Raw genomic sequence first — 143625 nt, 5'->3', positions numbered from 1 at the left:
GTTTCTCTTCGTCCTTTGTTTCGTTCTTTCCATTTCTTTCTTTTCTTTATTTCATTTTCCCTTTCCTTTTTCCCTTTTTCCTTCCTCAGACTATCCTTTCCTTCCTTATACCCTTTCCTTCCCTCCTTAGAACCCCTCCAATCATAGACCCCCTCCTTCTAAACACTTTCCTCCACCCCTAACACCAGCCTAACAACCTTCCTTCGTCCTTAGACCATACCTTCCTTTCCTCCTCCTTAGACCCTTCAATTACTTAGACTCCTCCCCTTCCTCCTTAGACATCATTCCTTACCTTCCTTCCTTAGACCCCTTCCTTTCCTTAGACATCCTTCCTTTTTCCTTAGTCTGTCCTTTTCTTCCTGCTCCTTAGATCGTTCCTTTTTTTTCTTTCCTTTTATTTTTTCCTCTAGGAGTGTTATCCTAACAGGGAGGCTGTCCTCTGTCAATCACCTACCCTCCGACATATGAGATTTTTTATTTCTCTCTTACTTCCACCTACTGAAGTTTGGAATGTAGTTCGTTCCTTACCTGTCCTTCTTTCCTCGCCAGGTCGTTCTGCATGTTCGGGGGGTTCAGGGCATGTTATTTTCTGTGGTTCCCCATCCTGGAATTTTACCTTATACTCCTGTATAAGTTTATCACAATATTGACTCTTAGAATCCCCCTCCCCATCGCAGGCATCTTTTATACTTTGATATGCATCCTTAACTTTTTTTACGGAACTGTTACATTTTTCATTCGTAAATAGGCCTTTTTCTTCTAATTTATCTTTAGCAGTATCATAATTATAGAAAAAGTCGAATAGTACTTTACTCTTATCGAAGAGGTCTTGGCTTATACCAGGGTACTTATCAGTACATACACTCCTACTGTTCTGATCCTTGGGGAAGTTTTCGTAAAGTGCCTTCATTGCATTTGTAAAGTTGTCCTCCTCCCAGTACTCCTTTACCCTGGTACCTAACCAATAATAAAAGAAATCCCAAGGTTTATAGTCGAGTGTTTTTTTTTGCCCGTCTTGCTCAATTTTATATGCATTGCACCATCCTTTTACAATTCTACCCATCGGACGCCTAATGCTCAATTTGCTGTTCTTCATTCCTTTTCCCAAAGTACTAGCCAAGTTGTCTCCGTACCTCCGTTCACCTGAATCTCTGTTACATGTTCCTCCGACTTCGAACCTAGGGTATACTTCCTGTGATGGAAATTTAACTGAAGCTCCTGCCTTCCCCTAACAGTATAGAATTGACGAAGGAAGTAGAATATGTATGTGTATGTATATAGATGTGTAGGTAAATGGGTGCTTTCCCACATATATATGTGTACATTTTTTGCATTTTTATTATTATTTCAGTATGCACAAACTGCTGCACGTATATTCAATTATCAATTCTAATTAGAAGATAATTTCTTCTTTCTTTTTTGTGTGCTCTTTCTCCTTCCTTACCAGCCCTGACATTTTTCTGCTAATAATATTTTATTCTTGTATATAATATATTTATGTTAAAGAATGTTCCCCCTATATATATATACTTTCGGAATATATATGTGAAAATTTTCACGTATATTCTGGATGGGCTCACCATTCGAAAAGGTATGTATCTATTATCAAATTTTTTTACTCCTCCTTTCTTAATAAAAATACGTAATCTTTAACTTTACAAAGTACAACAATACACTATTTACACACACATCAAAATCATCACACCAACAGTCATTATAGAAATATATAAAAATATATTAGAATAACAAAGTGAAGGCAAAAAAAAAGGAAAAACACCCTTCCACACGTCCCTTATTTATACACTGTACTATTGTATGATTCAAGAATGTTCGGAATATGACGTGAATATATACACACTCTATCTACTTCACATATATATAATAATATGATTTCCTTCTCTTTTTTGGATAAAGAAAACATTCGAATATTTGTACTATTTTCTATGTGCATAATTATTAAAACGAAAGTTAATTAAAAATTGTTAACACACATATATAGTGCACCTTACATAAGGAATATTCTCCCCTTCCTCTATACCAATTTACACATCCATAAATATGTAATGGAAAGAATGTACTCGTGCAATACATGAAAAATATATAATACTGAGAATTCAACTAATTATATTTAAGAAAGATGATCAGAAAAGATACTATTACAGTTCATTGTAGTGCACCTTCTTTCACACATAGTCTCTAATAATAACATTCTTCTGTTTTCTTTTTTTTTCATCCTTCTTCTAATAGGTATACTACCAAAAACTCCTTCCCAGAGAAAGCTTTCAATATATGATATTATTTGAGTTATTTCACAGTCCCTTTTTAATCCACATTATACTTTACATATTCGTGTGCTGCACTTTTCTTTCCCATTACGATAAGTACATTATATAAACAACTAACCCATACCAAGAAAATGTATTATTTTACTGGAGCTCCTCCTTCTCCCACTTTTCCTAGCATGTACAATACTCTCAACATATTAATGTGACCTATTTTTTCTCTTTAACTTAAGGGAAGGCTTTGAACGAACAATTTATTCTCCTTAACATATATACATTCTACTTAAGGGTGTAGTTCTCACGCTTCAGCGTTCAGGGTTCTGAGTTGACTGTTTAGGGTTTAGGGCTTAGGGTTTAGGGTTCAGGGTTTAGGGTTCATGTTTTCGTGTTCAGGGTTTAGCGTTTACGATTGAAGGTTTAGGTTTCAGGGATTAGGGTTCAGGGCTTATGCTTTAGAGTTTAGGGATCACGGCTTGGAGTTTACAGTTTAGTTTTGAGCAGTTACAGTATAGTGTGTCCGCCTCAATTGCTCAGGTCTCTTGGATTACTGTTGGAATTTCAGTATGCAGAGGAAGAAATCCTACAATAGAAAGCGGAGATAAGCTTCTTCAGCCGCAAGACCTTGTCACAGAATCTCAACCCTAAACCCTAAACTCTGAACCCTAAACCTTGAAAACAAAACCCTAAAAACTCCACACTAAACATTCAACCAAAAATCCTGGACAATAAATCCTGAACCATAAATCTGGAACCCTAAATCATAAAACCTAAATTTTGAAATATAAATCCTGAAACCTAAATCCTAAATAATAAACCCTGAATCCCACACTCTGAACACTAAACCATGAACCCTAAACCATCAACCCTGAACCCTTAACCCTAAACCTCGAACCATAAAGCCAGAAACCCTAAAAGCTGAACCCTAAATCCTAAGCCCCGAATCCTAAACCCTAAACCCTAAAACCTAAACCCATAAAGATAAACCTAAACACATAAACCTAAACCTAAACACTAAAACCTGAACCCTAAACCCTAAACCTTAAAACCTGAACATGAAACCTTAAACCCTGAACCATCAAAGCCTCAACACTGAACCATAAATTCTGAACCCTCAAATCTGAACCTGATATCGAAAACCCTGAACCCTTAACCCTTAACCCTAAAACCCTAAGGCCTGAACCCTAAACCCTCAACACCGAAGTCTAAACCCTAAACACTATACCTTGAACACAAATCCCCAAACCCTATTCGTTGAACCAAAACCTTTAAAGCTATATGTGGAACCCAAATCCTTAAACCCAAAAACCTAAAATTTAAATCCTGAATCCTCAACCCTAAAAAGAAAACCTGAAGTATAAGCACTAAGCCCTAAACCCTGAACATAAACCCTAAATCCTGAACATAAACCCTAAACCCTCAACCCTAAACCATAAACCCTAAACCCTAAACCCTAAACCCTGAACCCTAAACCCTAAACACGGAACCCTAAACTTTAAACACTAAAGCCTGAACCCTAAATTCTAAACCATACACCCTGAACCCTAAACCCTAAACCCTGAACCCTAAACCCTATACCCTCAATCCTGAAACGTAAATTCATAACCTGGGAACCTAAACACTCAAATACTGATCCTTGAACCTTCAACCCTAAACGCTGAACCGTAAACCCTGAACCGTAAACCCTGAACCGTAAACCCTAATCTCTGAAACCATAGAACTCTCTTCAATTTCTTGAGCTTAATTAACTATTCGAAAAGGTAGTCAACTTTATAAAGCCTTCTTATCATATAAGTCGTGAACAATATAAAAGTGGAGCACATTTGTGTGTAGAATATAATATGCATTAAAGAAAGTGGGAGGTTGAAACTTATGTATCACATTGTGAACATCTTCTCCTCGTGGTAAAGCTATTTATAATGTAGTTTTCAAGAAAAAGGAAAAGGAAAGTAAGGAATGGACTACATAAATGTGTGAAATATATAATGTGAAGTTAGGAAAACAGAACTCTGGTAACTCATCTATCATAATATATAGTTTGTATGGTGCCCTTAAGATATACTTATATGACATATGGAAAAAGGAAGGAAGGAAAGAGTTGTGAGGAAGGAGGTATGTAAAGGGAAAAAAATTGCTCCTACTAATTCATCATAGTGTGGAAAAGGAGGAGGGGTGGAGTGTGCTCCCCGTATAGGAACTTTATTTGCACTACAAGTGCTTAATAGTTCTTTCTTAGAAGGGTGAGGGAACATAAATTAACAATATATCGGAGAAAATTTTATTTAGAGAGGAAGGAATTTTTCGCGTTCTTCTATGGGTACAATGAAGCACGGGAGTAAGATAAATATTAGTATAACATTTTGAGTAATCAAGAACAGTGCAGTACAATTATGTAATAAATAAGGGAAAGCGAAAAAAATATTAGTTTTCCCTTTTTTATTTTACTTCCACAATGTACTTGTTTCTACATTTCTGCCTTAATTATTTATATGTGGTGATTTAAAACATGGGTGTGTGTATGTTAGCATGTGAACAGCAATAAATGAGTATGGAATAGGAGAAATTTTTGTTATGTACTAATGATGATAGAACAGCCAAGGGCATGCACACTTCTCTTTTTTCTAATTATATGAACATTTTATAACATATAAATTGACATTATATATGTAGGAAAGAGCACACACGCATAGAAACGGAAGAATGACGGAAGAGAAACCAGAAACGTTCTTGCCGGTTACATTCCTTATTTAAGGTGTACACATAAATATGGGTCGCATATTATTCTATACGAGATATCATATAAATGGAAGTGCAAAAATGAGTATATATAATTTGTTCTCCATACTTGTAGGGAGCTAACTTAGGGAACTTAACTTCAAAAATAAAGTTCTATGATAGGGTCGACGGCTGGTCAAACAGTTGCTCCTACAGTGAACGGAATGAAGAACTTGTGAGGGCGAAGTCTAAGTTACAATTGTGCACTGAAGTTAAAGATGAAGTTGACAAAGTTGCAGGCGCATTGTGTCATGTATCCACAGAGAAGAGAGACGCAGAGGATGATACCTACGTGGTGTATGCATATGGGACGAGCGATACGGATGACTTGGAGGAACGGTTTAATAAATCCCTTTGCGATTTCCTCTATTTCTGGCTAGGGACTGAAGTGTGGAATAAAGTGGATAATAGTAGTACCAAATTTTTAAGTAATATGAAATGTATATATGAAGCATTGGAACAATTTGACGTCAAGGACAATTGCAAAAATATGTATACAGACAATATTAATATCACCAAGGAATTGTTCAATCATTGGAAAAACATATTCGACTTTTCCTTTGATTATCCAACTATAAAGCAAAAATTGAAAGACTTTAAGAACTCCTGCGATGAAGGGTATTACCAATATTTACAGCAAGCGGAAAAAGCATTTAAAAATGTAAGCGCTGATTGTAAGAACAAGAAGGATGCATATTGTAGTAACTTCAAAAAGGAGTATGAAGACAAAAATAATGAGGGACCGTTAATTTTGAATAATACGTCGGAGGAGGTCATCAAAGTTGAGTCAAGAAGGGAAAGAGTGGAACCTACGGAGGGTCAAGCGACTTCAGAGGATGTTAAAGTTTATAGGGGTGTTAATTTAGAACTAAAATATACAACACAATATATGCAGGAGCTCGCTGAGGAAAAGGCTAGACGCAGAGCACAAGCACAGGTCAGTGCAAGAGGTCACAAATCGGATGCTTCGAAACATGCTCCAGCCATTACCCAGGTCAGTAGAACAACCACAACAACAGTAGTATAAATTTATTCCTCTTTATTTAGAGTGAATGTACACACACACACACATACATATATTGTGTTCATATAACATTTTAATGTGCATACAATGAGGAAAGGAAGGATTGTCTAAGGAGGGAAGGAAGGAAAGGGTTCTAATTAGGGGAAATTGAAAAATAGGAAGAGTTCTTTTGTGGTAATATATGTATATATTCCACTGAATTACATATTTATAGGAATGGGACCCATATTTGAGTGGTTTACCCTCAAAAAGAATGTACGAAACACTTAACTTCCAACATTCGGTACCTAAAAGTAGCACTGTCGTGAGTCCAATAGAGAATAAACTGAAGGGTATATTGACGCAGTACCAGGAAATGAGTGCTTCCATAGATAAGATTGTCCATGCCTGGTATTATGTGAACCAAGGAATGAACAGTGATAGGAGTCCATCCTATGATCAACGTTGTGAATACTTCTATTTTTGCCTAGGGGACATATTACCTGAGGAATTGAAGAACGACAGTTCTTTCCAAAACGTCATGAAAGAAGTGTACGATAAATTAAGGAAGCAGGATGGTACGGATGAGTGCAACCTTATTTATAGTAGTGTTAAGAAAGAACAGTTTGAACAAATGAAAAAATTGTATAATCACTCTCAGGACTACACAACTATAAAGCACCGACTGCAGCAGAATGGATCCCTCTGTACTGAGAAACTTAAACAATACATGGATGACATCTTTAAAACTTATGATAAAGTGAAAACGGAGTGTAGTGGAACTTCCCCTTCTCCAGCTGATAGTACATATTGTGAGAAATTTAAGGAGAAATATGAGAAACAATGCAGTAGAGAGTTAGCACAATTATCATGTTCTCACGGAATAAGTACAACTGCCGCCGCCATTTCTTCCATACTAGGAATAGTGGGACTTCCAGCAATTGCCACTTTTTTGTTATATAAGGTATACAACTACTTATATAGAATTAATATATATGCACATAGCACCGTGAACCTACCATATTCTTGTCAACAATACAGAGATAGAGTTGGCTGTCCATTGTTTACACATATATATGTACATAATGCATGTTCACATTCTCACATACCACTCTATCACCTAACAATCCACCTACCACCTAACAACCTTCCTTCGTTCCTTCTTTTTTTTAGTACAATCTTCTACCTCACTGGTTTCTTAATAAATTTGGAGGACGAGGAAGAAGAAGCAGAAGATCGGAAAGATCTAACTTTGATACACTAACGGACAGTTCTACGGAGTATTCTGCTGATTATTCATCAGTAGCCTCAAGGGCAGCTTCAACAATTGATGATTCCACAGATGTATCTACTATATATAATAGACTGCCTAGAAGAACAGGAACAAATAATAGGAGACCGCAACAGAATAGAAATAATATAAGTTATGGACGTATGTAACATCATCCTATATGTAACACCTGGTGAAAGCGTCCTTTTCCCAATACACCCATGAAGGATATAAATAACCGTGAAGTTCATACAGTGTGGAAAGAAACAAAATGACATTCCTTCCCTCTTTTCCTTTTTTTTTTTTTTTTTTTCTGTTGTGCCAGTTTTTGTTTTCATAATATTGATTCTTGTTCGTATACATACACACACATGTGTGACATGGTAAAACATTTGTGTAATTGTACACACAGTTTCTTTCTTTTTTTTTTTTTTTATTTTCTTTTTATATCCTTTTCTTTCCTTCTTCTTTACTACTGATATTTTTTTTTTTTTCTTTCTTTTAATTCTTTTTCTTCTTTATCTTTTCTCTTTTTTTTTTTCCTTTGTTTTTGAACGATGGGTAAGGCGTTTTTGCGAGGCCTCAAAATTGATTTGAGAATAAATAAAAAGAGAAAGACCAAATTGGGGAAGAAAAAAAAGGGGTGAAAAAAAAAAGAAGGAAAAAGGCATGGAGGAAAGAAGTGGCATTCCGCCCTTTGCACTGTATATAAACTGTGCGTGGTCATTTATAATTTTGAGGAGAGGAAGGCATTACGTGTTATTAGTAAGAAATGAAGGGCATATGTTACATACGATGATAAGCTACATTCCTCTTCTGTCGTGCATTATTATTCCCTGTTCCTCTGGGTAATGGTCTCCTATTGTATATAGTAGATTCCTCTTCCATAGAACCTACTGTTGTAGAAGTATCTGTTGTATATAATGAAGAGGTCTCTTCTGTGAGTGTGTCGAAATCATATTTGATGGTGGATCTTCTTTCTCTGTTCCTTCCACCGATACTGCTATTCCCAATTTTGTTGTGGAACCAAGAAGGTAGGAGATTATACTACGAAAGGAAAGAAAAGTGTCAGGGGTGGAAATATGAATTATATATATATATATATATATATAATTCATATTATAATGTCTATTACTTTATATAAAGCATAACCAATAACAGGTAATCCTATTGTGGTGGCAATTGTACCAGATATGGCGGGCACAGCAGCGGGGATAGGGCTAGCACTACCATTATCAGCATCGGCAAAAGAACCACTACTACCAGCTTGGTTTGGATTGGGATTTGGTTTGAGTTTGGGTGGTGGTGTTGGATCGTCATTTCCACCTAAAAAGAAAAAAAAATACGAAAGATAATTTCAATATAATATTTTTTTTTTTTTTTTTTTTTATACACCCTTCGAGTGTACTTCCCCCCAAAGGGGGAACACACTCCTCATTCCCTCACCTCCTTCCTTCCACCTACCACCCCAAACAACCTTCCTTCCATCCTATCACCCACCTAACAACCTTCCTTCCGCCAACTACCCTAACAACCCACCTACCACCCAACCACCTAACAACCCACCTACCACCCAACCACCTAACAACCCACCTACCACCCAACCACCTAACAACCCACCTACCACCCAACCACCTAACAACCCACCTACCACCCAACCACCTAACAACCCACCTACCACCCAACCACCTAACAACCCACCTACCACCCAACCACCTAACAACCCACCTACCACCCAATCACCTAACAACCTTGCTTCCTTAGACCCTTCCTTCCTCCTTAATCCCTTTTCTTTCCTTCATTAGATCGTCTGTTTCTTTCCTTCCTTCCTTAGACCTTCTTCCTTCATCGTCCTTAGGTCCCCCTTCCTTCATTCCTCCTCCTTAGACCCCTTCTTCGTTCCTTAGATTTCCCTTTCCTTCCTTTTCTTTCTTTCTTCCCTTTAACCTTAGATGTTTACGTTTGGCACTTAGGTCAAAAGTAGTAATTCTTGTTCTAAGAACAAAATTCTACACTTTTTGAAAAAACATATTCTCCTTCTTTTTTTTTCAGTATTTTGGACTAGGTAAAAAACGACGACGTCATAGAAGAAAGGAACATTTAACCTCTCCTCCTTTAGAAGAACAACTCCCTGATCATGTGGGACAGCAGGATGGTACACATGAATATACCTTAGTAAAGGAACGAAAACCAAGATCTGTTTCAACGGGAACGAAGACGTCAAAAAAAACTGCTGCTCGTCGCCGTGTTGGTCGCCGCATGATTATTGATATTCATTTAGAAGTCTTAGACGAATGTCAAAAAGGGGATCTGAATTCGACGAAGGAAGACTTTTTTGAAATATTAGTTCAAGAATTTATGGGATCAAAATTCATGAAAGAAGAAAGTGCTCCTACGGAAGATGTTCCTAAGGAGCAGGTTCCAAGTTAAAATTCAGGGTTTAGGGAGGAAGACTTTGTTCCTAAGGAACAGGGTCCAAGTTCAGGTTTAGAGCTTAGGGGGATAGGGTTTAAGGAGTAAGACCTTGTTCCTGCGGAAGATATTTCTGAGGAACAAGTTCAATGTTCAGGGTTCCGGGTTTTAGGGAGTAGTAAATGCTTTTTTTTTTTTTTTTTTCGTTTTGTAATTATATTGTTTACATGTTCATTGTGTAATTAATATAAGTTCAGGAAAAAAAAAAAAAAATTTTCTTCCCCACTTTATTTTGACTTGTTTTGTAAATTTTTTCTATTGAAGAACCAAAATTTATGTTCATTAAAAAATTTTTTTTGTTATAGTTTTTTAATCTTAATAAATTTTTTTCATCTTAATAATTTGTTTTTTCTCTTTCCTAATTCCAATTATGGACCATTTGAAAAGTGTGTTTCAAATTGTGCGAAAATTTGCGAGAATTTGCACGGGTTCGCGGAGGTTCGCTCCCTCCTTATGTTACACATCTTTTAGATGTGCAGTTCACACAAAACGGGAATAAAGATGTTTACATAAAACAGAGGGGGAAGCTGTGTTCTTTCCCTTTTCCTTTATTCGAATTTAAGTATAACATTACCTGAACAAAATTCTTGAAGAAAAAATGCCCTAATATATAAATTTTGTCACACAGAAAAAATTGCCAAAAAAAATTGTCCAAAAAAATAGCCAAGAAAAAAATGCCCTAACATAAAATTTTTCACACAGAAAAAATTGCGAAAAAAATAGTCCCCCAAAAAAAAAAGAACTAAAGAAAGAAGGAAAAAAAGAAAAGAAAGGAACGAAAGGAAGTAAGATGCCATTGTAACCTTGTATTATATTAGCTGTGTGCGTAGTGTTATTTATATCACCCTTCCGAAGAGGGGGAGAGGGAACATCACATTTAAGGGAACATTCCAATGTTGCATCAAATACGTCCATAACTTATATTTTTGCCCTGTGTCTTTCCAGATGGTTGCCTACCATCATATATGGTAGAAACATCTGTAGAACTTTCTGCTGATGTTAATTTTGATGACGAACCCACTGTAGTTGCATATTCCGTAGAAAAGTCTCCTGTGAATGTTTCAAAGTCGTTTTCAACTGCCGTTCTTTTTGTTCTATTTCTACTGTTCCTTCCAAGGAAGCTATTTATCCAAGAAGGTAGAAGATCATACTACAAAGGAGGGACGAAGGACAAAAATGAGAGTATGAAACATATCTGGAAGAGTTAACTCTACTTTTGTGTTCTAACTAAAAAATAAGTAAAAAAAAAAAAGTATTAATAGATGATATAATGTGTATGCACTTCCCAATTATAATTTTTCCATTATAATTATAACTATAACTATAATTGTACCTTATATGAGAGGAAAGCAAGTGTTGGTAATCCTAATGTGGCGAATACAGAAGAGACAATGGTGCCTGCGGTGGGGGCTCCTGTAGATACTGGGCCTTCTTCCGTTTTAGCGTCATAAATTACTTTCAAAATTTTTCCTTTTAGTCCAAGTTTCTGTTCCTGCGCTAATTGGCACCCTGAAATTGAAAGTTGCTCAGGACTATGTTTATTATATTCATTGCTGATCTTATTACAATATGCACCCCCATCAGCCGCACTGCTACTACATAGTCCATTTATAATGCTATATGCTGTTATAGCTTGTACCAGGTATTCGTCCAATTCTTCCGTACAGGTATAATCTTCACTCTCTAACTTCGTTTTTATTTCATCATAGTCACGGTAACAATCATATACTTTTTTCTCATCGCTGAAAAGGTCTTTACCAAAGGGGCTGCGAACAATTTTGCACGCATACCCATTAGGCAATTTTTCCAATTCTTCAAGGACTGTATCCATAATACCCTTAAATTTTGTACCATCAATGTCGCCAATGCTAGATAACATATCCCCTAACCAAAAATAGAAGAAATAACAAGGTGAGTCATCCTTCGGATCGCTTTCTTTTCTTTTATATGCGTAACACGCGCAACTTGCAGACTCTGCAGCTTCCTCATTACTCATACCACCACGTCCCTCTAATGCTTCCTTTATTTTTTCAATGGAACTATGAGCACTATCACAAGAGGCCTTAACACTCTTGTATTTTTCGACCTCCTTATATGCTTTTTTTGAAGGTAACCAACTTAGAGGATCGTCCTTATCCTACAGAAATGTAATTCGTAAAAAAAATATGTATGTTTTCATGTACAATAGGTATGTGTTCCTATATACAATAGGGGTATGTGTGTCTTCCCCTACAAATATTTTTGTACTGTATGATATGGATAAAATGTTATGCATGTGTGCGAATTCACATTTTAATTTAGTGCCTGCCTCCCCCCTTTTTAATGGGGAGGAGGAGGATGTTGTTTCTTCAGTGTGAAGTGTTTATTCTTCTTTCCCCCTTTAGGTGGGAAGGAGGTGTTTTTTTTCTCTTTTCCTTCTTTCCTCCTTCCATTTGGATAGACTTACCTCAGTGTCGCTGAGAGCAAGATCCTGAGTGTCTCCTCTTAGAAGCTGATCACTCTGTTCGTGACCGTCCCTATAACCTGAGGGAAGTTCCCCCCCTCCCCCTAAAGGTGCCTTCCCCAGAAGAGAATTTATAGTTTCCTCACGGGGGTCGTCCTCAACTTTATTACATGTTAATTTTGACAGATCATCATGACTGTAATCTTTAAACATTTCGGTAAATTTGTCAGAGCAATCGATACCGGCAGTCCCATTTTGACATTCTTCTTTCACTTTCCTATAGTTTGCAACAATGTCCTCCAAGTAATAGTAGCAGCCCGGGTCGCAAGGATAATCATCAGTCTTTATATAAAGCTTCATAATACTATAATCCCTAGAGTAGTCGAATGCTTTTTTCATTCGTTCGAAAAGTTCTTTGATAATACCAGGGTACACATTGTTGCATTTACTATCTGTCCCCTGAAATTGCAATTCGGAGTAAATTTTATTCACAACCGCTCCAAATGAATCGGGTTCCTTTAATCCTTTAGATAATTTATCCCCTAACCAATAATATAAATAATGACACCATTGATCAGTAGAGTCCTTTACATCTTCTCTTCTGTGTATAAAGCACCAGGTAGTCACAATTTTTTCTGCAAGTTCTTTATCAATGTTGTAAGTCCCTAACACACTCTCCACTTTTCCTTTTACAGTGTCTCGAGGGTATTCATTATAAGAATCACAATCATTCATATCACTTTCATCTAACCACCCATACCTTGCTATTGAAGATAAATACGCCAGGAGTTTACCCTATAAGTGTAATTAATGACATATACATATCCAGCATATTCCCATTATGCTAAACGTAAAATACTATATACACACTCATTTATGCATATTAAGAAGAAGAAATAACCTTCCCTATTTTTTCATCTCCCCCCATTTTATATGTACACCCTCTTTTATATAATTTATTTTAAAAAATGATTATATATTCCAAAAAGGGGAAAGGTGCAAGAACTTTGTGCCTTCCTTTATGATTATATCCACCTATCAAATTCCTATTTTCCTCAACAATACATATTCTTCACTTTCCAAAAAAAAATAACCTACTACACATATATATTAAACCACCATGTGTACACGATTAAGCTAGAAATAAGAGTGAGCATATTGGATTAAAAGAATGAAGAGGAAGGAAAGAATTCAATTCTTCGTGCATTCCTTTATGTATTTATTATATTATTGTGAATTTTATATAATCATTCATATCACTATACCACTATTTATGCTCCCCCACCATTGTGCTTATAAAAATGTAATTCCTTTTTAGTAGAAATTTCTACCTGCATCTTCTATTCTATGCTCAATTGTTATTTAAAAGGGGATCTTATTAGTAACAGCTTACATGTTATATAGTTCGCACATACAGCGCTTTCTTCTTCCTTACATGTGCAGAGTTCCATGTATATGTAATAAGTAGCGTGTACCCTCATGCAAAAAACGAAGAAGAATATAATATAGGAGTGTGCATTATTTATTTATGCTTAAAAAATATACTCACCCCTATAGGAATATTCCTCCTTGTACACCCTTATTCGTTCATGAATGTTCAACATTAATAGACCCTTCTCTTCTTTCTTTTTCCTTTCCTAGGTATGAGCATATTACAATTAGGTTATACAGTATAAAGACATCATACCATTTGAGATCTTCCTTCCTCATTCTTTCTATTAATGTATATTATATTTTATACATATTAATGTGTCCCTCCCCTTCCATTTTTCTTCTGATAAGTATAGTATAAATATATTCTTCACACATAAAAAGTTTACAGGATTCTAGGCTTCAGCGTTTCAGGGTTTAGGGTTCAGGGTTCAGGGTTCAGGGTTCAGGATTTAGTGTTCTGGGTTAGGGGTTTAGGGTTTAGTGCTTAAGGTTCGGGGTTTAGGGTTCTGGGTTCGGGGTTTAGGGTTCTGGGTTCGGGGTTTAGGGTTCTGGGTTCTGGGTTCGGGGTTTAGGTTTCTCGGTTCGGGGTTTAGGGTTCTGGGTTCGGGGTTTAGGGTTCTGGGTTCGGGGTTTAGTGTTTAGGGTTTAGGTTTTAGGGTTCAGAGTTTAGGGTTTAGGGTTCAGGTTTTAGGGTTTAGGGTTGAGGATTTTAGGGTTCTGCGTTTAGTATTTGTAGTTCAGGTTTTATTTTTCAAGGTTGGGGTGTTAGGTTTCAGGGTTCAGGTTTCAGGGTTTAGGGTTCAGGGTTCCTGGTTCCGTTTTCAGGGTTAAGGGTTCAGGGTTAAGGGGCTCAGGGTTTAAGGATTCAGGGATTAAGGGTCATGTTTTTAGGCTTTATTGTTCAGGGTTTAGGGGTCAGGTTTTAAGGCTTTAGTATTTAGAATGTAGGGTTTAGTGCTGAGTATTGAGGGTTGAATGTTAAGTGTTTAGTGTTGAGTATTCAGGTTTTAAGATTTAAGGTTTAGATTTTAAGGTTCAGGATTTAGCGTTCAGGGTTTATTGTTCAGTGTCCACTGTTCAGTGTTGTGTTATCAGAATTTAGTGTTTAGAGTTTAGGATTTAGGGATTAGGGTTCAGGGTTTAGGGATTAGGATTAAGGGTTTAGGGATTAGGGTTCACAGTTTAGGGTTTAGGTTTAGGGTTTAGGTTTAGGGTTCAGGGTTTTGGGTTTATGGTTGAGGGTTTAGGGGTATAGGAATCGAATTTGTAGTTTAATATTCAGGGTGTAAGGTAATAGGAATTCGGATTTCGGTTTTATGCTTCAGGGTTTCAGGGTTTAGGGTTCACTGTTTAGGGATTAGTGTTCTGCGTTTAGGATATAGTATTCGGGGATTACGGTTCTGGGTTTAGGTTTTAGCGTTTAGGGTTTAGGATTTAGGGTTTAGGGTTCAGGGTTTAGGTTTGATTGTGTGTCAGCCAAAGCGTGGCAGGCTGTAAGACAACCATGTAGCATGGTTTTTAATTTTTTCAGGGTGTAAGAACATGCATGTGGCCTGGTGCTGAGGTGGTTTAGCGAACTGTATTGATCTAGGTTGTTCGTACGGAAAAATCAAAAGAAAGGAGAAAAGGAAAGAAAGGAGAAAAGGAAAGAAAAAATCGGAGGAATGAAAAAAAAAAAAAAAATATGAATAAAAAGAATAGAAGGATTTAAAAACAAAAAAAATGAATAAAAAAAGAAAAAAAAAGGAATAAAAAAAGGAAAAAGTAAAAAAAGAAAAAAGGGAAAAGAAGAATGGAAAGAAAAGTGGAATGAAAAAAAAAAAAAATTAACATTAGAAGGGAAGAGAGAAAAAATAATAAAGAAAAAAAAGGAAGAAATGCCATATCATACCATAGCGTAGCGCAGAGTGACGCAAGGGGACGCAAAGCAAAAAAGAGCATGGGGTGCAGAGTTAACACAATCGTTAAAGAAAAAAAAGAGAGAAAAAATGAATAAAATATAATAATTTTGCAACTTCCCACCCTTAACTTTTAGGTTTGTTCACTCGTTAATATATATTCCTCCCCCTCCTTTACCTTGGTGGGTGTTCCCCTTCCTCCCAAAGTTGCAAGCACACAGAATTCGGAGTTTGTCACCATCCCTTTTAAGCGGAGATAAAAGGAGAGGAAGGCTACGAAACATGCCTTGGAAGGCGTTCCTGCATCACCGAACGTGTTACGAACCCTAGTGGAAGAATACCGACAGGCTGCCAAGAATCCCACTAGCGGGCCATTGATAACCCAAACGAGGAAGCGTCAACCTTCACTCGGGGAAGACAAAAGCGTTTCCCTCGCGTGGACGCAGAAACTCTGCTTGTTTGGGTTGTTCAATTCTATCTCCAACAAATCGCAGTCTTTGCCCTTTTTATTTACCTCAACGTTTAAGTGAACTGACTTGAAGTTCCCATTTTCCGCGACGAGGTAGTTTGGATACGGCTGTCCGTTGTTCATGAAAAGGCTCATCCCAGTGTCTATGAGAAAAAGACCACCATTGCAGTAGGAGGTTATTCCATGTGTCAGTTGTTTAGTGTGCCCTACGACTAAATATTTTGCCTTGTAGTTGTTAAAAACGTGAGATAAAATTGAGCAGGCCTCCTTCTCATCGTACGGAGCTGTGCGTGAAATGTGGTCATACCAAAGCACTCCGTTCCGACTTACGTAGTTCATGGATTTATCATAACTGAGAATTCTACACATGTTCTCAATTTGTAGCCTCGTCTTTAAACGTATGGTGTGTAGGCTAAGTGAAGAAATTTTTTTATTTATCCCTGCGTGAACAAATAAAATATCATTCACTTTTGCAATTGCTGGTAGGAGAATTAACTTTTTGAAATACGCCCCTTCAGTGGACACAAAATGGAAGAATCTGTTGTTAAAATTATTTTTAAAAAATATTTCCACTTCTTTCTCATTTACGTAATTGAAATATCCGCACAGATTTAGTTGTTCGTGATTGCCCATGATTAATAGGACTCTGCTTTTTTTCAAAGGTGCTTCCTTTTGTAACTGAAACAGATAGTCATAGATTAATGGACCATAAATCCCTCTGTCTAGTACATCTCCCACCTGAACTAGCAATACATTTTCTGCAACCCATTCATCATTTTCGTTTATTAAATTTGCATGTCGTAAAATCAGCTTCAGACTTTCTATATCTCCATGAATGTCCCCGATGGCAATTATTTCCCCCTCCCATTTTATGTTATCATACTTTTCAAAGTAGGAAGGGTCCAGTTTCTTTTTGTCTATTGCTAACGTTTTTAGTAAAAAATCGTCCTTCCCGTGATTGCCTATGGTTACCTTTGCGGATACGCCAAGAAATTCCCCCACTCCGTCTTATTAATATAACGTTATGTGGGTCTCCCCATTTTTTTTTGTACACTTTAAAAAAATTTTTTTTTTTTTCTGTATGACCCGCAATTGGCACATGATAAACAGCGGTTAGCCTCGTCAATGTCGTCCTAAAATATCCCCATCTGCAACAAAATTGCGTAAAAAGAGGTGTTTCACTTTCTGGAAGTACCTCCCTTGGAAGTGGAGTGGAAGCACCTCTTCATTTATTGTATATTCTGTTCTATTTTTTCCTGTTATTTTACTCTTCTTTTCCTTCTGTATAACGTGCCAAAAAATAAAATAAAATTGTAAACTCGGACGGTTCCTCGCCAATAAAAGGTACCCCGTGACGATTTATTTTTTCCTCTTCCTCCCACTTCCCAATTTTTGAAATTTGCACAAGAGGGTAGGAAGAAAGAAAAAGAAACGTTAGTGCAAGATTCCCTTAGAGGCAGTGACCTACACGGTTGGGCACATTTCGCTACTTCCCTGCAGGGCGCTCCAACCAGTGAAAAACAGAAAAGGGAGGAAGTGAAGCAGTGTCCCGGGGGTACTCACACAAAAGAGGGAAAAATGACCACAAGGTGATCCTACCGAAGCTTCAAGGGAATTTCGCAATGTCGCTACAAATTCTCCGTGGCTTCTCCTGTCCACATGTCATTGTTGCATGTGCCTCTTCCCCCCACCCCCCTCGATGCATTCACCAGCTGAAGATGAGCGTGAAACGGTTTTTTAACATAGTCCAAGCAGAGGACGATGATGAGAAAAGAAAAAAAAAAGTTAACGCGAGGAGGGAAGTATTTGGATTGAAAAAAAATGAAGAAGCAACAGAGAACAAGTCCCAACATAAAAAAGTGTTTTCTCAATATTTTCTTACGTAAATTTTCTTCCTAGAAGCAACATTTTTTTTAATTCTGCGTGTTATCGCTTTTTATATATACACTGCGCAAACGAAAAAAACGCAAATAGGGGAAATGAGGAAATAAGAATGTACCCCCTTTTCTTGCATATATGTAAAGATGCTTCTTTAGAGATGACAGAAGCATTAGTTCAATATCGAAATATACCCAAATATTGTAAGGGGCATAGTGTGCATGAATGATTGTATATATTTTTCCGTGAAAAAAAAAAAAAAGATGTCAAATTTTATTTATGTATTTCCTTCAAAAGAAGCCTTTTGTCCTTTGTTCATTGACTTTTACCTTTTTTGCGCCTTTATAATTTTTTATCTTCTTTTTTTGTTTCTTGATGTGCCCTTTGTTGGGAGTGTATTTTTCCTTTCATGCAGCGTTATTCATACATACAAATGAAGAGAAAATAAAGGAAAGAAAATAAATAAGGAAGAAATGGAAAAAGGAAGTGCAAAAAATAAGGGAAAATGCTATTCCGTTCTTTACACACTGTATAAACTGTGCATGGTTATTTATGTCCTCAAAAGGGGGGTACATTCTTCCCAGGTCTTACATGTTTTGATAACCTATATTTCTATTTTGCCTGTTCCTTTGCCTATGTTGTGGTTGCCTTTGACTCCGTTGTTGTTCTGCTCTTCTATTATTACTTGTTCTGTTCAGGTTCGAATTATATATAGTAGATGCTCCATCTGTTGTGGACAAGTCTCCGATTGTGGAAGCATTGTCCGTTGAGTCGTCCGTTGCGGAGTTGAATGTGGAGCCGATTGTGGAACCATCGTTCTCTGTGAATGTGTCCCAGTTCCTTGTACCTGATGTTCTTTTTCTGTTTCTATTAATGCTTCTACCGGAGGTGTTTCCTCCTCCTCCAAAGAAGGTGTTTTTTATCCAGGGGGGTAGAAGATTATACTGAGAACCGAAAGGGGAGGAAAGGGAAGGGGTTAAAATATTAATAAGTGATATTTTTCATATGTTCAGTTTCATTGTAATTTTGTACTTGCCTTATATAAGAAAAAAGTGACAATGGCTGGTAGTCCTACTGCTCCTAGGATGGAAGAGACAATGGTGCCCGTTCCGGAGGAAGACCCATCATTGGAAATTGCATTTAAAGTTTCCACTGCTCGTGCAAGTCTCTGTGCTAGCGGCGATTTACATTTTGAACTGGAGAGTTCCCTAAAATTGTGTTGCTTATACTCTGCGTTAAATTTATCACAATATGCTTGGTTACCATCATCAGGTTTCTGGCAATGCCCATTCATAATCCTATATGCTGATTGAGCTGCCTCCAGGTAGGTAACCAATTTATCACTACAGGTGGATTCGGTATTTGTGCTTAACGGTGTTTTTATTTTATCAAAGTCTTGGTGTAAATCATGCACTTTTCTCTCATAATCGAAATCGTTCCTGTCAATGTGACTGCACATAATATCACACTGCTTTTCACCAAAAGACAATTTATTCAATTCATCGCGGACTTTATCCATAACCTCCCAGAATTTACTATTCTCTAAACTGCCAGAGAACATATTCCCAATAAAGTAGTAACTGAAAGCGCAGCGTTGTTCTGGGGATAAAGACATCTCCTCCCGTTCCCCCCCTTTACTTGCGTAACACCAGACACGCTCGAGCGCATCCTTATAACTTCGAATATCAGAATGTTCGGCAATTAATGTGTCTACTCCATCCGTGGAACATGCACCATCTTCCTTACGACTGTCGAAGCTATCATTGATTTTCCCATACGCTTTTGTTGAAGGTACCTGACTTAAAATTGGGTCCTATAAAAATATAATAATTATGGAAAAATAGGTATGTATTCCTATGTATTACCTTTCCCCACTTCCCTAATTTATTGCGTACTATGGTATAACATGTATAAAGAGTATTACATATGTAGACATGAATTCATTCCATGTACAAACACAGGGAAAATAACCTTGAGCCTGTCACCCAGGTCCATTTTGGCATCAACAAGATCGAAGCCGTCACCAGCAGAAGGTTTCTTCGGTTCTGCGGTGCATGTTAGTTCTGATGGCCCCCCATGACAATATTTTTCATATTGACTCTTGAATTTGGTACAATATGTACCTCCATTATTACTACTACATGTATCATTTAAGTTGAATGAAGGCGGAGGAGCATGTTTTTGAATCGTGGAATATATTTCATTACATGATTCATAATAAATTTGTAATTGATCTCCCTGTGGTTCATAGTCCTGTTTATAATCGAATATTTCTTTTTCCTGTTTGAACTTGCCTATGTCATCATGAATTTTCCCCACTGTACAACTATTTCCTGAGTCCGAATTGTTCCATGCTGAGTAAATTATATTCATCACATCCGAGATTGGTTCACCACTTAGTTTCCTAAATAACATGTCCCCTAACCAGAAATAGAAGAACTCACATATTTTTCCGTTGTTGTGTGGATGTTTTTTCTTCACTTCTGATACATAGGTACAAGCACTTGCAATTGGAATTGTGGACTCCTTAACATTAGAACATTCCTCTAACTGTGTCCCTAGCTCATGGATAAAAGAAGAGCTTGCGTGACCTTCGCTCTTCTGGAGCATATCATATACCCACTCGGAGTATAATTCAGGTTTCCGTTCCTCCTACAAATGTTATTAAGGGGCAATACATATGTGTATTCTTATTTCTCATGGAGCTATGTATAAATAATAATATGTACAACATTCATATATGTTCATTCTAAGTTGGGACCAATGTGTAGTACACATACCCACGTCATTATGATTCACATATATAAACCTGCTTATATGGTATTTATATTAAAATTTACATTCCTCATTTGTTCCAATTCAATATATATATACGAGAGATGCCTACATCAAATAGTACTTATATACGCTTATTAGGTTCTTATTTCTCTCAATTCCATGCATTGAACAACCTTTAAAGGAAAAAAAGTATACTTTCTACATACATGAAATCCTTATACATAATAGGAATAAAGTGGGAACAATGATCAAATTTTTCTTCCTGCATACACCGCTTTTATTTCTCACTAATGTTATATTATTTTTTAATTTTTCTTGTTTATACTTGTTTGTATCGGAACCTTATATGATCATTTGCACCTTTACTTATAATTAATACATATACACATATAAAGGAATGTTATATTTTTTTTTTTTCTCTCCCTTATGATACAACTACTAACTCGCATACTTCTTTCATATTTATACTGAATTATTATTAAAAAAGTTTTGCTAGAAACGGCTAGTACGTATAGTAGAGGTCACAAACATAATAAAACTTTTTTTCTTTGTGAATGTGTATTTTCCTGATTATATATAAAATTGAGAGTGCATTTAAGAAATAACTGGAGAAGACTACCCCACAAGGATTTATATTAATTATATAAAGCAAAAAAGGCAGAAAACACATCAACGTAATAATAATAATAATAATACTTCCTTCTACAGCACAACCCTCCTTTTTCCATTTGCGACCATTGTACTATAATCTATTCATATGTATGAGGAATATATTCCCTACTCCTTGAGCATTCATCATCTCTTATTAATCTACATTATATGTTATACATTAGTGTACACTTTTCCATCCTTTTCTTCTGTTAATGCTTATTACAAGGTTCAGGGGGTACAGCAGCATTAAGGGAGCATCATGAATTTGAAGAATTTAATGAGATACAGAGGACTTAGCGTTCAGAGTTTAGGGTTTTAGGCTTTAGGGCTTAGGATCCATGGTTCAGGGCTTTAGGGTTCAGGGTTTTAGGGCTGAGGATCTCGGACTTTAGGGGTTAGGGTTTAGGAGTTCTGGCTTTAGGTTCTACGTATCAACATTTACGTGTCAGTGTTCAGGGTTTAGGGTTTAGGTTTAGGTATTAGGATTTAGAGTTCAGGACTTGCTTATTGGGGGTTGGTTTTTAGGATTTAGTATTTAGAGTTCGGGCTTTAGGTTTTAGGGTTTAGGGTTCAGGATTTAGGGTTTAGGGTTCAAGGTCTCGGGTTTAGGGTATGTGTTTTAAGATTTAGGTTTTAGGTTATAGGGTTTTAGGTTTTAGGATTTAGGGTTCAGGGTTTAGTGTTCAGGGTTGAGGAATTAATATTCTTTTTTTAGTTTTAAGGGTTTAGTGTTTATGGTTCATGATTTATGGTTTAGGTTTCCAAAGTTTAGGATTTAGGTTTCAGTTTTTTCGTTTAATGTTTCAGATTTAGGCTTGAGGATTTAGGGTTTAACGTTTAGAGTTCAGGGCTTAGGGTTCAGGGCTTAGTGCTCAGGGTTTAGAGTTCAAGATTTAGTGATTAGATTTCAGGGCTTAGGGTTCGGGCTTTCAGTGTTTTGTTTTCAGCTTTCAGTTCTCTTGTTTGAGGCCTCACATTAAGGTTTCAGGATATAGGATTCAAGCTCTAGGCCTCCGGTTATAATGTTCTGGTTCTGGAGTTGTGGATTCAGGCGTACGATTTTGAGCTTTCGGAATAAGGACATAGGGTTTTGATTTAACATTTAAGGTTTAAGGTTTACGATTTAGAGTCAAGGTTCTTGGGTCAAAGCACTAAATTCTCGACAAGGATCTTCATTTGGAATTCCCTTGCTGTATAGACAACTTCCTTGCTAGAATCCAGAACCCTAAATCATAAACCCCAAATCCTAAGGCTCACATCCGTACGCACTAAACACATAACCCCAAAATCAGAAGATTAAAAACAGAATCCTAGGGCTTGAACCCTAAACCCTAAACCTAAAACATAAACTTAAACTTAAATCCTAAACCCTGAACCCTAAACCCTGAACCCTAAAACCTAAAACGCTGAACCCTGAACCCTAAAACATGAACCCTAAATCATGAACCTAAATATGAAACTTCAAACCAAATAAGTGAAACTTCAATCTTAATCTCTGAAACACTCAACCATAAATCCTAAACCATAAACCCAAACCCTAAAACCTGAACACTAAAACATAAAACATAAACCCTAAACCCTGAAACGTAAACCTTGACGGGTAAGGCTTCAACCCTCAAACCCAGATCCCCAAAACCTGAAAACTAAACCCTGAACCCTAAGTCCTAAGCACTAAACGCAGAACCCTAAAGCTAGAAACCAAAATCCAGAACACTAAATCCAGAACGCTAACTCCAGAACCCTAAACGCAGAACCCTAAACCGAGGCCCCTAAACCCTTGAACCCGAAACCCAGAACCCTAAACCCAGGCCCCTAAACCCTTGAACCCGAAACCCAGAACCCTAAACCCAGAACACTAAACCCATAACCCTAAACCCAGAACACTAAACCCAGATCCCTAAGCCCTGGAACCCGAAACCCTGGATCCCTAAGCCCTGGAACCCTAAAACCTGAAACCTAAAGCGTGAAACCGAATGCGTGAACACTGAAGCGTGAAACCGAAAGCGTGAACACTAAAGCGTGAACACTAAAGCCTGAACCCTCAAACCTGAACCATAAACCATGAATCCCGAACCCTAAAGCATAAGCCCTGGGCCGGGATAATACGTACCCTGAACCCTCCGAATACCTGTAATCTTCTGGATTCTTTGAACTTTTGAAGCCCTAAATAGGGGAAGTGTATTATGAACAGTGAAGATAGATGCACCCGTATAGTCCTAATCTTATTGAACCTCTGGAATCTAATAAATTCGGAGCAAGGAACTGTATTAATGTGTAGAATTTTATACCAACTAAGGAAGGGGGAGAGTAATCTCTAAAAATATAGTAAGCACCTTTTATATATGAATAAACTATCTATACTGTACTCATCGTAGGAGTGGAGAAAGAGAGGGGGAGGGAATGATTAATATGTGATAATATAATCTAAATTAAAAGGAGAAAGGAAGGAAGATCTGAAATGATATAATGTATTTATGCTGTGTAAATTAATTATAATGTGCTCACTGAGACGAAAAGGAAGGGAAGGTATGATGCTCTTATTACTAAGCATTAATGAGCGGATGTGTGTGTACAATAAGCAATATTTTTATAGGAGTGTGTGTATTTTTAGTGTATAAATAAATTATGTAACTTCCTCTATATTATATCCTATTGCCTTTATTTCATGATTTCACATTCTTACCATCTGAATATGAATGATTATGCACATTGGGGTGTGGGGGAGGGAAGTAGCACTCTTCTCATATGATATACACCATAGGTACATGAACAATTTTCAAAAATACTTTTAAATATGTGTAAAGCACAAAATAATAGTGAATAAAGAAATTTCTGTTAAGAGTAGGGGAATGTTGTATTCTTATGTGTACGCAATAGATACAGGGGCGATATGAATAATAATATAGTGCCGTTATAAATCCCCAATAATTAGAGAGTATAAATAGTAGTATAGTGTTTTGAATAATCAAATACACTACAATAATGTAATAAATGGATAAATAAAGCACAAAATATTTGCACGTCCCCCTTTATTTTACTTCCTTACTCTACTTGTTCCTATATTTTTATTCCTTAATTATATTTATACGTGCTCATTTAATACATGTGTGTGTGTGTGTATGTATGTCACCATTCGAACAATAAGAAATATTCATGGAATATAGTGGAAATTTTGTTCTATGTACTAATGATGATAGAACAGCCAAGGGTATGAATACTTTCTCTTTTTTCTAATTATATGAACATTCTATAACATATAAATTGACATTACATATAAAGGAAAGAACACACAGAAACACGCGCCCACGCACGATAATATATATCAAACCATGTCCGAAACCGCACCAGCAGAAACTGCGGGAGAAACATACTTGAAGGTACATTTCCATCTCTCCTTTCTTCAAAGCGCATTTGTATAAATATAAAATGAACAATGTTTTATATATATATTGTACTGAAAATAAAAGTATATATATGAGGTGTATATGTGTACATTTTATGTCAACCACATTTACAGAGCGCGAACTTAGGACACTTAGACTCTAAGTTACGTTTCTATAACAGCTTCGGTAGAGGGTCAAAGTATTGTAGTTATGGACAGCACATGGGAAAAGCAAAAGGGAAATTGAACGCATGCGCTGAAATTAATGATGAAGTCGAAAAAATTGCGGACATATTGTGCTACGTGACTACAGTAAACGGGGAAGATTCGTTACGTGATGATCGTTGTGGTTTCCTCTATTATTGGCTTGGGAGTAAAATATGGGCAAAAGTGAATAATAATAGTAGTAAATTTTTAGATGTTATGGGAAAAATATATGCTGCATTGGAGCAATTTGGTGTTAAGGACAATTGCACACTTCTATACAAAGACACTCCTAACATTGACCAACAGCTCTTCGAGAAATGGAAAATCATATTCGACTTCTCCTATGACTTTAATGGTATAAAGGCGAAACTAGAACGTTCTAAGAACTCCTGTGATGAAGGTTATTACAAACACTTAGAAGGGGCTAAGGAAGCATTTGTTGCTATAAATAGGGGGTGTAAGAGCAAAGGGGACGATGATCCATATTGCAAGGAATTCATATTCAAGTATGGGAAGGACAGTGATATAAACCCACTAACATTAACAAATAGCGGAACATATGAGTCAACATATACACCACCACAGGGAACTGAACAGAAGGTTAATGTTTATAAGGGAGTTGAACTAAAACTGACTTATGCACCAGAATATGCAGCTGCTCTTAGTTCTAAGAAGCAGCAAGCAAGTAGAGAACAAACACAGGACAGTGAAGATGACCTAGGCAGTGAAACACATCACCAGCAACATGGTGCTCCGAAATCTGCTCCTGCAACTGTCGTCCAGGTCAGTACAACAACAACGAATATCAACAACAATACTAGGAAATTTAATCCTGCTCCCCTTCTTCTTTCTTATTTAGAGTGAATAAATATATACGTGCACACACATATATATTGTTTTCATGATAATATGTTAATGTGCACAATGAGGTAAGACAAGGGGGTAAAGGAAGGGAAGGGGTCTAAGGAGGGAGGAAGGTTGTTAGGGTAGTGGCGGGTCGAAGGAAGGTTATTAGTGGTAGTACATGGAAGGAAGATTGTTAGGTGGTAGCGTGGAAGGTGGGTTGTTAGGGTGGTGGTAGGTGGGTTGTTAGGGGTGGTAGGTGGGTTGTTAGGGGTGGTAGGTGGGTTGTTAGGTGGGTGGTAGGTGGGTTCTTAGGATGGTGGAAGGAAGGTTGTTAGGTGGTTGATGGAAGGAAGGTTGTTAAGGGTAGTTGGCGGAAGGGAAGGTTGTTAAGGGTAGTTGGCGGAAGGGAAGGTTGTTGGTAGATCGTTGGTGGAAGGAAGGGGGTGAAGGAAAGGAAGGAGTTTTAAGGAGAAAGGGGTTAAGAATAAAAAATATATAGGGGGTATATATATATATTCCACTGAATTCTACATATTTATAGGGAGTCCGATATTTGAGTTACTTACCCTCAAAAGATGTGTACAGTGAATTAGACTTCCAGCACAATGTATACAGCACTAATGGCTCCGTCATACAAATGCGAAATAGTCTGCAAAGTATATTAGAGGATTACCCAGATATTAGTGACTTCAAGGACAAAATTGCATGTGCATGGTATTATATAGACGAAATAGTAGGAAGTAGTAGTATATTACCTTATGACCATCGATGTGACTATTTCTATTACTGGCTAGGTGATTTAATTTCTAACAAATTGAAGATGAACTCAGGTTCATTTCCGACCGTTATGAATTTGATCTACGGAAAATTACCGAAGAAGAAAAATGCAAGGGAGTGTAACCTTATTTATAGTAATATTAAGAAAGAACAGTTTGATAACATGAAAAAAATATATGACCACTCCCAAGACTACAGCACTATTAAACAACGGCTGGAGCAATCTGGATCCCGATGTACTGAGGAACTTAAACAATACATGGAAGTTATTTATTCAACCTATGATACTGTTCAAAAGGAATGTGATGGTAAGAGTGATGGCCCTTGTAATAGTTTTGAACAGAAGTATAAAGATTCCTGTAGTAGGAAGTTTGCACAATTATCCTGTTCGGAAGGAATAAGTGCAGCCACCGCTGCTGTGTCGTCCATCCTAGGAGTAGCAGCATTACCACTAACCACATTTTTTTTATATAAGGTATGTACAACTGCAATTATAAAATTAATATATACATATATATATGTACAGTTATATATATGTGTGTCTACATATATAATGCACATTGTTTCACTTCCTTTTCCTTTTTTTATTATTAGTATGACCTTTTACCTTCTGCAATAAAAAACACCTTCTTTCGCGGAGGAGGACGAGGAAGCACAAATAACAATAGAAGAAAAGGAAGATCCACTAGCAGGAATGAATTTGACACTCTAACTTCAATGGACGGCGCCTCCACATTCGATTCAACGGACCTCTCGACAGCATATTCAGCAGCAGCATATTCGACAGAGGATTCTACCGTATATGGTGGACGACCACCATCCAGAGGAAAGGAAGGAAGAACAAATAATAGAAGACCAGGAAACATGAAGAATATTAGTTATCAAGGTATGTGAAATGTAACACACATTGTGGAATGTAATGTTTTCCCCACTAAAATATAACTGACCATGTAATTTATGTACAGTGTGGGAAGGAGCAGAATGGTATTCCTTCCCTCATTTCATTCTTTTCACTTCCTTTCTTTTCTTTCTTTTCCTTCTTTCCTCCCTTTCTGTTTTGCCTCATTTTTTTCTCCTTCTTTTTTTTCTCTTTTTCCCTTTATTTTCTTCTACTTCTTTTTTCCCCATGATTGGTATTGTATCAATAACTCTGCATGAAGGAAACATACTCCAAAAAGGCGCGAAAGAAAAAGAAAAAATAAAATAAATTTAATTGAATTAATTCATGATATTAAAAAAAGAAGAAAAAAATAAATAATCCGTCTACCACCTCTAAATTTAAAAAAAAAAAAAGGAATGGCAAGCGCACAATATGAGGAACACAATAAAAAAGGGGAGGGAAGCACAACAACCCAAAACAAGGAGCAACCAAGAAAAAAGGGGGCTTCAAATGGGGCTTGACTTACACTGCTCTTTTTTTTTTTGCGAACAAAGTTGTCCATTTCTAACGCCCCCACCAGCACATCACAATGCTCTTCTCCTCCGCAAAAAAAAAAAAAAGGAACTGTGTGTACAATTACACAAATTTTTTACCATGTCACACATGTTTGTGTATACGAAAAAGAATCAATATTTAAAGGACAAACTGACACATTAAACAAACAAAAAAAAAAAAAAAAAAAAGAAATTACACTCGGCATAATGGACGAATAGACGAATGATTAAACGAATGGATAACGAATGATTAAACGAATGGATAACGAATGATTAAACGAATGGATAACGAATGAACGAAAGTAGAATGGACGAATGAACAAATGCACAAACGAACAACTGAACAATTGAACAATGTATGCATGTATGGATAGCCCGAGTGGGGATCTACACAGGGTGACCATCCTAATGCACCAGCGAACGCTTCGTGGGAAGTGCACCCAAATAGAGTGCCTGAGGGATGTCCCCTCTCACCGGATTATTACCTTGTTACTTTCGCTTTCCTGTAGAGCCAGTATAAACTTAGGGCTAATGGTAATAGCAATGTATAGCGTTGTGAGCAGCCCGTAGAACAAAAAGAGGAAAAAGAACTTTAAGTTCCTTTCTCCCACGCAGGTGCCTATCCATGGGCAGTGGTGGTCCATCTTCAGAACGCATCTCTTGCAGGACTGTATGGGGGGGATAAGCGATCGGGTGTGTCATTGAACATACATTTTGGAGTATACATGGCAGAGAACGTTGTACCATTGCTTCAGCACTCACTCAACACACCTTACAGTGTATCACCCTTTTTTGCTGGACGACGGCGTGCGACTTTTACCCGGCAATGGTGGGCCCTCTCTGGTCTCACGAGAAAGTTGCACTTGTCACAGATGGTGTACTTATTTGGTGTGTAATTCCTAATTTTCCTCTTTTCGATCGGTATGTTATTTTCTTCTGCGTTTGCTGGACGGGGGAGGAGGAAAAAATACTCTCCATGGGCAGTGCGTCATCATATGTATCAGCTGCTCACCATGGGTATAGCGAACACTAAGTAGAAATTTTCTGAAGCCAAGTTGGCACACTCTCATCTCTCACCTTCCCACGTGGTGTCCACATATCCAGGGTTGTTAAAGGAGAATTTTATAAAGGACCAATAGTAGCATACAAAAAAAGGGGCGCTCATTACTCCCAAGATTATGCGCACGGTGCGACCGTAACTGTTTAGGTATTCATTTTGAAGGCAGTCTGCAATAAAGGGGGGTGGAGGTGCATTGCAGGGTGTCCCTCCACGTTCTGTTGTTCTCCTCCATGTACGTTTGTGTGCACACTTCTATATATGCGCTTTTACACTCGAGGAAGCATGTGCGATGCGAGTGACGTTGCCACGACGGTGGCTGGCGCACTCACATAGGTAACATATATAAATGAAGGCGCTCAAAAGTGTCACGAAAAGGAAAGACAGAAAATTATTCATGTGGACGATCTTTTAGGGTTTCAAAAAGGAAGAAAAAAAAGAAGGGCGCGGGGGAAGGGCGGGGTACGGCACTGCAAAGAGGGAGAAAAACAGCGGCAGAAAAATGTGAAAATGGCATAAACTGCCGCAGCAGAGGTAAATGTTCCCATGCAAAATTGCAGCACAAGGCTCAGAACAGATATTTCGCAAAGCGATTCCTTTCTCACCTTTTGAAGTGTCGCTAATTCGGCACGCACAAGTGTGCGCATTGGTCTGTTTATCGTTCTATTATCGTTCTGTCTGACTGTCCAGAGTTACTCTTTTTTTTTTTTTCTTCTGTTATTGTTTTTCCTTTTTTTTTTTTTTTTTTTTTTCTTTCCCATCCCCACCTTGAGAGTCAGAATGCACTCTTCCACCCCAGCGTTGACCCCTCAGGACGCACATACAATGGATGGGTAAGCCTGTGTTGCGCGCGCGGAAATGCATGCAAAGGGGCATACGTGTGGTATGGTTTAAAAAAAAAATTGTGCGGAAACGTCTACACACATGTGCCAGCAAGGCGATTCGTTTGCTTCGCTTTCCTCTGGATTTCTTTTTTTTTTTTTTTTTTTTTTTTGATTTCTTCCCAGTGATGTGGTGAAGTTTCTTCTCTGGGAAAATGCAAATCGGGGAACGCGAATGTCGGACCGGAAAAAAAAATAATGATAGGGAAAAAGGCAAAAAATGGGACGAACAAAAAAAAAAAAAAAAAAAACAAAAAGCACACCAAAAACAAACAGACAATATAACAAAGCAACTTCCCCACGGACGCAAATCAAATCTTTGGCAAAAAAACAAGAGCGGTTTCGTCTACCTTTCAAGTAGAAAAAGAAAAGGGCACACACGAAAAAAAAAAAAAAAAAAGAGTAAAAAGAAAAAAAAGAAAACATGCATGTGTTGCAGCATGCTTTTTTACTCAGTATACACATCGCGGAATTCTACCTCTTGGAAATATATAAAAAATTGAATTTTTTTTTTTTTTTTCCGAGTTTTCTCACAAGTGGGTTACACAAACGTGCGTGTATTTGGATTAATAGCGTAAGAACTATTTTTTTTTTTTTTTCTTTTCTTTCTTTATTTTCCTTAAGTGCATCCCTCAGGTAAACATTAAACAGCTAATTAGCAGGCCACATTATTGTTCCTAATACCTAGGAGGGGACCCTATTCCAACGCTCTTAACCCCACTCCAACATTTCAAACCTTCATTCTAATATCCTTACACTCTTCCTTCCCTTTATTCAAAAACGCTTTTTTTCATCTAGACGATGAAGTATATGGAATAGAATATTCCGTTGCACTGTCTGTCGCTGTTAAGTTTGTTCTTGAATATCCTGTAGAAGAGTCGTCGTTTGTTGAAGTTAGAGTGTCGAATTCATTCCTCCTGACAGATCTTCTTTTTCTTCTATTACTATTTCTTTTATTGTTATTGTTGCTGTTCCTTCCTCCTCCAAAGGAGAAGGTGTTCTTTATTCCAGAAGGTAGAAGGTTATACTAATGAAAAAAAAAAGGAAATGGGTGTTATGGTTGTTAGGTGGTAGGTGGAAGGAAAGTTGTTAAGTGTGGTAGGTGGAAGGAAAGTTGTTAAGTGTGGTATGTGGAATGAAGGTTGTTAGGGGTGGTAACGTTGAAGGAAGGTTGTTAGGTGGTACTTACCTTATATAGAAAGAATACCAGTGCTGGCAATCCTATTGCGGCAAATCCGCCAGCAGCACCACCAATACCAATAGTGGTGCTATCCATCCCAACGGACCCTGAGGCAGCTGGAAGTGTCTGTATGGATGATGATAGTGTTGACGCATGAGGTTTGCTTGCGGGAGGTGGTCCCTGAGGTTTGTTACCACCCTGTTGTGGTGGTCCTTGAGGTTTTCCTGGGGGAGGTGGACCTTGTGGTTTGTTTCCACCTTGTTGTGGTGGTCCCTGTGGTTTTCCTGGTAGTGATAGTCCACTTTCTTCACCTACTGGACGCAAAGCATAAATAATAAAGAAGGCGTGTTCAAAATATAATTGAGAAGATATTATCGACCTGGGGTGGATGCGCTTACGATGGGCGCGCACATTCCCCTTCCTTCTTTAGGGAAGGTAATGTTCCCTTCCTGAACAAGAAATGTTGTTCTCTTCCTTTCCTCCTTAGGAAAGTATGTTACCTCCCATCCTTAAACCCTCCTTTTATCCCTCTTAAACTTTCCTTTTTCCTTCCCTCTTAAACCTTCCTTTTTCCTTCCCTCTTAAACCTTCCTTTTTCCCTTCCCCCTTAAGCTTTCCTTTTTCCATCCCTCTTAAACCTTCCTTTCCTCCTTAGACCCTTCCTTTCCTTTCTTCCTTAGACCATCCTTCCTTAGATAGTCCTTTCCTTTCCTTCCTTAGACACTCCATTCCGTAGACTCCCTTTCCTTAGACCCCCCTTCCTTTCTTTCCCTCTTCCTTAGACCTTCCTTTCCTCTGGAAGGAAGTTATTCCCTTTCCTTAGGAAGTACCTTCCTTCCACCACCCTAACAATTATCCTTCCTTCATTTGTCTTACCTGTTTCACTTCGTGTACGTGATGATGATGGTACTAAAAGTTCAGAGGCCGCAGGTGATGTAGTGCATGTCAATTCCTGTGGTTTTGCATATTCGTCCACCTTAGGTTCTGCTTTAAATTTCTCACAATAAAATTCTCCGGCAGTGGTTCCGCAAGTTCTACTTACATCCGTATATGTTGAATTGGCTGTCCTCGAAGACTGTTTGTATTTCTCACTGCTGTAATAATTATGACAGTCATCGTCATTCTTCAGTTTATTATAATCATAATACCAATCAAACAGTATTTTAGCCTGTGGGAATCTGTCTTTGCTAATATTAGGATATATATTATTGCACTTACATGTAATTCCGGAGTTCTTCAGCTTATCATAAATTGACGGCATAACCATTGAGACAGAGGTCCCTGCGTGAAAGTTTCCCTTATTTATTTTATCCTTTATTTTGTCACCAATCCAATAATAGAGGAACTTACAACGATCATAATAAGATGGGTCCCCACTGTCCTTCCCTCCTGCGCATGCGTAATACCAATTCCTTACAATACTACCCGCTAATTTGTCATCCTTCCCTCCGTATAACCCTAGTGCACCATCCACTTTGTCTATTAATCCTTTGTTACAGTATTGCCCCCACCCTTGGGCTCCATCAAAACACTTTCTATCATTGCATTCCTCGTACCTCTGCTTTGATGGTAATGTAATTGAATCTCCTGCCTTCCCCTAAAAATGTAATAAAGTAGGAAAGTAGAATGAATGTATAAGTAAGTATTCTTTTCATATGTGCATTTCTTCCTATATTATTATTATTATTATATAACTCATGAAGTGCTATTTTTATAGTACTTATTATATATTATGAATGGGGAATAACCTGTGGTGATAATGTTCGTGATGGTTCTCCAGATTCGGGAGGTCTTACTGCTGCAGAATCAGATAATGTTGGTTCAGCAGCAGCAGGTGGTGAGCAAACTAATTCTAGCGGTTTTTTATATTCCCCCTCCCACCTTCCTGCTCTTTTTGGCTGTTGAATTTGGGACAATATTGATCTCCGTCAGCACCTTGGCAATATTTACTAACAGCGTTATATGTTGATTCAGCTTCCCTGTACAAGGTGTCCCAGGGCTGTTTGCATTTTTCCCCAGTGCAATAATTGCGACACTCGTCTACATTCTTCCGTAGCTCCTTATAGTTATAGTTGTAGTCGAATAGTATTTTAGCCTCTTCGAAACGTTTTTTGTTTAAGCCTTCGTACAAATTGGTGCATGCACATCCAGAATGGAATTCTGTCAGCTTCCCATAAATTGGCCCCATAACCATTGAGAGAGAACCCTGGTTCAAGTTGTTGTTTATTTTACTACCTAACCAATAATAAAAAAAATAAGGAAGGTCCGCATCCCCCACAGAATTCAACCAATCCCCACTTCCTCTGTTACATGCATGACAATAGTTACTTGCAATTTTATTGGCCAGGTCTCCATTATGTATATGGTACGTCTGTAATGATGTTTTCACCTCACGTTCCAGATCAGTAAGTTTCCCACGTCCCGCTCCTTGGAGCATACACCTCCCTTCTCTTCCCTTATCAAATTCAGCATATATGTCTTCTGAGGGCAATTTATCTGTACTTCTTACCTATAAATATAATTAGGAAATTATGTATGTATATGTCCATATATATACATACATTTCCACTACTATTATTTGATATACACATGGAACATTATATATATGTGTGTGTGTACACATGCACATATACTATTATGTGTATATATACACATTTTTTTTTTTTTTCAAATAGTGGAAATGTAAATGGTATTATTCCTTTTTACCATTGTTAAGATGTGTATATATATATTCCTTTTAGTATATATAATAAAGTGATGTTAGAAAATGCTGTTCCTTTCCTTCCTTCCTTATATATGTTCATATATATAAAACATGGAGTATTCAGGAGTTCTTCATAACTTTTAGAGAGTAATTATTATTAATGAAAGAATGAATATGGAAATTTTTTTCTCTTTTTATTTATTTATTTATTTATTTATTTTCTTCCTTTCTTAGATCTTCCTTCCTTCTTTCCTTCTTATTCCTTTTTCCCTTTCCTTTTCTTTTTTCCTTCTTTCCTTATTCCTTCTTTCCTTCTTTTTCCTTCTTATTCCTTCTTATTCCTTCATATTCCTTCTTATTTCTTTTTATTCCTTCTTTCCTTTCTTTCCTTCCTTCACTCCTTTTCTTCCTCTTTTTCCTTTCTTTCCTTTTTCCTTTTTTTTATTCCTTTCCTTCTTATTCCTTCTTATTCCTTTCCTTTCCTTTCCTTCTTATTCCTTCTTTCCTTTTCTTTCCTTATTATTCCATCATTCCTTCTTTCCTTTATTTCCTTCTTTCTTTTCTCTCCTTATTATTCCTTCTTTCCATATTCTTTATTCCTTCTTTCTTTCCTTCTTTTCTTCATGTAACTGTTACAGTGCTATATTATTGTACCTTCCATATATATGGGACCATACAAAAATATTACATTAATATTATTTACCTTATTCATTTATTATTGTTATTTATATTATTATTGTTATATTATTATTGTTTATATTGCACGCGCACGCGCACTATTCTCTTCTTTTATTGGTGCTTCTGCTTCCTTATCCATATATACATATATATATAATATTTATATATGTACATATACATGCATGTATATATATTTGTAATAATAATAAATATATATATAATAATATATATATAATAATAATATATGGTTTCTCTTCCTTCCTTCTTATATATATATGTTAATATATGTATGATTCATTTTATGTTTTTTTGCCTTCCTTTTTAAAATTTGGAATATTATGTAAAAAAAATATTAACATACATATGTTTAGTGCAGTTTATATATATGCAGAAAATACTCTATCCTTCTCCTCCCCTTCTGCCGAATGTGAACATATTTAAAAATATGTCATAATGAGTGTACATATTTATAATATGTGCCAAAAGAAACAAGAATTTTAATACAGAAGTTATACATTCATTATATGTGCATTCATTATATATGTACATTCATTATATATCCATTCATTATATATGTATATTCATTATATATGTACATTCATTATATATGTGTCATTCATTATACATATAGAACAAAGAAAAAGTATATGGTACAATTCCAATAACAATAATTCCTGCTGCCCATCTTCCACCTTTTCTATGATTTATGAATAACAATAATAATTTCCCCTTTTCTTTTTTTTTTTTTTTTGCTTTGGGGATAAGTATACAGTATTTCATTCATACAACAGATGGGTACTCCATATATTATTTAAGGTTTCTTCCCACCTTCCAGTGTACAGATTTACATTTCATAGATATATATGAATGTTCCCTTTAATTTTTTTTTTTTTTTCTTAACACAACCTTCGGGTTTACCCCCCTTAAAGGAAGTGACCTTCCTTCCCTCTTCTTCCTTCCACCCTACCAACACCCTAACATCCTCTCCTCCACGCCTAACAACATTTCACCACTCACAACACCACCCTAACAACCCACCTACCACCCTACCACCAACCAATTAACAACCCACCTACCACCCTACCACCAACCAATTAACAACCCACCTACCACCCTACCACCAACCAATTAACAACCCACCTACCACCCTACCACCAACCAATTAACAACCCACCTACCACCCTACCACCAACCAATTAACAACCCACCTACCACCCTACCACCAACCAATTAACAACCCACCTACCACCTCTAACAACCTTCCTTCCACCACAACAACCAGAGCCCTTTCTTCTATATTTGGTACCTTAGCAACCATAAGTGCCCCATTTTTATTATACAAAGTAAGAATCCAAAAACTTCAAAATTTAAAAAATAAAAAAAAATTTAATCCTTTAACAACCTTTCCTTCCACCCCACCCCTAACAACCCACGAACCACCCATAACAATCTTCCATCTTCATCTGGATGATGAGGTATATCGAATAGAATATTCGGACGAATTAGTTGAATCATATTCCGTTCTTAAGTCGTCCCCCTCAAAATCATTAAATTCTCTCCTAAGGGACCTCCTTTCTCTGCCTTCTCTTCTGCTTTTACTCCTTCTTCCATTTCCAGAATGGTTATGCTTCTTAAAGAAGGAAAGGTGTGATTTATACTTGTAAAAAAGGAAAGCAGCAATTGTTGGTAATCCTACTGCAGCTAATGCACTTGACACAGCAGCAGGGGCGACACTACCATCGGAACTTGGTTCAGCTTCTTTTCTGTGACTACCACCACCGTCACTCCCTCCTTTTCCTTCTCCAGCAGAGACAGCGTCACAATTTTTATTGCAAATTCCCGTAGAACATGGTCCAGAAGAACCTGGATTTCCCATGGATGCCAAGGTTGATAGTTTCTTATTAATATCTTCCTTATTACTATTCCAGAAATTATTGCAGTAATCATCGTTCTGTTTTGCACAGTGCCCCTCCATAGCTGTATACGCTCCAGTTATGTACTTCAGGTAACTTTCATACACACTACTATACTCAAGTGTTTTATTTTGTAAGAGTTCCTGCAAATTATTATAATCCTGGTAAAAGTCGAATATTCTTTTTTTTGGGGTGAGAACTCCGCTGTCAGCAGTAGTGCTTATAGTTGGACACATGTGCGAACCAGTAAATTTCACTAATTCCCCGTATACAGAATTCATAACTTCCTGGAATTTAGTGGGGTTTCTTAATTCATTCAAAACTGAGTCCCCCAGCCAGTAATAGAAATATTGACAGCGTTTCCCATAGGATTCATTCTTCATGGGCATTATATTTGTCATATAATGCCATGCACACACAATCTTGTCTGTACAGCTCTGAGCGCTCGGGTGATTCTCTAATATGCTCCTCATACTACTTTTTCTACTGCCCAAGGAACTGTCGTTACAGTATGTTTCCCAACAATTGTTAAAGTTATCATACGCCTTCCTTGAAGGTAAGCTATTTAAATAAAGGTCCTACAAATGCATCCAAGGAATTGTAGACTCCCATGTGGTTTTTAATTTTGTTCATTACATTATATGTAAAGTATTATATGTGTAATACTGGATTATTCACTTTGAATAGGAACTAACCGTAAGATTTCCTGTTCCCATTCCTATTGCTCCAGGTCCAGGTCCATGTCTTCCGGGATAACCCTCACTTTGCGGGAGTTCCCCTATATCTCCGTCTTCTTCGGACGCTGGAGTACATGGTAATTGTGGTGGTTGCCCGTACTTAAAGTATTGCCTATACTTCCCTTTATATATGGAACAGTATAAATCACTACCTCCCCCACATATACCATCTAAGCTGTTGTATGCATCCTTAGCTCCTGTCCACTGTGTGTAATACTGTGAATTGGAGGAATATGTAGTACACTTCATATCCTTCTGCCAAGCATTAATATTGTAATAGAAATGGAACAGTATTTTACTGTACCTGAAGAGGTATTCACCCAACCCATTGTATATATTACTGCAACTCCATTCGGACTGAAATTCCTTCAGAAAATTATGAAATGCCTTAGTGGCACTTACCCAATCTTTCCTATGTTTCACCTGTACTTTATTACTTAGCCAATAAAACAAAAAACCACAGCGTTCCTCATTCGTCAAATTGTCCTTCCCCCCTCTATTCTGTGCGTAGCACCAGAAATTCCTAATTTTATCCTCATGCGATTTAATAAGTATATATGTCTTCCAATCGATCCCTGCTATTGCATCATGGTTGCAGCCAGCGGTTTTTGTATTATCTTCGAATTTTTTATATACTTCCTCAGAAGGTAATTCACCTAATTCGAGTTCCTACAGATATAATTAGCAAAATATAAATGTATGTATTCCTCAATTCTCCCTTATATTATGGATAAAAGATTACATGTATATGGAATCATCCTTTTTAAACAGAAAAACAGATTTACACCCTTTCCCTTTTACCGGTGTCATTGTTCAAACGTGTATATTCTTCTGCTTATATGGAATTTATATTAAAATGTGTGCTCTTCCTTATGTATTCATCTATTTTAAACAACTACATCAAAATGTTTCTCCCCCCCTCCCTTTCATGATTAGGTGTACACACACTGAATTCGCTTTCTCTCCTTCATTGGCACAAATTTTGGGCTTAAGGGAAAAAAAATTCAATTATGTATTATTAATGTTCTCATCCACCCTATTTATCCTTCCATTACCTTAAATATATAAAAAAATATTTTTATTCACATTGAATGCACCTTTTCCCTAGGTGAGTTCTCATCCTCTCTTAATTCGCATTACACCTTATATACTAATACCTCTTGTTTACTTTTCTTCCTTCACTCCGTAGACCATTCCTCCCTTAAACCATCATTCCTATACTTTCTTCCTCCCTTTTTATTACCATCCTCATTCACCACTTACTTCACTCCTTAGACATTACTTCCTTCCTTCTTTTTCCTTTTCACACTTATAAACAACATGTTTTTCCCTTTTCCTTCCTTTATTTCCCTTCACTACTGTGCATACTTCAGTTCATTTATGTGTAAAATTTTCACCCTTCTATAGGACGTCCTCCATATTTTTTCCCCCTAAGCTTATATTTTACACATTAATGTATTCGCCCTCCTCCTTCGCAGCATTAAACAGTTTAGGAGGCTTTAGGATTTTAGGGCTCAGGCCTTAGGTTTCAGGGTTTAGGGTTTAGGTTTCAGGGTTTAGGGTTTAGGTTTCAGGGTTTAGGGTTTAGGTTTCAGGGTTTAGGTTTCTGGGTTTAGCGATTATGCTTCATGATTTAGTGTTCAGGTATTAGGGCTATGTGTTTAGGATTCAGGGTTTATACTTTAGGGTTCATGGGTTTAGGGTGCAGGATTCGGGGTTATATGGTGCCGGGTTTGATGATTCAGGTTTTAGGATTCAGAGTTTAGGGTTTAATGTTTTGGGTTGAGGGTTCAGGAGTTATGATTCAGTGTTTAGGGTGTAAGGATTCTGGGCTCAGTGTCTTGTGTTCGGGGTTAAGTGTTCCGCGTTTAGGGTTCAGGGTTTAGGTTTCAGGGCTTAGCTTTCAGGGGTTAGGTTTCATGGTTTAATGTTCAAGGTTTATGTTTCAGTGTCTGGAATTGAGGATTCTGGGTTCAGGGTTTAGGATACATAGGACGTGTCCTCTATATGTTACCATGAAGCAGAAAAACATTCATTAACCCAGAATCTGATACCCTGAGCCCTAATCCCTGAACCCTACACCCTGAACCTTAAACGCTGAACCCATAACCCTGAACACAAGAACATAAGCCCCGAACCCTCACTCCCTAGACACAGAAACTTAAAGTCTGAACCCTGTCCCGTAAATCATAATCTTCAAATACTAAACACTAAATTTGAAACTCTAAAAACTGAAGCTTGGGCCCTAAATCTTAAACCCTAAATCCCAAAATTTTGAAAGCTTAACCCTGATCCCTAAACCCTAAACCTTGAAACCTAAAAACTAAACCCTAAACCCTAATCCCTGAACCCTAAGCGCTGAATACTTATCCCTGAACACAACACCATCTACCCAGAATCCTAACAACCTTAACACTGAATCATAAATCCTGAACCCTCAACCCAAAACATTAAACCCTAAACTCTGAATCCTAAAACCTGAATCATCAAACCCGGCACCATATAACCCTGAACCCTGAACCCTAAACCCATGAAACCTAAAGTATAAACCCTGAACCCTAAACACTTAGCCCTAATCCCTGAACACTAAATCATGAAGCATAATCGCTGAACCCAGAAACCTAAACCCTAAACCCTGAAACTTTAACCACGTGAATCCTTTTTATTTTTAAACTATTAAGTAGGGAAGCGGTAATATGAACACTGAATATGAATCCTGCCGATACCCGATATACATACTAAACCCTTGGAATTTAATAAATTAGGGGGTGGAAGCTTTGTTAGTGTATAGAATATAATATGAACTGAAGTAGAGAGGGGAAGCTTTTATAATAGAATGAGCACATTGCTCATATAAGAATGAACCTTTTGTAACATATTCATCGAAAAAAAGGGAAAATAAGAATTTCCAGTACTAAACGATAATAGAGGAGGTAAAGGGGATTTATACCTTGCAGGTGTATAATTATAGGAATGGGTGTATTTTTTCTGTATATATATAATTAATTCACTCCCCTATATTATATTTTTTACCCATTTATTTCATATGTGATCTTCACTTTATCTTGATGCATATGTGTGCATAATGTGTTATCTATACCAAAAAAAATAGTAATATGTATTAAAAAAAAAAGGAAAAAAAAATTGGAGTACTGTAATTATGGAGGAAGAAATGTTCTGATATATTTTTGTTCTGTATAAACACATATAGAGAACACATTTTAGAAATAAATTTACGATATATATGCAGAAGAATATATACAGACACATACATATGAACAATGACGAAAATAACGGGAAGGAGGGGTAGAATATTACAGGTTACCCCCCTTTCTTTTCCTTAACATAGATAAGTATAAGTTATTTATATAGTGTTCTATGTACGCTATTAGAGGAATATAAAAGTGTATATAACATCTAAATTCCATATTTATAGGAGGAAGGGAAAGACTCATCTTTAGATCAATTACCTTCAAGGAAAATATATAATGAAGTGTTGAGTCGCGACTGGTGTTCCCAAATTATATGGAAACACAGAGAGAAGAAGGAAGAACTAGATGTACATGAGGATATTAAACCATATACAGATCAAATTATAAGAGCCTTATGCTACGTAACAAAGAAGGAAAACAAGGAGGCCCTAGGTGTGGAACGTAGCAAGTTTCTGTTCTGGCTGATAGGAGATGCTTTGCCGGGCGATTTAGATCATAACGGATTTTCGGACTGTATGAATAAGATTTACACTACTCTAGGGACATTCCTAGGGATGTACGGGTACAGTCGTCCGTATTCTACTCCTATTAGCAAAGACTTATTCAATAAGAGAAAAGATGTATTTGATTATCTCTATGACTATTCAACAATAAAGGATAAAATACAGGGGGAGGACAAAATTTGCATTCAAGACTACGTCACCTACCTGAATGACCTTACTTCAAAGTACGAGGAAGTATATAGTGGTTGTGAGTATAATACTGGAGGTGATCCATATTGTCAGGTATTCCGTACGAAATATGGAGGACACAAACCTGATGACCTTATAACTTCAAAGTGTAGAGCAATACCCAGGGCGAAACTTACACCAGAAGTAAAATAGAGTCGGGGGGGAGTCGCTTACATAGCGCCTGTTCCTTATTCCATATGGATATATGTACACATACACATTATTCGTGTAATATTGTATCTATGATGTAATGGAAATATGGTTAGTATGTATCTATATTCCTTCCTTAATTACCTTTATAGGAGAAATGCCAAGATAAAGAACTACCCTCGGAGAAGGTTTACTGTGAATTGGACAGTACCGGAGAAACATGTAGTACTGATAGTAGTAGCATCAGCACGACGGGCATAGAAAATGCACTTGATAGTAAAATAGACCATTACAAAGGTTCAAAGGACTATGGGGGAGCTACTGTGAAAGCCTACTGTTATGCCAATAAAAAAGAGCAGCAGGAGTCGTCCAGTGGTAAGGACTACTGCACATCCCTGTACTTTTGGATAGGGGACACACTATTCGCTACTTCTAACCTACGTGCCCAGTTCTCCGAAGCTATGGATAGTATCTACCAAGATTTGAAGAAACTGCAAATTAATGAAAAATGTGATAATATATACCCTAGCATCCGCTGGGACATTTTCACCCAAATGAAAATACTATTCGATTATCAAATGGATAAAAGTACTATAGAAGGAGAAATAGGAGGGAGGAAGGTGGAAGCTTGTCCTCAAAAATATCAATCGTACCTACAGAATGTAAAATGTGCCTATAAAACTGTACATGCGACATGTACGCAGGAAAGTAATAGGGGTGATTGGTGTACTCAATTTAAGCAGTGGTTTTCGGATTCTGAGCAGAAGAAGGAATTACTGGTGGGATGTATTTTGGCAAGTACAGAAAAATGCACAGAAGAAACGGGGCTCTCTGAACCTCAGGAGAGTCTAGCACACCCAAATAGTGAAACCTCCCCTGCTACAGCGATTTCCTCTGCTTCTGCCGCAGCTGCAGCACTAATAGGTGTACCATTCATCACTTTCCTTTTATATAAAGTACATAATTATTACCACTATATATTTGAAAATGTGTATGTATATATGTGCACATATATATGTACATATTTCTACTCTTCCCTTATTTCATTCCTCTTTCTCATTCCTTCCCATTTCAGTATAATCTTCTACCTTCTTGGTTCACTAACAAATTTAAAGGAGGCAGAAGCACACGAAAAAAAAGATCGGTGCACAACAGATTGAACGAATTCTCAGACGACTCGAGAACAGAATATTCCACAGAAGGTGCATCAACCATTGACTCCACAACAACAGACTCTACAGATAGGTCTATCATATATGATCGTGGTCGGTCACCACCATCACCTAGAGAAGGAAGAGGGGCAAGTATTGGAAGACCAAGGAATATACACTATCATGCCACGTAACATTCCTTTCCTTCTTTTTTCCTTCCTTCTTTTTTTCTTCCTTCTTTTCTTCATATTTCATTCCTTATTTTACTTTCCATCCATGTGTTTGTTTAAATAACTGCATCAAGGGAAAGAATACTCCCAAGCGGGGCGCGAGTGAAGAAAAAAAAAGGTGTTGACGTTCTCGAAAAAATATTTATGTGTAAAAAATTAAAAAAAAAAATTTATCCCACACAAGTCAAAATAAAGTGGGGAACAAAATTTTCCCTCTTTTAAGCTACTCTTTGGAGGCCATGAAAGCCGCCTATATTTATCGCTCACCCCCCCAAGCGGACAAAGCAGAAGCGCGGAAGCAAATCAACATTATAGGAAAAAAAAAAGGAAAAACTGAGACATGAGCTGCACAGCACTCACACTCCCATAAAAAAGGAAAAGAAGAACAAAAAAAAAAAAAATTAACCTCAATGGTTATATTAGCCAACCAGAAAGAAGGAAAAAAAAAAGGAGGAAAAAGGCATGGAGGAAAGAAGAAGTGGCATTCTGCCCTTTGCACTGTGTACAAACTGAGCATGGTGGTCATTATAATTTTTTGAGGAGGGGAAGAACATTACGTACACTATTAGTAATAAATGAAGGACACATGCTACATACGTTGGTAAGCTACATTCCTCTTCTGTCGTGCATTATTATTCCTTTCTCCTCTGGGTAGTGATCTCCTATTGTATATAGTAGATTCATCCATAGAACCTGTTGTAGAAGTATCTGTCGTATATAATGAAGAGGTCTCTTCTGTGAGTGTGTCAAAATCATGTTTGGTGGGTCTTCTGTTTCTTGTGCTGCTGTTTCTTCCTCCCTTAAATTGGTTACTGCCTCCAAAATGGTTACTTATCCATGAAGGTAGAAGATTATACTAATAATGGAAGAAAAATGAAAGGGAAGGGGAAACAGTTACGGAACATGTATAACACGGCTTATTCTTCTTCATATATGTATGTTGTTCATATATGTATATTGTTCATAGAAAGGTAAATAATGGTACATGTTTCATTATGTACATTTCCAATCACAATTACATAATTGTCCATTACTATAATTACAACAATTGTCTCCATTTATAATTGCCCATTACAATTATAATTACCGCTAAAATTATAATTGTAATTATTACTTCAATTACAAATGTAAGTACAGTTGTAATTATACTTTGTACTTGTTATTTGAATTGTAATTGTCAATTATAATGTGGTAATTGTAATTTTTACCTTATATAAAAAGAAAGCCGCAATTGTTGGTAATCCTACTACTGCTAATATGGAAGAAACAATAGCGGGGGTGGCCACAGATACTGGGCCTTCCGCATCGCGCAAGGAGCCATATGCATGCTCTGGTGTACATTTTGAACGCCGAAGTTCCTGCAGAATAAGATTTCTATAGTCGCCATTAAATTTGGTACAATAAGCAGATTCGGTGCCTCCATTCGTACATTGCCCATTTACTTGGTTATATGCCAGAGCAGCTGCGTCCAGGTAGTCGTTCAATTTTGTACTGCAGGTGTATTCACTCTTCCCTGACTTCTCCTTTATAGTTCCATAGTCCTGGAGGAAATCAAATACTTCCCTATCATAATAGAAATTATCTTTGCTGAAGGTACTGCGCTCAATTTTACATTCACTTACACCATGCAACTTCTTGAATTGTTGAAGAACAGTGTCCATAAAACTCCAAAATGATTGATCATTCTGGAAAATGTCTTTTAATTTCTCCCCCAACCAATAATATAAAAAACCACAGCGATCCTCCTTGGATAAAGTGCTATCTTTCGGTTGGGTTACGTAGCACCACAATTTCTTGAGCTTTTCCTTATAGTACCCCATTTCAGTATGTTCGGCAACTAATGTGTCTACTCCATCAGTGGAACATGTACCACCCCCTTCAGAACTTTCCCAGAGATTCTTGAGTTCCTTGTATGCTTTTGTGGAAGGTAACTCCTTTAGAATTGGATCCTACAAAAATGGAATTAATGAAATATATATATGTTCCTATATATTCTAAACTTCCCAATTTATTACGATATGAGCAGAAATATTACATATGCACACATATTATTTTATTCTGTACGAAATAAAAAGTAACATTCTCCCTATATGTCAGATCCACTATGGTATCACCAAGATCGAAATCATCTCCTGCAGAAGGTTTCTTCAGATCTTCCCACGTGCATGTTAATGTTGTTTGTTCCTCTTCCTTACAGTGCCTTCCATATGTAGTCTTGAATTTGGTACAATATGCATTAATGGCGCCATCAGTGGGATCACTTTCACCGCTTTTGCATTCCTGTTTCACATTAGTAGGAACAGTTGGGGCAGTTGTTCGGATTTTACTTTTGTAATCATTATCACAGGCATTATAATAATTTTGCAGTTGCTCATGTTTTGGGTTGTAGTCTTGCTCGAATTCGAATTTTGTTTTTTCCTTAAGGAAAGCACTTCTGTCATTATGGGTGTTATCCTTCGTACACTTATGTTCTAAAGTTGACTCTTTCCATGCTTCGTAAATTATATCCATAACACCAGAGATCTGTTCATCTTGTACTATGGTAAATAACAATTTGCGCAGCCAGTAGTAGAACCATGTACAAATGTCACTATCGTTGGTATGTTGTTTCTTCACATCAGATACGTAAGAGCATGCCCTCACAATGTCCATAGTCTTCGCCTGAACTTTTCCATATGTACTTAACTCCACCTGCAACTGCTCCATGAGTCCACCAGGGTTTACGGAGCCGCCCTCCTGTAACATATCATAGATCCATTCTGAATATAGAACAGGTGTGCTCGTTCCCTACAGAAATTAACGGTAAGATGTATATATACTGATTCTTATTCTTCACTGATTTATACATAAGAAATTACATGTACAATGCTCGTATATTCATTCTTCATAGGGAACGAATGTGTAGTACACTTACAAACACCATTGTGATTCATATATATTCTTGTTTTTATGGAATCTATATTAAAATCTGCATTCCTTAAGTGTTCAAGTTGAACATATATATGTGAGAAATCCTTGCGCAAGATAGTAATTATATACTCCCACTAGGTTCCTCTTTCCTCTCAATTTTATGCACTCTTCAACCTTCAAAGCAACAGAAGCACACATTATACATATATGAAACCCCTTAAAACATAATAGGAATAAAGTGGGAACAGTCATCAAAATCTTCTTCCTGCATGCACTCCTTTTTCCTATTTCATTTATGTGCTATATTATTTGGCATTGTAATTATACATGTTTATTCCATCTATGTTATATTATTCTTTTAATTATTCTTGTTAATACCTGTTTTTTATATGATTATTACATGATCATTTGCACCTTATAATTATTACATATATACATATATATACATGAGTGTAATATTTCTCTCTCTTGTGTTAGAATTTTTTTCTGGCACAATTTCCATTTTTATGCTGAATTTTCATTAAAAAATGTTTGTTAAAAACTCTTAGTATGAATAGTAGAGTTCATAAACATAATACCCCTTTTTTTCCTTGTGAATGTTTATATTCCTGATTGTATAATAAAATAGAGTGTGCATTTAAAAAATAAGTGCAGAAAAAAACAGCACAAAAGGACTTATATTAATTATATAAAGCAAAAAAGGCAAAAAAACACAACCACCTAATGATAATAATACTTCCTTCTACAGCACAACTCTCCTTACTACCTTTGTGATGATTATACTATGAACAATACATTTATATGAGGAATATATTCCCTACTACTTGAGCATTCTTCTCCCCTTATTAATCTATATTATATTTTATACATTAGTGAATACATTTCCTTCCTTCTCCTCTGTTTATGTGTATCAAAAGACCAAAGGATACATGACGATTAAGCGAGCATCAAGAATTGAAGACTTTAAAGGGATACAGAGAATTTAGCTTTCAGGCTTTAGGGTTCAGGCTTTAGGGTTCAGGCTTTAGGGTTCAGGATTTAGGGTTCAGGATTTAGGGTTCAGGATTTAGGGTTCAGGATTTAGGGTTCAGGATTTAGGGTTCAGGATTTAGGTCTGAGGATTTAGTATTTCGGGGGCTAGGGAGTTAGGGTTCATGCATACAGTATTTTTGGACTTCAGCGTATAGGATTTACGGTTCAGGGTTCCTGGGTTTAGGGTTTAGTGTTCAGGGTTCACGGTTTAGTATTTAGTGTTCACAATTTATGGTTTAGTGCTTTCTGTTGAGGATTAAGGGTTTAGTTTTGAGGGTTTACGATGTAGGTTCAGAGTTGATGATTAGGAGTTTCGTGTTTGGGGTTCATGTTTTAGAGTTTATGGTTCCGGGCCTAGGTCTTAGCTTCACGGTTTAGGGTTCAAGGTTTAGGTATCATGGTTTAGTGTTTAGGGTTTTAGTGTTCCGTGGTCTTGGGTTTAGGGGTCTGGATTTTGATTTTATGGTTCAGGGTTTCTGTTTTGATATTTAGGTTTCATGGTTTGGGGATCAGGGTTTAGGTTCAGTTTTTAGGTGTGCAAGGAACTTTGTTAGTGATGGTTGGTAGAAGAATGGGTTGTTAGTTGGCTGGAAGGAATATTGTTACTTCGTAGGTGGTATGTGGGTTGTTACGGGTGGTGGTAGGTGGAAGGAAGGTTGTTATGTGTGTTGTTAGCAGTGGTTGGCGGAAGGAAGGTTGTTATGTCGGTTGTTAGCGGTAGTTGGTGGAAGGAAGAAAGGTTAGGTGGTAGGAAGCGTTGTTAGGGGTGGTGGTGGGTAGAAAGAATGTTGTTAGGGTGGTGGTAGGTTGGAAAGAAGTTTGTTAGGTGTGCTAGGGTGGTAGGTGGGTTGTTAAGGTGGTTGGTGGGTTGTTAAGGTGGTTGGTGGAAGGAAGGTTGTCTAAGGAGGGAAGGTAGTCTAAGGAAGAGGAAGGAAAGGTAGGGTCTAAGGAAGGAAGGGTCTAATGAAGGTGGGTCGACCGGGGAATGAGGTGCTTATGGAAAGGTTGAACGATCGAGAAAGGGTTTAAAGGAGGAAAGCAACAAGTAAAGAAAGGGAAGAGACGATGTCTGAGGGAGGGAAGGAAAGGAAGTGTCTAAAAAAGGAAAGGAAGGGTTTAAGGAGGAAGTAAGATTTTTAGGTTCAGGGTATAGGGTTCAGGGTTCAGAGTTTAGGGTTTAGGGTTTAGGGTTTAGGATTCAGGGTTCAGGGAGTAGGGTTAAGCTTTAGGTTTAGGGTTCAGAATTCAGGGTTCAGGTTTTAGGATTCTGAATTTAGGGTTCAGAGATGAGGGATTAGGTATTGTATTCACGGGCGTAGGATTCAGGCCCTAGCGATCCCGTATTGGGGTTTCAGTGTTCAGGCATTAGCAATTAGGTGCATAACTAAAGTCTTCTTATGAATGTTAGATTTACATCAGTTTAACAGGAAGCTCCTCGCCCTAAACCCTGAACGATGAAACCAAAAACTTAAACCTTAATCCCTGAACCCTGAAAACTGAAACGGTAACACTGAAGGCGTGAACACTAATAGCAAACCGTAAACCTACAACCCGGGTACCACACCCTGAACCCTAAACGCTACAGCCAACATCCGTGAAGCCATGAGTTCAGAAGCTTAGAACCTGAAACCTAGAACCTGAAGCCTAAAGGGTGAAAGCTAAACCCTGAAACCCTAAATGATGAACAATAAAACCCTAAACCCTCAAGCCTGAGGCGATTAACCCTGAACTATATATACAAAAATAGTAACCATGGAAAGAGGAACTTATGTGTTCTTTATCCATTGAAGCTATTTTCAGCATATTCCTCCTGACACCCGTTTCAAACTTTAGAACTTTTAAATAAATGAAATAGTGGAATGATCATTGACCCTATGTGGTTACTCAGTTCCACCTACCATCCTTTAATTCCCTTCCTGCAATTCTCCTGAGCTTCTTATAACTCTTAAAAATGAAAGGGCAAAGGAATAAGAAGAAGTGTGTGTTAATCTGTTAAAAAGAGTATGTACTACAGATAGGGTAACTCAGATAATGTAATATATATTCTATATAATTGATTTCCTCACGGTGTACTTAGCAAAAAGTAATGGAGGTATAATTTATTCTAACTGAGCAATTATAAACGAAAAGCATAATATAAAATGTTCTCATAGAAATACATATAGACCTATTTATATACATAATTAACGGAATTTTGTGTATCATACCTTTTTACATTTATTCCATGAATGAAAACTCGTCATTAAGTGTGAATGCATGTACACATTTCCGTAGGGGAGAGGAAGGAAATACTCTCTATGTAAAAAGTAAGCAATATTCGTGATTAATTTATAAGAATCCTTCAAATAAAAAAGTATCACTACTTAATAATACATACGAACAATTTTGTTAAAGAAAAATTTGCTCCCATATATATATAATAACTGTATGGTGTACAAATAATAATATAATGTTATGATTAACAATGTGTAATGCAATAATATTATGGGTGTATATAAAATATAAGGAGGACTTAGCTTTTGACTCATTATTATGCTGTTGCAGTAAGTTTGTTTATAATTCATTTTACCTTTGTGCAATGCTGTTGTGAATCAATATAGTGTATTACGGTCGCTTAGGAGGAGTAGGAGTTCAATAATATGTATTTGCCTTCAGGGAAAGTAAGAACTCAATATATGTAATCATACTTATGGAACAAGCGGAATGTTCATACTTTTTCCCTTAATATTCGAATGAGCAGGAGTTTCTGTACGAATTTATTATATGCACATAAAGGAATGCACACATATAAAACGAAGAAAGGATGTCAAAGCCGGTATGGGCTTCCTCTTTTTCTACATAAAAAAATAGATAATTGAGTAGTAGCATATATAATATTGCTCTATGAAATAACACACAATAAAGTGCACAAAAAAAAAAAAAAAAAATAAATAAATAATACACATTTATACATATTCTGCTAATTATGTTCATAGGGGAATCCGGATCAAGACCAGCACTGCAATGTGAATCAATTACCTTCCAAACAAATATATACAGCATTCAAGGAAAGAAAGAATGGCAAACAAACATGCGGATTAAACAGTTCTTGGGAAACAGAAATAAAGAACATTTTAAATGATAAAGTGAAGAAAATCCGGGGTGATGAAGAAGAATATGCCAAGCAAATTTCCCAAGCTTGGTGCCTTTTAACTAATGTGATTACAGAGAAGAACGGACAACCATCACCACCATCACCACCACTATCATGCAAAGAGAAGTTATGTAATTTTTTTTATTATTGGTTGGGTGATTTGCTATCTGAAAATTTAAGTACATGGCATCCACTTCAGGATAATATGAAACAGATCTATAATAAGTTAGGTGGATCGAACGGTCCATGCAGTTACATAATTATGGATAGTGGTATTGATCAAAGCTTATTCCCTCAAAGAAAAATTGTATTCGATTATTATTATGACTATAGAACTATATGGAAAGGACTAAATAATTCTGAGTCTTCAGAGCCCAATTGTACTCAGCAGTATAAGAAATATCTGGAAGGAGATGCTGGTGATGGTGTATTGGGTGGTTTGGTACCGGGTGCTGGTGGTGTGGTACCTGGTGTTCCAGGTGTTGGGGGGTTCCCACCTGGTGGTGGAGCTATAAGCGCCTACAACATTGTAAGTGCAAATTGTGGGAGTGGATCGGGGAAACATCCAACTAATAATGATTCCTTCTGTAAAGAATTTAGGAAAAAGTTCCAACAAAGTGGAAGTGATGGAAACAAAATTCCACAACCATCAAGATTGAAAGAACAAGCACAGTCTGGAGCAGGCCCCCCATCAGATGGGGAGGAGGGAGCAAATCTGGTTAATTGCTTAACGCATTTGTCTTCAGTAGTTACTGCATTATCAGAGCAAAAAGTAGCATCATTACACCATTCACCATCATCATCGCAGCTGGAGAGTGCTGGTGCCGTTGCACCTGCTGTGTCTGCTGCTGGTGGGCTTGCTGCAATAGGATTACCAACAATTGCTGCTCTCCTCTTTTACAAGGTAAGTAAATCTATCATAATTATAATTGTCCATTATAAGTACATAATTATAACTGTAATTGTCCATTATAAATAGAAACATATATATATTAGTTATTTTACTTTTCTATACTTAAAAATGTATTCTAAAGTAAAATGAATGTTCAAAAATGAATGTTTAAAAATGAATGTTCAAAAATGAAAGTTTAAAAATGAATGCTTAAAATGTGAATGCTTAAACATGTGAATGCTTAAAAATGTGAATGTTTAAAATGTGAGCAGTAATTGTACCTATATATATTCTGTACACAGATATGTGCTCATCATTTTTTTTTTTTTACTAATATTCTTCAGTACACTTCTTTATTCTCCGGAATAAAAAGTTCCCTTGGGAAGAGTAGAAAAAAGAGGTCCGTTCTACAAGACATAAACGTCTTCTCAGATGACTCAACAGAATATTCAACAGTAGCTTCAACTGCAGATGAATCTACCGTATATGGTGAAGCACTCAGAGGAGCAGGAAGAAACAATAATGGTAGAAGAGGAAACAGAAATATTAGTTATCAAAACATGTAACACATTGGAATGTAATGTTCCCTCATCAGCAAGTATAAATGACCGTGCACTTTATACAGTGTAAGAACAAATTGATTTTATTTTATTTTATTTTATTTTATTTTATTTTATTTTATTTTATTTTATTTTATTTTTTTTTTTTTTACTTCTTTTTTTGTATTGTACGAAAATGCTCACGTTCATGTGTAATAAACATGAGCCCAAGGAATTCTTTACTTTAATTTGACCTCTTGGTAAATTCCTTTTCTGAGGATTTAAAATGGTTATTTATTTTGTTACAAAAATTTCTGTCTTTGTAATTTTTTTTATCTTAATAATTTGTTTTTTCTCTTTCCTAATTCCAATTATGGACATATTTGAAAAGTGTGTTTCAAATTGTGCGTGGCGTTTCCCGCAGGAGGTTCACGCGCCTTTTTGCCTAATTTTATGCTGTCGTTATTTCTGTCTCCTTGGCTCGTATTATTTTTTTTCCCCCCCTTCCTTTTTTTTTACTTTTCCTTTTTTTTTTTCCATGCATTCCCCATTGCCACACACCGCGCGCTTCTTTAAAAAAAAAAAAAGAAGAAAAAGTCCATCTCATACGCGTTGGAATACATTGATATAAAATTTGTCCTTACTCCCTCCTTCCCGCAGGGTCATATGTGCACGCCCCCATAAGGAAATTAAAGGATACACGCGAATAAAATTGACAAGAGATGTAAAAAAAAAAAAATTAATGACTTTTTCAAAAAAATATTTATATATTTAAAAAGAAAAAATACTGACCTCTTTAAAGGAGTATTTAAATATTTAAAAAACAAAAGGAAAGAAAAACTTTATGAAAATAAAAAATTGTAAAAGAAGTGAAGGGACCCTTTGGATCTTAAGTAAAAAAGTTGCAAGTTAAAATGAAGTGGAAAATTTTTTTTTCTTTGAACTTATGTTGATTACACAAAAACTTGAACATTATAGTACAATGAAAAAGAAAGAAAAGAAAAAAAAAGAAAAAAAAAAAAAAAAGGAAAAGAAAGAAAGGATAAGAAAGAAAAGAAAGAAAAGGAAAGAAAGGAACAAAGGAAATGTTTCTCTGTTCTTCTCACACTGTATAAAGTTTGCGTGGTTATTTATGCTTTCCTTCCTCCCAGGGGAGGAAAGGACACATTCCCCCTCCCCCTTTGTCCTTGATGTTTACATGTTCTGATAACCTACCATCCCGCGACTCCCCGCATTATTATTTGCTCTTCTTTCCCCTTCTCTCGTAGACGGCCTTCTGTATGTGGCAGCAGAACGTACTGTGGAATGTCCTGCTGTTAAGTCACCTATTGTGGAATCTTCAGTTGCTGAATCATATGTTGAGCTGTCTTCTGTGAGTGTATCAAAGTTCCGTCCATCTGATCTTCTCATTCTTGTGCTTCTTGCTCTCCTTCCATTTCCAGAAGAGTGGTTACCAAACCAAGAAGACCATGGTTTATACTAAAGGGAAGGAAGGGTTAAAAAGGGGAAGGTTGTTGGGTGGTAGGTGGGTTGTTAGGGGTGTTAGAATGATGGGTTAGGGGTTGTAGAATGAAGGGTTAGGGGTAGAAGGAAGTGTTGTTAGGGGTGGTTGTTAGGTTGGTGGGTGGTAGGTGGGTTGTTAGGTGGTAGGGTTGTAGGTGGATGGGAAGGTTATTAAGGTGGTTGTAGGTGGATGGGAAGGTTATTAAGGTGGTTGTAGGTGGAAGGAAGATTGTTAGGTGGGTGGTAGAGTGGTAGGTGGAAGGAAGGTTATTAGGGGTGGTTGGTGGAAGGAAGGGTCTAAGGGAAGAGGAAGGATCTAAGACAGGAGAATCTAAGGAAGGAAAGGAGTGTCTAAGGAGGGGGAAGGAAGGGAAGTACTATTATTTATATTTCGCCACTATAATGTATAATGGTGGTAATATTTTACCTTGTATAAAAGGAATAGGGACGCTGGTAATTCAAGTAATGCTAAGGTACCAAAAGCAGAAGAAAGAGAAGAAGCCTTTTTTGCTTGATGTATGGCGTTGGTTAATTGAGTGGATACGGATTGTGCTTTTTGTGTTGTAAGCTGGTTCTCTGTTTTTTGTTGTTCCAATTTAGATTCCAAATCTGGTAACTTCGCCGCTGCACAATATGCGCCGTACCTTGCTTCGAATTTTTCACAATATGCCTCATCATCTTGCCCCACGTCACTTACTGTCCTTTGTGTACAATCTGTACGCACTGCTGCACATGCTTTAGTAAGTCCTTCTAGGTAACTCAGCCAGTTTTCTTTACAGTCGGGCTTACCCTTCAGTATCTCTTCTCTTACGGTTTTGTAATCGTAGGAATAATCAAATATATTTTTCCTATGGGTGAAAATATCTTCGGTAGGATTATCACAGGGGAATTCACATTGTCCTGACGCACAACGGTCTCTTATTCTTTGGCAAAAAACACTTATGTCAGCTTGGAAATTGTTACTTTTCCGCTTGCCCTTAGATATTCTATCCCCTAACCAATAATAAAAAAAGTGGCGTGCTGTACTTTCCTGTGAATTCTTCTGTCCACTTTTTCCGTATGTTTCGAGTAAATAGTAGAGTGCTACCTTAGTTTGATGCACATGCTCCGTGAGCCCCTTATTTTCCAATTGATAATTTTTTACTTCTATACCGCAAGGACTACTATCGTCACATTTTATTTCGTTAATCCCTCCTCCGTTTTTGAATTTCTCATAGAACTTCTTATATGAAGGGAAAGTCTCTGGATTAGAAGGCTATAATTACAGTTGAAAAAGAGGAAGTTAAAATGTGAAAATGTAAGTTTCTACATATTTTCCTTTCTCTGTTTTATTATATTATACACGCAAAGTATTATATGAATGATATTTTTCATATTATTTTTAAATATGGAAGAAACTTACATCTACTACTTGTTCTGACATGGTTAGTAGTAGGTTCCTTTTAGTGTATATTTCTGTATATTTTGAACTTATTCTAAAACTATTGGTACATTCAAAAAGGAAGAAGTAAAAGTGTTGTACCTGTTCGATAGTGATTAGGCTTATGAATATGAACATGGATGAATATATGTCAAAATTTTGCACTTTTTATTCTCTGTGTGTGTGAAAACATACGTAAACATATTACACTTCTATTTTTTTCGAATAATAATAGTAGTAGTAGTGATAGCACACATTACATACATACATGTGTATGTATGTGCTGAAATCATTACATATGTATAATGCACATACACATATAAACAACTATATATGTTGGAATGACAAAGAGGTAGAGGTAAAAAAGAAAAAGTCAAAAAAGAAACAAGGATACACTTTTTACACACTTTTATTTATGTATTCACTGTACTACTCTATTGTATTGTACGTGATTATTCATAATCGTCCTGAATATTGCAATATTATTCACCCTATTTGGTTATTAACTGTATATAAGAATGCAATTCCTCTCCCCTTTTAAAATGAGCATTTCATCATGTGATATATTGTAAGTTCATTCTTTATTGTTATTTTGAGCAGTTAATTAAGAATTATTAACGTATGCAATGTAGTATAGTTCATATGTACACATGTGCAGTAATACTTCATTCTTCCCCTTCTGGAATATGTATATATTGTGCACATGATTTTATTCCATATGTAATAGGTAGAGTGTGTGAACTTATAGATGTAAATAAAAATTACATAATAAAAGAAATTACATGAGTTTTATTTGTGTGAAGAAAAGGAAAATGTTTACACATACATTCCTTATATAATAACAGACTTTTTTACAGTATACCTACCACTCCCCTCCTCCATTCATCTATTCAGGACTTCTTAGTAGTAATAAAAAGTTCCTTTTCTTTTCTCTTTTTTCTTTTTTTTTTTTCTTTTTTTTTTTTCTTTTTTTTTTTTCTAACTTCCCTATGCTCATACATTTATTCCTATTTTTAGCTTAGTTAAATGTACATATAATTATCTTATATATATTTGTATCATGTATTATCATTGTTCCTTGAAAAAGTTGAGCAGTGTGTGTGCTGTAAGAAAGAATAAAAATTTTCATATTCCTATTTCATATTCATAATTATAGAACGAACAGCATTCTCACATGTTTATTCTGAATACATATATATGAAAGTATCTACACAGCCTTCTAACATAAACATGCACCACATACAAAAATGTATATAAGGAGTACAGCACACACAACCTTTAACACAACCTTTTAATATATAAATTCACATTTCATATAAACAACAACAGAAGAAAAATATACACACACAAACACACACACATAGAGAAGCACATAAATATTAACCATGTCATCGCCAACGGTAAGGGAAAAATATTAAGCTTCCACCACTCATTTCCGCCTCTTTATAATGTCTCATGTATATATAATGTACATACTACGCCAAAAATTCCATGCATATAATATAATAAAAACATAGCGAAAGTAAATGGGAGAAACATGTACATACTTACATATATATTCCACTTTTCCCCCAAACAATATATTTGCAGCCGCAGGATCCACAGAGTTTCCCTTCATATAAAAATTTCTATGATAAATTCAAAGGGAAAACGGCAGAATGTGCAGATAAATGCAAGGATAGTGTAGATGGACCTTTAAAAATGTTTCAGGGTGATAATCATTTTAGGAAGAAAATTTGTGGTGCCTGCAAGGCGGCATCACAAATGAAAGCAAAAGATGACCTCTATAGGGAACGCTATAATTTCTTCTACTATTGGATTGGGGACGAAGTGTGGAACAAACTGAAGGGAACCAAAGAGGAAAACGCATTCAATACCAAATTGGTTCAATTCTGTGCAAGTATAAGGAATGAATATAAAGATGAAGGATATAAGGTCATTTGTGATACTGTTAGAAAAGACCTCTTCGAACACAGGAAAAAAATATTCGATTTCTCCTATGATTATAGTACCATAGAAGACAATTTACCGGAAGCCGCGTTCAGTTGTGATCCAGTGTGGTTAAGTTACCTAAATGGAATCGATTCAGCATGTAAGGCTGTTAAACAAGATTGCAAAAGGCTAGAACGGAAAAATGACCAATACTGTATCTACTTCAATGGTGAGTACAAAGTATATTGTGATATAGCGACTGTGTTAAATCTTTTCTGTAAGACGGAATCTACACTGAAAACTACAAAAGGAGAATTTGACAGATGTACCCAAGAGAAGGGGGAAGTAGAAAAAAAGAACCAGCTTGCAACAAAAGCAGCCACCTCTAAAGCGGAATCAGACTTAAGTAAAGCCACCACCAAAGCAAGTATTTTTTCCATATTCGGCACTTTAGCATTTACAGCTTTCCCTTTTCTGCTATACAAAGTACAGCAACAACTAAAATCTTGACGAGATAACAAATAGACACCACCTCTATGAACAGACAAATATAGAATAAACTCTGCATTATATATATATTTATATACGTAATGTATGTTCCAATGAAACCTTCCCTTTTAAACCCTTTCTTCTTTTAACTCTTCTTCCTTATTTTCCTCCCCTTCAGTACACTCCAGTAACCTCTTTCATAAAAAACACTCTTGGATTAAACAGCAACAACAATAATGGGAACAATAGAAGGAGCAGAGGAAGAAGATCTACTATGCAGCGCCATGTTGATGGACTCACAGAAGACACCTCAACAATAGGAGGTGACTCCACAACAGGATATGATTCAGCAATAGAATATGGTCTGCCATCTGCCAGAACGGGAAGAAATAATAATACACGAGGTCATCACCAAAGAAATATAGATCACCATCAGAATATACGTTACGGTAGCATGTAGCACTGAAGAAGTGCCCTTCGGAAGGAAAAATAAATGACCGCACTCAGTTCATACAGTGTAGGAAGAGAAGAACTTCCCTTTTTTTCCTCTTTTAACTTAAATTTTTTCTTATTTTTACTTTTTCCTTTTCATTGTACTAATGTATTCATTCTAATGTGTAATCAATGTAAGTTCAAGGAAAAATTTTTTACTCCATTGACCTGTTGGGCAAACTTTTTAATATTTTATTTTTACTTGTTTGCAACTTCTTTTTATTGATGATTCAAAATGTTCATGAAATTTTTTACACAAATTTTTACCTTTGTAATTTTTCTTACCTTAATAATTTTCTATTTGCTAATTGCAATTATGGACATTTGAAAAGGTGTGTTTCAAATTGTGCGAGAATTTGCGCGGGTTCGCGGAGGTTCGCGCCTCTTTGGCTATTTTATGCCCTTTAATTTTTTCTTCCTGCGCTTTTATTATTTTTTCTTTTTCTTCTTCTTTTTTTTTTTTTTTTTAATTCTGTTTTGTGATACGCATAAGAAACACACACATATAAAAAAAAAAAAAAAAAAGCTACGTGTCATTCGAACACTGAGGTGTGTAATCAAAATGAAAACAGAAATCTGCACAGCATAGAAGTAACCGCCTTACTGTTCCCTCCAATTGGTGCCCCTCAAACTATGCTTATCTGCATGCAACGAAAATGACATGTGCGTTAGCCAATTAATTAGACGTACCCAAATTAGCGTAGCACTTCCTATTTTATTCCCACCGGTTTAGGGCAAGGCGGAAAATATGTTCTATTTACATGAACCGAATAGGGGAAAAAAGCCACCTCATGAGCCCTTAAAAGTAGTTCTTTAATTATGCTTTGAAATGTCGTATAATCTTCGCATGGTTGCATTGGGGTGTACTTTCTTCATTGCCGTTATGCGCATGAAATTGACGCAAAGTTCCATTCGAATCGTTTCGACTTCACGCATGTGATCACCCTACGCTTTCCGAAATTTTGTGTTTTTCCTTTTTTTTTTTTTTTTCCTTCTTCCTATACTTTCCGCATTGCCACACACCGTATGCTTTTTTAATAAAAAAAAAAAAAAAAAAAAAGAGGAATGATCGCAATCGTAAAAAGGAAATTATTATATATAATGCCCTATATGATAATTTCTATTCCCATTCTTAATAATACGATAATACCTATCACGGTTATGTCAAACTTTTTTAAATAAATGATCTAAATATATATAATTTCCTTTATCACACGCACACACATTTCCTCTTCCATTTCGACTTGTCGTTCGAAAGGATCTACATTGAATGGTGTTACATATGTTGATAACTAATATTTCTTTGCCTCTGTTGCTGTTGTGCACTCCTTTGTCTCTGTTGCTGCTGTCGCTTGCTATTTGCTGTTCCTCCTGTTCTTATGGACGCTATAGTATATGGAGCAGAATATTCAGTTAAGCTGTCTGTTGTGGAACCAATTGTTGAAGTGCCGTCCTCTGTCGTGTATTCCGTAGGCGTATCGAAGTTACGCTGGATGGATCTCCTCTTCCTTATTTTACTGCTCCCTCCTCCTCCAAATTTGTTACTTATCCAGGAGGGTAGAAGATTATACTGAAATAACGAGGTGGTAAGTGGAGGAAGGAAGGATAGGAATATTTGCCACATACACAGTTCAGTTCATTTTATATCCTATGTTTATAAATGTAGTGTGTGAGTACACACTATTTCTATATAATTCACTTATTAAATGTTTAATAATAGCAATTACCTTATATAAGAAGAATCCAACTGCTGGTAGCCCTAGTACGGACAATATAGAAGAGACAATGGTGCCCGTTCCAGATGAGGTTGCATCATTGGAAATTGCACTTAAAGTTTCTATTTTTTGCACAATTGCCTGCTTATCCCGTGTTGTACATTTTGTATTTAGGAGTTCCAAAAGGTTGCTCGGCTTATAGGCGCTGTTAAGTTTTTCACAATAGGGCCGGTCCTTAGTAGCATTATTCATGCAATGCCTACCCATAGTTCCATATGCTGTTGCAGCTTCCTCCAAATATGTGAGGAACTCTTCACTACAGGTGGATCCAGTTTCCTTTAACTTCCCCCTTATTTTGTCATGGTCCAGATAATAATCATATAGTTTTTTCTCCTGATAGAAAAAGTCCTTAATTTTGCTGGGCACAATGTTACACTTATCCCCACCAGGCAAGGTTTGCAATTTACTTAAGACCGTATCCATAAAGTTCCAAAATAATTTATCATCATCGCTGTCGTTGTTGAAATGTTCATAGAACATGTTCCCTATGTAATAATATAAGAAACCGCAACGCCCATCACCTGGCAATTCGTCTTTCCCTTTGTCCTTTGCGTAACACCACACTTTTTCGAGGTGTTCTTTATATTCTCCATCCCTAAAACCCACTGGCAATGCTTCTTTCATTTCTGGTGGTAAACTTCCCTCATCACTTTCTTCACAAGCGTTCATGGAATCATTGAATTTTTGGTATGCTATTGTGGAAGGTACCTGACTTAAAATTGGATCCTATGAATGATGTAATTCAGTAAAATATATATATATGTTCCTATGTATTCTAACCCTCCCAGTTTATTAAGGTACGGATAGGAATATTATATGTGTAAACACACATATATTAATTCATTCCTTGCGAAGTAAGAGAACATACATCCTTCCTTTCTTCCAGATTCATTTTGCCGACGGCGACGTAGGAACCACCCACCACTTCTTCGCACGTTAATATTGATCGTTCCCCATTACTATCCTTCGCATACTCCTGTTCAAACTTTTCACAATAACCCTTATCCTGCTTCTTAGATTCACACTCCCCATGCACACTTTTATAATTCTGAATTAACTGCTGTATATGCTCGGAACATCTTTTATCGCAACCCCCCTCATGAGACGCGACCTGCCCCTTTATGTAACTGTAGTCGTAGATGTATTCATAGGCTTGTTTTCTTTTGGTGAAATTATCTTTGGTGATGCCCTTACAGGCAACTGGGCAGTTTTCAACCTTAGTCAATTTATTTTGAAGTGCGTCACAGAGAGCAGTCAAAATACCATTGAATTCATTCTCCTTCTTCTTAAATTGCAGTTCCCTCAATATTTCGACCCCAACCCAGAAGAATAAAAAATTACAACGTTCCGCATAGGGTGGTTCATTGTCACTTTTCCCCTTCTCCATGTTGAATGCTTTACCGCAGGCGTATATGATATTACTATTGTTCTCTATGGAACTCTTATATGTTTTTAACGCTTCTTCTATTTGATCAATATCGACATGACTGTCACTCATATTGGCACTCCAGAATTTACCATACAGATTCTTCGAAGGAACATTGCCTAAATTAACGGTCTATAAATACAATTAAGGGAAAATACATATATATATATATTCCCATATTTCTTATAACAATATGAGAAGGGTCTTATAATGTATAATGTTCATGTAACCTCTCCTCCTTAATGAAAAGCAACTAACCAGGAGTACTTTCTTCTGTCGACCATCCCTTTGGATATCCATTGTTCATGTGTGTATATTTCCTTTTGTGTATATAGGGAAATTTATATTAAAAATTGTGCTCCATATATATATCCATATGGAACATTCATATGAGCTTCCCGTATGTTGAATAACAATTATAACCACACATTAGATTTCTATTCATTCCCAGTAGTACACAGCACCTAACACCGAACGAACCGCAACTTATGACATATAAATATATACTCCCTGTGCAGGTAATTAAATTACAAGCATGGCCTAATATACTCAAATAACAGAACAAGGTAACCGGAATGAAATTCCTTTACATTTTTTATCTATACATTATTCTATTGTATGGTACATCAATATGCAGAGTACAGTAACGTCATTTCTGTACCCTAATTATTATGTACACAACAGTGTTTTTCCTCCTTCAATCAAAACCCTTTATATACATATTTTCGCACAACATATTCTTTGCTTTATTGTTACTTAAAAAATTCTCTCAGAAATATTAACGGATATTTCGTAGGTCATATGTGCATTACTTCTGATTTCTACAACTCATATTTGTATGCTTATAAATATTCAAGGAGTACCATGAAACAAATAAATACTGTGATATTACGTAACGCAAAAAACTATATTACATATATATAAGGAAGAATGTATACACATTTCAATATAAACATTTTATGCATTACACATAACTCCTCGATAATGACTAATAAAGAACAACCATCCTCTCTTCCCACCTTCCTTATATTTATTACTACAACATGGAAAAATCATTTATGTAATATATACACATTTTATGACCTGAGCACATCCTCTTTACTCCAACACAGATTACATATATATACTAATGCATACCCATATTTTCCACCTTGCTTCTCTTCTCCTTACAGTATTAAAAAGTTCAGGGCAGTTAAGAGACTTCGAAGATGTGGAGGGTTGAAAGGATTCAAAGGTGCCTTATAGGGTTAACGATCATTCCAGTGGTTCCCTTACTTGATGGTTTAGGGTTCAGGATTTAGCGTTCAGGGTTCAGGGTTTAGAGTTCAGGATTTAGAGTTCAGGGTTGAGGTTTTAGGGTTTAGGGTTTAGGGTTCAGGGTTTTTAGGATTTAGATTTTAGGTTGTAGTGTTAAGGGTTCAGTGTTTAGACTTTTTGAGTCAGCATTTAGGTTTTAGGGTTTAGGATTTAGTATTTAGGATTCTGAGTTTAATCTTTAGGGTTCAGGGTTTACCTTGTAGGGTTCGAGGTTTAGGGTTTAAGGTTTAGTGTTCGAGATTTAGGTTTTAGGTTTTAATGTGTAGGATTAAAGGTTTAGGGTTCACGATTTAGAGCTCAGGGTTTAGGGTTAACGAATTAGAGCTCAGGTTTTAGGGTTCAAGGTTTATGGTTCAGGGTTTATGTTTCCATGTTTAGGGTTCAGAGTTTTGGGTTTACTGTTTTGGGTTGAATATTTAGTGTTTAGGTTTCAGGTTTGATTGTTTAGGGTTCAGGGTTTAGTGTTTAGGGTTCAAGGTTTAGGCTTTAGCGTTCTAAATTTAGTGCTTGCGGTTTTAATTTTATTGTTGTTATATAAACTAACCGAATTTATTGTATATGGAAGTGTATTTACAGTTCCATTATACAGGTTATAGGTCTCGGCTACGCAATCCGAACCCCTAAATCCTACATCCCTGAAGCATTAGTCTTAAGACCTGTGTGCTAAAACTTAACTCCTAAAAGCTAAACACTATACCCTGAAACCTAATACCTTAAAACATGGAGCTTAATTCTAAAAACTAAATCGTGAATTCTAAACCCTGAACACGAAAGTCTCCTAATCCTATGTTTAGAACCCTCAAAATCTGAATCCTAAAACACCGAAACATGAATCCCTGGCAACCGAAACCCTAAGCACTAAAAGCTTAAACCTAGAACCTAAATTCTAAATAATGAAGAATAAACCCTGAACCCTAAACCCTAAACCCTGAACCCTAAACCTTGAAGCCTGAATCCTAAACCATGAAGCCTGAACCTAAACCCTAAACCCAAAACCATCAACCCTGAAGCCTGATCCCTGAACCCTAAACCCTGAATCCTAAACCGTGAATTTTGAACCGTGAAACGGGAACCGTAAACCCGGAACCGTGAACCCTGAACCGTGAACCCTAAAACTTCAACCCTAATACCTAAAAACTAAAACCTAAGCCCTAAAACCTAAATCCTAAGCGTGAATTCTAAACGCTGAAGCCTAAAACCTAAACATTAAAAACCTAAAGCTTAAACCCCAAACCCTGAACTATGAGCCGTAGACATTAAACTACGAACTCTAAACACTCAATCCTAAATTCCTAAAATCTAAAGCCTAAACCGTGAACCCTAAACTCTAAACCCTCAACCCAAAACAGTAAACCCTAAACTCTGAACCCTAAACCTTGAAACCTAAACCTCAAACACTAAACCCTATTTCCTAATCTTTCAAGAATTCTACAATTAAAAAAAAAGGAAGGTGTGAAGGATGTTAAAAGAGGAGAAGTGAAGGAAGCTAAAAAAATAAGAGTGTAAGAATGTTTTAAAAAAAGGAGTGAAGGACGTAAGGAATGAGAGAGGTAAGGTGTGAAAGATGTATGGGGTAAAGGAAGTAAGGTGTGAAGGAAGTAATGTGTGAAGGAAGTAAGGTGTGAAGGAAGTAAGGTGTGAAAGAAGTAAGGTGTCAATAAAGTAAAAGAAGAATTAAAAGAAGAAATGAAAAAAGGAAAAGTGAAGGAAGAAGGGAGAAAGATCTCTTAGTATATAGGATGTAATGCGAATCAAGGAAGGGTGGTAATTAACCTAAGGAGAAGATTTATCTCTAATGTAAATGAACTATTTATTATATATTTGATGAAAAGGAAGAAAAAAGAAAGGGAGTAATATGAATAAAGCCTAATTGAATATTTTTTCCTTAAGCCCAACATTTGTGCCAATAATGTGAATTATAACTAGGGAGGAAGATACATAGTGTAGTAATAGGGTGTTGTACGAATAATAATAATTATATACACAGTTTCAAATAGAATGTATTGTAGTGTAGTCTGTGTGTGTGTATGGAATAAAGTGTATACATAAACAAATTTTGATAAAATTTTGACATTTTTTTTTTTTTTGCTGTTCATTTTGTTTGTAATTTCCTAATATTTGTGCATACATTTTTGACTTCAGTGTATATTCATATGGTGGTTTGCAATGCATATATATAGTATGGTATTTTTTCTTGATAAACTGAACAATGTGTTTACTTATAATTGAAAGGGGGAAGTTAAAAGCGTAATATACACATAATCATAAAGAAAGGAGGGAATTTTCCTTTTATCAGTCCTTATATATATATAAATGGAGGAGTAGTTTAAACATATATACATACATATACATTATATAAATGCATATATATGTATATGTGCGTTATATATATACATATGTATGTATATATAAATATGACTTCATATACATATATATTGTACAAAGAAGAAGAAATATACTAATAAAAAAAAAAAAAAATGGTACAAGTAAGTATACGCGAGAGAACATAGAAAATTCCATACTCTGCTTAAAATTAATACCTAAGTTCACATACAACAACAACAATAACAACAACCATGTACAAAGTAAAATGAGAATATGGGGATATATACGGACACACTCATTTATATATTCTACTTCCCCTTAATTATATTTTTAGGGGACGGATGTTCCACTTAAATTACCGTCTGAACAAATATATGCTAGAATCGAGAAAGATGAGGGATGTCCCACACAGTTAAACAATGGAGAGAAGTTCAAGGAAAACGTAGAGAATAGGTTCAAGACCGTATTGCAGAAACATGGAATTAATGAAGGGAACTTCGCCAGTGAAATTGCGGAAGGATGGTGCAATGCATATAGAATGTGGAGAGACAGAGAACTACCAGGCTATGTCTCTCGTCATTTTTTCTATTATTGGTTAGGCGACAAAATAAAGGACAATTTGGGTAGTAATAATTTTTCGGATGTCATGGGGGCTATTTATAATAAGCTCCCAGGGAATGAAGGTGTAGATAAATTTAGGAATTTATACAACGATATTATCTGGGATACTTTCAAGAATAGGAAAACGCTATACGATTATGATTATGACTATAAAAAATTAAAGCAGCAGGCACAGAGTGCCCAATGCCCGTGGGAAGAAGAATTAGGCAAAAACTTTGACGGAGCTATAAAAGCACATGAGGGTTTAGGTACTGCGTGTGTTGAAGGTGACCCTAGTAACTATTGTAACGGATTTAGAACGACCGATAAGGGGACGAAGAAACAGCAGGAACCACAAACATTGAAGTGCACTTCCGTGTCTAAAGTAGAAGAAGAAGAGGAGGAAGACGAGGATGAGGAGGACGAAGACTCCCCGGACGACAACCTCCTAGAGGAAGACAACGACGACGACGAGGTAAACAACAGTGTAAGTAGGAAGAAAGGGGAGGAAGGAGGCTTCCTTCCTTGCCTTTCCTTCCTCCTTTCTTAGATCCATATCCTTCCTGTGTTCAAAATTGAATAATTTAATACACAAATATATATGTATAAATATAATATTTTTATCCGCCACATGTAAAGAAAGTAGCATGTGTAAATACGTAGGGAACATACATGAAATATACATGGAAAAATGAATGGGAAAATGCATGGAAAAATGCATGGTAAAATGCATGTACATGTGTACACATTCTGCCAACAATTACATTTATAGGGAGAGGATCCTCTAAGCAAATTACCCTCACGGGTAGAATATGACAAACTAGACCAGAATAGTAATGTGCCAGCAGGGAGAAGCAATTACGCACAGGAAGTGAAGACTGAGTTCGATGGAGCTGGTGTGGATGGAACAACTAGTAGTGAAATTGTAAACGCTTTGTGGTATGTGAGTGAAGGGGGAGGGAAGGACTTGAAGAAGACGGACAATTGTAAATTTTTTTACTTTTGGATGGGTAAAATGTTGTACAAGACTCTGGACCATGACAAGGTCAAGGATACTATGGACAAATGTAAAAGGAAAATATTTTCTAGACAAGAAGAGCATGAGTGTGAATTCATAATTATCCCAGAGAAGAGAAGAGTATTCTGGGCTCTAATGAGATTGTTTGACTTTTACAAAGACAAAGATTCTATGGAAGGGCACTTAGGGGAAGAGGGTAAGAGTTGTTCTAATGCATATTGTTCGTATCTACAGAAAGCACAGTGTGCTTATAGGATTATGAAACGTGCCTGTACGAAGGGTAGCAGTCAGGAGTGTGACCAATTTAATAAAATGTATGGACAATGTGGAACTTCGGGGTACACAGGTTCGCAGTGCAAGGTAACAAATGCACCAGGAGATCCATGTAAAAACAGTTCCAAACCTGAAGCAAGTGAATTCCCTACACTAGATGACTTCTCCCCCGCAAGTATGAACCCCACCAACACCATTGTCTCCTGTGCACTGGCTGCAATAAGCCTACCAGCCCTTGCCCTTTTTCTATATAAGGTAATAATTACCGTTATAATGGACAACTATATATAAGAGTATTTATTATTATTATTTACTCATATTTATTTTTCCTACTTAAAATAAATATAAAAATATATAGAGAACAGACTGTGCATTGTGCAATATATATATAAATATATATACATATATGTGTGTACATACTCTAATCCTAACATTCTTCCTCCCTCAGTATACTTCCTTACCTTCTTTGATAAGCAACAATTTCGGAAGTAACAACAGTTGGAACAGAAGAAAAAAAAGATCCACCGGTCCAAACTTTAGTACATTCACGGACGACTCTTCTACCGAATATTCTACACTATATTCAACAGAAGCTTCCACAACAGCAAGTTCTACAGAAGATCATTCTACCATATATAATGTCCAACAACAAGGAAGGGAAAGAACAAAAAGTAGGGACGAACAAAGAAGAAAGAATATTGGTTATAATCCTATATAATGTACCATCGTATATGATGTAACATTGAATGTTTAATGTCGCTTCCCCAGGAATCGTGGACAACATACGTTCTTTCTTCCCCGGAACAATTATAGTTCCTTATACCTAAGAGAACAACAAAGAACCACTTTTGGGGGGTATGGAATGTGCCGAACGAAGGAAAAAGAAAATTTTTTGTACACATGTGCACATAAATATATTTAATAAAAAAAAAAAAAGAAAAGAAAAGAAAGGGAACGTAGCACACACTACTGTGTCAAGGTGAACAGGGGGTGCAGGAAAAAAAAAAAAAAAAAAAAAAAAAAGGCATGATGTGACACTTAGGCTGTGAGGTTGCATTTTTATGGTTAAGGGTTCAGCTTTTAGGATTAAGAGTCAGATATACAGCGTTCGAGGGTCTACTTTTAGGGTTAAGAGTTCAAGTTGTGTGACCCAAAGCGTTCCAGGTTCCAAGACAACAATGTGGCCTGTTATTTAGCTGTTTTAAGGTGTAAGAACAGCAGTGTGGCCTGGTATTTAGTTGTTTTAGGGGTGTAAGGACAACAAATGTGGCCTGTTCGTTATCTGTTTTAGGGTATAAGAAGAACAATGTGGTTTGGTGTTTAGTTCAGGGGGTAGGGTGTGCACCCGAAGGGTGCACCTAAGAAAAGAAAAGAAGAAAAAAGGAGAGAAGGGAAAAGAAAGAACAGAAAAAGAAGGAAAAAAAAGAAAAAGATAGAAGGAATGAAAAGAAAAAAAAAAATTACGTACATATGTACGCGTATTATCTGTACCAAGTTGGTAAAAAAAAGAATAAAAAAATAGTGGCACACATTGCACATATATATTTTGTTAGCGTACCCCCCCCAAATGTGTGAGCCACACCTTAATAGTGAACCGCCACATTCACAGCAATTTGCCCCTTCACCGCCGTTTGTGTCATGAACACAAGGCCTTCTAAAAAAATTGGGAAAATTAAGCGAGCGAACGGATGATGTGTGCCCCTTTAAAACAGTAAAAAAAATATATATATACGTAGTGTAATGCAAAAGGTTGTACTTTTTTTTCTTTATTCTTTTTTGACAAATCGGTAGAATTAACTTTAGTGAAATATTCATGCATCGTATGTGGTAGTCACCATACAGTCAGTCAGTAAGCTAATCATATCTTTATATAAAGGAAAAGTAAAAAACAAGCATCGTCCAAAATGAACAAACTGGTAAGTAAAAAAGAAGAGTAAGAATGAGTAAAGAGTGGTGGTACTCATTTGTGCCTTCTTGTGTTTACCTCAAAATGCGCCATTTATTTCCCTTTGTTAGCTCACGACCGTTTTGACCATATTTGTTTTACTGCAAAAGAGTTACATTAAGGCGGAGAACCATGAAATCACGCACAAGGTATGATCAAAGTGTGTGTGTGTCTGTCTGGGAGAATAGTGAGGCACGCTTCCTTTCCAATGTCGTTATCCCTTATCGTTTGGGTACACTTGATCATGGGGCGTGATGCTGTGGGAATATAGTGGGCCCTTTGGACAACCTCCCTTTTGCATGAACGATTCATATTTTTTTTGCCATACAGAGCCCGTTTTTGCATGTACCGTTCATATTATATTTTTTTTTTTTTTAACAACTGTTCCGTTTATCCTATTTGCATACAATTTTTAGCTAACCACTCTATTTTTACCGAATCTGTTTATAATTAATTTTTTTTTTTTTTTTTTCTTTGCGCAGACTTACTTCGACATAAGCATAAATAACAAGCCAATCGGAAGAATAACGTTCGGGCTGTACGGAAAAGTAGCCCCCATGACTGTGGAAAATTTCGTTAGCATATGCAAAGGAACAGTAGTAAATGGTAAAATGTTAAACTACACGAATTCGATTTTTCATCGCATAATTCCAAATTTTATGGCACAAGGTGGTGACATAACACACTTCAACGGAATGGGTGGTTTGAGCATTTATGGAGAGAAATTCCAGGACGAAAATTTCACATTAAAGCATACTAAGCGGGGAATGCTTTCCATGGCGAATGCTGGGAAAAATACCAATGGAAGTCAGTTTTTTATTTTATTTATTCCAACCCCATGGCTGGACGGAAGACACGTTGTCTTTGGGGAAGTAATTGATGGATTGGACAAGTTGGTTCAGATTGAAGCGGTGGGCACGGATTCAGGGGCTCCCGTAAAACGAGTCCTGGTCACAAAATCGGGTGTGTTGTGAGGTGCATCGTGCACACATAGGATTTAGCGAGTTCTGCCTGTGTGCAATTTTTACCTATAACCTGTGGCACTATTACCGTTTTATGGAATATTCCCCCTTTCTTTCTTTTTTTTAAATATAACTTTAAAAGGATACATAAAAAAAACGGAAGGGGAAAGGGAAAACAATGAGAAGAAGTTAATGAAGCTATTAAAATGTAAAAAGGGGAAAAAGAACGAATGGCAAAAAAATAATTACAAACAAAGGTATGCGTACGCAGTTGCGCGGTGAGCACATCATGCGGAGTAAGGGAAGATGGGAGGGTGTTATTCCCGTGTCCTTTTAACCCCTCTCATATGTTATCTGCATGCCCATCTGAGTAGGTCCTCTTTTCCATGTTTTAAAAGATGGGGAAGAGAACTCAAGGTGCGCATGGGAAAACGAAATGGACGTTATTCAAAAGTATGGGCATCATGGTATATACAATATTTTCTACCTAGTGCAATTCTGAGATGGTGCCCTCTTCTCCTGGTACGAAGGAGCCAGCTAACCAATGGAGTCTCTTTAGTACGTCACTGTTTGCACTTCTTAACCCTCTCCATTGCTAACTTCTTGGCCGTTTCGAACCCGTGGTACTCGGCTGAAAAGGACCTGCACACGGGGAAGTTCCTCTGCCGGTAGAATGCCACCCAGCAATTGGTTACGACATCGTAGTGGACCCCTGAGCGTGGGAAGTGGTGCACATATGTAAGAAAGCATACGGGGCATAAAGCACATGTGTAATTGCACACGCATGGTCGTTGGAAGGCCCCTTGAAAGGAGAAGCGGAGCTGCGCCTACCTTCCACGCCGGACTCGTAATGGGGCCTGTCGTTAATGCGCTTTTTTTCCTAAACGGGGTGAACAGAATAAATGCACAAATGGACGGGACGGGGGATTCAAGGAGTCGCAGAAAATAAAATAAAAAAAATCTGTCCATTTTTTACCTTTAAATATTCGAAAAATTTGATGGCCTCCCTCTTGGCTGATTCTATCCCATACTTCTTAATGGGGAAGGGTTTCGCATTCAGTTTGTTATTTTCAAACCAGAACACTTCCCACTGTTCATTGAGTTGTTCATACTTTATATTTTCATTGACTGAATCGAAGTAGTCTTTCCTTATGGTAATTTCTTTAGCGCGACTGAGGTGCACCGGGTGGAACCTAAATTGAGGGGAGCATAAGGAGTGGAAGGCGGTGAAGTTATGCTCTGATGGATGGTCTGCACCCAGCCATTTGTTAATAACGCGTTAGTCCAGCAGGAATGTGTGCATCTGCTGGTTTTTCTTCCGCCCTTTACGCAAGGGTCGAACCTGTTCTCTGGATCCGAGCGAAACTTGTTTCCTATTCCCCACTTAAAAACATACTGCATAAAGTTGGCCTGTTCGTTCCCTTGAGGTGTCACCGTATTAGCAAGGGTCGAATCGTTTGTTCCCGATTTACGAAAGAGTGGGTTTTTTCCAGTTTGCGCAAGGCACAGTGAGCTCTTCCTATCTCTACATAGGGGGGTTACATGGAAGCATTGCTTCAGCCGTAGATGAGGATCCTTCCGCAGTAGCGGAGTGTTTCCCGCTTTGCATACATTTAAGCGCGCGGTCCATAGGTGTGTGTATGGAGTCATATCTTTCTATGCATAAGTTTATGCGCGAGCAGGGAGGGATCCCAGGAGGAGTGGTGAACGCGTTGCCCTATCTACTGCTTGGCAAGCACCCCATTGGTGACGCAGCAGAGGGGGATACACTTCTCTGGAGTTATGCGCTGGAATTTTGATAAGCGCGGTGAAAAGGAGAAAAAAAAAAAATTACACTCCTTTGTTTATCTTGTTAAAATGCCTCTTCGAATTGTTCAAATAAAAAAAAATAAAATTGAAGTAGCCGTTCTGAGGTGATTACTTCACCTTTGCGTGTTGAGAAAAAAATTTACACTTCATCAAGCTGCTTTTTTTTTTTTTTTTTTTTTGAACAATACGAAGGGACATTTTAATAGGATAAACAAAGGAGTGTAATTTTTTTTTTTCCCTGTGTAAGGAAATGTCACCATCGCGTGCTGTATGACGCGAAGGATCTTTTTGGAGGCAGCATGCACCTTATATCATTCCTAAATAGAAAGTTGTGTATAGAGGGTGGGAAGAGCACACACTTGGTGCGGTGTTGCAACTGTTACGGCTTCATTAGAGCAAATTCTCCCCCACTCCCTGTTATGCAAAATCCCTCTTGTTTACAATCCTTTGGGATAAACAACCCGTCCTCCATACACCACGACGAAGGTCTATACGAGCAGGCAGCACGAGCATGACACATCACCTTGGACGAGAAAAGACCTGCGCGAAGTTTTTTTTTTTTTTTTTTACCCACTTGCGGCATAAGCGGTATGGTTAAGTAGGGTATAAAGTAAGCAGTCATTTTTTGGCAGTTTACATTTTTCTATTGAAGTGCCTTTTTTTTTTTTTTTTAAAAAACCTAGGGGCTATGCCCAAATGCCCAGAGCGAATAGGTGCATGACTCGACAGCATGTGAAATATCACATCGCAGGGTGATGCATGCGACATGAAGAGAAAAAATGAGATCGCCGTTTTTATGCCTCACTGCATATATGCCCCTTTTTTTCTGTGCCCCTTCTTCGTTTCTTTTTAAAAAAATTTTTTTCCTTTGTGCACGCGGTTAAAGGTGAATTTTTTTATCTCCCACGTTCTTCCTATATCCTGCCGCGCTACCCGTTGCATAGCTTTTATTTTTCTCCCATAGTTAGCCGTTTACCTTCCCTTTTGGAAGTGGCAATAAGGACGGAAGTGTAAGGACGTTAGGAATCATTCCTTTTTCCGACCTCTCTGACGTGCATGCATGTGAAGCAAAAAAAACAGAGGAAAAGTGCCTGCATGTATGATGGGAAAAATATGTGCGTATATATCCAACGGGACACTTTTTGCGCTGGTTCAATATTCCCCACCGTACATGCATATGCGCACAGCGTTGCCGCCCCCGAGGGGAAAGGGTTACACATCATTTTGAGCACTTCCACCTGAAAGGCCCGCCCTAAAGGTCGCCACTTCGTTCTAAGTATTGCCACGTGTAATGCCACTTCTAGAAACGTTCACCCCGCGAAGGTGTTAACTACGCGACGGTTATTCTGGGTCACATATTTAACTCCACCCTACTGTTCTATATATATACATATATATATATTTTTTTTTTAAATTTAGCGGTCAGATGTTTCACTGATTCGAATTGCCCACTTGGAGTGTCGCTGACTCAAAATTGCTACTCCTCTCCTGCACTTGCAATTTTTCCCTTTTACACGTTTTTAAATGAGCATGTTTTTCTTCCCGCTTCGTGATGCGCCGAGAACCGGGGTTTTTTCTTCCTTCTTATTTTCATGCATGTGTTTGCTTTTGCGTTTTTTTTTTTTATAGGTATATTTTTAAGCTCACTTTTACTTTTATTTTCACTTTTATATCAGCTTTAAATTTTAACTTTTATTTTTGCGATGATTTTTACTCCCACTTTCACTCCCTCAACATCTTAGCACCTTATCATCTTAACATGTTAACCTATTAACATCTTAACCTATTAACATCTTAACCTATTAACATCTGAACCCCGTATCAGCAATCGCTGACCTCTTCACCTGCTGCGCGTTCTTCTGCGTGCGAAATTTCGCAAACGTCGGGAATCCCCCCCACTGAGCGTTGGCTCTTAAGCCCACTTTTGCGCAATACCGGCACAAATACTACCAACATTAGGGGCAGTTTTTTTTCCATTAAACTCCTCAAACTGTACTAACGGGTAGGATATATATATATATTACGATTTCGGGTAAACTTCGCATCATATCGAAGTGTTCTTTTTTCTTCCCTTTGTGAACGATGGAGTATCAGATGGAATATGCTTCTAACGAGTCCGCTAAATCTGAGAAGGAGGCCTTTGTGCAGAACTCGTATAACCAAGCGAGTGGAAAAGGAAGGAGGAGACTCCTTTACGTTTTGTCCGTAGCGGCCATATGCCTTGTGGCGGGGGGTGCATTTTACTATACACGCCCGGAAAAGACGAATGATGATAACAACAACGATGACGTTATCATCAACACTCTGTTGAAAAGTCCAGGTGGAAAGAAATTCATCGTCTCGAAGCTGACCGAACTGGTTGCGTCATACGACAGGGAGGACAACCAACAGGAGCAGAAGCCATCCACAGAGTTGACCACCTTTGAGGACAGAAGCGAAAAGGGTGAAGAGTACTTTAGGAAACGCTTTGGAAATTTGAAAAATGGAAAGAGGATCGATATTAACTTTGCGGACTCCAGATTTTTGATGACCAATTTGGAAAATGTAAACGCCTTCTACCTCTTTATAAAGGAACATGGAAAAAAATACAACACACCAGAGGAAATGCAACAAAGATATTTAGCCTTTGCAGAAAATTTAGCAAAAATAAATGCACACAATAGTAAGAAAAATGTTTTGTACAAAAAAGGAATGAACCATTTTGGAGATCTCTCCTTTGAAGAATTTAAGAAAAAATATTTGACCCTAAAAACTTTGGACTTCAAGTCAGGTGGTGTTAAATCCGCTGGAGAGGTCAGTTATGAGGACGTAATTAACAAGTACAAGCCAAAGGATGCCACGTTCGACCCTGCTAAATATGACTGGAGATTACACAGAGGTGTGTCCCCTGTGAAGGACCAAGGGGATTGCGGATCTTGCTGGGCATTTAGCACAGTAGGAGTGGTAGAATCACAGTATTTAATTAGGAAGAACGAATTGGTGTCCATAAGTGAACAACAGATGGTAGATTGTTCTACTAAAAATAATGGCTGCCATGGAGGTTTAATTTCCCTCTCCTTTGAAGACATGATCGAAATGGGAGGACTGTGCTCAAGTGAAGCTTATCCATACGTGGCAGATGTTCCAGAAATGTGCAAATATAACACGTGCGATAGGAAGTACAAAATTAATAACTTTTTGGAAATTCCTGAATTCAAATTTAAAGAGGCCGTTAGGTATCTTGGACCCATAAGTGTCAGTGTAGCTGTAAGTGATGACTTTGCTTTTTACCAGGGGGGTATATTTGATGGGGAATGTGGTCCTACGACCAACCATGCCGTCATCCTTGTCGGTTTTGGAGCTGAAGAGGTTTACGACACTGATACGAATACTACAAAAACGCACTATTACTACATTATTAAGAATTCGTGGGGTACCTCTTGGGGAGAGAGGGGATTCATTCGCATGGAGACAGACATAAATGGGTACAGGAAGCCTTGTTCCCTTGGCATGGAGGCCTTCGGTGCGCTGATCGAGTAAAAGGCTAAGTTAGGAAGAGGGGGAAGGAGAATAGCCGTTGCGTGGCCTGGCTGTTGCGCGTTCTGGCTGCTGCGTGGATTCGCTACTATGCAGGTTGGTGGTTGTTCGTGAGGACGATTACCCATTTGATAGATGATAGCCACACCTACTCATAGACCATCCTAGGAAGCCTCCCCAAACACAAGTGCACGCAGCACCGTTTGCACGAATTGGAGTTTATTTCCAGCACATCGCAGCTGATAGAACTTCCGTGGGGTCAATTTTTCCCTCGTGGGGAGTCCACCCCAGCGCGTTTCCGCCAGTTATCCGTTTTGAACATTCTCCGAGTTTTTGCCCCTTCCCCGCAAGGGTTATTCCGTCCCCTATTATTTCCTTCACCCGCGTATTCTTTCTCTCTTGTTCTATATATTTTTTTTTTTTTTTTTTACTCCGCTGATCCCGTCATATGCCATTTAAAAAGGGGCCAATTAATAAGTAAACCCTCTTTAAAATGGCATGTGCATTTTATATATAACGTTGTTGTACACCCCTTAGTGAAAAAGCATCATATGCTTGTAAGTTTTTTTTTTTTTTCCGTAAAAGGAAAAACACCCTAACGGTACGATTATGAGAATGATAAAAAGAAAGGGCGTTTACGCTATCGAGTTTGGGAAGCGCGCGGAGTGGGAAGTTTCCCAGGAGTGAAGAGCTTGCCGCCAAAATGCAACGCTGCAAAGTTGGCCAGCGTTCCACCGCGGATAAAGGGACACACCCCTTTTTCCTTCTTCCTTACAAGGTGAATATGCCAATGCAGAGGAAATTTGCCCACCGGGGCGACGCAGTGTTGTGAAACGGCCCCTTTGTTGGTACGTTCTTTAAGTTCAATTAACAGAAATGGAAGAAAAAAAAAATTATTCCAAAATTTTGTGCGGTAAAATATGGCCCCTTTGCTTTTTCCCGTATGCCACTTTGATAAGCAGCACTAGAGGATTTTCTCTTTTTTTTTTTTTTTTTTTTTTTCACGTCACAAAAGAGGAGGGAAAAAGATCTAAAGCGGATATGACGTGATTGTGTGGGATGTATTATTATAATGATGTGTTGTGGGTACATTACTCTAACTGCTCCTCTTTTTTTTTTTTTTCGCACCTGAAATTTCTATGTGCCGCAAAAGGAATAAATAAAGGTGCCGTCGTAAAAAAAAGGAGTTAACCCTCCAGGGTGAATGCAACATACAACTCTGTCGTCCTCGCCCCGGAGAACAAATTTGGCTCCTCGCGAAGAGGTGCATGTAAAAACATACATGCACTACTACTCTGAGCTGTGCTGTGTATATGCCTTCTGTTCTGTGCTTTCGTCCTCCTTGGCCTCAGGAGTTGTTGCAATCAAACCACCCAAATGACGGTTTTGTTACCCCTCCACACACCGAAATAGATTATTCTGTGCCCTAAAATCTTAGAATGGCCCTTTTTCCTTCATTTTTAGCGTAAAAAAAAAAATAGTTGCTCAAAAGTTGTGCCTTTTAAATTGTGAACAGAGGATAGAGCAACAGTCGGTAAGGTCGTTGCTGCACCTCACCTGTGCAGAAAGGAAGAAAAATAAGTGGGAGAAAATTCCTTCACCTCACCGCGTCGCAGTTTCTCCGAATAAACACATAAATCTGTAAAAATATTATTATCGCATGCTGGGTGAAAAGGGAGTGTGGTAGGGTTTGTTTGTTTTATTTGTTCTTATTTTTTTATTTTTTATTTATTTTTTTCTAATTTTATTTTTTCTGCGCACCCCTTTTGTTTCTCTCTTTTTATGGAACACATTTTAGCTACCTTTTGAATGCAGGAGAAATTTATTTGAAGGAAAAAAAAAAAAACAAGTTCCACTTTTTCTTTGTAACGTTTTAAGCAGGGCCTTTTCCCGTTCTCCTTTTTCTTGTTATATACCGTTTTTCATTTTTTTTCTTCTTTTTTTTTTTATTTTGTGGAGCTATTTACTTTATATTATATATATTATATATATTTTATGGTTTCCCCTTTTTTGGCTTCGTCCGTTAGTTCGTTCGTTTTGTTCATTTTTTTTTTTTTTTTTTTCTTTTTGTTCCCGCTGTGACGATCGCTCCGTTGTGTGCTTAAATTCGACATCACCTGGATAGAAGGACGTGCCAATAATTGTGGATACTTTTTCGCCACAGCTGCTCCGCTTCTGCGCTACCGTCCGTTGATTCACCACTCCCACTTGGCCCTTTTACCAACATGGAATACCACATGCAGTACAACACCCAGGACCCCATCAACACGGAAAAGAAGGCGTTCCTGGGGCAGGGATACATGGACAAGACCATCTTGAAGAAGAAGAAAAACAGCCTCATCCTTTTGTCCGTCTCGGTCATCTGCATATTTGTGTGCTCCGCATTTTACTTCACGAGGTCGTCAAGGAGTGATGGAGGGATTGACTACGATATTACAGACAAAGTGGACGATGATTACATAATAAATTTTCTGCTAAAGAGTAAGAATGGAAAAAAATTTATCGCATCCAAAGTGCAGGAGTTAATATCTACGTATGACAAGGAGAAGGACAACTCCTCCTCTCAGCATGGAGGCATATTTAAGCGCTTTGCAAAGAGGGACAAATGCACAGGAAATAATTGCAGTGTTAGTCCCTATAGGAAAAATGCAGCTGAGACGGAGATAACACCCGAAGCCTACCTAGTCAACCCTTTCATTGACACAAAATTTTTGATGACCAATTTGGAAAATGTAAACGCCTTCTATCTTTTTATAAAGGAGCATGGAAAAAAATACAACACACCAGAGGAAATGCAACAGAGATATTTAGCCTTTGCAGAAAATTTAGCAAAAATAAATGCACACAATAGTAAGGCAAATGTTCTATACAAAAAAAGAATGAATCATTTTGGAGATCTCTCCTTTGAAGAATTTAAGAAAAAATATTTGACCCTAAAAACTTTGGACTTTAAGTCAGGTGGTATGAAATCCTCACGAATGGTCAGTTACGATGACATAATTCATAAGTACAAACCGAAAGATGGCACCTTCGATTACGTAGAACATGACTGGAGACAGTTAAACGCTGTAACTCCTGTGAAAGACCAACAGAACTGTGGTGCCTGCTGGGCATTTAGTACAGTATCCGTCATCGAATCGCAGTACGCAATTAGAAAAAAAGAGTTAATCTCCCTCAGTGAACAAGAAATGGTAGACTGCTCCTTCCAAAACAATGGCTGTGATGGAGGCTTCATCCCCCGTGCGTTCGAGGACATGATCGAAATGGGAGGACTCTGCAAGGAGAAGGAATATCCCTATGTAGATTTAATTCCAGAACTTTGCTACATTGATAGGTGCCAAAAAAAGTATAAGGTTACGACCTACGTGGAAGTTCCTCAAGTGCGATTTAAGGAAGCAATTAAATTTTTAGGACCCATAAGTGTAAGCATTCATGCAAATGATGACTTTGCTTACTACGATGGAGGTCTCTTTGATGGCTCCTGTGGAATCGCCGCCAACCATGCCGTCGTCCTTGTTGGTTACGGAATGGAAGAAATGTATGATGCCATGAGCAGAGCGTATGAAAAACGCTACTACTACTGGCTGAGAAATTCTTGGGGTGAAAAATGGGGAGAAAAAGGATACATGAAGATTCAAACGGATGAGTACGGATTGTTGAAAACTTGCGACCTAGGTGAGCAGGCCTACGTTGCTTTAATTGAAGATATTTAACGCTCAGGTTTAGAGGACAGAAGGTAGGGAGGATGGGTCACCTGTCCACCGCATCCACACACGCCTGCATAGTTCGAACTTTTGTGGCCATAAATAGGATAGGTTTTACACTCCCCCCCCTAAGGGAGAAAGCTGATACACGCAGTCCGCGCATTTTGGTGGAACACTTGACATTCACCCTCCGTGATCATTTTTAAGGTGTACCCGTCTTTGACATTTTAAGGCGCACCTATTGTGAAAATATTAATCGTCCCTTTTTACGCCCCTTCCGTACTTTTGCTCACCTGCACACCCTTTTTTTGATGACTAATCCGTTTCCCTCTGAATAATTATGATGCAGCGCAGAGGGCTGTGCAAAGAAAAAAGAAGCACATGTGTTTACGTTCGTGTATTAAGAGTTCTCCCTTAGTGGAGCAAATTGGCTAGATTTTTTTCGCCCCATTTTGGCTGCTAAGGGGAGAGAATGTATCATGAAAAAAAATCAAACAATTAAAGAATTAAAAGAATTGAAAACTTAGAAAATTAAAGAATTAACGAATTAACAAATGAATACGAATGGACAAATGGACGAATTAACGAATTAAAGAGTTGAAAATTTAAAATATTAAAAACCTATGAACTGTTCATAACATTTTAGCACATCGAAATAAGGTGCCGAACAAAGGTCCATTCACTTTACCTTCTTCCAAAATAAATGAAAAGAAAACCTTTTCCTGGTCGATCATTTGCCCGGGTGCTACTCTTCGGAAGGCACGCAGTCAGTCGTCCTTTCACAATTAGAACAGAGGGCAGCCGCTTTAACGGTAGTGTGTCCACTACTGTTTGCGCCTCGCCAAGACCAGGAGGGCATGCGACCAAACATTATGTATGAAAAAAATAAACATTTTACTCCATTCGCATGGGTTGGGGAGACATTCACACAAAACTGTTCTGTTGAAGCGGCACCAACGAGGACATGCCTGATAGTGAACTGACCTAAAGGGGGCTGACGGATTGCTCAAGAAGGAACGGAAGTAAAAAACACTGTGGGATAATTCAATGTTCACATGTTTAACACGCCGCTTTTTTTTTTTTTTTCCTCCTTTTTACTCTATCGAACTGATATGAAAATACCTTCAGGGGCGGTGGTATCCCAATTTTTCCTGTTGCCTTCGGGTGTTTGTCAAACGGAGTTGCGCCATACCAATAACTCTGTTGATGCCTAACCGGGGTGTTACTTTTTTCCCCTCTCACGTATGCGCGTCTGTTCGCCTAACCATTCGTGTGCAGCAAATTTGTGCACGTACGTACGTACGTCTGTGCCCCCGCTGACAGAGCAGTCTCCCCCCCTTTGTCTTACTGCCTCGAGGTTACACTCGAAATAGTCACAGAAAAAATACGTTCATTTTTTTTTTACTAAGCGGATGGAAGCAAGCGCACACACACATATGGCTTACTTCCCCCTTAAAATGTAAAAATTAAAGTTAGGTTGAGCTTTAAAAATTTGCCTACTGCTCGATTTGCGAATTTGTAAAAATAAATCCGTGTAGTGGAGTATGACACTTTGGCGGTTTTGTATGCATTATGGGACAAGAAGGTGTGTACTTCGCCGAGGTGAACAATTTTCCGAAGGCGACGCGTACGCACTGGTACGCGTTTATCATATTAGTTACATTCGACGAAAGTGCTAGACCGATTTGTCTCAGCTTAGCCGACCATGCGGAATGATATCCTTTCGGGTGGGAATTCGCGAAGGGCCATTGGGTACATTTCCCCATTTGATCTCTTGCTGGGGATTGCGCCCCGGGGGGCGCGGGAAACAGCCCAAAGGCGCAAGCTCGTTCGCTTCCCTCGTGTGTCAGTATGGGGGTGCCTTTTCCAAAAAAAAATTGCAATGGGAAGCGGGTGGTGGATAAATGAGTAAAAAAAAGAAAGCGTGAATAAATGCGTCAACAAATGTGTAAATAAAAGCTTAAATGAATGAACAAGTGAACAATAAAATGATGAAAAAACATACGAATGGTCGAACACTATGAACGGAAAGCAAAGTAGCACTCACTGGGGATACACTCAGTGAATTTTTCCCCTTTGGAAATTTAAACTTTTTTAAAATGCACTTTTTTTTTTTTTCCAGTAGGCGTTTTTTTGGTAAAAAACTACACGGCTCCTTTTTTTTTCCCGCCCTGCATGTGAGGGGTCAACGTGTGGCACCACGCAGAAACGTGCAAAAGAACAAAATACAGAGCACGAATGCGTAATTGCACGAAAGCACAAATGTACACTGCACCCTTTTTTATATCGTTCCTTAACCCATTTGGCAACTCCCACGGGTGGCATGCAAATCCCTCCCCTGTCCTGCTCCCCTTCTTTTTTTTTTCCTGAACATATGCTGAAAGTTAGCCAGAAATTAAATTACCATTTAAAACAGTAGTACAATTTTTACCACGCTCTTTTTTCTTCTTTTTTTTTTTTTTTTTTTTTTTTTTTTCGTGAAACTTGCGCAAGTTACACTTTTAAGGTTGAATTAAAAATAACCTGGAGGAGGAAGATCATTTTTTTTTTTTTTTTTTTTTTTTGTATTTTTTTTAAGTGTCTGTGCGTGTCCAGTTAGCTAGCTGTTCAGCAGTTTTTTATCAAAAAGGAAAAAAAAAAAAAAAAAAAAAAAAAAAGCTGGATAAAAAGCGTCATTCGCATTAAACACTGAAAAGAAGAGGACAGTTTTAAACACACACGGGTGTAGGGTGAAGCCCCCAGGGGTCGCTTTAATGTATATATTTACGTGAATACATATATAAAAAACTATATATTTACATTTCATTTAAGTTTCATTTATTTGCGAATTGACGCCCCGAACTGTCCCTTTACTGAGGAAAAAATGGAATATCACATGGAGTACTCGAACGATAATTCTCATAAACCGGAGAAGGAACTTTTTGTGGAGAAATCGTTTGGTGGTAGAAATGGCAAGGGGAGGAAGAGCCTCCTAGCAGTTTTGTCTGTGTCCGTAATATGCCTCCTAGCTGGCTCTGTATTTTATTATACACGGATGGGGAAGGGGAATGATGTCCCCCTGTACGGGAACACACATGACGAGACCAGCAGCGATGATTTCATTATTTCCACTTTGTTGAGAAGCCCCAGTGGGAAAAAGTTCATTGTGTCCAAGTTGCAAGAATTGATAGCTTCATACGATGAGGGCATCAACTCGGGTAGAGCGAAGGAGGAACCAACTGGAGCGCATAGCACATCCGTTGCTACGGTCAGCACACCAAAGCAGGGAAACTTAAAGATGCCCAGAAAAATTAACATAAATTTTGCCGACACAAAATTTTTGATGACCAATTTGGAAAATGTAAACGCCTTCTATCTTTTTATAAAGGAACATGGAAAAAAATACAACACACCAGAGGAAATGCAACAAAGATATTTAGCCTTTGCAGAAAATTTAGCAAAAATAAATGCACACAATAGTAAGGCAAATGTTCTCTACAAGAAGGGCACGCACCAGTACAGTGACATAACCTTTGAGGAGTTCAAAAAGACCATGCTAACTTTACGATTTGACTTGACTAAGAAAATTGCCAATTCACCCCACGTGAGTAATTACAACGACGTATTAAAGAAATACAAACCCGCAGATGCCGTGGTGGACAATGAGAAGTATGACTGGAGAGAACACAACGCAGTGAGCAAAATTAAAAATCAGAGCTTATGTGGTTCGTGTTGGGCCTTTGGAGCTGTAGGGGCTGTGGAATCCCAATACGCCATCCGAAAAAATCAACACATATTGATAAGTGAACAAGAATTGGTTGACTGCTCTGACAAAAACTTTGGCTGCTATGGTGGTTTAGCTTCCTCCGCTTATGACGACGTGATTGACTTAGGGTACCTATGCTCGGAAAGTGAATATCCCTACGTTGGATTCAAACCACGTACATGTGAAATCAAGAAATGCAAAGAAAAATATACCATCAAAAGTTACGTTCAAATTCCCGAGGACAAATATAAAGAGGCTATCCAGTTCCTTGGACCTCTGACCTTAGGACTGACTGTCGATGACAACTTTTACGATTACCAGGAGGGAATCTTCACTTCCGATAGCATAGATGAACCCAACCATGAAGTTATGATTGTTGGCTATGGTGTGCAGGAAATTTTCAACAGCGAAATAAATGCTAATGAGAAACACTACTACTATATTATTAAGAATTCCTGGGGTACCTCATGGGGTGAAAAGGGATTCATGAGAATTGAGACGGACGAGTTGGGTTTGAAGAAGATCAACAACATGACAGATGCATATGTCCCCCTGCTTGACTAGGTGGGGAAGCTTGCGTCTAGCCAACCCTAAATGCGCACCATTGCCATTACTTACGCTAGCAAATATGGTTCCTCAATTTGTGTAACTGAAGAAGGTACATAAAGTAGTTGCCATTCGCTTTAATCACCTCATAGATGGGGGATTCCCCCCCATGTGGTGATCACAGGGTTAACCCCAAGCAGTTTGCTCTTCCCACCAGCAAATGGTGTATTAAGACAAAAAAAAGATAGTACCCGTATTCTCCGTTACGCCGCATCGCCATGCGCAGAGCCTTCGTTCTGGATGTAACTTTTTGCCGCTTTTTTTTTCTGCTACTGTTTAGTAGTGTTCCGCGATTGATAATTTTTTTCGAGTTTTTTTTTTTGTTCTGTTTTTTTTTTTTAACGTTGTAAAGGAATAGACAAATAGTGAAACAAAAAAAAAAAAAATCAAACAAAACAAATAAACAAACAAACAAACAAAAATCAAACTGACAGGGACAAAATGGGGAATAGCAAATTTGCGGTGACAAAGCCGCCTATGACAAACGACAAAAAAACGCGGTGCGCAACCTCAAATCTGAGAAACAATTAAAAAAAAATTAAAAAAACGAACAAAGGACGCCGACGCTGTGTTAAATTGACAAATAGGGGCTTTGCATGTTACAGCCCGTTTGACCGTCGCCTTGATGGGAAAGCGTGGTGTCTTTTCCGTTGTCCCCCCAAATGTGGCAAACATGCTCATGCGTATGGGTTATTATGCTGTTGCGTCACTCCGAACGGGTGGATGACTCGGGTTAAGAATCACCCCTCGTGGGAAACTGCACACACAGACACGCATGCGTATTATTCTTGCACGTGGGGGGAAACTGCTAGACATGGTTAGGGCTCCTCGCCGCTCCCCCATGTGGCTACTCCTCGATTTGCGGAGCATCCGTGCTGGTTAAACTGTCTATGCGATAATATTTGTTCTGTGGGGAAAGAGAAAAAAATAAAGATGTGCACATAAAAGTGGAAGCTACGGATGGACACGCTCGGTGGGGAGATCCCCTCAGGGGTACACACACCTAGTCGCCTCTACGTGGGACGCAAGCTATACTGTGCACAGTGCCCACTGCGTGCTTACTAATGAATCCTTCAGGTAGTCGTGGGAATACCCGCAGAGGATTTCCAGCAGGTGGATGGACTTGAGGAAGTGCGAGCAGATTCGCTTCCTGCAGAAAAAAAAGGGGTTGGGGTGGGCGTAAAATGAGGAAGCCAAACAGTTCAGCAAAACAGTGCAGCCAATCAATGGCCGTTTTTTCTCCCCCCATGGCTTACTTCTCCTCATACGAGATGGTGAAGTCCCTTTCCGACTGCAAAATGTCAGTGCTTATGGAGTTCGCTTGAACCTCCCCCAGTTCTTCGTACAACCAAGCCAGCACATAATTTGCCCTTGGGATGACGTCCACGGCATATTTAATTCTCTGCGTCTGATAATATATAGCCTTCTCCCATTTGCATGTATCCCTATACCCCTCAAACAGAATTGTGTATAACTGGTACATAATCCAGTGTTGTGTAAATATTTTTTCTGCCTGTACATATACTGCTAGTGCATCTGGAAGGTCTGTTTTGTCTGTGTCTTGTAACCTCTCTATGTAACTTTTCTCGTATTCGATGTACTCATATGCCATGGATTCTGATACTTCCGATTCGCAGATATTGCACTTAGTCACGATGGGAATTTCATCGTCGTACTCGCTCTTGATGAAGAAGGTCCCTGTGTGGGGGGGTATGTTGGTTTTGGTGTGTGGAGCGGCCATTCGATAATTAGTGGGCAGCCGTTAGCCCTGCTTTCATTCACGATTGACGCACTACATGCAAACAGAAGCAGTGTGTTTTCCCCTACCTACGCCGCACATGGAACATTTGAACCCCCTTGATTTATCAATCGGGTTTGTACATCTGCTGCACATGCAGACGAATAACCAGTTGGTAAGCTTTTCTCTTCTTACTATGAAAGGGGGGGGAGGGTCATGCGAGGATGAGCAGATAGGGAAGACACATCAGTTGGAGTATACTCTTCCCCCGATGAACGTGTAAAAGGATCACACGTGTGAAGACTATTCTATCGATGGTCCCCTTACTGTTGGAAGACTTGTACAAGTCGTCGTCCCCGAGGTATGATATGGTCAGCTCATCGCCCACCGCCAGCTTCACTCTGGCGCGCAAGACAAAACTGTCATTGCTTCCGTAGTGCCAGCAGGCAGTCGAGTTGCAGCTGTGGGCAAGCATGGAAATGCCTATCAGGGAGGTGGGCAGCAAAAGGGGGAATGTGAAAAGGGGCATATTTCATAAAAAGGAGCCCAAATGGGACCCCCTCTGGTGCGCAAACGTGCAGTAGCGGTGACCATCGCAATGATCATATCAATGACGGAGCATCCCCTTACGGTTGTACAGGACCAGTCCCTCGTTGTCCGTGTGATGGCCAAAGGCATTGTAGTGCCACACCTGTATGATTCTGTCGTATATTTTTGGGTCTATCATTTTCTTCATAAAAAAATATTGCACCTTTCCATTTTTTGCGACCTTTTTATCGCACACCTTATTTAGCACGTTGAATACATCTGCATCTGCATCCCTGTCCGGTTCAGGAATCCATTTGTCGATACAAGCCTTCAAGTCACTATCGTTAAGTGTCGTAATGGTGCATAATGCAGCGTAATGCCATTTTAGAGGTAGCTCGAAATTTTCCTCATTGTTTAATTTATTTAAATAGGTCCATAACTCTTCATTCAAATCGGGGGTAATAATTATCAACGGTTTCTCTACAAATATAATGCTCCCTGCTTCTAAGTCTTTTCTTGTAAACATACATCTGCCTTTTCCTTTGACGTGTGCAATTTCTACCTGTTCATCTATCTGCTTATTGTTATACACTTCTAGATTTTCCTCTACGTATTCTTCGTCCCCTTCTAACTCTTCCAGGGTGTCTGTTGTTTTTCTGTCTCCGACGCTTGTTCCTTCGTGTTCGTCCGGCATGTTTTTTTTCTGCTCTCGGACTTGTACTTGGTTCATGCAGCCCTTGCGCCTCTCGCGGTGGTGCATGGAGTTCGTCCCTCCGTCCACGTCAGGCAGTTCCCCGTCATCCGTTTCGTCGGGCGCTTCATCATCCACGTCGTCCGCTGCATCGTCAGCCACATCGTCCACCGCTTCGTCAGCCACTTCATCGACTACTTCGTCAGGGAATTCCTCGTAAGCTTCTTCGTCTACATATTCCTCTGCATATTCGTCAACCCCCTCTTCAGCATATTCCTCTTTCATATCCGCCTCAACATAAGCGTACTCTTCCTCCTCCTCCCCTACATACTCATCATCATCCTGTTGCTCCTCCTCGTCGTGCACGTCCCCCTGGGATAACTCCTCATGCATGACGTCCATGTCCACCTCAGGATAGGAATCCACCTCCTCATCGACTTCTGAAAACTCCTTCGTTTCGCCCGCATATTTTTCAAACTGTAGGTGCGCGTGCCCAGTGGCACCCTTCTTTTGGCCGATTTCATATTCGAGTGTTTCATCACGTTCATACTCGCCCCCGTCGGCGTGTCCACGTCTTTCGCTTCTCTTCTTCTTTATGTAATACTCGTTCGCAAAGTCGGTGCTCCCATTCGTTACGTCTCCGTTTGCTCGTGAAAAGGACCTGGTGAGATATTTTCCCATCGCCTGACTGTTGCCATCCCCCAAGTCATCATGGTATGTATAAGCGTCGTCCGAGCTGATTTCTCGCTTTTCATTTTCTTGTTCGTTCTTCCTAACACTTTTTTTTTTCGTCTTATCGGGGTAGCTAAATGGGTCTCCTGTAAATGGGGGGAAAAAGAAAACGGGGATTAAAATTGTATCTGCACCTGCTAACAGGGAAGTTCATTTTTTGCACCTTCCTGGTGGCACTGCGTTGCCTTCACTTAGAGTAGAACTCTCCCCTTTGTGTGTGGCAAAAGGGTACCGCACAAAAACACACACCATGGCTATAACGCACGGTGAGCAGGAGGAGGCGGGTGTATATTGTCCCGAAATTCAGACAAATATACATGCAGTACGACAGAGGTGCAGCGGGAGAGTACCTTCCAAGTCGAGCGTCTCCGCATGGGCCCAATCTCTCTCGTCAACTGTGTCAACTTCTACCATTTTTTTTTTTTTCCGACTGGATCTTCTGAGTCTTCTAAGAATTGTCTCCATATTGTATCTTCCTCTTCGTCTTCCTTTTTTTTTTTTTTTTTTTTATATGTGCGTTCTCCTCTCAAACTTTGCGATTTTTTTTTTTCCCCCTCCCCGCGACAGAACACACTTTATTACGACGCGGTAGGAGGGGAATTCACAGGACCATCACTTCGCCCGAGTAGATGCAAATGTTTAGATGGAGAAATGAAGTAGTCCCTGCAAGAGTCATCAGCTCGCCACAACACTATCACATGAATTGTAGCAGGGGTTTGCCAAGCTAGTCAAAAAAAAAAAATAATAAATAATAAATAAATAAATAAATAAATAAATAGAATGAAGTGAAATCAGGTGCAGTGAAATGTTCCCCAATTTTATCAGAATCTAAAATGCTGAGATGAGTAGAGAACAATTATTTTTTTTATTTTATTATTATTTTTTTTTTTTTGCATTTATGAGGTAACAACTTGGTGGTAGTTCGACAAGGTGCAAAAGCCTACATCACACTTAGCAACTTCTGTTTGCATACATTCGTAGGGGAAGATAGGTATGCGCAACGTATGAACAGTTTTTTTATTTTGTAACTACACAAATGAGATGGGGAAGGTTGCCTCAGTGGTACTCCTCCGGTGAGTAAATGACAACAACACTGGTGGGCGGGATGTAGATTGTATGCATTGTCGTCTGCGCATTGGGGGATGAACAAATGCCCAGTTTTCACCCAGGGGAAGCGACAGACGGGGGGGGGAGAAACAGAATGGATTGTTTCAAATAAACGCGAAACAACAAGCCATCAAAGAAGCAAACGCAGCACCTCTTAAAACAGTTTGAATCAACGGTGCGGGTGGCATGGAGGCACGTTTACGCCTGTGCATGTAGAGCAAAAAAAAGCACAAAAAAAAAAAAAAAAACGGAAAAAAAAGTAAATGATAACGAAAAAAAGGCACAAAAAAGAACAAAAAAAAAAAACAGAGGAAACTGCACAAACGGGAGGGTACACCTAGGTCCATGAACACGCGGACTTAGTCGACGCGCGTAGGTGCCCCCCGCCAATTCGTGCTGAATGGCGTTCAGCAAAATGCGCCCGCGCCAATCTTCCAGCCGCAGCGACCTGTCTATATCATTCAGTGTCACATAAGAGTTACAATGTGCGAATGTACAAACAGGAGGACGGATTTCCTCACGCAACTTTTTAATTCATACATGTACACATGTGTCCATGTGTACCGAACGTCTTCCACCCGTTTAGCTGTCCACAGCAGCTTCATCAAGGGGGAAACAATGCGTGCGCATAAATACAAACGTGCGAAGGAACATGAATAGTGGATAGGCGGAAATACAAACACGCAAATGTCCACACAAATCGGGAAAAAAAAAACAAAAACATATATATATATTTATACAGCCAAGTGGACGTTAACATACGAACGCAACTTCGCATTTCTACAGTTGACTCGTATTCTTCTGCTCTTAGCACTTTGGCCGCTTAACAGTTGCTACATGTTAGGAGCGAAACAAAAGAAAAAAAAAAAAAAAAAAAAAAAAAAGTGTTATGTGCGCCCTTTTTTTTTACGGGCAAATGGAAATTAAGGAAAATTGCGGTAGTTAATGAGGGGGACAAATGGGCCTATGAACAAAACAACTTGTGTCACCATCGCGCGTGCGCGTATGTGTGTACGTGTGCGTATTTGAGGTGGACAGAGACGTGTACCAATCATTTGCGCACTTGTGAAGGTTTCAATTCTTTTTTTTTTTTTTTTTTTTGTGTAACTTTTGTTAAATGTCCACATGGGGGGGAGGGAATAATTTCCCCAAAAGTGTTTTTTTTTTTTTTTTTTTTTTTTCCCATTCGGTGAACGCAAAAAAAGGTCGCATGCAAAAATTAATACATGTAAAATTCCTGTCGGGAAGTGCAGCATGCAAGTGGGCTAATGGCTAGACAGCGGAGGTGACTCCTTGCGCGGAAAATATAAAACGTGTGTTGTTTCACGTCTAATTTGTGGGGTAAGACGGTGGAAGGGGAAGATAATCACGCAGAGGAGGCGTTACAAATGCAAACACCTTTTGTGTGGTCCACCCACCTGTCCATTGACTGCACTTGCGCCACTCGATCGCTTCCGCCAAAAAGGAGGTCACTCTTAAAACCACATCATTGAATTAAAAAAAAGGGAACATGCGAAAGAGGAAGAAGGCTGCCCTGGTAAAGGGTCCAATTGATGACATCCCTCAGAGGGTATTTCCCAACTTGTTAAGCTTCTCCAGGGAATTTTACTTCGACCCCCAGTAGTGTATAACTTACATACCTAGCGTAGCGTTGCAGCCTTTTAGGTGCACATGGGAATGTTCGCATTTGGTGTGCCTTGCATCCCCTGTATTACGTCGCTATCAAAATGGTCTCTTCACCAAAAAGGGGGAAAGCAATGATTTCTTTGCGGAGGAGCAAAAACGGGGGCATAAAGGTACACAGTGTGGTGGGAAAACAGAACAGAGAAAGGAACACCATTTTGTTTTACCCTCCTTTTTTAAAAAATGTTACTCAACGGAAGAGACACCCAAAAGTGATTGAAAATGGTCTCTTCCTTTTGACAAAAGTGAACTACTGGAAGGTAGATCATCCCTTGCCAGTGTCACAAAGGGGTAATGTTTCTCACATTGAGCGTTCATAAAAGTGCTTTTTTTTCCCCCTCCCATTTTTAATTCAATCTTCTCCTCTGCGTGAAGCATACACACCGAGGGGGAAAAGGCAAAATGGTTACACTTTTAAAAGGCATGCCTATCCGCATAATGAGCAAACTTCCAATCCGCTGTCGCACTCGTCTGGTACGTACACACTATTTATTTGTCCGAAAAAAAAAAAAAAAAAAAATTAAAAGGGGTAAATTAAGATTGGCCATATGTACACACGCCCCTGTGTATGCGGCAAGCAGCAAAAGGAACAACAACGCATTTCATGTTTGTCCGCCATATGGAAGCTGCGCATCATTTTAAGAAACGTCTCTCATTTGAATGTCCACTGTTTAATCGTCTATATTGTTTCCCTCTTCACACAGAACAGACACAACGAAAACGCGCTTCACGTCTTTTGTTTTCCCATTCAAAAAAAAAAAAAAAATGAATCTTCCTCTTAAAATTTTGAGTTTTCTTTCTCGTTTTATGTTTGTAGAATTATGTTTCATTCGAAACAGTTTTACCTTAACAATAAGAAGGGGTGCGCCTGAGGTAAGTGGGGTTGCCGATGTGCCTAACGGTATGAATTGCGAAAAAAAGAAAAAAGAAAATAAAATAAAATGGACACTCCGCGTTGAGGAGTACTTCATTTTAAGTAGCTTTTCCACCCGTTGGGTTACTATATATTTTTTTTTTTTTTCTTGTCCCTTTTCAGGCCCGGTCGACTTGCCCCCCGAACGGAAGCTCAACTTAGGGCTACGCAAGTACCAGTACAGTAGTCCCCCCGAGGAAGATGAGGACAATGAAATAGAAACAGAAATGAATGAAGACGCGGATGAGCTGAAGGACATCACAGTACAACCACACACTTTAGCTAGCACCTGACCTTTTAGCATAGTGCAAAATGGGGACCAATCTGAGTAACTATTCCTTTTTCTCTCTCTCTCTGTTCACAGGACAAAGCAAAATTTCCCTACCCACAATCCGAGAATATCTATATAAAGCACCAGGATAATTATGTAACTCCCATTTTTGTGTACCTACTAGTATCGGGTGGAATATAGCTCAGCCATCCTTCCACCCCCCCTTGTGTATCGGCGCATTCCCATGAGGATACACCCTCCCCCTTTGAACATGCATCATTTAATGGACAATAATTTCTATTTTTGTCTCCAACTATATCTGTGCACACTTTCCTTTAGGACATCCCCCCGTGGCTAGCTGAAATGATTAATTTGTCCAACACAAGCAAACGCACTTTAGAATCGCTAGGTTAAAAGAACAATCCAGAGGATTAAACAGATGACTTCACACGGGCATACATATACGCAAAGAAAAAAAAAAAAAAGAATGTTCCCCTAACCGCACGCACATGAACGCTATCCCTGTTCAACATCCCCACAGGTGTTGAAAATCTGCCCGATGTTGACGCATGTAGAGCTATAGAAAATTTGAAAGAACAAATGCTGTGCATACTTGATGGTATGAGAAAGAAAAAGTGTTCCTCATCGGGGAAGAATTTCCCTTTTTTGCAATTGTCTAAATGGTCGTGAACAGAACAGAGAGGTGCATTCTTGTTTACATGACATGGATTCATATTTTTGTTAAAAAAAAAAATGTTCAGCGCTAGAGGATATTAAGCGGGTCTATCAGGATGGTTAGAATGGAAACTCTACCGATATTATTTATTTTTTTTTATAAATGGGAAGAAGCGGAGAGAAGCCATGATACGATATACAACTGCCCCCCGCTTTTTTCTTTTTTTCCTCATCAGCAAAGGACATAACATCCTTAACCGCAAGGGTCTTGGCCGGGGGCAGGTAACTCAGAAGGAGTGTGTTTCCTAGACATGCTGCACCACGCTGGGCGGATTACTCCATGTGCTTCCACCCCTTTTTACCACGTTCATATCACAGACTAGCCGTCCGGGCCCTGTCTAGGCTGAAGACCTTGGCATCCGCGTTTGAAAATAGGCAACTCATGTAAGATCCAAGTGCGCAAGAGGCACTACACGAATTATGCGCCACCTCCCACAAGAAAAAAAAAAGACCAAACATCTAATCTATCACATAATACTTCTTTGCAGGAAGAAGCTCGGGACACCAATGGTAGAAGTGGCGCATATACCGAATGAAAATTTTTTTTTTTTTTTTTCTCCTCACACCTTTCGCAATATTTATCTCTCTAATGAGTTGCACCTCTTGTTGCGCTTTCAACGCAGGCCACACTGATTATGCTTCAAAGAGAATCTACCTCGGACAGGTAGCACTTGAGGGGGAAAATGTGAACACAGGCAGCGCGGAGTTAAGAGGCCACCTAATGGGAGGGAATTAACATTGACACGCTTCACTGATACACCTCTACACCACTTCACCACAGGAACAGATGGCTGTGCGGGTCCATACTAACCCTACTGACGGATCTACCCGTGGTGTCAGACCTGGCTGACATCAGGACGGGGTCTTACGGCCACGTAAATGGTGAGCCAAAAAGAACATAAAAAAATATACACATGTTTAAATAAATGCACGTACGTATTACTCATTAAGTCTTCCCAAATGTGAACTATTTTTGTGCATCCCCCCCACTGGATAGTTATAATGCCGAGGCAATCTAGGGTTCGAAACCCAGACAGACACATTCTAAAGCTGCGAGAAGGAGCCGCTCCGTCCAGCCTAGTAGGAGGATACACAGCGGGTGAGCATCATCGTGGCGGGGAGATATAAAATGGGAACAGAAAAATGGCACTGTTCACTCTAAAACATCAGCATTTCCCCTTTTTGGAGTTCTACGCAGTTTTTTTGTCCTGCTGAATTGTTCGTATCCCTTTGTTTCCATGCCGATCATTTGTCCATTTATTTTTTATTTTTTCCCATTCAGTTCAAGGAGGATACACCATTTGAATTAATTTCAACATTTCGCTTTTTTTTTTTTTAAATTGTTTTTCGGTTGCGCAAAAATGACAAAAGTTTTTTTTTTTTTCCTTATTAAGGCGTCCACCATTTTGTTTCCCCTTCGTGGGTACAGAGGCCGCTTTGCTTTTCTTCCTTTCGGGGGGCAGAAACTGGAGGGGGCCCTTCCAAATCTGGGCACATGTCACACACACATGAAGAACGTCATGTTGCTTCGGTTTTTTCCTCAACGAGGGAGTTCACATTGCCGCTTTGGTGCCTCTCCTTCAATGGTCAGCCCGGTCACCAAAACTTCGTTGTCTGCTTGAGGGGCCTGTAATAGGAGTGGTCCTGCCAGAATTGAAGCTTCGGTTTTCCGTGCCCCTTAACTTCGTGATACCTGTTCAGTGAAGTGAAATCGGTTGAAATGGAAGGAGGGAGCATCGTTCGCTGGATTTGTCTCCACGCTCAGAAAAGTGTACGTTGGACTTTCCCCCCTATGAAAATGCATTCTTTCTCCTCTCAGTTGTGCCTCCTCTTTTGCTGCTCGATATGCTCACCTGTAGGGTCTGTACTTGTCGAAGCTGAGGAGCTTCTTCCGAGTGGCCCAGTAACCATGACGGTGGTACCACTTCCATTTGCTTGGCCAGTACGTGCCTAAAGGGGTGTAAGTAGTGTGTGTAGAATGGTTCTTTTATTCTCCCTCCCCCTTTTAGTGTAATGTGTCTTAGGGAGTTCCCCTTTTTTTTCTTCTTTTTGGGAGGTTGGCGCTTCATCGAACGGTCCCTCCGAGGTGTAACCTTTCCATTTACGGCCCTTCCAAAACACAACCGATATTGACTCTATTAACTTTCTTAAGTATTCATTGGCTCGAAAAATCAGAACGCTGCTGGTGCGGCAATTCTGCATAACCCTGTCATAGTTCGTGCCATATTTGGTGAAGATAAACTTTTTAAAGCTTGGGACGGAGCCCAGGGATGACAACGTTTCAGCAAAAGTGCCGATGTTCTTTAGAAGCCTCACTTGGTCATGCTCAAATATATGTTTCACAAGGCCCATTATTTTAAATGCTCTTTTGAGAGAATTCCTGCGTTTCGCAGATTGGCTTTTCACACGTACATTCGGGATTACGCCCAGGAGTGCATATTTTTACACAGTTGTTTTTCTTCCACATGTTTTTTCCCTGTGTGGCTCTGCCATTTTAAAGGGGCCATGCGATGGAGAAGGGGAGTGTTTGCTTAAGCTCCCAAAATGGGTCACAATGTTTGTTACAAAAAAGTCGTTAGGTGACCTTCCCAACGGGGGCACACAAATCGCACAAAAAAAAAAAAAAAAAAAAAAAACACAAACGGGGAGGTGTGCACTAAAAAGTAGCCTCCCGGGGGGGAGAGGCACACAAAAGGGGAAAAATTGTAAACAAACTGGGCGTAAGTTGAAGAAAAAATATTCCAATAATTTCCCCGCCACGTACAGTTGGTTGTCTCCATGTTGGCGTGCCCGCTGATGGAGGGGACACTGAAATGGCATACACGCCTGACGCCCCATGACGGCACATTACGACCGAACGAGGGTTGGCGCTACAACTACCCGACCAGCTTGGACCGCACCAGCTGCATGTCAGCGAAGCCGAAGAGGTAGATTAACTCCTTGGCCTCGTATTGAATATAACTTGGGTTCAAAATTTTCTCCGTCTGAATTTTGGAGTTCAGCTGATTATTCACCTTGAGCATGTTGTACTGTGTGAGGATGTTTTTTTTCACGCACTCACAGATGGATATAAGTATAGCATGGGAGAAATCCTCGTAATTTAGTTTCTTTTTCCCCTTCTTTTGCATGAAGGACTGCAGTGTGTGTATGGCCATTTGGTTGCTAAAGAAGTGCGGGATGATGCCAAACTCGCGCAGGAATCGAATGAAGATGGCAACGGAGACGTGCTTCTCGGGGCACGGCCCAGGTTCGCCTTCTCCAACTTGGTTTGCGATATTATCCGTGTTAGCCGTGTTAGCCATTTTAGCTGTGTTAGAGGGGGTCCCACCCTGGACGACTTCCCCTTGAGTTGCTGACCCGGCATGTTCCTTCCTTGGGGCGCCACACGAGGAAGACAAACCCGCGTAATAATCAAACAGAAGGGGGAAGGTCTTGTCGAAGTTCCTGTGCCGAACAAGGAGAGGCAGTTCATCATAGAAGTAGGTCTCCAAATCAAGGAGGTTTATATGTACATGTGGGGTGGTGATGACTCCACCCTTAGAGGAACATGTGTCCCTGGTGCTATCCGGGTCGACCTCTTCCTCATTATGCTCAATTAAATTTTGTTTAAAATTCTGAAAATTGGGTTCCAAGCTAAGTTCTTCATAAAAGGGTACAAAATGGTACTTAACAAAATGATGAAATGAGGAGAGCCGAGAAGGGTGATTGGTGTTGAGGAATATTTTCTCATCCTCCCTATTGGTGATCACACATTCAGAGACGACATAGAGCATATTTAAGTAGGCCAATTCCCTAACAAAAGCAATGAAGAGATACTTTGGAATGACTCTTAAAAATCCATAGGGGTTGTAAAGGTTTCGAAAGGAATGGTGCTGAATTGAAAATTTTTCAAACAGCCAAAGGATATTGTCCAAATCTTTAATAAAATATTTGTTACATCGTAAGTCGATTAACAGAGCTACATAAGCGTTGTACGTCAGGTGGAAGGTACTCAAGTCGTTATGTGGGAGTAGGTTGTTATTGTCTTGATTTAGGTCTATCTTTTTTAAATTGTCTAGATTTTCCACCATTTTTATTTCCTGCATTTTTTTAATTTGAAAGTCCTTCATTTTGTTGTCCTTCTTGACACTACAGCTGTAGTAGTTAAACGTTTCATCCAAGGAGGTTTTCAGTCGAGGGCAATTATTCATTGTTTTTTTTATACTTACAAATATGTCATAGGTGGATGCATTTCTCCAGTACTTCCTCACCATGTGCCGGATTTGCATTTCCTCCGTGTGGAGCTGGTTTGATTGTGCATTTTTCATTTGGGCTTCTTCCCCTGCTGAGGGTTCATCCTTCCTCGATTTGATGAGGGCACTTAAGAAGCTCTTCCTGTGGGACATGGACAGGTAGTCGTTCGTCTGTATGGCTCTATCCCTTTTTACGCTGCACAGTTTAGAGATTCTGTCCATGTCTACCTCTTTCTGTTCATATTTTTTGAGCCCTTCCTTGATTTGGTTTACCTTGTCTATTTTCTGGTCTATTACTTGTTCGTACTTGTCCAACGTGGCTTCCTTCCTAAGTAGACTCGACTCGATGTTGTGAAGATACAACTCCTGACACATGTGTTCACAGCATTTGTCGAATTCTTCCGCCAGATCGTTGTTCTTCAATTTGCGCAACTCAAATGCAATCCCTTTGTAAACCTTTATTAATTCTTCCAAGCCGCTAAATTTAACATTCCCAATTTTTTGGCAGTACTTTATGATGTTATTCGTTTGGTAGGCAAACATTTTGTTGTACTCCTCCTCCAGGAGCTTCCTAAACTGCGTCAGAATATTATTCTCGAGCAAGCCATTTTCATACTGCTTGGAGTTGATAAAAAATTTGTACTGTTTCAAATATATCAGGTGTTGTAAAATTATGTTGCTTAGGGAGTAGGCCAGGTTCATGCCCAGGTCGTACTTCGCATCCTTTTTGGATAATTTTGATTTTTGCATGTGCATGTGGAGCCACTCATTCATGAATGAGGATTCATCCATTTTGGCGATTGCTCTTCCCTGTAGTGGGGCCCCTTTTGTATACTGCACCACCTCCCCCACTGGTAAGGTACTATCTGTGAGGGCCCCCTTCCTCAAGTCGAACACGTTCAGCGGAATTTGAAAGAAGAAGTTCTCACCGTTAACTTTCTCATCAGTTCCATTGGTGGGTACAAGTCGGTTCAACGTTGGCAACCTCTTCGACCTTGTCCACTTGGCGTGCCCTTCTTCACTGTCCACCCCCCCCAAGAAGGTTGAATAAAATGAGGAAAGACTCCTCATACACCCTTCGTAGTCATTACAGTTTAGTAAAAATTCAAAACTTTTTAGTAACAATCCTGAATAAGTGAACTGGAAATATAAATTAAAGAAATGGAGTATCTGTGGTATGTTCATAATTATAGGTTTCACTGGCGACCCAAACATTTCAACCTCGTTTACGTAGACATGAATCTGGCAACATATGGGAATGCGCTGATCGAACCTCCTTTGAAATTCTTCAATGATGTAATTATCATTTCCTTTTCTACTACAGTTTATGAGGAATTCTTCGTAAAAATTTTGTACCTCTTCTATATCTTCATCGTCAAACATTTTTTTCATTTTCTCTTCCCTTTTAAAATGGGTGACATATTCAACTGTGTAACTCCCATCACTGTTGTCCACGACCCGCTTAATCTGTGCGCCATTTTTTCCCACCACTTTTACGTTATCGTTCCCGATACTTAGCTTTACCCCATTTTTATCACAAAGTATTACTGTAAATGTGTTAACCATTTGGGCTTCTTCCAGGAGATGAGCAAACCTCTGCTTGTTTTCTTTGTCCATCTTGGTTATGTTCTCTCCTTTTATTTCATCGTAATATTTTGGCTGCGAAATAAGCTTGTTCGTTTTGTCACTACAGTAGGGGGTTCTCCTTACTGACGATGTGCTGGATAGCCCTTCTTCGCGTGCACACGGATCTGACACCTCTTCACTTTTGCCCGCCCCCAGGTCGGTGCTCGCCTCCCGCTTTGTTATGGAGATGATATGAAAATCGTCTTCTCCATGGGGAGCGGCACAGTTAGCAGTATAACAGGGGTGATTCTCCCCTGGGTGTACTGCTGGGGTAGCTCCATCGAGATTCCCCTCACTTGGCGCTAGACCCGCCTTCTTATCAGTCGAGGCAAGGGGAACGTCTATTGGAACATCCAGATTGGCACCCAGATTGGCCTCTTGCCGCGTAGACCTCTTCTCGCATTGCCGCTTGTCTACATGACCATCCACCCAGGGTCCAGTACACAGGTCCAGAACGGGGGTGGCCAAACACTGGGTGGCCCCCTTTCCGAAAATTTTGCACGACTTGGGATCTGCACCCCAGGGAGTTGCCTCTATTTCGTATGGAGAACCAATCACATTGATCCCGTCACAGAAGATGTAGAGCAGCTTCCTTCCCACTTTGTGAACCTGGTATGTCACCTCGTAAGTGCCATTCTTTAAATCCTCCACTTTGTAGTCGACCAGTTCGTGGATCCCACTGAAGGAGTTAAAGCAGAACTGATCAGTACCCATCAGCCCCTTATTAGGTGCATAGCAACTTAAGGTGTTTTCCTTTACCTCTGCGTTTCTACCACGGTCAGCAGCATAGTCCAATTGAAAATAACCGACCGGCTCTATTTGTATCCTAATTTGAACGTGCTTTCCTCCATATATATTTCTTTTTCTGTCATTTTTTGTGTATACGTAGAAGGAGTGCCACTTATTTATTTCCCCCCCTTGGAGCCCCCCTCCCTCTGCCACGGCGAAATGGACCACCTGGAGGGGAGCATCCAGAGGGGAGGTCCCACGTTGACCATGCATGCGGACAACGCTCGATTGGACATTCCTAGATGGAGAGTCATAGCGCTTCCCCACTGGAGACCCGTCTTGTATTTCACGTCCCATAACGGGCACGAAGAAATAACTCTTAAAATGATTCCCCCGATTTGCTTTCCCCACAGGTAAGTCATCCGAAAAGTCATCGAAAAAGTGAAAAACCAATTTGTCCCTTCCAAAATTAGGAGCTGCATACGAGGAGAGAGTAATGTCTTCCCCCAAGTTGTTCTTCATTTGATTTTTGTAAAGCAGTTTATACTTGGCTGCAGGGAAGAATGTGCTATTCCTTGGGTGTGTGTAGAAGGAAAGTTCAACAAAGGGTCTGGAATTTTCTGTGAAGGGGTCGTACCCATTCGTTTTTAGATAATGCGGGTGAATTTGGAGGCTCCTCTTTACCTTGTCCCCTTCGTTAAACGGGACGTTATCGTTTATGGCGTAGCCGCAGCTTCCATCGCTACCAGCCAAACGAAGCAGCGGAGTGCCGTTGTGAAAAAGGACAAAATTTAACCGGCAAGAAGACGCGTTGTAGTTGTAAGGCAGGATGATAGGGGTGCTAAAATTAAGCTTCAAACAAACGACGTCCTGTTTTTCTCTCCCCACTTTACGACCCCCTTCATCACATTCCGTTGCGAAGTAGTAGTCAGCCTGGATCCCATCCCGCGATGTCAATTTGATGGTCCTCCTTTTTCTGTCCTTTACATTTTGAAAGTTACGCAAACTGTTCCCCTCTTCCTCCCAAAATATGATCCCATGGAAGAGATTTACGTCCATAAAATTTTTTAGCGAGATCAATTTAAGCGTTATGTTGGACACACAGTGAACAAAAACAATTAGATGTGAGCAAGGCACTTCTAAAATTCTGCAACCGGATGAATGGAACCCGTTTGGGATTTTCCTCTTTGATAGTCCCAACATTTTAAATAATTTTTTTCTAATTTTTTTACTAAATTTTTCCTGTTCCTTCATGTCATCCATTTTTTGCAGACATTTTTCAAAGTAGGAAAAGGACACGTTCATGTACTTTGGGTCTTTTTTATTTAATTCTACATCTAAGTAGGAACACAATTTTTTTATTTTTTTTACAAAGCCATCTTTTTCTGGTGTTTTACTCGTTCTTCTTATGGTAATGTATTTAAAAATTTTCTCTGCAATGTTGTGTGCGTTACTATTTCGATTGCTCAAATTGTGAAGTATATCCTCTTCGTCCAGGACATCGCTTGGAGGTGGTAGATCCTTTTTCACTTGTTTGCTCTGAAGATTCAGACGACCCACTGGTAGTAACTCCTGTTCATGCCTACTAATGAGGTGGAACAAATTTGCCTTTCTGCCTTTTCTGAACAGGTCTACGTAGTTGTGCAAGACGGATCGAATGACTTCATGAGGGTATACATTGTAGCTATCCCTAGTGCAAATTTTCTGAACCCTTTCTGCTTCTCCTCCATTACACAATTTTATAGGAACAATGCATGAGCCTAAAATGTGAAGAAATTTTTTGTAATTCCTCTCTGTGACCATTTTTTTCTCTCCCATGAAGTTTATTTCTAACTCTATTTCGTTTTTGTACTTCTCGACGAGGTTTTTCACAAGTGAGATATGCTCACCCCCCCTTTGATACTCTTCACCCATGTTGGGGTTTACCCCCCACGGGTGGTCAAATCGGTTGAGCGGCTTAACAGTATCGCTTCTAATGTAGGCAGTGTTGAGGTCGGTTGTTCCTCCGTTCATGGTGGCATATTCCCTCTGATAGAACTCTTCATACTCTTTCCAATTGATCCCAATGATGGAAATAAAAACATAGGCGATCCCATCGTTTACAATGTTTAGGACCTCATTATATCTCCTCCTTAGATGTACGCACTGATTGATATTTACATATGCGGAGGAGTAAATTTTTTTGATATTTTTTTTTGGCTTAAATTCGATTCTGTTTAGGGAGGTACACCTGTTTCTCAATTCTGGTAGCCAACTTACTCCCTGAAATAGGCTGAAAATTTCTAGGGGGTCTTCATACACAAAGTAGGACACACAGAATGCCTCTACATAATTGGAGCAGTTTGTCTGTTGGCTGTTTAGCTTTGCTTGTCCAATGCATATTTCAATGAGGTTGTCTTCCTCCCCGTAGAGGCTCGAATTTTCTGACGTACCTGATGCCAACGATAGTGTGGATGATTCTGTGCAGGAAAGCGCCTTGGCGTCCCCTAACCCGTCTAGCAGCCCCCACACCCGTGGTGCGCGTTCCCTGTTGTGACTTCGCAGTTGAGTTACTTCGCGCCTCTCATTTTTGTGCGCCTCTGTTTTTATATCCCTTTTTCGTTTATCACCTTTTGCCTTTTCATCTTTTCCCCTTTTACCTTTGGACACATCTCCCTGAGTGTTCCCCCCTTTGCGCTTCACCGATGGAATATCCCCGGGACAGCCCCCAAGAGGATCCTCCTCCACAGGGGAATCCGATCCCTCCGCCACCTTCTTAAGGGTAGATCCGACTTCCTTTGTCTTATGTTGCGCATTTTGTGGCTGCTCCCTTTTGAACCGATCCCCTTCGGGTCGATCATTTTTGGGATGATCACCTTTTGGCTGCGCCTTTTTCAGCTGCGTTTTTTTCGCCTTGGCCTCTTTCGCTTTGGCCCCCTTTACCTTCCTTCCTTTCGACTTGCCTAGCACCGCGTGCCGAACCTTTGGGGCCTTTTCCGCGGCCGTTCCCACAGTCTTGGCTTCATTCGTTCTAGCTGACTTTGCTTCAGCCTTTCCAGCGTCTTTTCCCTGGGCAGTATTCTCCCCCTGGCTCCTTTTACATATAATGTTTTCACAAATTTTAACTTTTTTTTTTTTTTTTTTTTTCTTCTTTAATTTATCAGAGTTGTCTTCTCTCTGTGTCACTCCCTCCATTTTGACATTCCCCTTAGCGACTGTTTCCATGCTGTTATCCTTTTTATTTTTATTTCGCGGTTTGATTTTTGAGGAGTTGTAAATCCGTTTGGGTGTAAAACAGCCTTCCAGCAGAAAGGTGTGTGTTGGGGGGGAAATTCGCGTGGCCCTATTTTGCTAGCTGTGCACACTGGGCCAGGGGAGGGAGGTTAAAATGTGCATTTGAGGGGAAGTCGTGAAAGTTGTCTGATTATCCTTTTTTTTTTTTTTTTTTTTTTTTTCCATTTTGGATTTTTGCGCACGCCAGGTTGTGTCCCTCAGCGGTGAAGTGACGGAGCAACGAAGTAGCTGCGTAGCAGAATGGGGAGATGAACTCGCTAAATGGAACTCCCTGGTTGTGCTGAGGGGGCAAAGACAGGTGAGACGGGAAAATAGGAAACTCACATTCCTTCGTATTCCTTGGACGGGAAAGGAAAACACTGACCTGTGTTAATGCATGCGGGAAAAAAGAGCATTCTTTGACAGTGGGAAGAACACTAACGCCCCTGTGCACATGAAACGCGAACACATAAGAGTGGGTAATTTTCTCTTTCTTTTGTCTCCTCTTTGTGACGGCGCACTTGTTCGGAGTTGCAAAAAAAAAGAATACATACATACATGTATAAGCAGGTGGACGTGGGCCAAGTCCCCCGCGCACCCCCTCCGTTCGCTTTTTTGGAGTACAACCCCCCAAAAAGACGACACATCCCTTCATCACCCCAAACATAAAATAGAGAATGTACCAATTTGGTGGAAGCCAATTTAAGAGGCAGGTGATGTCTTCGCACATAGTTATGTCTCCTGTTGTTTTTCCCTCCCCCCGCGAGTTCTCAATTTTTTCGAAGCGCATTCAATAGAGGTGTAACAAACAGAGCGTACCAAAATTTTGTCAGTAATTTGACAATAAAAAAAAAATAAAAAAACTTTTTTAACTTGGTAAAAACATCATCTGAATTAAAGTTGCCACTTTTTTGTTGCATGCCTGACCGGGAAAGTCTAACCAAATTGTAAAGGGGCAACACCTACTTGAAATGCCACCTGCCTGCTATGCACCTTTTTTTTTAAAAAAAAACGTCAACACATTTGTTTGGAAACACAATCCTACGTTGCCTCCCGTTCTGCATACAAATGTAAAAAATGAAGGAAAAAAAAAAAAAAAATCATAAATTTATGGCTTCGAAAAAGCGATGAGATTTTCTACCTACATGGTTATGTAGAACGGAAGGAATGAATGTTGCGCACAAGTTACACCAACGCTGCTCAGAGGCTGCAACATAAGTGTCCCATGCCTTTTTTTTTTTATTTAGCAAAATGATGAAGTGTTATCTTTCGTACCTCTTGTTAGTGCCCCAGTTGGCAACCTGCTTCTCCGGGAGTCAACCAAACGTCAGTAGAAACACTCTCGTGTCAAATGCTGCAAACAACCTCCCCCTTAAAGTAAGCCAAAAAAAAGAAAAAGAGACACCACATTTTATGGTTACAACTGTGTGTAACTGTTGGGGCACCCATAGAAAAGGATCCTGCGGAAGGAACTGAACTTTTAACAAAAAAAAAGAAACATACATTTTTTAACACGTAAGAGTATTTTTCGGTGGAATATGCCTAGTTTTGCTGCTATTTTTTTCCGCTTCCGTCCCCCCCCCTCGCAGGTTTCCGTCATCGGCAGTGGGAGTTGGGGAACCGTCGTTTCAAAAATCGTCGCCGAGAATACGCACAAGTCGAAAATATTCCACCCACTGGTAAAAAAAAAAAAAAAAAAAAAAAAAAGCTATCTAGCGAGCGGTGCATAAATACATAAATCAGTATTCACTTACATGTTTGTGCGCATGAAACTATGCCTCCGTCCCATTCAAAGGACAATCCATGTGAGAGACCACTCCTTCCCCCTTTGCCACTTTACACAGGTTAGGATGTACGTAAAGGAAGAAATTGTAGACAACGAAAAATTAAGCAACATTATCAACACGAAAAAGGAAAACGTAAAGTACATGAAGGGGATGAAGGTGCCGGACAATGTAGTGGCCACTTCGAATTTGAAGGACGCGGTTGAGGATGCCGACTTGCTCATCTTCGTAGTGCCTCATCAGTACCTGGAGGTAACTCAGACGGGCGCAACGCGGCATCCATAATGGGAAATGTGCACTCGTGAGGGAGTCCACGTTCATGCACTACGAACATAATGCACTTCGCCTCTACCGATTTCTTCCCCCCCTGTAGAACGTGCTGAACGAAATTGTGAAAAACGAAAACCTCAAAAAAGACGCAAAGGCGATAAGCCTAATGAAGGGAATCAAGATAGACAACTGTAAGCCCACGCTTCTATCCAGTGTAATTGAGGACAAGCTAAAAATTCGGTGCGCAGCTCTGTCCGGCTCCAACATAGCGAATGTATGTACAAGTACCTAGGCATATCGCTTGAGGTTTTTGTAAAAGCGTACCAGATTGGCCTTTTCCCCTCTTATGTATCTTACCCTAAAAAAGGGGGAATTTCAACTGTTCACTACATTGGGGATGTATAGAGTTCTCCACTCATTTGCACCTTGTGCTAAGTGGAGAAGGCCCCAATTGAGCAAGCCACACGGGGGAATATACCTACCTGCAGGTGTAGTGAACAGCTTGCCACGAATTCGACAAGCATTCTTTTACATACAGTCCCAAAATACTTCCCCCTTTGATAACCGCAGGAGCTGTCCACGGAAAACTTCAGCGAAAGCACCATCGGATTTGAAGATGCCCATGATGCGGGGATCTGGCAGGAGCTGTTCGACAGGACGTACTTCAAGATAAACTGCGTCCAGGACAAGCCGGGGGTGGAGGTGAGGCCTGCAAGCAGTGTGCCAAAAACATACCACTGGGGGGGGGTGAATTTCTATATATCAACACCCGTGAATGCTAGTTCGTCTTCCCCACGGTACCCATAACCCCTTTACAACTTCCCCCCCACATGCACTGTGCAGACATGCGGGGCGTTGAAAAACGTAGTCGCGTTAGGAGTGGGATTTCTGGATGCATCCAGGAACAGCTATAACACAAAGTCAGCCATTATCAGAATTGGCCTTGACGAAATGAAGAGGTTCGCCCGGTTGTTTTTCCCCAACGTTCTAGATGTAAGTGCACCGAAGGGGGAAAAAAAAAATGGACGCACCGCCTAGATAGACTACCCAAAATGGAAATATAGTATCCCCCGAACAGGAGAGAATTAATCACTCTGCTGCACAAACCGAATGACGAATGAATTAATTTTTTTCTTTTCCCTTTTTAAGGAAACCTTTTTAGATAGTTGTGGCCTGGCTGATCTCATAACGACATGTCTTGGGGGTAGGAACCTCAAATGTGCACGGGAGTTCGCCACAAGGAACGGAACGGATTCCTGGGATAAGATCGAAATGGAGCTCCTCAACGGGCAGAAGCTTCAGGTATATAACTGCGCATCATCCGCATGTGCTAAACGTTAGAGGAAGCTCTGCACTAGCGAAATGGGCCATTCGATAAAAAGGCTGGTGAATGGACTTAGGTGCCTACACATTAAAAATAATCACCTTCGCGTCTTCCTGCTTCTGTGCGACACCAGCTGGACTGCTCCAACGCTATTAGTATTGTCGATCTCCCCCATGTAAAGAGACACACATATACACCCCCTCTTCGAATCACCCCCCCTCAGGGCATCCACACCGCCAAGGAAGTGTACTCTGTGCTGGAGCACCACAAATTAAAAGACGAATTTCCTTTATTCAGGACAATCTACGAAATTGCCTTTCGACATAAAAATCCGTCAAGCATTATTGACGTTCTTTCGACAAAAAAATTAAGACACATAAAGTATAGGGATTGAAGGGGATAAACCGAACGAAGAAAAAAAAAGCGGATACGAACGTATCAGTAGCCGCACGCACGTATTACTTAAACACACTTCTTAAACACTGCAAACACTTGCTCGGCAAAAATCGAGGCGCTACCGAAACATTTTCCATTCACTCATTTTGCGTTTTGCTAAAGTGAATGGACTCCCTCAAGTAGGGATGCTGCAGGGCCTGGTCTGGCGTGTACCGTTTGGAGGGGTCCAGCATGAGGCACTTCTCCAGCAAGTCCCCCAGCTGCTTTATTTTTTTTTTTAAAAATTGCATCTTGGGGCTATTCCCTACGAAAAAAAAAAGGAACGTTAAGGTTGAAATAGAATATCTTTGTTATGTTTGCTCAGTTGTGTGTTTACACATTCGGTGCATCACGCTCAGCACATATAGTCTGTTGGACGTTGGGATTGACTGGCCAAATAGTCCTGTTTTTCTCCTCACCTTTCAACCAGTATTGATGCTCCAGCAAATCACAGGTTATATTTTTGGTGGGCCTCAAGTCAGATATAATGCGCACCACTTCCTTCTTCGTGTAATAATCCCTGTCCACGTAGATGAAGTCCAGGTTGTCGTTAAAATGCTGCGAATAGAACTGACCCCCCTTTATCATCTTGTGGGAGAACTTCCCCTTGTATTCCATCATGAGCTTGATCATGTGGTTGTTCGATTTCCCCTGCGAGGGTGAAGAAAGTGGGAGCAGTTCAGTGGGTTCAGGGTTTGACGTCAACCCGTTTAAGGTTATTCGAGCGGCCTCATTGTTGCATCTCTTTCGTTGCAACATTTTCACTGCGGTGTTTTCCTTACGGGGAAGAGGATCTTTCCTGTGGCGAGCTCAAAAACGGTGGCCGCCGCTGACCAGACGTCAATCTGTGCATCGTAGCGAAATCCAAGAATAATCTCCGGGGCTCTGTAAAATCGACTAACTAGGTAGGAGGTAATTTCGTTTTCTGATATGTCGCTTGCGCTTCCCAAATCGCATACCTTTAGTGCGTTGAACTTTTCATTGATTAGTATGTTGTCCGGTTTTACTGCAAAAAGGGGGGGAGGTAAACAAACACAGCGTAAATGATGTTACCGGACGGGGAGAATAAATGAGGGGTTCATTTGACCCGCATAATTTTAATGTACACCTGCGAAATGGTTAATCAGGTTAATGAGCAATATTAAGTTTGCCCTTTCTGTTTTCCTCATTTTGGCACTTACAATCAGCGTGCATGATCCTGCACTTCCGCATATGCCTGAGGGCTATAAAGAGCTGCTTCGTGTAGCAGTGCACGGCTGTGGCGTTCAGGCCGTACCCATTGCCGTATCTGAGAAGGGAGGAACACGCAAAGTTGAAATATAGAAAAAGAGTTGTATGTGTGGCTCATTTCTTAATTGTTATCTCTACAGAAGCATATACACATACAACCATGACACGGAGGAAGTTGCACGATTTGCGCAGACGCCTCGAATCTGCTCAACGCGTTTTTCCTTCTTCTGTTACTTTTTAAGAGCTATCCTGAGGTTTCCCCACATCCACTCGAAAACCAAGCAAAGGTGGTTCTTATACTTGAGGCTCCGCAACAAACGCACGATGTGTCTCTTGTTATCCTTATCATACTCGTTTAACTTTTTTAGGATGGATATTTCCTTCTCTGCCGCTTTTCTCATCATATCGTTATCCCGAATGACTTTGATAGCCACAGGGATTTTCCCCACCTTGTCGTAACATTTTAAGACGTTGGAGAAGACTCCCTTACCGACTAGTTCGCACACGACGCTGTAGCGGTTGTCTATGACTTCACCAACGATGGCCTGAAGGGGGGCGCATTGGTAGAAAAAAAGAAAAAGGAATGTAGAAGTGTGTAAAGTTAGGAAAAACATATTAAATATATACACATGTACATATGTATGTCCTTCCAATAATTGCACCCGTGTGGCATAACAGCCGTAACTGATGGTCGCCACTTCTCTTTCTTTTCCACTCCGTGTCATCATCACGGAGGGGCTAACCTTGTAGTATCCCTCCGAGTCGTTCCAGTTATCCGCTAAGTTCACATTGTCAGATGCATAATAATTTGTTATTCTAATTTTTTCGATTTTTTTCTTTTTGCTTGGTTGCACACTTGAGAACATATCTACCTCGTCATTGTCGTTGTCTTCCTCTTCGTACTCTTCGACTCCGTGGGGTTTACTAGCCATTAGTCCCTTACTGGTTGTTGCGTCGTCCTTATTTTTATTCGTAAGAGGTCCTTCCTCGATGTTCTACATAGGGGGGTGGATTGGAAAGAGGGGACGGGTACACATATGCGTGTGTCATTATACTCACGTGTATACACTCTTTCATATGTACACGCTCCTTCACGTGCAGCGAATGTCTCACCATCTTGGTTCGCTCGTGGAGCTCCTTCTGCTTAATTATAAAGGCCCTAATTTTGGCCTTCTCTTCCGTAATCTTCTTTTTTAAGTCACTATATAAATCACTGGACTCCTTAAACGAATCGCTTTTCTCTTTGGTCGGTTTGTCGTCTATCATTTCGTGGTCGGACGATAGCGACGAACAGGTTTCCCCCATGACTTCCTTGTTCGGCGCGAATATACAGGCCGCGTCACTGTGAAGGGATGATTTGGGGGCAAAAAAAAAAATAGAGGTTCCACGAACGTACACATAAACGGGTAGGGGTGTGCACACAAGTGGCACCGATTTGCTACACACGTAGGAACAACCGGTATGGACACTACCAAAAACGATTCTAAGTGTGTTTTTTTTTCTTTTTTTTCTCTCTATTCTTTCTTTGCGAGCAGAACGGACGTAACTTCACATCCGTTCACAGAGTCGCTCACTTACTCATGGTCCACATCGTCCAGCATGGGGGGGATCTCGTTTAAACTTTCGGCTAAGTCATTTTTGTTGCAACTGGAGAAGGCGTCTTCGCCTTCCTCCTTTTTTACATTGTCACTTGGGTCTTCCTTACCGCTGCGTAGGGCATCGTTACCATTGCCCAAGACGCTGAGGTCACCGCTTATCACATCGTTCTCCTTTTCGTTGTCACTCACCAAATCCTTAAGTCGCTCTTTTATTGCCTCTCTTTTTCGCCTTCTTTCTTCCAAAAATTTATCTTCATTTTCTTCCTCCTTTAAAATTTTAAATTCATCCTCGCTGTTCGACGCTGCAGGGGGGAGGGCATACACATATATTGGGGTAAAGTAGTCGACATATAGGTCGACAAATGAGGAACATTGCGAAATAGGACACAACGAAGAGGCCTTACTCGATCCACCAGAGAAGTCCAAGCCGAGGTTGTTCGAACCAGAATTGCTACTAACAGAATGGTGAGAACTAAATGAATTTAAATTTTCTTTTGAATTTTTCTTTTGGTCTTTTTTTAAATTTAGTTTACTTTTATCATTTTCGTAATTTTTTTTTTTATATGAACCATTATCGGGACCTTTCTCTGCAAAATTTATCTTATGGTGGTGTTTTTTGATTCGCTTGGAATATTTATCCTCATCAGATTCGTAAGAGTTAGAGATCATTCTGCCCCTTTTGTCCTTCGCCATATTTGAACTTATTTGACAAACAAATAGGTGTGTACTTTTTCGTTTTTCGCGAATTGCCCGTTATGTTTTCTGTGTACAGCCCGTGCTCTTATAGGAGTCGTAAAATGAGGCATCTGTTTATTGGTTTAATATGGTACACATGCAGGTATGTATAAATATAAATGTGTGTGTGTGTGCGTGTTTTTTTTTTTTTTTTTCCAAAATGGTGGACAAGTCGAGGATTATATGTGCATATGTATGAGGCAAACGTGGAGATACACGTCGTCGCGCGGTATGGAGTAGCTGGGTGTTACTTTGTATCGCTACGATTGTGAGTTTTTCTGATCCTTGTTAAGATTATCTGCTCTTCAAAACGCTTGTTGCCTCCTCTTTGGCAATCTGTTCGATCCTCAATGCGTCTGCGTATGTCTGCTCGTTTCTCTGCTCACCATTTACAACTGACTGCATGTTTGTGGATGCCCAATTAGACCTGTCTGAAGGGAATAGGCGTGAATGGAAATAAAAAACGAGTGGAAAAAATAAAAGGAGCAAACGACAAAAAAACAAAAAAAACAACTCGTAAGACATACCTGATGGGTCACACAGAATGGACGACTCCCTCTTCCTCGATCAGCTTACTCGTGTCATATGCTTATGTAAGAATAAGGATCTTGACGCGAAACAAATGGGAAAGGAATTTTTTTTTTTTTTCGATATTTTTATTTCTTCAATGTGTGGTCATATGCAGCCATACACGGGTGTGAAAAACACATACGTATGCTTGCATATGCTCATGCGCATGTATGAAGTGCTGAGGGGCGCACGAAATTAATGTTACTTCAGACCGCTGAATACATGTCGTCCTCCTAGCTAATCATTCTGCTGGCTCGTAACAGTTTCACGAATATTGACAAACGACGAACACCTCACTTGAAAAAAAGAAAAATAAATAAAAAGGGGGCGATTTGAGATGGAGGCAATCTGGGGAAGCCACGTGACGACGTCAAGCGCGCGTGCAAAGCGACCACGCAAAATGGCTAAGCAAAATGGAAGGCACAATAAAACTTGTCCTATCAGCGGTGTGTAGGCTGAGGACGACGGTGCTGTGGTTGCCAAAGGAGCGGATTACACACAAACACGTACAGTCGTAGAAGGCACGTATACGCATATGAACGCAAGGCATGCGGGGGGCACCGCCTATGCTCGCAACGGAAGAGATGAAAATTGCACGGTACACCCACACGTTTTATTCGTTCCTTCATACATGCTTATTTTAAAATGCAACTTTTTTTTAAATATACAGTCTCACTTTTGTTTAAACTGATCGTTCACACAGAGCAATGGTTTGAACTCTCATCTTTCATGCTCGAGGGTACAGTTCTGGCGTGGAGTGGACGGATTGGCAATCAATCTTCCGGCGTCGTATGCGTAGAGGCGTCTGTACGTGTTATGTATGCTCGTTGGTACTTGTAAGCATTCGAATACGCCTTCGTTGGAATGCACACACGGCAGGGTGAAAAGGGGCAAAGAAATGGAGCAAAAAAATGAAAACAAAATGTATTTTTTTTTTTTTTGCGATTTTTTTTGTTATGTAATTATCGTTCGAATGGTTAAATCATATATTCTCCAAACCGGTAAAGATGGGGGGCGCATGATTCATTTTTTGCTTCTTCTTCCGAGTTACGGTCTTTTAATGTATCTCTTGCGCTTGGTCAGTGGCAATTTTTTCTTTCACTTGAATTTTTTTTTTTCCCACGTGTATACTCATCCAATATTGGCAAATATCTTGTCTCTCTCGAATGGGCGATTTATTTAATTCCTGTCGTCATCAAATTGAGAATTTTTTTTTTTTTTAAAAACATTTAGTAGCGGGGGCACATGGAAGTTCGCTTGCCAATGCGCATACACATCAGTACTTCTTTAAATAGGAAAGTGTAATTACGTACAAATGGAATGCGTTTAGCATATGGTACACTGAGCAACTCCACCTTTAGCATGTTCCTGTCACAAGCGGAATTTGCCTTTATGCTCCTTCTGAGGGATGGCACAAATATGTTCCATTTAAATCATCTGCGAATGGCAGAATAGCGTCAACGGCACCTACTTGATAGGCGTACTGAGATGTGCCAACTCAACCGTTGGTTAAGTGAAAACTTGTTCAGCAGGAGAGCGAACAGGAATTGTGTACACTTGCATGACGTTTCCTACGCGTATGATTGTGTTATACAAGCATGTATATGTGGCCGCATGAACGGATCTTTGTACGCGCGTAAATTGTTGCATTTTATTACGTGTTGGCTCATCCAAGCGGTATAATTTTCGCTCTTTTCCCCATTTAGCAATCCAACGAACGGGTTGAAGCATCTCTCATGAAGCGTCGGTTAAAAAAGGTTAGGAACGCGTGCACAGTGCATACATGTACAACATATGCATATGCAGTATACGATGTGGATGTTGTTACATCAAAATGGCCCAATTTAGAGGGGCGCTTGCCGTCACAAGGGGCGGGGTAGCGAATTAAGGAAAAAAACAACAAAAAAAAAAAGTTTACATACATATATGTACAGTGCACGCGTTTACATGTACGTTTTTGCACAAGGCGGAGTAAAGCAAACAAACCTGCAAAGAATGCGACCATAGATTAGTGCACCTTTAGTTGTAAATGAGTTAGTTTTTGTGTTCTCTGTTTTTATCGAAGCGATGGAAAAAAGGCATCAGCGGGTGAAAGGCAACCCCCAGAAAAGAACAATATAGGTTAAAAGGCAACATATAATAACTGCTGATCTGTTAAAATGTAGTGCATTATGTGGGGGGATTTTATCTTCTCTGCAACGGATTTTCCCAATTCACGTGATATAATGCGTGTTGACTTGCAAGTAGAGGAAAGTGACACACGTGTAGTACACCAGTATAATACACCCTTTTTACCGGCGTCATTCCATGAGATAGTTGCAGGTATAAAAAGATGTTCCAAGGGGTGGTTGCATTGGTGCAGGATTTCCCCCCCCAAAAAAGGCGTTTATAAAAAAGCACAAACTTTGAACAACGTCCAAAAGTTGCCCACGCCAGTGTGGGTACGTTGTGACTACTGTCGTTGCAGTTCAAGCGGGACAAAGAAATTAAAAAAAAAAAAAAATTACATAAACGAGGAAGTAAGCCAAAAAATGGCACATAAGGTGCTCTTATACAGTTTTAAAAATGAAAAAAAAAAAAAAAATGGCACTACAAGATTTGTAGCATTTTCCCGTGTGCACACTAGTTGGGGTCCTTTATTGCCGCACTGATGGATCGTCCCTTAGTTCGTCCCAGTTCGGCTTCTGCAGTTTACGGACCCTACCCTTTATCCGCGTTGTGACTGCCCTTATCCCATTCGACTGGTTGTGCCTCCTTCTGACTGAGCAGCCTGGCGGCACGCATCTGCTTCATCTTTATAACAATGTCGAGCTCTTGGTTAGCCAAATAAATTAGCTTCTCCTGTATCTTATTTTCTTCCTCTGTAATTTTTTCGATCTCTCTGTCTATTTCGTACAGCTCAAATTGGTCATATTTGATAACAGGTGAAGTGGCTTCATCATTCGAATGGCACGTAAAAGCGTCCTCTTCCTCACCCACCTGTGCGAAATGGACACTTGGATTTGCTCCTCCAACAGGGGAATCGTCCTCCAAGGGATATTCCACCTTATTATGTTGAGCGGAATGGCTTAGTCGTTCCTCCAAAGGATACTTCCTCTCATGGTAGGGAGGAAGATAATCCAAGTCAGCCTCCTCATTCACTTTATCAAAATGGGTATCATTCCCAATTTTACCGACTTTTCTCTTGTTTCCATTATGCAGGTCCCTTTCGTGCGTTGCTTCATTTGAGGCCCCCCCAGTAGGATCACCACACACCGTATCATTAACAGGTTCCGTGTTTTTTACGCAGGTGCTATTCGCTAGTTCGTTGAAGAAGCTATGATCCACACATTCTCTCTTCCCATTTGGGGATCCACCTATGTGGTTTTTCTGTTCCGACTTGTGTACAAATTTCTGATGCTTAGGTGTAGCCGTGGAATGGCCGCTCTGCAAGCCTCTAAATTGGGAAGAGGTAAAAGCAGTCTTGATAAAGTTACCCGTTTTATTATTATCCCTTTTTATGATTTGAGTTAGTGGAGCGTCACCACATGGGTTTGTATTTTTTTTTTTTGCAACTTTGCTAACAGGACCCTTGGCATTACGCGCATAGCTGGTGCATTTCTTGTCCTCCTTTTCGGCCTTGCTTGAATCTAAAAATATTTTCGATTTAATTGTCCTGTTGACAACGACAATTTCTTTATCCGAGTCGTCACTCTTCTCGTCATCGTCTGCGTCCTTTGTGGAAGTAAACTTTTCCCGTTCGCTTGAAATTCTGTTTTTTGCACACTTTGGTTTATTCATCTTTAGTGGCATTAGAAGACTGTTCACATGTGCAGACAACGTGGGTGGAAGAGCGAGCAGGTAGGAGAGCAACTACTCCTTTCAGGTGCATCTCTGCACACATGCGTACCACCTATGTAGGGGTGTGTAAACATGCCCAGACAAACGGACAATTATCGCCCACGCAGAGGCTACACTTTGCAGGGTGCAACATCGGGACAAGGAAGGCATGCTCGTTTGTTATGCCGATCATAGGAGGGATGGGAAGGCACATTAAAATGTATTAAATTTGTGATGCGCTTTTCCGTGAGTGTGGCAACTTAGGAACCGATTGGATGCTCTGCCTTTGCGGGGGGGCGTAAATATTTCCTTCATTCGATTAGCCTCATCTAGCATTTCCATCTGAACAAAGTGCTTTTTTCTTTTTTGGCGAGCTTGATACGGATTAATGGCTAAATTGGAAGTGGTGCAATAAACTGACCGGGATAAAAAGGGCATACTTCGGAGGGTACTTTTTGCCCTCCACCTAGGTAAGTGTTCGAGCGGGGCGTTAAACCGAATGGCATCCCCCATCTTATGGCAGTACTGTTAAGTGTGCGGGGTGCTGGGGAAGCTCCAAAGGAGTTCACCCTAACGCGCAATTCCTTGCACGCCTGCATGAGCATAGGATTCCTGTCTAATGTGCTTACCGCAGCGCACGTCACAAAAAAAAAAAAAAAAAAAAAAAAAAAAAGCAAATTGGACGAATAGCAAATTAGAAAAATAACAAATTGACAAATGAGCGAACAATCGGGCACTAAAAAAAAAAAAAAAAAGGGCGTAAGTGTTCCATGGGAAGGAAAACTTCCCCCGCAAGCGTATTTCCCACGAGGAGTGTACTCACAAATGAAGCATTTTCTTAGAGTAGCAGAAGCCAACCCTTTCGAATGCATCAAGACGAACATTCCTCAATATGTTACAGAATACAAGTGCACAATCTCCTTGGTAAGAAAAATAACATCCTCCATGCCAGATTTGGGGTTCGCTTTATTGAGGAGGAGAAATATATTCACAATTTTTTCCACTTGGGAAAGATACTTTTTTTTCATTACTCCTAAATGGTTAGAACTTAACCGATCGTTCCGACAGATGTGGTAAAAAAAATGATTAACAAATAACATGCAGGAAATGATAATGACCGTGTCGTCAAATCGGCTCTCCAAATCTGGAATACAAATGACGTCATTAAAAACGGAAATGAGGAACTTATTGACAATGTAGGGTGATCTAGTAATAAACATGAGTTCGTAGAGGAGGGAATATTTTGAAATGCTGCTTGTGAGGTTAAAGGATAAGGCGCGTAGACTCACTTTTTCCATTTTCAGACTTTGTTCTTTCTCATAATAAATGTTTTCCTTGCTAGTGGGTTCAAATTGGTTGACACTATCAGACAACTCTTCTGCATCTTTTTTAGATGTACCACATTTAACTGTGTAGAACCCATTGTTTAACAAAAAGAGGTTGAAATCAATTGCGTTCAACACATTTCTTAGGGACACATTTTTGCCCCATATTTTTCCATGCATGTATATACACCCTGCTATGGCATATTTAATGTTGCTCAGTTTGTCGGTGTAGGGAAGTTTTGTCTTCTTCTTAATTGGGCTTAGAAATATTTCTGAAAATCTTAATTTGATCTGTTCGGCCAGGGGGGTGGGTTCATCTGCTGCTTTGGTCTCCCCACCAGTGGTGTGCTTTGGCCTATTTGCCTGCTTCTCCAGCTGTGCTTCCTTTGGCAAAGGTTTTCTTTCCTTTAGTAGGGGCTTTCCTTCCTTTGGTGAGGGTTTTCCTTCTTTTAGTAGGGGCTTTTGGACCTTCCCCTCGGGCGAATTCTCCACCGGGGTGACGTCATCGCTGCGCTCTTCCTCAGGTAGAAGAACATCCAGTATAGATTCATACCTCCCCCTGAGCACACAGTACACACTTTTGTAGATGTCATTTATGCTGACCGACTCCAGGAGGTGGTTGTCCACGAGGATCATTTCTGCGATGAGTCCGAACACAACTAAGATGTTGTGCAGGTTTCTTTGTAGCTCGGTGGAGGGCTCCGCTTCGTTATCTTCGCAGTCGTTCATTTTGCTCTGTCATGGTGTTCTCTGTGGAGGTCTATGCGCAAGTATTTCTATGTGTTGTTTTTAAGTGGTGTTCGAGGTTCGGGGTTTCGGATTTGTTCCTCTGATTAATACCTCTGAATTTTTTTTTTGTTTTTTTTTTCTTTCCATGGTGGGTTTATCTATTGTAACTACGCTTACGCCTACCAATGCACTCCTGCAACGTGTGCAGTTTGGGAACCACGCTCGGAGAAACATGAAAAAGGGTTCACCTCTCCAGGATTAGCATGCTCCTTCAAAAAGGGAAGTGAAGAAGAAACAAAAAAAAAAAAAAAAAAACGAAACGGTGAGGGATCACGTTCTCAGTGTGACATGCTTGGGACGGCGCGAACCGATTTGCAGCAACCTCAGTAACACATTCTGCGCAGAGCGGCTAATGGGTTCGCAAAAAGAAAGCGGTCACACAGTTGGAAGAGATTGTGAGGGAAGAACCCGATCGGGGATCCCCTGAACACGAGCACGTGTAAAATAAAATTACGACGGGGGGCAAGTATATTCTGGTGCAAAAAAAAAAAAAAAAAAAAAAAAAAAGCATGTGTATGATGCGTGAGCAGACGAAGGGAACCATCCCCATGAGTGTTTCTTCGTAGGCGGGTCCACGCGTCGCGCGTGATTATCCTGTGGGGTGTACCCTATGTAAGTTGCCCTATGCGAGTTACCCCATGTGAGCTTCTTCGCCTTGACCATGCTAGCCCCGTACCGCAGTAGAATGCTGCAGCGGTGGGTGCTGCGGAACGGGAAGCGTGTGTTCCACGTGAAGTGCTGGCCAGATGGAAAGAAGCACTTCTACTGCGTTTTTAAAAGACATTTCGGTGACAGTTCGATGGGTGGAGAAGCGAACAGTACGGCCAAATCACCATCCCGCAACCGCAGTAGTCTCCCCCCCAGTGAAGAAATCACCCAGCATATCCAAAAGGAGTACGGAATTTCCCCAGTTCTATAGATGTAAATATCCCACGAAATGGAGAAAGCGATTTGTTCAAAGTGAGCAAAAGGTGGAATGCCTTTTTCAAGTGTGAAAAGGATTTATACGACGTGATAAATAAATATATAAAGACAAATAAAATGGACTACCATTTGCACGCCTACTTAGGGGGCACTACCCATGAGGAGGGACAGGGGGGGGAAAATGTTCAGGGCAGGCCACCTCAAATGGAAGAACAATTGAGGAACATTTTAACCTACATTATGTCCCTTTTTTACAAACAAATTCAAGACTTCAACATTGTGTCTGTCCTAAGTGAGCGTATTATACATTTACTAAATGGAGGTATTTCCCAAAGTGGTGCTAATGGGGAGGGCAACCCCACGGAGGAGGACAGCTTCCACCTTGACAAGGCTACCATTTTAAGCACACTTGAGGTGTACAATTATGTGAATGCCATGAACGATGAATTATTCGATCGGCTGTTTTCTCTACTGAACAAATATTACGTGGAGGCAGCACGACCGGGAAGTCCCCTCATAATCAGCGAAGACGAAATTGTGCTCACGCTGAAAAGTCTGTATATCCAAAAGTTTAAAAATCATACCATTGTGGATACAATAATAAGGTCACTTAGGGACGCCCCTCATTTGAGTCCACACCTTTCGGTGCAGTCGTTCCTTTACCTGACGTTGCTATCCAGGATGGATAACGATTCCCTTTGCAGGGTAAACTCTGCATTATTTTATGGCTGCCAGATCGGGCAACTAAGCCGGGAATACTCCAGTGCATCCACCGAAGAGAAGACAACCAACCCAAACGGGAAGGAACAATCCACCACAACTGATGCAGCCACCTTGGAAAGTCAAATTGAGCAAATAAAATTTAGAGTCCCCCTATCAGCAACAGATTGTATAAAGCTGCTGTATGGCTACTTCCTCCTGGGGGAAAACCACATTAACTGGTTCGTCATCCATAAACTCCTGCTCCGATTGCACGAGGAATTGAAAGATGAGGAGAAAACCCTTCTCCTACAGAAGGAGAACAAAAAGGTACTCCAAATGGTAACCATCGTGAGGACCTATTTAAGGTACAAAAAAAGAAGCCTCTACGATAATTTGCCCAAAGGTCTCAAAAGGGTATTAAAGAATTTGCAAAGTCTGCATGCAGATGAAGAAAACTCAAAAAGGAAGGACAGGAAATTTGTCCAAAAAGTGTCTTGGCATTTAATAAAGCTTCGCATTGCGCATGTCAAGAATGCATATAAAGGTGGGATCCCATTAGACATTTTGGAGAAGACTAAAAAACTGGTGTGGATGTGCTTCTCATACCACCAGTACTACGTTAGGACGATTGACTTAACGGCAGAAACCTTGTTTCAGATGGATTTACTAAAAGCCATGAATTATAAGATTGCCAAAGTGCACTATTATCAGTTTTCGCGCATGAAGGCAAGGCGAACTCGATTCGAGTACATACGGATGTGCCGGTACTACACGCTGCGCGACCGACGCAACTACGATGATGAATTCGAGGGGTGGAATTTGCCCTACATCAACTGGTACCACAGGAAGAACAAAAACGTCCACGTGTCCAACTATTTTTACGGCTACACCCCCGTTTCGCACATGCAATATTAGCCACATGCAGGGGGGACGGACGCACACGTGTATTCAAGCAGGTGTGCTTGCGTACGTGCCTAACGAAGGCCGTTCCCGCATTGGGTCCGTAACGCCGACAAATATGGACCCGTTGGTGCAGGGCACCTCCGCTCAGGCATCCCTCCCCCTTTAATAAGGTAAGGGTCCACGGGATTAACAAAAAAAAAAAAAATTTACTTCAATTTATCCTTCATTGAACTCCAAAGCGATACATTTTTTTGCGCACACTAGTTCTACATTTTTTTTTTTTTCTCCCCCTTTGTTGTTACGTCCAGGGGAAGTTCCACCGCATAAACCGCGCACGTGTATGTTTATACCTACACACATACGTGTGTACGTTTCTCTTTCCCCCGTGCACGCCTCCTTTTTTCGTTGTCACTTCGTCCAAGCGGACGAAGCAAAGAACTGCGCGCTGGAAAAACACCGCACGTATGTTTGCAGAAAAAATAACGCGTTATTTAAGCCATTCGTTTGGTAAAATATTGCCACAAAATTATTTCCCGCCAAAGGCGCACGTGATCAGCGCGATTCACCCGATCCGCTCCGTCCACGCCATCCCCCCAGGGTGTGCACGAACGTGTGTTATGGGTACCATAGCCGTGCGGGAAAAATCGCCAAAGTGGGAAAACCAGCGCGCACACCAGTTCGACTGCTAAAAACGCGCAATAATTAGCGCAACATTCCTCGCACGGGTGGAAAACAAAAACCTCTTCGTACCCATTTGTGCACGCAGTCACTTCTGCGCAGTTCAGTATGAGTTCTTTTTTTTTTTCCCAGTAAGATTACGCGTTTTCCTCAACATTGCGCACTCGTATAAGTACACATGTGCTGTACAATTATGTTTATGTACGTGCATTGACTTGGTGATTTTGATGGGAACCGCTTGCGAAAAAAAATTGCCTGCGTAATTAGCCCCATTGGAAATTTCCCTCGTCGTGCGTGATGCATGTTCATTTTCCCCTATCCAAATGCTCCTTCTTAATACTCCCTTCCAAAAACTTCTTTTTTTTTTTTTTTTTTTTTTTTTTTTTTCCTTTTCTGTGTACCATCCTTTTGGCCGCCCATTTTTGACAATTCTCCGACAGCCTTCTATCAATGGGTGTTAAGCGCGCATTTCTGGCCTCCGTGTAATTATACCAATGCACAGCGTATGAGTGTACACCTCCGTACAGTACACATGCCTTTACACCCATACACATATGTTATGTGTGTCCATGCAAATCTTCCGCAAACTTTTGCGGCGTCCCGAACTCCATACAAGAGAATTTCACCCAGTTAAGATTCTATACTAATCTAGAAGAAAAAAAAAAAATTCAAGTCGGAAAATTTAGGAGTGAAATTCGCGCACGCCCTTTGTAGTTTTATTTAATGATGTAATAATAATATCTTTGTATAGCATTGGCCCTGATTTTTTTAGAAGAATTATCTTTCTTTTTTTTTGTTTGTTTGATAAAAAATTGCGCAAACTGTGTAACATTAGCAAATATGAAAGGAGAAAAGTGCCCATAAGGAGTAGCCCACCCGAATGGCTTAAACCAGTTGCATAGCTCGCAGCCAACTTTTCTCTTCAGTAATTATTATGTGATGTATAGCGATAAGAGGGGGTGAAACTAGGAAGAAAAAAAGAGAGAAAAAAAAAAGCACTGTGTATAGCACCTCAGTTGATAGCAGGACAAGCCGACCGGGCACGAAAAGGAGTGAAGCATTAGCGGAGCTAGAAGTGGAAACAGCAACCAAATGATCAGTACCCCTGGTGACACGAAGCAAACCAACAGAAGCAAATACACACGGAAGGCAGTAATTGATGTTCCGAAAGCGCATTATTTTACACATTTATCCAAGGAGTAAATATCGAAAATGATTTTTAGGTGAGCGTCATTCTAAAAAAAAAAAAAATGAGAATAAATTTCTTCAAAGAAAAAAACAAGATTAAATTGAATAAGAACTTTGACCTCGAATCAGACAATCCTTTTTCTAATGCAAACCCAGAATCGAATAATTACCTGACGGCCAACAGTGGTAACGAAGCGGGAGGGGAGTCTAAAAGAGAGCGCAAAGAATAGACAATAGATAATGGACGAAATGAGAGTAGAAAACAGCGTAGATGGAACGAATAATCTTATATGCCAATCAGTCACCAACTTGTAGGCGCTTCCCATCTCCATGCAAATCTCCTTCTCACCCCCTTCCGCTCAGATAACGAATATGACCATTATGGGTTTGAGAAGAATAAAGAATACCCAGGCGAATCTACTACTGATAAAGGGGCACTAGAGAAGCATAAGAAAAAAATTGAAAAAAGGTACCTCCCTGAGCGAAACTAAGCCACGTCGCATTGGCCATGGGGGGGAGAGACTTGGTTCTCCACATTTTTTTGTGCCAACGCAGATGTGTATGCACTGATATATGTACATTTGCGCATTACACCTGAGATCATCACCTCCCTCGTCCCCCTCCCATAGATGGCAGGTATATTTTACCTTCAAAAGGGACATAAAAAAAAGTTACTACCTAAAGACGCTAATTAGAAAGGGAATTCCGGACAAGCTAAGGTTCGTCAAATATGCAACCCGTCGAGCAAAAAAATAAAATATCCACATGAAGAATAGTAAAAATAATAAATGAAAGGATAAATAAGTGAGTGAATTGAGCCCACACGTAACAGTCGCTCCGTGCTAATTCCCCCATTTGCAGACCGGACATATGGCCGTACCTGTTAGATAGCATGGTGATGTACGTGAAGTATCCTACCATATATGAAAAGTAAGCAACCGTAGCGGGGACACAAAAAGGGGAAAAAAGGGAAAAATAAAACACTCAGTGGCTACAACAACAGTGGTGGTACCCACATTTGCGGCATACATGGCCACCCCAGTTGGGCAATTCAAACATGTGATTGACTAAGCACGCTGCATACCCCGAATTGTCACACCACAAACGGTTTTACCTTCCTTTGTTAACTGCGCAGATGCCTAAACAGTGAACTCGAGGCGAAAGTTCTCAGCCAAATTGAGTTGGACATAATCCGAACCTTCCCCCATAACAAAAACGTGTGTGTAGTTTTATATCAACAAGAATTAGATGTGTACATATGATCAGTCCTATGAGTGTACCCGGCAATCTAATGGCTTTGGGATGACTTTATAGTTATTTAAGATTAACCCGCTTAACGCATTTATATATATGTATTTTTTTTCTTTCCCTTCTTCGAAGTACCGAATGAATTCCCCCGGATTAGTTCAGCTGAGGAACGTCCTGCACGCTTTTGCTGTTTATAAGCCCAAAATAAATTACTGCCAGGTGAGGAGAAGCCGAAAAATTTCACCTTACTATTCTTACCCCTGATGAGGATAATATTTTTAAAGAGATATATGCGCATAGCTATGCTTTTGTGCAAAGAAAATGTCCTGAGCTATTGAAATAGTGCGTTATTGGCTTATTTTACCGTCCCATCTTCGGAGATGCACCCTACTGTGAAGTTTAACACATGCTTCTGCTTAATGTTTCCTCCCCAAATTTGATCTACACTTTTGATCTGCACTTTTCTTTATAATTTTTTCCCCCCCTTTGTGACCGCCGTATTCTCCCCCGCAGAGCATGAATTTTATCGCAGCCATCGCGTTAATATTTTTAAAAGAAGAATTAGCTTTTTGGTCTATTGTCCAGTTAATCGATTCGGATTATTCCCACGAGAAAATTAACATCAGCGGTTAGCACGTGCGTTGTGGCGTTCACACCATTCGGTTCTAATTGGCACCCATCACACGTATCTTTATATGGCTGTGTCCCCCTCCTAAATCATCTCACCTTCCCCTTCACACCACGCAGATTATTACAACAGCGAAATGAGGGGGCTTCGTAGAGACATTATCGTCATAGAAGAATTGATACGAACGAAGTTGCCGGATGTGCACTTGCGTTTGAAGTAGGCCCCTTGCGTGTGCATAATTTGTGCAATATGGCTGCTCTATACCGCGCATTCGCTGTTCGTCCTTCATCGTTCGCCGTTTGTCTATTTTCCCCCATCCTTCTGCCCACCCCCACAGAGAATTCGATGTTGACCTTTCTTGGATTTGTTCCGAGTGGCTGTTGTGCTTATTTTGCACGGCCTTTCCGGTGAGCACTTAGCAGGGGTCCTTCACACAACGAAATGGCTGTGACTCATCGTTCTACGTGCACACGCGGATGCGCGTGTTCCAGGGTTTATATTCTCATATATCTGCATATATTTCTCCACACGGGTTTGTATTCCTCGCCTTCCCCAGATCACCACGACGTTACGCATATGGGACTGCCTCTTCTACGAAGGAGACAAAATTATCTTTAGAATCACATTGGCCTTATTTAAAATGAATCAGGAAAAATTAATTGAATTAAATTCATTAGAGTCCATCCTATTATTATTTAAGGAGACAACCAAAAATATGGTAAGCATGCGAACACCGGTGAAGGGGTAGCCGTGAGGAATCCCTTTTTTTTCTTATCACCAATTTGTTGCGTGACAAATTAAGCGCAGGGAGTAGTGGATGAGAGAATAGCTTGGCGAACGTTTTTCGCCCCTCCGTTTGGTTGCTCCATTTTGCGTCCACGCCATTTGACATCGTCCACTTTTCATTCCGCCCCCAATCCACGCAGGTCGAATGCGACAAACTGATGTACATCGCTTTCAACGAAATAGGTGTGTTGAAAAAAAAACACATAAGAAAGTTGAGGGCGAAAGCTGAAGGCATCATAAAAAGTGGTGTAACATAAAGGAATGCCCCAGTCTACCCACCCGTCCCAATGCACATGAGCACGACGTCCTATGTGCACGTTCCAAATCCCACCATTTGTTAGTTAATTTATTTTACCCCCTATTTTTTTGTTACGTTATTTTTTATTTTATAATTTTTTAAGTAAATTATAAATATTCCCGTTTGTTTTTTACAAAGTTTTAAAAAAAGAAACAAAACAAAGTTAAAATGAAAATAAGAGCAAAGCCAACCAAATAAACGCAAAGCAGAGCAGAGCGATGAGCACTTGCTCAGTGGCTCTTCAAATTTTTAAATTTGAGTTTTTTGAAAATCCAACTCCTGATCGCAGTGCGCAGAGGTGGAGAAAAATGCACCCCTGTGTGTACGCGTGTTATACTGCGATGTGCAAACTTCCAGACAACGATCTACCCTACAGAAGCTCTCATCGAGGGTGTACACACGTGCAATGTTTTTGTCGCGCTTCTCCTCCCCAATGCGCATGGACAAACTTCCCGTGCGAACAAGCAACATCGTAGTATGCGCACTGAACATAAGTACAAATACGGTTATGCGTACACGTCCATTTGCTATTATCAATCAAACGACATGAGCTACAAAGAATAAAAAGAACCTTTACCGTTTACCCATTTCAGCGCGTCCATTTCGCAACTACGCCTTGGCGGAAAACGAATGCTGATTTAAAAAATACAAGTCTTCTCTGTGTATTTAAAATTTAACAAAAAAAATGTTGTTACGAAAAAAAGGGAAAAAACTTGGAAAATAGGCAAATACGTACTGCGGCTTAAAAAGTTAGCATGCCGTTAGCAGTATGACGGGTCGTGATCATTACAACATCGGTAAGGTTATCGTTATGGTCACGAATTAAAGCGGAACGGGGTGATGAATGGTGAATAGAAACAAATTAGGGGCCATCTTCTTTACTGTTCTTACCAAGGCGAGCAACTTGATGATGACTCTAAGCGCATTGGCGCAGGTCGGTACAGGCATGTTCGCACGTGCGCGTGTGTACGTACATATATACATGCATGCTTCACAAATGATTCAAATCGACGGAACCCAATTAGCAGGTGCGCGGCACGGTAAACAAAACAATCGGAGGGACGATGGCTAATAGAGCTAAGCAAGCATAGGAAGCCATCTTCATGTGGTCGTACCAAGACGGCTTGTTTTCCATTTGGCTGTTGTAGAGTATGCCCATGGATATGCCTGCGGGGAGGGAAGAATAAAAATATATATATAAATAAGGGGTCTATATGTGTACAAGCTGCGCATCTGCGGGGGAGGGATGCGTGTTCACATAAACATGTACACAGGAGAGGGTAATCCCACTTGAAAGCGACACATCCTACGCGAAATAACGCATTAGCTGTGGGGTTAGCCCCCCTTCTCTTGAAGTGTCCCATAAATAGGGTGAGCTATAAACTTACCTGAGAGCAATCCTCCCAAATGGCCAACATGATCAATATTTGACCCGTTAAATGTAAAATAGTAAAAAAAAGAAATTAAAGAAAAAAAGATTATGTTAAAAACGACTCTCTCTCTATGTCTAATAACATGCCACAGTAGTATTAATTCAGATGTTACAACGCCCAGTAGGCCCATGCCAGAGGTGCTCGCGCCAACTTTGATAGGGCAGTAAGTAACACAGGAGGATAACATGTTTCCATATATGCCTGTCAAGAAATAAAGAATCATGACCTTCACAATGCCGTAATTTTTCTCCAACGTAAATCCCATTCTTAACTGGAAAAACACATTAAAAAATGTGTGAAATATGTTCGCATGCAAAAATATGGGAAGAACCAATCTGTGGATTTCGCCTTGCTTTATCCTGGAAGCCACATTCGCTCCTAGGGTTATCAGGAAGGAGTCTACAGAAAAAAGGAAATAAAAATACAAACTTATGAGGGGTTCCTTCATTTGATCATCATTATTTTATTATTATTTTTTTTTCCTTTTTTGTCATCCCAATATGGGCCTCTTTCTCAGAGCGCACACTTTGTCAGATTTTTATCCTGGGAGAAAGTTTTTCCCCCTCTATGGGGCATGTCCCCTCTCTTTCCTCGCGGATCGTATACCCTCTTGCGCGCCACTTACCAGAGGGAGTCAAAAAATCGGCGGGCTTTATACTAATGGATATTATAAAAACAATTATTTGTATGATGGACACAGCCATGATAAAGCTTCTCCAGGTGAAGTGCGGAAATATGAGGTTAACTACATCAATGGGTTTCGATCTTTGTATGAAGCTACTCTGGGACTGATAGTACTCTGGTGCTTGTAGGGGTAAAGGAAAAATGTCTCTATGTTTTGGTGCGTACATATGTATGGTGGACGTAGTGCAGGGAAGGCGGCAATTCCACACGATCACGGACGAGAACAATGTGTGCACTGCAGGCCACGTATGTGCGCCCCCTTCTCTTACTTCTGTTGAAGGGGAGGTTTTCCCCGTAGTCGTCCCTGTACTCCGCTAGGGTGTGGATGTTGCTCATCTTGGAAATCGGACGTTAATTTGGTGATATTGCGCGGGGAAATAACACCGGACGCGGGATGTATGCACTCGGTTTTTCTCTCTATATATATATCGGCGGCACAAAGCCCGTGGTCATGAGGTGGGAAGCATTAACAATCATGCAACCATGTGACAGCGTAAGCGTAACCGCGCGGGCTGCATTTGTTGCGAGAAGAAGGGGTTGTGCTTCGCCTTTGCGGTTAAATCAGTACTTTTACGGTATTTTATGGTGTGTAAGAGGAGGGCGGACTATGAGGGACGTGTAAGCAGGTGTCCATGAAAATATATTCATGAATTGATGAGGACCAAAACAAAGGCAAGCATGCTTCGTTGCAAGAAGGGGAATTCTCTTTACCATAAATCAAGGGAAATTAAAATATTCGCGTAATTTTGGATTAATTTATTGGCACACGTGAGGGGAAAAAAAAAAAAAAAGAGCATATATATATAATTACACAGTGTACGTAAATATGAACATATACATGCACATTAATTAAGCACAACAAAATGGAGGAAATAAGTTCCAAATGGTCTCATTAATGTGATCTATTGTGTGCGTACTTATAAACCACACATGTGTATATTGTTTATAATTGCTTGCTTGCATGTGTTTGGCACGCGGCCATTTTTTTAAATATTTTGTCGTCAAAAAGGGGAGGCACGTGCGGGGAGTTCGAGTTCCTTGTGCGCGTTTGCCAGTATAGAAGAATATATTAGCAGGTGAAAAAGCTGCAAGTTGTGTGAAAAGGATTTCCCTCTTAATTGCGGAAATAAAATTGTTTAAAAGGTGAAAAGTGCCATGCGCGTGATTTTTTCACATGCTAATTTTTTTGCTGTTTTTTTTTTTTTTTTGCTCACTTTTTGCGCATTTTTCTGCCCGGCCGCTTCTCGTTCGCTGCGATGAATTATATCCTTCCTCTTATGAAGTTGCAAATGAGAAAATTTCCCACACAAGGAGACATTCCATTTTATAGGGATATAAACAAGTACAACACAACGACTTATAGAGGAAATGAATGGTTTCGATTTATTCTTTAAAATGGGCCCAAGTTTTATGTTAGCTTACGCCTGTTTTTTTTTTTTTTTTTTTTCTTCAAGCTATTTTTTCCTGTTCAGCTTAGTTCATGTGAAATGAAAAAAAATATATATATGAACAGGTTTGGTAAAAACGGAGTGGCTAGCTGAAAATTGTATGCAGGTAGGCTAAACGGTACAGTTGTTAACAAAAAAAAAAAAAATATGAACCGTTCATCCAAAAACAGGCTCTGTATGGCAAAAAAAATATGAACGGGTTAAACAAAAGCGATGTTGTCTCCAAAGGGCCCCCATTATGTTCCCACTAGTACCACGTCGCCTGATCAAGTGTACCCAAACGATAAGGGATAACACGCCATTGGAAAGGAAGCGTGCGTCACTATTCTCCCAGACACACGCACACACACTTTGTTCATACCTTATGAGTGATTTCATGCTTCTCCGCCTTAATACAACTCCTTTGCAGTAAAACAAATATGGCCAAAACGGTCGTGAACTAACGAAGGAAAGTAAAAAGCGCATTTTGAGGTAAACACAAGAAGGTACAAATGAGTACTCAATCTTTACACATTTTTACTCCTCCTCTTTTTGACTTACCAGTTTGTTCATTTTGGACGATGCTTGTTTCTTACGTTTCCTTTAAATAAAGATATGACTACCTGATTGGCTGACTGACTGACGGACTGTATGGTGACTACCACTTAAGATACATGAATATTTTACTAAAGCTAATTCTCCGATTTGCCAAAAAAAGAAGAAAAAAAAAAAGAGTTCAACCGTTTGCATTACACTACGTATATATATATTTTTTTTACTTTTTTAAAGGGGCACACATTATCTGTTCGATCCTTTAATTTTCCCAATTTTTTTGGAAGGCCTTGCGTTCATGACACAAACCGCGGTGAAGGGGCAAATGTTGTGAATGTGACGGTTCACTTTTAATGTGTGGTTCATACATTTGGGGGGGGGTACGCCAACAAAATATATATGGTGCTAAGTGTGTCACTTTTTTTTTTCTTTTTCCGCAACACCTTTTTTTGGGGGGCACCCCCTTTTTGCTTTGACACAGTAGTGTTTGCTATGTTCCTTTTTTCTTGTTTTTTTTTTTTTTTCCTATTTCGAATGTTTGCTTGTCCGCTTTGGCATTTTTCCATTCGTCCATTCATTCCATTCCGCCATTATTCCGTTTGTAAAATTTTTTTTTTTTCCTTTACCAATCTGGTAAGGTGGTGCGCATACATATTTCGTTACTATTTTTTCTTTCCTTCCATTTGTAAGTTTTAATAAGCACATAAGGAAAGAAAGAATACTCCCAAAAAGGGGCGCGGAACAAAAAAAAAAAAAAAAAAGGAAGGTGCCGACCTCCTTTCGAAAAAGTTTTCAAGTATTTTAAAAAACAAAAAAATATCTATCAAGTCAAAATTTTTGTAACAAAATGAATAGGCATTTTTTTTAATTCTTCAATAAAGAAGAACTTTTACCAAACAAGTCACAATAAAGTGGGGAAGAAAATTTTTTTTTTTTCCCGGCTTATATTCATTACACATGAACATGTAAACACTTTCATGCAATACAAAACAACAAAAAAGGAAATAAAGAAAAAAAAGTTAAAACAAAAAAGTAAAAGAAAGAAGAAAAAGTGAAAATACCATTTCTGCCCTTATACTGTATAATCTGTGTGAGGTGTTATTTATATCACCCCTGCGAGGGGCGTAGACATCACATTTAATGGAACGCATTACATACGTCCATAACTTATATTTTTTCTATTCTGTTGTTTCCTCCCATTATTGTTTGCCCCTCCTCTTCTGTTTGACGGTGGTGGAACAGAATATTCTGTCAAGGATTCTATTGTAGAATTATCCATTGTTGAATTATCGGTTGTGGAATCATCTGTGGACACATCAAAATTGCGTTGTGCGAATCTTTTTTTGCTGCTTCTTCCTTTAAATTGCTTACCAAAGTGGTTACGTATCCATGAAGGTAAAAGATCATACTACGAAGGTTGTTAGAGGGAGTGGAAATGTTAGGCGTGAAAGAAGAAAAAAAAAAGTCAAGCGTACACATGTATTACATATATGTGCACATTTATTTTATATGGGTGAACATGCACACTAAGCTTAAATGATTGTTTCTTAAATATTGTAATAGACATGTGTGTGCACTATTATAATGTTATATGTACAGTGTATTAGTAATTATGTACTTACTTTGTATAGGAAAAATGCAAAAGTGCCAATTCCCACTGTGGTGGCTAATGTACCGGATACAGCAGCGGGTGCGATGGAGGTTGGGCATTCTGATGTATGCTTTAAAGAACATTTTAATTGTAGTAGTTCGTCATAAGTATGCTTAGCAGTCATTTTCCCAAATTCTTGACACCATTTATTATTATTTCCCCCCTGGCACTCTGCGCTCATACTTCTATAAGCTGAAACAACTTTTTCGAGGTAATCCTCATTCACCTGAGTACACTTAGACCTAGGAGACCCCGAGACTTGTATGCATTCTTTTATGGTTGTATAATCATGATAATAATCGAATATTAGTTTCATGTGGTCGAAGATGTCCCAAGTGATGTTAGGGTATATAACATTGCACTTATCATTAGTGTTCAGTTTGTTCAATTGCTCGTAGACTGCATACATAGCGGTGGAGAATTCGTTCCGTTTGTTGGAATTGGCCAATAGTGTATCTCCAATCCAATAATATAAGTAGGGGCAGTACTCGATTTTGGGAGATTGTTGCTGTTCGTTCTTCTTCTTCAATGCATGGCAATATGCATTTATAGTACCTTCCTCATAGTCCTCTACACCATCGTACTTTTTTATTATAGTTGTAAGAGAACTCTCTAATGTTGTTGTGTCCTCTCCACCTGCATCATTACATTGTTGTTCGGTATGCCCAAATTCACAATATATTCTTTCTGAGGGTAGATTTTCCTCCTCTTGGCAATCCTCCTATAAAGGTAATTAAGGAGGAAATTGAAGTATGCATATGTTCCAATGTGTTAACTATTCCACAATTTATTACATTATGCATACAGTATTGCATAATATTTGTTCATTTCTGAACAGGAAATAATCTACAGTACCAGTTGCTTTCTCTGTACTAATAATGTAGGTTTGGGTAGCTCTTTTATTTTATACATTGAACCATACAGTTCCTCTGGATTTTTCTTTCTATACCCTTCTTCCACCCCTACACAGTTCCCCTTATTCGCCGGTAAGTTACAATAATCTTTCACAATACCATATGCCTGCATAACTTCTTCCAAATATTTTTTACACTTCTCGCAACTAACTTTACCTGAACCTTCCTGCCTGTCCCGTGCTTCCCCAGGCTCCAATTTATAATTTCCTATTAACTTCATTTCAGCGAAGAACTTTTTTCCACCATTCTTCGGTTCTATGCTGCATTCCCGCAGATTAATGAAGTTCGTTTTTAATGCTTTGGGTATTCCATTCATGATTGTTGCAAATTCACCTTTGTCCTGGATTTTATCATATATTATTGCTCCTGCTAAGTAATATAGAAGATCGCAACGTGCGTCCTCATCAAGTTTCCATTCCAAAATGCCGGACACACAACACCAGGCATGTAGAATATCATCTACGAGATCCTCATAATAGTGTTTCCCGGTTAATGATCCCTTTAACACACTCTCATAACTCTTCAATGTCGTTCGGTCGATATTACAGTGAAGCCCTTTTGTGCTCACCTCGTCGGCCATATTCTCTGAAGGTGAACTATTCAAAATTAGAATCTTATAGATTTAATTCCGGAAATGTACATATGTATTCCTACTCTTAGAGCGTCGTACGTAGAATATTGTGTGTACAGTATGTATGTAGCCACTCGGAATAGAAAATAGGCTCTTCCTGATTCTTTCATTATTTTCATTTCTTAGTTATAGCGTATATGTAATAAATACACGAGTGAACTATTCATTCATTTATGCATACGAAATGTGCGATTACTATGAATAATATATTCCTATTCATGAATTTCCTCCTTATTCTAGATATAAGGGGGAGCACAATTTTTCTTTTACTTCCCCTAACAGAATTTCTGCTTATATTATTAACTCCGCTTTTATTTCCATTTTAATGGGTCCCTTATAAAAAAACTCCTATATTACATGTATTATACAGTTCATATATATATATCATTTATCCTCCTTCCCACATTTACACATTTATTCATATTAAGTAAATGAAGAATGTGCATTTCTGCAAACATAGAGAACAGAGATATAATATAAAAAATTACACACCCTATATTGAAAAGAGAATGTAAACATTTATATAGCAGCACATCCCATATTATATATTCCTTCTTCTTTATTTATGGTAACCTACTAATAGTAATGTTCACGCTTAATCTTTTTTCGCTTATCCGAATAAGTATATTATAACTCATTTATTTTAAATAAATACAACATATCACGTATGTTACCCCTTTCTCCCTTAATGAATATTAAATTTTACATACAAATGTGCACATCCCTCACCCCCTTGCCCTGCATGTTATATATGATTAAAGAGTGTAGGAACCCTAAAGAAATTGACAAAATTCGGCGATTGGCAACGGCCGCCTCTTAATGATCAATACACTGCTCCTGCATTTGGACGTTTTAACGTTCCAAAAGCGTTCCACAATATTCTGAACAATCCAGCGTTTAGGATTTTGGGTTCAGGTTTTAGGGTTTAGGCTTTAGGCTTCAGTGTTTAGGGCTTAGGTTCCTTGCTTTAGGGTTTAGGTTCAGGGTTTAGGTTCAGGGTTTAGGGTTCAGGATTTAGGGTTCAAGGTTTAGGGTTTACGTTTCAGAGTTTTGGATTTAGGATTCAGGATTTAGGCCTAAGCCTATACGGCTTACGGCTCAAGGTGTACAGTTGAGGTTTTATGGTTTAGGGTTCATGTTTTAGGGTTCAGGGTTTGGGGGTGAGTTATTTTTTTTCACGCTTACGAGGCAGGGACTCCTACGCCGGAGATCTTTTGGGACACTGAATTATTAAACCTCAAGCGAGAACCCTAAAACTTACGAACTGAACAGCAAATCCTAAAACCGAAAACACAAAACCGTGAATCCTAAACCCTAAATTTTGAAACATAAAACCTGAACCCTAAACCCTGAACTTAAACCCTAAAACAAGAAACCTAAGATCTATATATGGAACCCTAAACAGTACACCCTAAAACCTGAACCCAAAATCCTCAACTCTAAACCCCTGAACCCTAAACCCTGAAACTCTGAACCCTAAATCCTGAACCCCCAAACCCTGATCCCTAAATCTGAATACTAAACCTGAAATCCACATTTGCTATACCCCAAATCCTAAACCCTGATACCTAGACGCTAAATTCAATTCCAGTAGCCTAAACTCCGAATTATAAACCTCAAAAACCCTTAATCCTAAAGCCTGAATTCTAAACCCTAAACCCTAAATCATAAAGTGTCAATCATAAACTCTGATTCCTAAAGCCTGAGTCCTGAAACTGAACCCTAAAACAGAAATCGGATTCCTATATACATAACCCCACTCTCAGAACTGCAACCCTGAATCCTGCACCCTTAACCCTGGACCCTGAAACTTGAACCCTGAAACCTGAACCCCGTTAACACTAAACGCTGAGACGCTGACCCCTGAATCATCATCCCTAAATCAAAAAAGTTAAGCACTAAATTCATAACGCTAAACCAAATAACTGAACCGGAAAAACTAAATCCTGAACCCTGAACCCTCAGATACTAATCCTTAGCCTCTAAACCCTAAACCCTAAAACCTAAACCCTAATATCTAAACCCAGAAGCCTAAACACTAAAACATAAACCATAAAATCTAAATCATAAGCCCTAAAACCTGAACCCTAAATCCTAAAAGCTAAAACTTAAACCCTGAACCCTGAACCCTCAGATACTAAACACTAGACTCTAAACCCTAAACCTTGAAAATCTGAACTCTGCAAATCTCAAACCTGAACTCTAAACCCTCAAATCCTAAACGCTAAATCCTAAACCCAGAACAGCTTAACCATGAACACTAAAACATAAACTCAGAACTAGGAATCCCTGAACCCAAAACCTTAAACCGTAAACCCTAAAGCTTAAACGCTGAACCCTAAGCACTAAACCCTGAAGGCTAAGCCCTGATAGCTAAGCTGTGAACGCTAAACCCTAAAACCGTGAACCCTAAACACTGAACGCTGATCTTTGCGTAGGATATATTTCATATATAAATGAGTTGATTAGTGTGTGAGCTTTAGGGTAAATGGAAAAAAGAAATCATTACTACTGCGAAATCGTAAACGGAAGGTAAAGTATATATGCACTTGTAGACTGTAATCTGCATGGATAGGGGAAGGAGTGTTGAAATGTTGAAATATATATTCCTTGTTAACAATGTATTCCTTATACATTCATAGTGAAAAAAGAAGGAAGGTGAACTTTTTTTTCACGTATAGTATGAATTAAATGGAATGAATGTTCAATTCGTATAATGTGCACTGTGTGAGTTAATTAGGTGTTTTGTCCTCTATGGAAGAGGAAAAAAAAAAGGGGAATATATTAATGTGTGAAACATGGACTGTGTTAAACGATCAAAAAGGGGTTTAGAGAGCCTGTTGCACACTTCTCATATACATGGTTTCTCTGTAATTTAATCATAGTAAGAGAAAAAAAGAAAAGAGGGAGCACACTGATATGTATAGTATAGATTAAAAGGAAAGGGAAATATATATCATATCACGCAGTGTAGTTCCTGTATGAATGAACTTCTTTGTGCTATATTCTTTTGGACCTTCCTTATAAATGTATATTGTTCCTGCTGTATATGAGGGCTTGTGCATATATTATGAAAGGAAAGAGGAAAAGGTATTTTCTCTTTATGAAATGAGCATGTGTGCTAACAGTTTTTAACAATTTTTAATTATCCTCCTCTAAGTAACAGTAGAACATATGTGTACATACTGAAATTTTTATTGGAAGAAAGAAAATTCTGTGCCTATATGTACATAATGAATGAAGTACATAATAATGTAATGTTCACAGTAACCATACACAACCCAATCATATAATATTTGGATAGAGAGCACATTTTCATATAAATACCACATTAACAGGAGTATATATATGAATCATAATGACGTGGGTATGTGTATTGTGCAGCGGTTACCAGTTGAAATGGATATACGTATGTTGTACGTGTAATTTTTACTGTATAAATCAGTGGAGGATAGGAACACACATGTATATGTATAATTGTTTAATTATACCTGCAGAATCAGAAGCCTACATTATATTCCGAATGGATATATGATATGCTCAAGGAAGGGGGCGGACAACTCGTGCCTTATAAACTTGTCACCCAGTTAGAGCAGGAGTTAAATGGATATACCCAGGTTAAGAAGTCTGCACATACAATTGCGACAGCGTGCTCCTTCGTATCTGAAGTAAGGAAGAAGGAACAGGCGGACAGTGGCATTTGTACTTGGTTTTATTACTGGTTAGGGAATATGCTATTTAATGAAGGTAAGCTCAGTTCAATCTCGGATGTTATGGATATTATTTACACAGCATGGGGAAAATCTGATTTAGGAAATAGTTGTACAAAGGATAACACTCATAATGACGGAGTTGATTTCTACAGTAAGAAGAGTGAGTTCGACTTTAAGAAGGACTATGAGCCTCAGGAAGAGCAAGTAATGATATATTATAACTCCTGCAATGATACATATAGGAAACTCCGAACAACCTCCCCAACTGTTCCTACTAGTGTACAGGAGCAATGTAAAAGTGATAGTAGGGATGGCAGCAGTGGTCCATATTGCACCAAGTTCATAGGGAAATATGGGAACTCCTGTACACGGAATTCATCACAATTAACATGCACGTGGAAAAATCTCAAAAAACCTTCTGCTGGAGATGACTTCGACCTCGACATTGGCAAAATGGACCTAGACAATAAGGATCAGGTTATTTTTTATATTCCGTACATAACGAACTAATATTTTTATGTATATGAATATAATATTTTATCATTCATGGCATGCAAGAAATTTGGGAAGGTTAGGAATCGCATAGGAACATACTTATTTTTTACGAATTATTATATTTTTTGTACAGGACCCCATATTAAGCAATTTACCTTCCACAAAGGCATACAAAAAATTTAATGAAGCCAATGGCACCTGTGAGGAAGATGGTGATGTTAGCTTACCATTAGAAATAGAAGGAGCATTTCCAGGGAGCCTTAAGACCGGTAATCAGCGTTACCTTAATAGGCTTAAGGATGTTTGGTGCTACGCAAGTAAAGGGGGGGAGGGCAATTTGACCGATGTTGAACGGTGCAGCTTTTTGTATTATTACATAGGGTATACGTTCTCTGAGTACTTCACCCATGATAGTTCATTTCAGACTTTTATGGATACTGTCCGCAAGGAATTGGAGCAGTTGTCTGATGTTGATGGCGAGAAGTGTGATATTGTGCCCAGTTGTTCCGGCAGGACCCATTTCACATGGGAAAAGGAAGTATACGATTTTATACAGGATCATGGAACTATAAGAACAACGTTAGAGGGAAGTGAAATCACCTGTACTAAAGAGTTTCTCCAACATTTGGAAGATGTTGCTGGTGCATTTGGAACTATGGGTTGGCATTGCACGAAGAATGCTACGAAGGACGGGAAATATTGTCAAAAACTTAACAGCGCACATAAACCAAACAAACTTGTGGAACTCCTGAAAACAAAATGTACATTACCAGAGACACAGAAATATATTATACAAAGAATAGAAACATTGGGTATACTTCCCAGTACGGGGACTTCCTCCGGAACGGGCACCATTGTCTGTTCCACATTGTCTGTACTGGGACTACCAATGCTTGGATACTTCTTATATAAGGTAAAATATTACACTTACACATTTAATAAGTGAATAAAATATAAAAATAGTGTGTACACATTACATTTATAAACAGGGAATATATAATAAACTGAACTGTGTATGTGGCAAATATTCCTATCCTTCCTCCCTCCTTCAACACCACCTCTTCCATTATTCAGTATAACCTTTTACCTTCTTGGTTTGGTAACCATTTTGGAGGAGGGAGCAGTAAAATAAGGAAGAGAAAAAAAAGATCTACCAGGAGCAACTTTGATGCATTAACGGAATACACAACAGAGGACGGCACTTCAACAATAGCACCTTCAACAATTGGTGACTCAACAATAGGTTCCACCGTAGAAGATAATTCTACCATATATAATGATGAACGAAGACCACCACCACGACGATCATCATCTGGAAGGGGATCAAATAGTAGACCACAACAACATAGGCAACAGCAGCAAAGGCCACAAAGGCAACAGAAACAAAGAAATATAAGTTATCAAAACATATAACACCTGAAGGAAGGGAAGGAGGGGGAGGGAAGGAAACTTTCCCTTCCCATCCCCCATCAGAGGAAGCATAAATGACCGCGCACATTTTATATACAGTGTACGGAAAGAAACAAAATTACCATTCTTCCATTCTTTCCTTTTTTTCCTTCCTTTATTTCTTTCCCTCTTTCCTTAGACGACCCTTTCCTTATTCTTTATCCCTCATTCCTCATTCGTTCTTTCCTTCTTATTCCTCCTTTCCTTCTTATTCCTCCTTTCCTTCTTATTCCTCCTTTCCTTCTTATTCCTCCTTTCCTTCTTATTCCTCCTTTCCTTCTTATTCCTCCTTTCCTTCTTATTCCTCCTTTCCTTCTTATTTCATCTTTCCTTCTTTCCTTCTTATTCCTCCTTTCCTTCTTTCCTTCTTATTCCTCCTTTCCTTCTTTCCTTCTTTCCTCATTCCTTCTTTCCTTATTCTTTCTTTCCTCATTCCTTCTTTCCTTATTCTTTCTTTCCTCATTCCTTCTTTCCTTCTCTTTCCTTCTTTCTCTTTCCTGTACTATTAATAAACAGTAGAACGATATATAAACGCATAATAGTCCGTAAAAAAGAAAAAGAGAAAAAAAAAAAAACGAAAGCATTGTCATTAAAAAAAAAAAAATATGTTTTTTTTACGAATATAGTGTATATGAGAAAAATCCGAAAGAAAAAAAAAAGCGAAAAAATTCCATTATTTAAAAAAAAAAAAAGGAATGTTGTTAGGGGTGTTAGAATGAAGGGTTGTTCCGGGTGGAAGGAAGGTTCTTGGGTCGTTAGGTGATAAGTTGTCGTTGTTAGAGGTGGTTGGTGGAAGGAAGATTGTTCGGGGTCAAAGGAAGGTTGTGTTTGGGGTGGTAGGTGGAAGGAAGATTGTTAGGTTGGTGGAAAGGAAGGTCTCTTCCTTTAGGGAGGGAGTACACCCGAAGGGTGTATTAAAAAAAAAAAAAAAAAAGGAGAAAGGAGGTTTAGGTAAAAGAAAGAAGGTTTAGGGAATAAAAAAAGATTTAAGTAAAAAAGTGAAGATTTAAAAAGAAAAAGAACTTTAAGGAAAAAGTGTGGGGAAGGAGGGTTTAAGGAAGGAGGTCTAAGGGAAGGGATCTATGGAGGAGGAAAGGAAGGTAGAGGTTTAAGGAGGAGGAAAGGAAGGTGGTCTAAGGACGAGGAAAAAAGGAGGATCTAAGGAGGAAGTAAGGAAAAAAAAGAAGAAAAGAAAGAAATATCAACCTGCTCCTTGCACCGTATGACCTCCGTTGTTATTTATTGTTCCTTCCGTGGGGAGGATATTGTAGTACACTGTTTACAATTAACGAAAGGAAAATTACATTAATTCAATATTCCATGCGATCTTACATTCAGTGCTACATGATGCGATATTCTATATTACCTTCCTACTGTTCTTCCTTATTATTTTCTGTTTCCCCTAAAACTATCTAACATATGGAACAGAATACTCTGATGAATCGGCTATAGTAGAAGCTTCCGTTGAATATTCGGTAGTATAACCACCTTCCGTTAGTTCATCAAAATTATGTTCAGATGATCTCCTTTTATATTTCCTCTTGGGGGAACCTTCCATCCAGGAAAATATGGAAGTGTACTAAAGAAAGGAAGGAAGAAAAGAAAGGAAAGAAATAATTAATGGAAAAGAAAGAAGGGGAAAGTATTTTCGGTATATATATGGGAAATATCGCTTATTCTATATGTTTTTTTTAGGTAGAAATAAATAATAATAATTACTATTATTATTATATATATTTTTATTTTAAATAAGGAAGGAATAATAATAATATTTATTATGCATATTTTTACTTTATTCATAATTTTACCTTATAGATATAGAATACAACTGCTGGTAATGCTGCTATTCCAACAACAGAGGACACGATAGGAGCGATAGAATTACTGCCTTCGGTAGAGGTTGCACTATTGGGGTGTGCTAGACTGTCCTGGGGTTCAGGATTACTTATTTGTGTGCACTGCTCTGGATTTCTCAGTTTACATTTTATATCTAATTCCTTCTTCTGCTCATAACCGTCAAACCATTGCTTAAATTGAGTACACCATTCACCCTTGTTATTTCCTGTACATTGGTTCCGTATAGTTTTATAGGCACACTTTACTTTTTGCAGGTATTTTTGATATTTGTCCAAACAATGTTCCTCCACTTCTTCTTCGTTTTCTTCTTCTTCATCTTCCGAATCGCCTTCTATAGTACTCTTATCGATGTCATAATCGAAGAGTATTTTCATATGATTGAAAGTGTCTTCGTCAATATTGTTGTATATATTTCCACAATTAATATCTGTTAAAGCTCCCTGCAGTGCACTGAAAATTGCACCCATAACATTTGAGAAGTCATTACCTTGGCCCATATTGTTACACACTTTATCCCCTAACCAATAATAGAAAGCATAATATAGAGTATTATTCACTGTACACTCATCGTTCGCGCCAAATGTGTAACACCAAGCTTTTGCAATATTATCGGTATAACTCTTCATACTGCCAAATTTCTGTAATACAGTGCTTAATTGAGCCCCTATTTGTCCCTGCCGGTTCCAGATTTCACCTTCTTCATTATATGGTACTCCCCCGTCGAACCTATTGTATATTCCCACTGAAGGCAATTCTTCGGAGTCTTCATCCTATAGAAGTAATTAGAAAATAGTGAAATATGCATAAGTGCATATTCCTATATATGATCCTTACACATTTTCTCATTACAATATGTATAAATTACCACATAAGTACCACGTACGTGCCACGTGCAAGTTGGTGCATTGGTTTATTTAAGTGAGAAGAAGGAATAATGTGCAGTAGTTGCTGTTGTTTTCCTACCTCTGCCAATGTTAAGGTTTCTTGTGCCTGTACTCCTTTACACTCTAATTGTGGTAAATTCTGCTTTGTCTTACAGTTTCCGTTGCTTTTCTTGAATTCCATACAGTACTTATCATCACTATTATTTTCCACACACTTCTCACATAACCATATATATGCTTTTTGAGCTTTACTCTGGTATTTAATATAATTCCCATCTGATAAATAACTACTGCACTTCGGAAGTTTCTCTATAGCACTAACATTATAGTCATAATTGAATAGGTCCATACTTTTTTCGAAAACGTCCTCGCCAACACCCTCATACTTATTATTGAACTCATTCTTGTATTGGCCACTTGGCAACTTCCCGTAAATTTCCCTCATCTTATCCATAAAATCATGTTTATATTTTTCCCTTATTTTACTACCTAACCAATAATAGAAGAAATCCCAAGGGTTATAGTCGATTGTATTTCTCTCCAGCCACATTTTATGTGCATTGCACCATCCTCTTGCAACCACACTGGCCAATTGTCCTCCCCTAATTCTTATTGCCTTTATTATTTTCCCCAGCGTCCTCGTTAATTGATCCCCGTAATCCTCTTGCGGTGATTCTTTGTTACATGTATCTGGGGTGTTAAACTTAGCGTATACATCCTTTGAGGGTAATGGAAGCGTACTTTTCCCCTGAAGGTAAAAATGAAAAAGAATGGAATACGCATAGGTGGATACCCCTATACAATCCCTTACATTTATTCTAGTATGCACAAATTGATGCAGGCACATGCACTGATGAATTTTAAGTAAAAAATAACATCCAATGTTCCTTCTTACACCTGACATTTTCTTCTAATGGTATGATTCTTCCTTTATATAATAATTTTATCTTAAAGCTGTTCACACATACATGTATACATGGAAGGTGGAAGAACATTTTTCCCATGGTTATTCATAATAAAATTTTTCTTCCTTCCCTATAATATATATTGTACAGTTCTTATGTTATGGTAACACATTATATACACGAACCACATTATCACACTTATATATAATTAAGGTGTAAATATAAACGACTATACACTTTAATAGCAAGATGGGAGAAAAAAACAGGAAGAATTAAATTTTCTCTATACGTTCCTTATATTTATCTATTATAATCAATGCATGATATATACTTATTAGTAATATTATCTTATTATTTCTATACATGCACACTTCAGTTGCATATTTCATATATATATAATAATATGATTCCTACTTCTAATAAGAATATTAATGCGTATTATGAATTTATGCTCAAAATGTTATTATTAAAAGAACGGCATGTTATTAAAAAACTGTTAATATATATACTGTATTGTTCATTTGTACGGACTCCTCATTCCTGTTAAATGTGCACACGCTCAGAAATATTTATTCAAAAACCCCTACTCATGGAATATATAAACAATACATACAACTGAGTGTCGGAATTCATTATATTTCAAAAAACACCAGAGGGAAAATCTACGAGTTCATGTAACACTATATTGCAGTACACCATTCTATTTTCACATATAACGGCTAAATAAGAGTAACTCCCTTCCTTTCGTCTCTTTTTTTTCATGTTCCCATCCTTTGTTTTCTCCTTTCTTCCTTTTATCCTCTGCATCTCTTTCCTATGGCTTACGCTACATGGGCGTTGGGGTTTAAGATTTTAGGGTTCTGACCTTAGGGTTTAGGGTCTACGTTACGCGGTTTACGGTTCTGGATTGACGGCCTAGGGTTCTTGGTTGAGAGTTTAGAGTTCAGGGTTTAGGTTTTAGTGTTGAGGGCTTAGGGGTTAGGTTTAAATCCTTAGGATTTAGTGTTCTGATTTGAGGGTTTAGGTCTTAGTGTTGAGGTTTATGGTTTATGTTACAGGCCTTCAGGTTTGGGGTGAGGGGTTTAAGATTCAGGATTCAGGGTTTAGGGTTTAGGGTTTAGGTTTCAAGCTTTACGATTTACGTTTCAGTGGTTAGGCTGTGTGGTTTTGGGTTCACATTCAGGGTTTAGGATTCTGAGTTTAAAGTTTAATGTTGAGGATTTAGGGTTTAGGATTTAGGATTACGGGCTCAGCTTTCCAATGAGGAGTTTTGCACATCTTATTACTTACTACCATGCAAATTATGCTATTATTTCTGAAGTCTAAATCCTAAATCCTGAAACCTAAACCCTAAGCTATCAACATTAAAATCTAAACTCAGAATCCTAAACACTGAATGTGAACCCTAAACAATACAGCCTAACCCCTGAAACGTAAATCGTAAAACACGAAACCTAAATTCTAAAATTGAACCCTAAATCCTGAATCTTAAACCCCTAACCCTGAACCCTAAACTCTCAACCAAGAACCCTAGGCCGTCAATCCAGAACCCTAAACTGTGTAACCTAGACCCTAAACCCTAAGGTGAGAACCCTAAACGCTAAACCCTGAAACTTGAAGTTTGCGTTCTAAACCCGAAATCTTTAATTTTTAGTCCTATTTATATTCCCTATATAAATGAACTATGTATAACCTACTCATTAATGAAATGAGGGAATGATAAATGTGAAGTGAATTCTATGATGTAGTATGGATTAAAGGGAGTATAGGGGGTATTCACATAGTATAATATATATTTTCTGTTTAAAGTCTTTTTAATGTTATTATAAGGAATTGGGAAAAAAGGAAAGCGGAGCGGGGAAATGTATGTAAATTATTAGATCGAAACTATGTTAGGTAGTAAGGAAAGATGTACTGTAAGGAGCAGTAGTATGAAGGTGCACACAAGCAATTTTCACTCTCTTTTGGATAGTGTAAATATATGTGAATAGTGTAAATATATGTGAATAGTGTAAATATATGTGAATAGTGTAAATATATATGTGAATAGTGTATAAATATATATAAATAGTGTAAATAAATGTGAGGATAATATATATATCTTTCTTTGTGCATTATGCTGTACTCCTTTTCTTCTTTTTTCTCTCTATATACATGTACTATACTTGTATTAGATTTGATATTATACTTGTATTATATTTGTATTATGTTTGGTATTGTGAGTATGCACATACCTCTTTTCTATGAATAAAAATGTATTTACATATTCCGCGGGGGAGAGGAATACTTTGTGTGTATTAACTCTATAGTACATATGTTCTTTACAGAAATTTATTAATAATCCATGAGTATGATTGGGGAAGTATAAATGAAAATTGTGCCATCTGAGAATTCTGTTTTTGAGTGGTGAAAATTGCATTCCCTTATATATGTAGTAATTGTGACGTGTAAATATTCATATAATGCTACGAATAATCATGTTACCATGGAGTACCACAACAGCATAAGGAGGGATGAGGAATGTTTACATATGTATTGTGCACATATAAGAAACTCGGAACACAAAGCCGTTATATATATATGGAATAAATATATATATGTATGAAAGAAAAACACTCCTGAACACACAAATTCATTATATACCGAAGCATATACACATAAAACATGGAAGAAGGCGTGGAAGGGAACACAATATTACGGGTTATACTTTAATTAGTATGTACTTGATAAATATGTGTGTAATGCTCCCTGCGTTATATAATAGGGAGGAACATTAATATATTTCCCTCCTTTTATTAATATTTATAGAGACACATGCTGCTTAATTTACCTTCAATGAATATATATAGCGAATTACAGGGTGCCAGATTTGACAGCAGCGATGACGATATGGATAAAGTGAAGGATGCATTAAAAACATACAAGAGTTCTATAGAAGATTACGATAATATTGGATACGCCTGCGGTAAAGCATTCAAAATGGTAAAAACTAAGGAACCGCTGTATGAACAACGTTGTAGTTTTTTATTTTTTTGGATTGGAAGTAAAATAAAAGGTGACACGGATGGTAGTACGTTCAATAATATTTTGACTGCTCTCTGTGACGCACTTCAGAATAAATTGACTGATGTTAGTGACTGTTCAGTTGCTTGTGGTGGCATTAACTATGTCAATTTCAAACAAAGAAAAGAAGCCTATGAATACATGTACGACCACAGTTACATAAAGGGGGAAGTAGATAAGTACAAATCACAGTGTAATAAGGATTGTTACGAATATATACAGGGATTAGTTTCAAATTATGAGAAAGTCCATACGGGGTGTGGGAGTGAATCGCCTGGGGAGCATGATTATTGTAAAAAATTTGAGGAAAAATATAGAGAGGACAGTAATCCGGACAAACTATCAAAATTAACATGCACAGTTCGTGAAGATTATTCCGACTTCGGCCTTGGCAAAATGGATCTGTCAGACAGACGGCGGGTTATTTTTTCTTTTATTTAAAATGAATGAACCAATGTGCACGTAATTTTATATTCGTTATACAATACAGATTTGGGAACATATCTATCTTACTAATTATTATATTTCTGTAGGACCAAATATTAAAGGATGTACCTTCCACAGAAGCATACAGTAAACTCAATGATCCCAATGGCCTCTGTAGTGGCGATAATAGTTTCCCTGAAGGAATAACGAGAGCATTGAAGGATGTGTCTAAGGAGGAGGATGGTGAGGATGGAGAGGATGGAGAATATACTAAAATACTTAAGGAAAGATGGTGCTACGCAATTAAAGAGAGCATAGAGAGGGATAGCACTTTATCTAAGTGTGACCGTTGTAATTTTTTATATTATTGGATTGGGTACATGTTCGATGACATTCTCGACAACAACGAAGACAGTTCATTTCAGAGTATTATGGATGTTGTCCGCGAACAATTGCAAAAAGTTGCTGGTATTAATGGTAAGTGTGATATTCGGCGCAGCAATATTGACAGGACTCTTTTTTATCAGGAGAAACAAGTGTATGATTACACTCAGGACCAGCAAAACATAGAAACAAAGTTAAATAGTACTGGATCCACCTGTAGTGAGAAGCTCCTCGAATATTTGGAGGAGGCTGCGGGAGCATATAACACTATGGGTTCCCACTGCGCAAAGAATGCTACTAACAGCCAGGCATATTGTGAAAAACTTAGGACCGTGTATAAACCGCGCAACCTTGTGGAACTTTTAAGGAGCAAGTGCAAATTTAAGGGCGCACAGGATTATATACAAAGAATAGAAACTTTAAGTGCACTTCCCAGTGTTGGGACCTTATCCGGGACTGGCACCATTGTCTCTTCTACATTATCCGTATTAGGACTACCAGCAGTTGGATTTTTCTTATATAAGGTAGTTGTTTTTATTAAACCTTTAATAAGTTCGTAAAATATATAATTAATGTGTACACACTACATTTATAAATATAAGATATAAAATGAACTGAACTATGTATGTGACAAACATTCCTATCCTTCCTTCCTCCACTTACCACCTCCTTATTTTAGTATAAACTTCTACCATCCTGGATAAGTAAGAAATTTGGAGGAGGAAGCAGCAAAAATAACAATAGCAGAAGCAGAAGAAGAGCAACAACGGGACGTCATCACTTTGATGAATTAACAGAAAATGGTTCAACAATAGGTTCTACAACAACGGATTATTCCACATCGAACCTGTCAACAACAATAGACAATTCTACCCTATATAATGGACAACGAGGACGACGATCATCACCAACAGTATCTAGAGGAACGAATAATAGGCAACAGACGCAGTTGCAAAAGAACGAAAGAACGCAAAGAAATATACGCTATCAAAACATGTAACACCTGGATCGGAACTTCCCTTTCGGGGGGGCCATAAGCATCCGGGAACTTCATGCAGTGCAGGAACGGAAGGACATTTTCTTCTTTTTCTTCTTTTCCTTCTTTTCCTTTTTTTTTCTTTTTTCGTTTTATTATCTTCCATGTGTATGTATGAATAACTGTGCATGAAGGGAAAGTAATACTCCAAACGGGGCGCGGAACAAAAAAAAAAGAAAAAGAAGGGGAAGCGCATATATGGTATAGGAACTTTGCCTATGCACGCGAATTGTTCTATCAACTACAAAATGCTTAGTACATATTCAAACCTTACAAATAATTATTTGCCCCTTGTGAGCTCAGGCCAGAATATAGCTGAATTTTTCTTTCTTTATTTTTTTCCCTGTCTTATTAAACAGTAGAACTATGTATATAACGCATAATACTTGCAAAAAAAGGAAAAAAAAAAAAGAAGGGTGAATGAATCAGTGGGTTGGTGTGGCATTTCACACTTTAGGGTGTGCGTAGTATTTCGCATTTGGGGGGTGTAAGATTCCAGTTTTAGGGTGTACGATTTCACACTTTAGGGTGTGTGTCTAGGATTTAGCATTTTAGGGTGTTTGTGTGTAGGATTTCGCATTTGGGGGGTGTAAGATTCCAGTTTTAGGGTGTACGATTTCACACTTTAGGGTGTGTGTGCAGGATTTTACACTTGGATTTGAAGTAG

The 143625-nt window shown here is 38.9% G+C and overlaps 21 protein-coding genes across 21 annotated transcripts; 12 read left to right on the top strand and 9 right to left on the bottom strand.

Annotated features, from left to right (window-relative positions):
- Positions 1-8520: 8520 nt before the first annotated feature.
- On the top strand, positions 8521-9757 carry PCOAH_00024760 (SICA antigen; the record flags this gene model as incomplete). The annotated part of the gene is made up of 4 exons (XM_020059281.1): positions 8521-8642; positions 9280-9310; positions 9380-9392; positions 9450-9757. 4 exons carry the CDS (start codon positions 8521-8523, stop codon positions 9755-9757), a joined length of 474 nt encoding a protein of 157 aa, XP_019914917.1.
- A 6214-nt stretch (positions 9758-15971) lies between these two features.
- On the bottom strand, positions 15972-17272 carry PCOAH_00024750 (Calcineurin-like phosphoesterase; the record flags this gene model as incomplete). Its single annotated transcript, XM_020059280.1, has 2 exons — positions 15972-17050; positions 17239-17272. 2 exons carry the CDS (start codon positions 17270-17272, stop codon positions 15972-15974), a joined length of 1113 nt encoding a protein of 370 aa, XP_019915051.1.
- A 7407-nt stretch (positions 17273-24679) lies between these two features.
- On the top strand, positions 24680-25803 carry PCOAH_00024740 (CYIR protein; the record flags this gene model as incomplete). The annotated part of the gene is made up of 2 exons (XM_020059279.1): positions 24680-24727; positions 24868-25803. The coding sequence occupies 2 exons, from the start codon at positions 24680-24682 to the stop codon at positions 25801-25803; spliced, it is 984 nt and encodes a 327-aa protein (XP_019915190.1).
- A 619-nt stretch (positions 25804-26422) lies between these two features.
- Positions 26423-27447, top strand: PCOAH_00024730 (Variable surface protein Vir7-like protein; the record flags this gene model as incomplete). Its single annotated transcript, XM_020059278.1, has 2 exons — positions 26423-27037; positions 27157-27447. Coding segments are annotated over 2 exons (906 nt in total), but the record flags the coding sequence as incomplete, so codon positions are not given.
- A 1019-nt stretch (positions 27448-28466) lies between these two features.
- Positions 28467-29452, bottom strand: PCOAH_00024720 (Palmitoyltransferase; the record flags this gene model as incomplete). Its single annotated transcript, XM_020059277.1, has 4 exons — positions 28467-28664; positions 28817-28941; positions 29074-29223; positions 29386-29452. 4 exons carry the CDS (start codon positions 29450-29452, stop codon positions 28467-28469), a joined length of 540 nt encoding a protein of 179 aa, XP_019914976.1.
- Positions 29453-65096: 35644 nt separating this feature from the next.
- Positions 65097-66414, top strand: PCOAH_00024710 (KIR protein; the record flags this gene model as incomplete). The annotated part of the gene is made up of 3 exons (XM_020059276.1): positions 65097-65138; positions 65178-65951; positions 66145-66414. The coding sequence occupies 3 exons, from the start codon at positions 65097-65099 to the stop codon at positions 66412-66414; spliced, it is 1086 nt and encodes a 361-aa protein (XP_019915111.1).
- Positions 66415-67600: 1186 nt separating this feature from the next.
- PCOAH_00024700 (Peptidyl-prolyl cis-trans isomerase) lies at positions 67601-68814 on the top strand (the record flags this gene model as incomplete). The annotated part of the gene is made up of 3 exons (XM_020059275.1): positions 67601-67612; positions 67713-67790; positions 68124-68814. 3 exons carry the CDS (start codon positions 67601-67603, stop codon positions 68613-68615), a joined length of 582 nt encoding a protein of 193 aa, XP_019914768.1.
- A 352-nt stretch (positions 68815-69166) lies between these two features.
- Positions 69167-70253, bottom strand: PCOAH_00024690 (Uncharacterized protein; the record flags this gene model as incomplete). Its single annotated transcript, XM_020059274.1, has 4 exons — positions 69167-69315; positions 69435-69483; positions 69580-69796; positions 69946-70253. 4 exons carry the CDS (start codon positions 70251-70253, stop codon positions 69167-69169), a joined length of 723 nt encoding a protein of 240 aa, XP_019915171.1.
- Positions 70254-72494: 2241 nt separating this feature from the next.
- Positions 72495-81941, top strand: PCOAH_00024680 (Vivapain-2; the record flags this gene model as incomplete). Its single annotated transcript, XM_020059273.1, is given in 4 exon segments — positions 72495-73890; positions 73908-73927; positions 76172-77617; positions 80514-81941. The coding sequence occupies 4 exon segments, from the start codon at positions 72495-72497 to the stop codon at positions 81939-81941; spliced, it is 4290 nt and encodes a 1429-aa protein (XP_019915029.1).
- An 889-nt stretch (positions 81942-82830) lies between these two features.
- PCOAH_00024670 (Uncharacterized protein) lies at positions 82831-86137 on the bottom strand (the record flags this gene model as incomplete). The annotated part of the gene is made up of 7 exons (XM_020059272.1): positions 82831-82890; positions 83046-83133; positions 83240-83681; positions 83811-83915; positions 84049-84204; positions 84352-85758; positions 86023-86137. The coding sequence occupies 7 exons, from the start codon at positions 86135-86137 to the stop codon at positions 82831-82833; spliced, it is 2373 nt and encodes a 790-aa protein (XP_019914782.1).
- A 3090-nt stretch (positions 86138-89227) lies between these two features.
- PCOAH_00024660 (Uncharacterized protein) lies at positions 89228-91686 on the top strand (the record flags this gene model as incomplete). The annotated part of the gene is made up of 13 exons (XM_020059271.1): positions 89228-89363; positions 89499-89638; positions 89740-89802; positions 89986-90055; positions 90188-90265; positions 90408-90440; positions 90558-90603; positions 90700-90765; positions 90870-90891; positions 91005-91045; positions 91163-91263; positions 91379-91480; positions 91664-91686. 13 exons carry the CDS (start codon positions 89228-89230, stop codon positions 91684-91686), a joined length of 921 nt encoding a protein of 306 aa, XP_019915126.1.
- A 291-nt stretch (positions 91687-91977) lies between these two features.
- On the bottom strand, positions 91978-100244 carry PCOAH_00024650 (Uncharacterized protein; the record flags this gene model as incomplete). The annotated part of the gene is made up of 4 exons (XM_020059270.1): positions 91978-92074; positions 92235-92331; positions 92475-92761; positions 93259-100244. Coding segments are annotated over 2 exons (6987 nt in total), but the record flags the coding sequence as incomplete, so codon positions are not given.
- A 1227-nt stretch (positions 100245-101471) lies between these two features.
- On the top strand, positions 101472-103992 carry PCOAH_00024640 (Glycerol-3-phosphate dehydrogenase [NAD(+)]; the record flags this gene model as incomplete). The annotated part of the gene is made up of 8 exons (XM_020059269.1): positions 101472-101597; positions 101810-101899; positions 102065-102256; positions 102378-102548; positions 102845-102976; positions 103118-103267; positions 103424-103576; positions 103822-103992. 8 exons carry the CDS (start codon positions 101472-101474, stop codon positions 103990-103992), a joined length of 1185 nt encoding a protein of 394 aa, XP_019914860.1.
- Positions 103993-104131: 139 nt separating this feature from the next.
- Positions 104132-107554, bottom strand: PCOAH_00024630 (Protein kinase; the record flags this gene model as incomplete). The annotated part of the gene is made up of 9 exons (XM_020059268.1): positions 104132-104298; positions 104453-104684; positions 104816-105039; positions 105215-105321; positions 105498-105808; positions 106007-106258; positions 106377-106605; positions 106842-107163; positions 107266-107554. 9 exons carry the CDS (start codon positions 107552-107554, stop codon positions 104132-104134), a joined length of 2133 nt encoding a protein of 710 aa, XP_019914844.1.
- Positions 107555-110866: 3312 nt separating this feature from the next.
- Positions 110867-111946, bottom strand: PCOAH_00024620 (Uncharacterized protein; the record flags this gene model as incomplete). The annotated part of the gene is made up of 1 exon (XM_020059267.1): positions 110867-111946. One exon carries the CDS (start codon positions 111944-111946, stop codon positions 110867-110869), a length of 1080 nt encoding a protein of 359 aa, XP_019915185.1.
- A 926-nt stretch (positions 111947-112872) lies between these two features.
- On the bottom strand, positions 112873-114039 carry PCOAH_00024610 (Uncharacterized protein; the record flags this gene model as incomplete). Its single annotated transcript, XM_020059266.1, has 1 exon — positions 112873-114039. One exon carries the CDS (start codon positions 114037-114039, stop codon positions 112873-112875), a length of 1167 nt encoding a protein of 388 aa, XP_019915047.1.
- A 745-nt stretch (positions 114040-114784) lies between these two features.
- Positions 114785-116640, top strand: PCOAH_00024600 (Uncharacterized protein; the record flags this gene model as incomplete). Its single annotated transcript, XM_020059265.1, has 2 exons — positions 114785-114917; positions 115019-116640. 2 exons carry the CDS (start codon positions 114785-114787, stop codon positions 116638-116640), a joined length of 1755 nt encoding a protein of 584 aa, XP_019914915.1.
- A 1916-nt stretch (positions 116641-118556) lies between these two features.
- PCOAH_00024590 (GTPase activator protein) lies at positions 118557-121413 on the top strand (the record flags this gene model as incomplete). Its single annotated transcript, XM_020059264.1, has 11 exons — positions 118557-118680; positions 118858-118963; positions 119124-119213; positions 119356-119424; positions 119630-119711; positions 119875-119961; positions 120256-120370; positions 120490-120586; positions 120708-120777; positions 120927-121088; positions 121297-121413. The coding sequence occupies 11 exons, from the start codon at positions 118557-118559 to the stop codon at positions 121411-121413; spliced, it is 1119 nt and encodes a 372-aa protein (XP_019915076.1).
- A 650-nt stretch (positions 121414-122063) lies between these two features.
- Positions 122064-124418, bottom strand: PCOAH_00024580 (Rhomboid-like protein; the record flags this gene model as incomplete). Its single annotated transcript, XM_020059263.1, has 5 exons — positions 122064-122112; positions 122501-122621; positions 122843-123286; positions 123513-123686; positions 123841-124418. 5 exons carry the CDS (start codon positions 123905-123907, stop codon positions 122064-122066), a joined length of 855 nt encoding a protein of 284 aa, XP_019914928.1.
- Positions 124419-131979: 7561 nt separating this feature from the next.
- Positions 131980-134367, top strand: PCOAH_00024570 (KIR protein; the record flags this gene model as incomplete). Its single annotated transcript, XM_020059262.1, has 5 exons — positions 131980-132000; positions 132244-132663; positions 132745-132936; positions 133088-133867; positions 134029-134367. The coding sequence occupies 5 exons, from the start codon at positions 131980-131982 to the stop codon at positions 134365-134367; spliced, it is 1752 nt and encodes a 583-aa protein (XP_019915012.1).
- A 6496-nt stretch (positions 134368-140863) lies between these two features.
- Positions 140864-142922, top strand: PCOAH_00024560 (KIR protein; the record flags this gene model as incomplete). Its single annotated transcript, XM_020059261.1, has 3 exons — positions 140864-141532; positions 141646-142446; positions 142602-142922. The coding sequence occupies 3 exons, from the start codon at positions 140864-140866 to the stop codon at positions 142920-142922; spliced, it is 1791 nt and encodes a 596-aa protein (XP_019915153.1).
- Positions 142923-143625: the final 703 nt, after the last annotated feature.

This window comes from Plasmodium coatneyi, chromosome 9, assembly GCF_001680005.1.
Source record: "Plasmodium coatneyi strain Hackeri chromosome 9, complete sequence".
Lineage (NCBI taxonomy): Eukaryota > Apicomplexa > Aconoidasida > Haemosporida > Plasmodiidae > Plasmodium > Plasmodium coatneyi.
Note: the sequence above shows the minus strand (reverse complement) of the source record. Positions and strands in the feature narration are given on the sequence as shown.